Consider the following 144,179-nt stretch of genomic DNA (forward strand, 5'->3'; position numbering starts at 1 on the left):
GCTCATCACAGTGACACTGCTGTCCTCATCCTGGATTACTGCTCATTGGGTCCTTGATTCTGTGCCTCCATGCTACCAAACAGACCTAACTTGAACCTAAGCCTCGTACAGATTTCCCAAGCCCCTGCCTTGCATCCTCTGCATGTACCATTTTTTACCAGAGGAAAATGACTCCATACTCAGGACAATGTCTTCTGATGGGAAAGATTACTTTTAAAGGGTTGTTCTCTAAATCTCAGTACATTTGCTGAAAAAATAAGATGGGAAGCTTTTAAGAATGAATAAACTCCCAACCTGTGTTTGGTTTCAGTTCGGGCAGGGATAGCTGGGCTTCCAAGTGGCCTTAGGAAATAGTTCCCAAACATCAAGCTTTGGTCTCAGAAAGATACTGACAGAGACCCATATTCACAGGGACTCTGGACATCTACCTCCAAACATGGCTGCATCCCCAAATTCCTACCTTATGAACCTTAAAAGGCAAAGACACACAAAGTCAATGAGTTGGATTTCACAGACTCTAGATTCATCAAAAATATGTATATGTATTTATGTATACATATATGTATATATTTTATTGTTGTTGTTGTTGTTATTGTTGAGATGGGTTCTCACTATGTTGTCCAGGCTGGTCTCAAACTCTTGGGCACAAGTAATCTTCTTGCCTCAGCCTCATGAATAGCTAGGACTACAGGCATGTGTCATTGCACCCAGCTGTTCATCCTGTATTTTGAGAAACAAAGCAATGAGTCATTTTAATAGACAGTGAGTCCAGGGTGACCCATTCTATTCACAATTCATGTCCAAGGTTGGAGAAGACCTACTCATCCAAGGCCCTTTCCCTACCATGAGCCCTGCAAAGGCCTTGCTCCAACTCTGCACCACCTGGAGTCAGCCATCTTCTCTAACAAACCTTCTCAGAAGAGTCCTCCCCATTTACCTCCAGTCAGGATCCCCCTGAATTATAGTGACTCCACCTATTTACTGTGTTCCAGGGAGCAGGTGGGTCTACCTGACCTTACCAGTTAGATCAGGAACTTCCCAAGGGCCTTGTCTGCTCAATATTTATTCCCCTAAAATCCAGTCCCTAGAGAAACCGTCTCCTCCTGAAGGAGTCAGCAAACCTCACACAAATAAAATTACTCCAAGGCTCTGGCCACCCTCCTCCTCAGCTAGCCAGTTACTGCACAAAAGAAACTGAACAAAGGACAATGGACTAGCACAAATCCTTCATCACAGGGAGACTGATCTCTAAGCTCACGCCTAGTGGTATATGATTTAGATATGAGGTGTCCCTCAAAAACCCCCATGTTAGTGCAGGAATATTCAGATATGAAATGATTGGATTATGAGAGCTATAACCTAACTAATCCATCCTCATTTGAATGGACTGACTGGTTGGTCACTGTAGGCAGATGGGTCTTGACTGGAGGAGGTGGATCACTGGGAGCATTCCCTGGAAGGGTACATTTTCCCTGCCATCCCTTTCCCTTCCTCTCACTCTCACTGCTTCCTGAACCCACCATGAGGTAAGCAGCTTTCTTCCACTGGTCCCTTCTTCCCTGATGTACTGCCTGCCTCTCACTGAACCCAGAGCCATGAAGTCAGCTGTCCATGGACTGAGACCTCTGAAACCACCCCAAATGAGCTTTTTCTCCTCTAATTGTTCTTGTCAGGTATTTTGGTCACTGCAACAAAAAAACTCTAAAACAAGCAGCATCCTTTTATGTCGTCTGTGAATGAGGGGATAGACCTATCTGTCTTGGGGAAAAGATGTTCCTAGTGTCCTGAGTCCAACCACTCCCCACCCAGAACCAACTGCTCAGGCAGATTCCTACCTGCTTGGCTCAAGGCAACCTCACCCTAGCACAGGAAGGAATATCTCATGATGGACTAGGGCACAGTGATATCAACAGCATCACCCTCCACATTCCCTGCTGTGTGGAGGGCAAGGAAAGAGACAAAAATGACCACACAAGAGAAAGAAGGGAAAGAATTTAAGAGAAAAGAAAAGAGGTAGTAGAGGGGAAGTGAAAAAAGTAACCAAAACAAAAATGATTCTATTAGAACTCAAAATGTTTTTTAGGAACCCAATAAGGTTATCAGAAGCACCTAGACTTCCCCCTGAAATTTGCATTGTGGATACATAATGCTTTCACGTGTGTGTGGTAAGGGGAGAGTGTCCCTATGTGGTTATCTCAAGCTCCTCATTTGGAAATAATTTTGACAAGTTGTGTGGTTTCGGGGGAAAAAAATGATTCCACCAGGACAGAGAATACAGCCCAACTTGGAAGGAGAAAGCGGCTCTCCAGTAGGCTCTGGAGGGCTGGATGGGGCAACACATACTCTGCTCCTAACATCTGGGGAAGGATGGTGAAAGCCAGTGCCCTGAATCCTGGCACCATGCCCACTGTCCAGGTGTACCAGTGCTCTGCCCGCTTCTTGAAGCACAATAGCTGATTTTATTCCTCAATACCCCAATGGAGAACTAGGGATATAGCACAGAGGTAGAGCAATTGCCTATAGCATGTGAGGCCCTGGGTTCAATTCCCAGTTACTTACACACACACACACACACACACACACACACACACACGGATCCAGGTCTTTCTCCTTTATGAAAGAGCAAGTGTCTCCCATCCCAATTTTTAAAAAAGTTCTAGAAACCCTGTCCCTGACAGCCCATCTTCGCCTCTGCAATACCAATCCTAGAAATTCAGTCTTTTGGGTCTAAAAGGGCTCACACCTCTGGAGAATTACTTTTAACCACAACTCTCCAACTGCAATGATCTGCGAACAAGGTCCCTCAACACTGGCACCCCGGCTAAAGCAAAGAAGGCAGAGTGCGGCCAGAGGCTTGCGTGAGGAGTGAGGAGTAAGAGAGCAAGACCACAAAGTACACGTCCCAGTTTCGCCCAGGACATCCAGATCCTGGCAACCACGGACCAATAGTCTTTGCTGCCCTATCTGTCCTCATCACATTTGGGCAGGGAGGACCTTCACGTGGCATCCCATCCTTGTGTCCATCGCCGGGTCTTCCTGCAAGGGGCAGGGGACAGGGAGAAGAGCCCGCTTCTCCTCCTTAATGTTAGCGGCGATTTGTACCCCTCAAACCAAATTCACCCCCTTTGGAAAATTCCTATACAGACTGTCACATCGCAGTCTCCAAGTACCTTACCTCCCCCAGAGAAAACCAGGCTGCTTAGCGTCACTAGAGTCTTCCCCTCACGCCGCCAACTCCTCGCCGAACCTAGGAGGCCCTCTCAAATAGGGAAGTCGGAGAGTAGGGTCCTCGGCGTTTGCAGGGTCTCTGCCCTCACCCCAATCCTGCCCCTAGGTTATGACTCCCAGGGGCCTCGCCAGGACAAAGCACTGGGCGGGATCACTCACCCGCGCAGCCGAGGCGGACAGCAAGCGAGGCACCAGCGCTTGGCGGGCGCACCAGCTGCAGGCGCACAGCGCGGGATCGGCGCTGTCTGTGCTCGGACTGCCGACCCCGCGAGGCTGGGCGGGACTGGGGGACCCGGCGAGAAAGCAAGTCGCCCAGCGTGAAGACGCGGAGACGCTCTAGCAAGCAAGAGCGCGGCGCTTCGGGTCTGGACTCAAACTGCCGGCTGAAACTCACACGCGCTGATTTGCATGTCATTTGCATGGCGCTCGGGGAGTGGACCTGCAGCCCTCCAGTTACGCCCACCCGCGCTCTGCATCGGATTCCAGAGCCCAGGACCCCAGCACAATTCAGCGCTGGACTCGGGTGGGTCTGCCCCCCCCCCCCGCCCTCCCTGCCCTCCAGAGACTAGGAAGCGGGCTTTATGGTTTTTAATTTTTATTTCTGTATTTTACCCTGGAGAAATCAGTAAATATAGGACAAAAGAGGAAACTATGTAGCGTAAACCTTAAATTCTTTTCTTTCCTATCAGCAACAAAAATGGACCAAGGACTAAGTAAGACTTCCTCAAAGAGATACAATTCGAGGACAAAGTATGTGAGAGACTCAATTTGATCAATTTCAAAATTAGAAATGTTACATGGTAACCCCAGCCACTCGGAAGGGCTGAGGGTGTAGCTCAGTGGTGGAGCACTTGCCTAAAATATTCAAGGCCCTGGGTTCAGTGGGGGAGTGTGAGAGAGAAAGAAAAAATAATGCATGCAGTATTGTTCAATTAAGAAAACAAAATTATGTAGACAAGATAACATAGTTCTTAAAAATGACGACTCTGAAAATGAAGACCCTACACCCTTACTTCCTAGCTGGAAAATTTTGGGCAGATTACTTAACATCTCCAATTAGGTTTTCTTATCTCTAAGATAGGGATGATCTAAATGCCTCGAAGGAATAGGAGGGTTTAGTGATATACTGCAGGTAATTCATTTACACAGTGTTTAATATGCAATTACTATTAAAATTTTAATATGCAAGAATGATATAAATCTACTTACTTGAGAGGCATCCAGATGTAGGTGAGTCAAAGAGAAGGAGAAGAAGAGGCTCTCAGAAGTTAAGAGCAAAACTTCCCACCCAATTCAAAGCTAAATTTAAATATTTTTAAATTTATTTTTGGTACTGGGGATTGAACCCAAGGGTGTTTTACAACTTAGCTGCATCCCCAGACCCTTTAATTTTTTATTTTGAGTCAGTGTCTCCCCTAGCTGAGACTAATCTTGAACTTGTGATCCTCCTGCCTCCCCCTATTGCTGGAATTCAGGTGTGCACCACTGCACCAGGCTAAATTTAAATATATTTGAAGGACTTCAATCTTCTACAATTCTAACCCCAATTAAAGCTCAAATTAAACCTTCTTAAAGTTCCCAGTTTTGGTCAGAAGGAGCCTCTTCACTGGTTCTCCAGGGTCCTGTTGGTAAGACACTAATAGTCTTGACAGTTTCCAACCCCAGGATTCCAAGCAAGTGACTGAGGTGGATGGAGTCAAGACTGGCACCAGGAGTCTGGTCCTCTGCTCCTAGCTGGTTCAGAACAACTCTGCTGTTCTCTATTTCATGTATTAGGCCTGCATGTAAGACTTTGCAGAAAATTTAAATCCACTGTTTTAAACAGTGCAATAATATCAGCAACAGTTTAAATGTAAAAAAAAAAAAAAAAAAAAAAGAACTCAAGTGATTACATTCTATTATTTTATATTCTATCTTCCTTCCCCCTTTTATTCTACTTCTGATAACCTGCACATTCTCTCTTTGCCCCCCTCACCAATCCGCTAGCACGGTGCCATGTAGACATTTGTTTTAGAAAAGTGATGGCGATCTAGGCAGGAGAGAGGACATTCTTTGAAAATACAGCACAGCAAAAATGACATTTACAAAATTGAGCACATGTGAATCATGACTGAGAAACCTGTTGTATAAAGCAAATTGGGGTGTTTTATATATAAGACCTCTGATTTACATAAATTCTATAAACTTAATTTTCTGCATAATGAGAATCTATAGCTAGATAATATCACCTATGGGGAAAATAACAATTCCTTGACAGTAGAGAAAGTGGAGGGTACCTCAACCTACTTTGTAGGGTTGTTTTGAGGCCTGAAAGAGAAGATACACTGCAAAGAATATCAGCAGGGTGCATGGTATATCCAAATTATTTTACAAATAGTGAGTAGTATTGTTTAGGAGTATCAGTCCTAAATCATGCCATGCCAAACTCAATACTGTGACTCCCAGTAGAGTAAAATTCTTTCCATTTTTCTGTGCTACCTCTTTTTTGATAACCACTACCTATGTGGTTTTCATTCAGTGCCAGATTAGAGAGACCCTGAACTAAGACAAGGCCCCAGTCAAGGAGGGCCATGCATAGCAGCAGGAGAGGTGGTATAAACCTAGGTGAGTGGAGTGAACAAACCAAGGAATCTCATAGGTGAATAGAGTGGATAATACAGATTATCTGCACTTGGTGGATCCTGATGAGGTGGGAAGTGAAAAAACTTAAGTTTGAATATTCCATAAATTTTCATTCACTTTTAAAAAACTGACTTTTATAATTGTTTATTATAGAATTCAGAAATTATTTTAATAAATAGTTGACTATAAATACAAACAGTATGCATTTACTAACTTCTCTGACTTTAAGACATGTTGATTGCTTAATCAGTTTAGATTTTAAATTAAAACCGCATCAGAGGTACAAATCTGGTTCTGTTGTGAAAGCATTTCTCTGTTAGTTAAGTCGTCCTTGATAATTACTGTTGGAATGTGAGAGGAACTAACCCTTGAGAACTCCACCCTTGGTTCTGTACCTTTCCTAGCCTTTCTTAGCTACTCACATGGCTTCAGCTCTTTGGCTGCCGCCAGTGATCCCTAAATGCACATCTCTAGTCTTTGCCTTCTGAGCCCCAGAACCCCACCCAGCTACTGGACTTTTTCACATGGAATTCACATTCAATAGTGCCCTTTTCCTCTTGTCCCCATTAAACTTGCTCATGCTCCTGGCTCCCAGGTTAATAATACTGACACCCATCCAGCTGCCCAGGTTGCCTCATTCCCATTGCCTGTCAAATTTTCTACCTGTGTGGATGGCAAAGTCCTCTTCTCAGTTCTCACTACCACTTGCCTTAGCTGTCCCTTAGGCTATTGTGGTAGCCTTCCACGTAGGTATCCTGCTATCAATCTTGCCCCTCTAATCCATAATCCACACTACTTAGTGACAGCATGATTTTCCTCAACATCTGTTAACCCAAGTCTCCTCTGTAAGCATCAGCTGACCAAACTCCTGATCTGTTTTCTGGGCTATTCTCTAGCTATACATCATAACATGAGCTCTAGCTTCAAGCTTCTCACCACTTCCTGTTTGTGCCCTGCTAGTTCAGGACTCACTGATGACTCTTTCTCTGTGACACTAACCAAACCCCACCCGTCTGATTGAGATGCCTCTCCTTTGGCTCCAATAATGTGTGCCTAGTAAGCTGTGTGTGTATCCTCAAATAGAAAGCAAGCATCTGAAGACAAAGACTGGGTCTGTGTTTTCTATACTAGCAATAACTAGAGAGCTTGACACAAAGTGAGTATTTTCTATAATATCTGTGGAAATATATTTTTAAAGGTATTAATTGCTGTGATGGTTACTTTTAGATGTCAATTTGACTGGATTAAAGAATACCCAGAGAACTGTTAAAGCATTACTTCTGGATGTATCTGTAAGGGAGTTTCCAAAGGAGACTGGCATGTGAGTTGGTGGTCTGAATGAGGATTCCCCTCAGTGTGTGCAGCTACCTTTCAATCAGATGGGAAGCCCAATAGAACAACAACAAACAAACAAAAAAAGGCAGAAAAAGTGATTTCTTCTCTTTGTCTTGGGACTGAGATACTCTCCTCATGTCCTTGGACATTAGATCTCTAGGCTTTCTGGCTTTTGAACTCTAGGGCTTATACCAGAAAATACCAGGTTTTCAGGACTTTGGTCTCACACTGAGAATTTCACCATCAGCTTCCCTGGTTCTGAAGGCTTCAGACTTGGACTGAACTGTACTATTGAAATGCCATGATCTCCAGCTTGCCTGTTATGGGACTTAGTCTGTATAATTATGTAAGCCAATTCCCCTAATAACTCACCTTTCCTTAAATATCTATTTCTATATCCTATTAGTTCTATCACTCTGGAAAACTCTAATTGCAAAAATAAAAAGGACACAAATAATTTCATAACAACAGAATTTATTTTTTTCCTTTTATCTTTGGGGGCTGTAATGGAGATTGAACCCAGAGGTACTCTACCACTGAAGCACATTTCCAGCTTTTTTTTTTTTTTTTTTTTTTTTTTTTTTTGAGACAGGGTCTCTCTAAATTACCTAAACTGGCCTCAAACTCAGTGATCCTCCTGCCTCAGCCTCCTGGGTAACTAGGATTATAGGTATACAACACTGTTACAGGCAACAAAATAAATAGAGTTTTTAAGAGACAGAGAGAAAAAATAGAAAGAAATTCCTCTTTGGAAAATATTTGCTCTGAATTATCTCTGCATGTTTTATAATGGTTTCCTATATATCCATGTGCCCATTGGAAAAACTGGCTAGTTAGGTCAAGAATCTTCATGAGTCCTGACTTTAGGAAGTTGGCTTAAACAGTAATGTTCAGATTCCTCTTCTTTATAGGTTTTCCAGGGCTCATCTTGTCCTTTCCCCTACCTCTCAGCAAGACCATACTTAAATGGTCTTATAAAGATACATATCCACCTTTCCTTCCTAGTAATATAAGAGATATATATTCCGGTAAGTTATGAATTCCAGTGACTGGACAACCTGTCTGGAAAGTTCTTTTTTATGCTTTCATAATCATTTGTTGTTAATAAAAATCTATTCAGAATACTATAGTGACAAGAATTCTAAGTACTTATAAATAAATAAATTTAACAAAATAGAGGATCTATATTTTTTAAAACTTGGAAAAAAATATTAAAAGACATAAGATAGTATTTGAATAAATTGAAAGTCATACTACCATGCTCCTGGAAGAAGAAAAGACTTAATGTAAAACTTAATTCTAGACATCTTAATATATAAATTTAATGCAGTTCTAATTAGAATTATAGTTGGATTTTTCTTGGAATTAAATGATTCTGGAGTTCATAAAGAGAAAGAACACAAAGAATAGCTAGTAAAAACTATTTTAAAATGTAAGGGAGAGATACCCCAATTGATTCAAATGTATGAATTGCCAAGATCATTGTAATGTCATGTGTAGCTAATAAAAAAAAATGTAAGGGAGAGAGACAGAACAAACGAAGAGGGGGGCTTACTAAAATATCTGTCATTCTCTAAAGCTTGTGAATTTAAATCAACATGATACTGATAAGTAAATATAAAATATATTTGTGGAACAAAATAAAGAATTATAATTATATTGGCAATTAGAAATGTTTGTGTGACATAGTGATAATTCAATGGGAAAATTATTATTTTTAAAAAACATCTAGACACAACTGGCTGCCCAGATGAAAGAAAATAAAAGTGGCGGATTATAATCTTATGGTAAATTCAAAAATAAATGCTGATGAATTAAAGGTTTACACAAAAATAAAAATAATTTTAAATATAAGAAAAATATCTATCCCAGGGATGAATCCTACTTGATCATGGTGCACAATTTTTTTGATGTGCCTTTGTATCCGATTCGCCAGAATTTTATTGAGGATTTTTGCATCTAGGTTCATCAGAGATATTGGTCTGTAGTTTTCTTTCTTTGAGGTGTCTTTGTCTGGTTTTGGAATCAGGGTGATGTTGGCCTCATAGAATGAATTTGGCAGAGCTCCCTCTTTTTCTATTTCCTGAAATAACTTGAAAAGTATTGGTATTAATTCTTCTTTAAAGGTTTTGTAAAACTCCGCTGTATACCCATCCGGTCCTGGGCTTTTCTTGGTTGGTAGTCTTTTGATTGCTTCTTCTATTTCATCCTTTGATATTGGTCTGTTTAAATTGTGTGTATCCTCCTGACTCAGTCTGGGCAAATCATATGACTTAAGAAATTTATCGATGTCTTCACTATATTCTATTTTATTGGAATATAGGTTTTCAAAATAATTTCTAATTGTCTTCTGTATTTCTGTAGCATCTGTTGTGATAATGCCTTTTTCATCCCGTATGTTAGTAATTTGAGTTCTCTCTCTTCTTCTCTTCGTTAGCATGGCTAAGGGTCTGTTGATCTTATTTTTTCGAAGAACCAACTTTTAGTTTTGTTAATTTTTTCAATAGTTTCTTTTGTTTCAATTTCATTGATTTCTGCTCTGATTTTGATTAGTTCTTGCCTTCTGCTACATTTGCTGTTGTTTTGCTCTTCCTTTTCTAGGGCTTTGAGATGAAGTGTGAGCTCATTTATTTGTTGGTTTTTTTCCCTTTTTTGAGGAATGACCTCCAGGCGATGAATTTCCCTCTTAAAACTGCTTTCATTGTGTCCCATAGATTCCTATATGTTGTGTCTGTATTTTCATTTATCTCTAAGAATTTTTTGATTTCCTCCTTTATGTCTTCTGTAACCCATTGATCATTCAGTAACATATTGTTCATTTTCCATGTGATGTAGGATTTTTCCTTCCTTCTTTTATCATTGATTTCCAGTTTCATTCCATTATGATCAGATAAAATGCATGGTATTATCTCCACCCCTTTATATTTACTGAGGGTTGCCCTATGGCATAATATATGGTCTATTTTTTTTCTTAAAGAGAGAATTTTTTAATATTTATTTTTTAGTTTTTGGCGGACACAACATCTTTGTATGTGGTGCTGAGGATCGAACCCGGGCCGCATGCATGCCAGGCGAACGCACTACCACTTGAGCCACATCCCCAGCCCTATATGGTCTATTTTTGAGAAGAATCCATGTGCTGCTGAGAAAAAAGTATATCCACTTGATGATGGTTGATATATTCTATATATGTCAGTTAAGTCTAGGTTATTGATTGTGATATTGAGTTCTATAGTTTCTTTATTCAACTTTTGTTTGGAGGATTTGTCCAGTGGTGAGAGAGGTGTGTTGAAGTCACCCATAATTATTGTGTTGTGGTCTATTTGATTCTTGAACTTGAGGCGAATTTGTTTTATGAACATCGCAGTAGGACACCCATAGCACAAGAGTTAATAACAAGAATCAACAAATGGGACTTACTTAAACTGAAAAGTTTTTTCTCAGCAAGAGAAACAATAAAAGAGGTAAACAGGGAGCCTACATCATGGGAACAAATTTTTACTCCTCACACTTCAGATAGAGCCCTAATATCCAGAGTTTACAAAGAACTCAAAAAATTAGACAATAAGACAACAAATAACCCAATCAACAAATGGGCCAAGGACCTGAACAGACACTTCTCAGAGGAGGACATACAATCAATCAACAAGTACATGAAAAAATGCTCACCATCTCTAGCAGTCAAAGAAATGCAAATCAAAACCACCCTAAGATACCATCTCACTCCAGTAAGATTGGCAGCCATTATGAAGTCAAACAACAACAAGTGCTGGTGAGGATGTGGGGTAAAGGGTACTCTTGTACATTGCTGGTGGGACTTCAAACTGGTGCGGCCAACTTGGAAAGCAGTATGGAGACTCCTGGGAAAGCTGGGAATGGAACCACCATTTGACCCAGCTATTGCCCTTCTCGGACTATTCCCTGAAGACCTTAAAAGAGCATACTACAGGGATACTGCCACATCGATGTTCATAGCAGCACAATTCACAATTGCTAGACTATGGAACCAACCCAGATGCCCTTCAATAGATGAATGGATTAAAAAATGTGGCATTTATACACCATGGAGTATTACGCAGCACTAAAAAATGACAAAATCATGGAATTTGCAGGGAAATGGATGGCACTAGAGCAGATTATGCTTAGTGAAGCTAGCCAATCCCTAAAAAACAAATACCAAATGTCTTCTTTGATATAATGAGAGCAACTAAGAACAGAGTAGGGAGGAAGAGCAGGAAGAAAAGATTAACATTAAACAGAGACATGAGGTGGGAGGGAAAGGGAGACAAAAGGGAAATTGCATGGAAATAGAGGGAGACCCTCATTGTTATACAAAATTACATATAAGAGGTTGTGAGGGGAATGGGAAAATAAACAAGGAGAGAAATGAATTACAGTAGATGGGGTAGAGAGAGAAGATGGGAGGGGAGGTGAGGGAGGATAGTAGAGGATAGGAAAGGTAGCAGAATACAACAGTTACTAATAGAGCATTATGTAAAAATGTGGATGTGTAACCGATGTGATTCTGCAATCTGTATTTGGGGTAAAAATGGGAGTTCATAACCCACTTGAATCTAATGTATGAAATATGATATGTCAAGAGCTTTGTAATGTTTTGAACAACCAATAAAAAAAAAAAGAAAAAAAAGAATGAAATCATGGCATTTGCCAGTAAATGGATGGAACTGGAGACTATCATGCTAAGTGAAATAAGCCAGTCCCCAAGAACCAAAGTCTGAATACTCTCTCTGATCTGTTACTGCTAACACAATAGTTGGGGAAGGAAAGAACAGAAGTTCATTAGATTAGACAAAAGGAAATGAAGAGCAGGGGGAGATGGGAATGAGAAAGAAAGTAGAATGAATTGGACATAACTTTCCTATGTTCATATAGGAATACACACTAGTGTAATTCCACATCATGTACAACCACAGGAATGGAAAGTTGTATTTCATGTGTGTATAATGTTTCAAAGTACATTATACTGTTAATTATGACTCAAAAAAAATAAATAAAATGTTTTTAAAATGGTTCAAAAAAAAAAAGAAAAATATCTAGGACATTATGTATTTAACATGTAGTTTGAAGACTTTCTATCCTAAGAACCAAGGAACTATAAAAGACAGGCAAAATATGACCATACACAAGTAACTTTTTTGGTATGGCAAAAGATGCTACAAACAAAGTTAAAATCTATTAATACATCTGGCAAAATGTCTATGTCACTATAATCCCACAAAAATCTCTTTCTGGCCAGGTGTAGTGATGCCTATAATCCAGGAACTCAGGAGGCTGAGGCAGGAGGATGACAAATTCAATACCAGTCTCCGCAACTTAGCAAGACCCTGTCTTGAAATAAAAAATAAAAAGGATTGCAGAATCACATCGGCTACACATCACATTTTTACATACTGCCATATTAGTGACTGTTGATTAGTGACTGTTGATTCTGCAATCTGTATTTGGGGTAAAATTGGGAGTTCATAACCCAATTGATTCTAATCTATGAAATATGATTTGTCATGAGCATTGTAATGTTGTGAACATCCAATAAAAAAATCAAAAAAAAAAAAATAAAAAAAAAAATAAAAATAAAAAGGACTGTGGAGATAGGCGCTGTGGCGCATATCTGTAATCCCATCATCTCAGTAGGCTGAGACAGGATTTTGAGTTCAAAGCCAGCCTTGGCAAAAGCAAGGTGCTAAGCAACTCAGTGAAAGTTGCTGTCTCTAAATAAAAAAAATACAAAAAATAGGGCTGGGGATGTGGCTCGGTGGTCAAGTACCCCAAGTTCAATCCCCACTACCAAAAAAAAAAAAAAAAAAAAAAAAAAGACTGTGGATGTTGCTCAGTGGTAGAGAACCTCTGGGTTCAATCCCTAGTAAAACACACACACACACACACACACACACACACACACACACAGAGAGAAAGATCACTTTCTGATAGTGACCCGATGGTACAGTTCACATATATTTAAAGCAAAATAAATGCTTCTTGCCATTATTTGCCAATTTTCAAAATAATGAATTGTTTCCTTTGCATTCTTCAATGGTAACTTGCTTTTTAAAGATCTTTATGAAGTAATGGATTAAACTTACTTGATTTGTAGTTAAGATTTTTATTGAATCTTTCACTGTCCCATAATGATCAGTAGAAATTTTACCATGGGTATTTTTTATATTTGCCAGTGTGATAGGTATCAAGTGATTTTTATTAATTTTTTGTTACTTTCATTTTATTTCCCTGATCGCCAGTGAATTTAAGCATATTAATATGTTTGTTGGGCCTTTTGGCACTACTCATTCATAAATTGCTTTTATCCCTTACCCAACTTTCTATTGAGTTGTCTTACCAGCAGTTCTGCCCCCTGGAACTCTATTCCTTAAAAATAGAAGTAGAGACACATGAGGCTTGTGAAAAGTGTTTACTATGGTGCTGGGGACTCCAAACTAGAAAGAAGTGAATGTTCACAGTAACAGATTTGGTAAATGGACCCAAACTCCTCTAGTTAACCCTTTCTTGTGAGTGATTCTGGTTTTTGCAGAAGCTGGAAAGATAAAGACATATTTCCCAGTCTCCCTCAAATCTGGGGTTCTAGACTGATTTAATTCACCAATCAGATGTACTAGTGCATGTTGGAGAGACACATGTGGGTCTGGAGTCAAAGGTTCTAAAGGTAGCTTTTTTATCACCATAATGTAGGTATGTCTATGTGATTCTGGAGCTAGCAGCTGAAACAGCAGCTTCTGAGGTGTGACAGGGACAGCAGTTCCCTTGGTGAGCAGGTTCTGAAGGATTTCTGTGGGTGTGATACCTGGAGGTCTAGAGCCTGCTACCTGGGCCTCACTAAGGATTTGTTTTTTTTTTTTTTTAAAGAGAGAGTGAGAGAGGGGGGAGAGAGAGAGAGAGAGAGAGAATTTTCATATTTATTTTTTAGTTATCGGCGGACACAACATCTTTGTTTGTATGTGGTGCTGAGGATCGAACCCGGGCCGCACGCATGCGAGGCGAGCGCGCTACTGCTTGAGCCACATCCCCAGCCCCTCCCACTAAGGATTTGTAAGTCCCCTAGATTAAATCCCTTTCTACTTAAAAACTCTACTTTCTTTTATATACAAATAAAAAAAATGGTTGAATAAATGTGTATCATATCTCCATATCATGGAATAGTAAGTAATCATTGAAAATAATAAATTAGATCCATATTAGATTACTTCCTACTCATACTCATCAAGAGTGAGTTTTATAAGGTACTTCTAAATGAGAAAGTAAAAATACAAAAAAGTAATTATATGATTCAGTGTTTTATAAAACAATGATAATCCCCCCCCCAAGGTCTGTATAAATACATGGGATTTATGTAGGATTTTATGGACATGAGGAAAAGATTAAAGTTTACACATTAGGTTTTGAATATTGATTACAGGTATAGAGCTAGGGTGAGATAAATGAGCTAATATGGAAAGAGGAGGAGAAGAGAGAATGAGTTGATGAAAAAGGATAGAAAGCATGATTGACCCTATGTATATAGAAATATTTGTGTTTTCATATGTGTATGTATAAAGAATGCTGAAAGGATAATCAACTTGTTAGTTTTGAAATAGAGTCTCAAGAGGGATTTATTTTCTTTATATATTTATATAATGATCACATTTTTACAATAGTATTTATTTTATATAATCAAGAAAAACAGTATCTCATTGTGGAAAAGAAGAGGGGAGAGTCCTACAATTTACCATAGTAACAAAAGCAATTAGATACTTAGGGATAAATCCTATAAAAGTTTAACAAGATCTTTATTGGATAAGTAAATGGAACATCGTACAATACTAATGGATTATAGATCTCAATATAATAAAGATGACATTTTTCCAAATTAACCTATAAATTCAAAATGATTCTAATAAAATCTCAAGAGCAATTTTCACAGAATTTTGCAGAGCATGGACAAACTGGTCTCTGAATTCATAAAGAAGAGTAAGGATATTTTATAGACAAGAGAGTTTTAAAGATGAATAAGCTGGCTCAACATCGCTAGCAGTCAGAGAAATGCAAATCAAAACCACCCTAAGATACCATCTCACTCCAGTAAGATTGGCAGCCATTAAGAAGTCCAACAACAACAAGTGCTGGCGAGGATGCGGGGAAATGGGTACACTTGTTCATTGTTGGTGGGACTGCAAAATGGTGCAGCCAATTTGGAAAGCAGTATGGAGATTTCTTGGAAAGTTGGGAATGGAACCACCATTTGACCCAGCTATTCCCCTTCTCGGTCTATTCCCTAAAGACCTAACAAGAGCATGCTACAGGGACACTGCTATATCGATGTTCATAGCAGCACAATTCACGATAGCAAGATTGTGGAACCAACCTAGAAGCCCTTCAATAGATGAATGGATTAAAAAAAATGTGGCATTTATACACAATGGAGTATTACTCTGCAATAAGAAATGACAAAATCATAGAATTTGGAGGGAAATGGATGGCATTAGAGCAGATTATGCTAAGTGAAGCTAGCCAATCCTTAAAAAACAAATGTCAAATGTCTTCTTTGATATAAGGGGAGTAACCAAGGACAGGGTAGAGATGAAGAGCTGGAGAAGAAGAATAACATTAAACAGGGATGATAGGCGGGAGGGAAAGTGAGAGGTAAGGGAAATTGCATGGAATTGGAAGGTGAGCCTCAGGGTTATACACAATTACATATAAGAGGAAAGGAGGAGTAGGAGAAAAATTATATAAGTGGAAGAAACGATTTATAGTAGAGGGGATGGAGAGAGAGAAGGGGAGGGGAGTGGAGGGGAGGGGTGAGGGGACAGTGGAGAATGGGATAGACAGCAGAATACATCAGTCACTAGAAAGGCAATTTGTAAATCAATGGAAATGTAACTGATGTGACACAGCAATCTGTATACGGGGTAAAAATGGGAGTTCATAACCCACTTGAATCAATCTGTGAAATATGGTATATTAAGAACTATGTAATGTTTTGAACAACCAACAATAAAATATAAAAAAAAAGATGAATAAGCTGAAGAGATAACCCTCAGGTATAAAGATGTTATGAATCATCAATAATTAAAACAGCATGGTATTGCAGAGAGAGAGATAATAAGTGAAAAAGGCCAGAGAAAGTATAATCAGACCCAGGGGTAGAAGAGAACTTGGTGAGTGACAGAGATAACATTATATATTAGTAGAGAGGACAAGATGACAAATAAATATGTATTTCTGGATTCCTTTCAGAACCTACGCTGAAAATATTACAGAAGTAATAGGCATATAGATAACAGAATATAATTTTATAATTTTAACAGAATATAATTTTAAAACATGGAGAAACCTTTGGAAAGACAGAAAATAGTTAGATACCATAGGTATATGGAAAATATCAACCTAGATGAGATGATGGTCAGGCAAAGGATGAGTTGGGGAAAAAATCCTTTTCTTCTTCTTTCACCATCATCATTCTGGGTAAGTTACTGCTCACCTCATCACTTCTATTAGTCAGAAGAGGAGCACTGCATTCAGTGTCACTGAACATATGATTAATGTTGTGGCACAACTGTAATCAGGCTGTAGGGTGCAACTGACAACAGGTACAGATCAATGTTTTGACCCTTGAGCAGTCCTCATACTTTCCCAGTCCTAAGGGAGAAAGTTCTTGAAAAAGAGTGGAGCTTAGGAGAAAAGACACAGCTAGATCAAGCCTAGACCAAAATAATGGAGCTTTCCACTCTTTGGAGTATTTCTCATCACTCCAACCACCATCATCATCATATCACACCTTCAATAAACTTATTAGAAGGAGTCTAATTTAGGATCTGGATTTCAGTTTCCTTTCCCTGGTATGCATTATATAAGTAGCAAAACCTCCCAGGGTAATGTGAGTTCATGAGGAAAATAATGATGCAAATGAGGTGCACATGCTTAACAGTCTATGTTAAGTCTAAGCAGACTCAATGGACCAAATAGACATGAATTTAATACATATATAATGAATATGTCCTACAAGATGAAATGTAGTACTAGAAATATGAAACAGGAACAAACAGTATAAAGACCAAACTGGTGGTAAAATCACCATTGAAATTAAGCACCATTGAAATTAATCAGCAAAATAGACATAGCTGAAGGATGAATCAGTAAGATGCAAGATCAGATCATGAAAATTTCCCTGGAAGAGCTAAGAACAGACCGAGATGAGGAAAAAAAAAAAAACAACTAATAATAAAGGTTTGAAGTAGAAGTGTAATAGAGATCACAGAAGGAGAGAGAAAAACAAATACTAAGAAATATTTAAAGAAATAATGACTGAGAATTTTCCACAATTAGGAAAAAAAAGTAAGGCTGTTGATTTAGAGAGGTGATAAAGCACTAACGGGAAATGTTAAAAACAAAACAAAAACAAAAAAATATATCCATTAGAGTGAAATTTAAGATAAAGTCAACAAAAATTCTCAAGACCTCTAGAGGGAAAAATTATATTACTTTCAAAACAAAAAGGATCTGCTGCATGTTGGACTTCTTAATAGTTATACTGGGAGCTATATGAAGGAAAAACGAGTTCAAACCTAAATTTTATATCAAAACTATCATACTTACATTTGCCTTCTTGTATCTTCAGTTTTGCTTTTGTTTCTGAGATGGCTTATTTTTCTGAAGTTCTGTCAACTCCTACGTCATTTGCTCCTGTTCTCTCATCTTGTTCCTAAGCTCTTGCTTCTCTGCTAAGTGCTCTTGATTGTAACAAATAGCTGTTCATTCAATCATGAAAATTCATGGCCAAATATTTAGTCACAATTTCTGTCTACTCTATGCCAGTATTTTTAGTTTACAGTTTTATTTTCCTGTTTTTCTTCCTTCCTTCCTTTTTTGTTTTGTTTTCAACTCAAAATAGTATAGAGCCTCTGCTGGTAGTTCTTTTCTTTTGTAGGTGTGGTACTGGGAATTAAACACAATGCCCCGAGTGGGCTAGTAGTGAGCTTCATCCCCACCCCTCTAAAAAAATTTTTGGGACAGGGTCTCTTACTTGCCCAGGCTGGCCCCAAACTTGAAATCCTCCAGCCTCAGCCTCCTAAGTAGCTGGGATTACAAGTATATACAACCACATGTGGCCTCAGCTGTTCTTCCTTGATGACTTATTTGAACTGGATAAGGAAGGTTTTTCTTAATCAACTATTTGCAGAGGGCTTGTGCATAAAGAAGGCTGTAATTTTCCTTAATATCTAAGTTTCGTGCATTAATTTGTTATTTACTTGTCTACATTGATTACCACCCCCCCATACACACATACATAAGGCCCATGGATCCTCTTCTCATTATTATAAACTAAGGATTTAGAACTGCCCCCTGTGTGTAAGCTTTCATCTTTTTTTAAAATTTATTTATTCTAATTTGTTATATATGACAGCAGAATGCATTTCAATTCATAGCACACATATAGAGCAAATTTTTTCATATCTCTGATTGTACACAGTCACATAATTTGTGTCTTCATACATGTATCTGTAATAATGATGTCCACCTCATTCTACCATCTTTCCTAACCCCTGCTCCCTCCCCTTTGCCCTATCTAAAGTTCCTCCATTCCTCCCATGCCTCCCTCCCCATTTCTATTATGGATTAGCATCCTGATATCAGAGAAAACAATTGGCATCTGTTTTGGGGGATGGGATTGGCTTAATTCACTTAGCATGATATTCTCCAACTCCATCCATTTACCTGAAAATGCCATTTTATTTTCTTTTATTGCTGAGTAATATTCCACTATGTATACATACCACAGTTCTTTATCCATTCATCTACTGAAGGGAATCTGGGTTGATTCCACAATTTAGCCTTTGTGAATTGTGCTGCTATAAACATTCATGTGGCTGTGTTCCTGTAGTATGCTGTTTTTAAGTCCTTTGGGTATAAATTGAGAAGTGGGATAGCTGAGTCAAATGGTGGTTCCATTCCAAATTTTCCAAGGAATCTCCATACTGCTTTCCATATTGGTTGCACCAATTTGCAGTCTCACCAACAACGTAAGAGTGTGCCTTTCTCCCCACATCCTCGCCAACACTTATTGTTGTTTGTATTCTTAATAGCTGCCATTCTGACCAGTAATGAAATCTTTAGTTTTGGTTTGCATTTTTCTAATTGCTAGAGATGTTGAATATTTTTTCATATATTTGTTGATCAATTGTATATCATCTTCTAAGAAGTGTCCCCATGGCCCATTTATTGATTGGGTTATTTGTTTTCTTTTTGAGTTCTTTATATATCCTAGAGATCAGTGCTCTATCTGATGTGCTGGGAAAACTGGAAATCCATATGCAACAAGTTGAAATTAAGCCCCTATCTCTCACCATGCACAAAACTCAACTCAAAGTGGATCAAGGACCTAGGAATTAAACCAGAGACCCTGTGCCTCATAGAAGAAAAATAGGCCCAAATCTTCATCATGTCAGCTTAGGCCCCAACTTCATAAGACTCCTATAGTGCAAGAAATAAAATGAAGAATCAATAAATGGGATGGACTCAAACTAAAAAGCTTCTTCTCAGCAAAAGAAACAGTGAGGTGAATAGCCTACGGAATGTGAGCAAATTTTTACTATAAACTTTCATCTTTGAGAAGTGTACTCGGCTCTTTCTGCTCTCTGGAGCCATAGCATTCCATTTCCTCTCAGAGTCACTTCTTGACAACTGCAGCTTTGGGCAGTCCTTCCAGTTATTTGGGGGCTTGGTTTTAGAGCTTTTTCTTGGGATCCCCCTCAAATGGAGTTTGTATACTTCTTGCTTTTTATAAATGAAAGAGGAGAGAGGGCAACTTTACACTGCAGTTGTCACTTTGAAAACCCACATAAACAATCTTTTAAATGTGAGGATGAAATAAAAATATTCAAGTTCTTAGAGAGTTACTAGACAAAGATACCCCCAAATTAACATCAGTCAGAAGAAAAATACAAAGATTATCCAAGCTATGAGTATTATGGAAGAGACAGCAATTCAAAGCTAAAATTCTACTTGACACCAACTAGGCAGGAGTATATATCAGAGTTACGTGCCTACTTCTTTGGGTATTAGGAGACTTCTCTTTGGAAACTTGAGCATTTTGTGCTAGAGGAGTTGTTGAGATCATGTCTTCTCATTTGGCAGGGGCTGGGGCTGTAGGTCCCTCAAAGACATACTTTCTTAATTGCCCTTAAATGCTCAATATGTAGCACACGGGAGAGAATAAATTATAAGTGAATAGTCACATAGAACATTAAGGGTCACTTAGGTCACCTGGCTATTGATCCACTGCTCTTACTCTTCTAATACACCATGTTATTCAGATGAACTTTCCCACAGACTTATCATTACTTTTAAATGTTTTATTAAAATTAATAATAAACCATGAAATTTTCTCAAAATTTTGGCAGTATATGACTACAATATAATTCTCATACCATTTCTGGGTATGTTAGGGTTTAAGAGGAGCTTTATGTGTTTAATTATTCATTATTACCAATATCTGACTAGACACTTAGATTGGTTGGGATGTGGGCAGGGAAGAGTTGGCGACAATGGACTGCATGTATAAGTGACAAAAGATCACTAGCTTTGTAGTGGGGGAAAGGATGAAATGACAGAATGTAGCTTGTAGCTCTAAACAGCAAAGACTTATTTATTTCAAATATGTATTTGAATATATAGTTTCATCTTCTACTATTTCACCTCCCATAAATCCTAAGACAGCAAGTATAATATTAATGACTGGTCTATAAAAGAGAAAGAAGAAAAAAAGATCAATCTTCTCTTCATCCATTAAAGCTATATATTTGAAAATTACTTTTCCTTTATTCCTTTCTTCTTGCCAAATCTTAAACTACTACCCTCCAAGAGGGTCTGTTCTGTTTGTTTTGGAGCAGCTCACTTTGAAAATATTTGGTTCTAGTCTCCTGTCCTACTTTAGGCCTAGAACTCAGAGCCAAGTACAGAACAGTCTGGAAAGAGTAGGATGAAAATATGTTCCTTGGCTATGTGCTCTCTATAGAGCAGCTGATGTTTCTTGTTATACACTTGAACAAATGTGTAAGTCTGCTCCCAATCTCTTCCTGGATGGTCTATGACACTTACACAGGTCTCCTTGGGGTCTCATGGAGAAATGAGCCTTCTTAATCTAGAGGCTAAATAGAAGGTAGTGGTGGGGTCCTGGCAACATCAGAAATCACTTTGAATGGCAGTGTCAATGGGAGAAAGGTACATGTAACTTTATCCATTTTAATAACAAGTTTCAAAAATCCCTTTTGGTGGAATTGGCTAAGTGACAGGTAGGAAAATTGTTTTAACTAGCAGTATGCCACATTCTAAACAGATTTTTGAGAACAGTGTGTGTGTGTGTTTGTGTGTGTGTGTATGTGTATAAAGTAAAAGTAGAACCTTAGCTGTCCAATGCAGTACACACACATACAAAGACCAATTGTCATAACCTATTGTTTATAGCTTACCAAGTATTTTTGTGTTATTTTACTTAGTTCTCATGACAAATCCCAGAGGAAATCCTTTATTAGGCATGGTAGAGAATGGCCTAGAACTAGCTTTTTATAACAGATTGGGGCCCCAAAGGTTCAAATGGTCATGGTATTCAGCTGACATAATGAGATAACATAATGAAGAAGTAGTCTGCAAGTTACAGTATCTTAAGGTGTTAGGTAGTGGCCTTAAGCAAGTGTCTGAGTGTTCTTATTTGCTTCCATTTTACGTTTTATATTTCCATTATTATGGCCTTAGGAGCAGACCTGGCTTCAAGGAGAATAAGTACAGTGAGTTTGGGGTAAAATGTGAGTTAGGGATAGTGTACTACTTATTTGATCAGAATCTAGGCCTTGAGGAAATAGCTCACATTTACTTGGACAGGACCTGGACTCCCTGAGCTGCCCTAACATGATGCCACTCATCAATACGAATAACAATGTGAATATCATCTGGAAACCAAGCATTGTTCTAATATGATCTGTAGGATAATACGACAGCTAAGAGAGCCATTTTTAAACATCTATAACAAGACTATAGAAAATGATACTAACTGTACTCTGTTTGATCAGATGGCAGAGTTCGTTGATCATTGCTGGATATAAATATTATGAGTCATCAACAAACTAATAGAAGAAAAGGATAAGCAGGATGGTAATGGATTTCTCAATGTTGTCTTAAGTCACAGACTATACAGGGCACACAGCTTTCAAATATTCTGCCTACATTTACTCCTCCCTTAAATTGGTGAGGAAGGCTGGTGGGATGGAATTCTCTGCACTTAGTGACATGGTTAAATTTTTTTTTTGTTCTATCCCCCCCCCCCTTAAACATTTAAAAATCTGTGGCTTCTCTACAGCACCAATGTGTAAATGTTTGTTAAACAAATTTTGCTTCAGAAATAATAAACAATAGAAGTCAGAATAAAAGGAGGCTAATGATAAAGCAATAAACAAACTGCTGCAGGAAATTAACACCAAGAAAAAAAATCAAGTGATGCCTAGAGGACCCTTTGTCAGGGATTTGGTTAAGTTGGACAGTAGTTATTAAGTACCTACTGTCTGATATTTACCAAGCATCATGAGGTAACATGAATAAACCCTGGTCTTTGCCCTCATGAAGCATGTAGAGTAAGAAAGCCTGATACGTACTAGAGTACCTAGAGTTGGAGGAACAATTAAGAATTATCAGAAGTCAGGCACATAGTGTGTGCCTATAATCCCAGCAGTTTGGGAGGCTGAGGCAGGAAGATTGTTAGTTCAAAGCGAGCCTCAGCAAATTAGCAAGGCCCTAAGCAACTCAGAGAAGTCTAAATTTAAAGTACAAAAAGGGCTGGGGATGTGGCTCAGTGGCTAAGTTCCCCAGGTTCAATCTCTGGTACAAAAAAAAAAAAAAAAAAGTCAGGAAAAGCCTGGACAAAAGAATAGTACAGACAAAAAGAATACAGGTGATGTACTTGAAGTCTTACCAGTAGTTGATGTCATAGAGTAATTCCTTCTTTGGCTATGAAAATGAGATACATGGTTTCTAAAGTCCTTTTGAAACTCAACTTCAGAAATCTCTACTTTACCATCTCTGGTAATTCTCTGCCAGGTCCATCTCAGGCCAACCGGTTTAAATAAAATTGTGTGCTTTACCAGTGGCGTATTAAAAACATTGAAAAAGACATGGGCTTTGCTGCAGTGTTTTTAAGGTGTGCTATATGGCCTTAGAACCCACTTGCTTAAGCAATTCTGACTAGAAATAGATTTGAAAAATCATTGAGGTGTTAGCTCACAAATAGAACCTAGCTTTACCTAATAGGACACTTAAATTCTGAACTACTAAACATAATTTTTGTAAAGAGGCCCTTATACTAGTAATTAAAACTTAAGCCAATTCTGTCACTCTTTGCACCCTTGATCTACTTTAGTTTTCTTCACAGCATTTATCACTTTACACTCCTTTGTATCCCACTGCGATGGAACACCTTTGAGGACAGAGAATGCCTGTCCTGTTCAGTGTGTATTTCCAGAGCCTATCATGATAGTAACTGGCACATTCCTGCTCCTTTTCTTCCCCAAGTCAGGACCACAGAAACTGGAATTTCCTCCCCAAGGCATGTCATAAAATATACTGTAATCTTCTCCCACAACTGTCTTGGAGATGGCCATTAAAAAAATTCTCTCACCTACCTTGTCGGTTAGTAAGCAGATCATAAGACTCCCATTTCAGTCCTGCCTCATACCCAGGAGGAAGAAATACTATAGACAGGCCAAGAAGAATCTGAACAGACGGGCTTTGCTGGATTTCCCCACTCAGTCTATTAACATTATACCATATCCTTTTTTTGTCCAACCACAGTTCTACACCCTTCAATCATACACAAAGAGGTTTCAGTAAAGCCTTAGAAGGATAAGATTGAGAGCTTCTGAACAGCTGAACACATGGAGGCTTATAGGAAGGTAAGCAAGAACTCCTACCTGTGCTTGAGGATGGTACACTCCAACTCCATGGGGACAGAAGCTCCTGCAGTCAAGGCCCATCCAGATATTGCCCTAGGTATACCTTCAGCTAGCTGTTTACTTCTATCCTTTAAAATATCATTTATAATGAGTATATGTATTTTTCTGAGCTCTATGAGTTATTTTTTGAAAAATGATCAAGTCTAAGGAAGGGGTTCCAGGAATTCCAATTCATAGCTAGTTGGTCAGAACTTCTAGAGGCATGGACTTGTGACTGGCATCTAAAGTGAAGGGCAGTCTGGTGGAACTGAGTTCTCAGTCTATCAGTCTTTTGCTTTTATCTTCACACAGTGTCAGAACTGAACTGGATTAGAGCTATAATTCCGCACACATTTTAGAATCACAGAAGTGATCTATGTTGTGAACAAATAACAAGAGAAACACTTTATTTTCCCGCTATATCCTCAGAATTAACATAAAACACTCTTAAAATCTGCTTCTGCATATGAGTAACTATTGAAACTTGGGAGTAGAAAGATGACACAACTTTCTTCCTTGTATCATTATTTTGTGTTTCTGAATTTACATATTGAAGAATTATGGCCTATTACTACCAAATAAGAAATTAATAAATTAATTTATGAAAGCTGGAAGATAGAACACTTAAAATGCTAATGAACAATTCTGTGAATATAGTTTAGAATTCATTTACTATTTTTAGACTCCAAAAATCTCTCTCTGTAAAAGAAAAAAATCTCTTATCTGGACATATCAGAGTCTAGTGGGGTCCTTCAGAGGCTGTAACACTAACATCTAAAATGCTACCATGAAGAGACCCTGGGACCAATAAACACTCTTTCATTCTAAAGGCTGTCCAAGTGCTAAACATAATTGTACTAAGCAGATGACTTGTACTGAGTGTTTGTGACAACTTAAGACTCAGCTTTCTAAGGGTAAAGGTGTGCTGCTTACATGGAGGAAGCTGACACTGGACAGTTAAGAAGTTCTAGTACAGAAAAGTAGAGAAACCAGGTTAGTTCATATTTATAGAACAGTGAATGTTATCAGTTAAATCCTGGGAAAAAACTGGCCCAGAAAGGCAGAATGACAACCAAGATTTACAAATTTCATTATGTTTAAAGAGAGTAAGGATAAAAAACCCAAATATTTCTTTTTTGTTTAAAAAAAATTTTTTTTTCAAAAGTAAAACTTAGCTGTCAGCTTTGTCAATCTGACTTTATTTTTCAAAGGCCTTAAAACATGCATTCAGGAAAAAAAATTCCAAGAATTTTTAGAGACCATGTTAATTGAGAATATTATCAATGTTTTTTTTTTAAAATAACTTTATATTGTCATATATATATATATATATATATATATATATATTTTTAACAAAGTGGCATTAACTGGCAATATTTCTTGTAAAAGAAATGTTTATATATCTCACCAAGAGCACTGGCCTGTAGTACAGAACATTCCATACAAAAACACAATGTCATTAAGAAACACAGAGCTATCCTAAAAAAGAAAAGAAATTCTAGTTTAAATATAATAATTGCCCCCAGAGACTTTCTTCCCATTATGCTTTAAGGAACAACCAAAAAAATCCTTTAACTTGAACCTTTAACCCCAGAGTTAAATACTAGTAAAAGAACTCTAATTGATAAGTACTAAATTAAAATACTTTCCTAGTTATTGTCTTGGCAATTTTTAATTTCTTAAGGTGACTTTTTATAAATTCCCAAGTGTCAAAATATTCCAACAGTAAGTTTTTATACATAAAATTTATTATTTTATACATAATTAACAATATAAAGTTATTTTTCTACAGAAATTTAAAATATACCTTCGATATAGCCAAGTTCTAATCTTAAAAAGAGAAAGTACTCAATCAATTTGCTTTTGAATTCATTTCTCTAGAAGACCAGTCCGTAAGGACTTCTGGAGCCTAGCTATGTTGGCATCCAACGCTGCTAGGCCATTTCTGAAGTCTTGTTCATCACGAGACGTAAACGTTGAAAAAGAAGAGATACTCCAGTCTGACATCAAGTCAGAATTTAAAAAGCTGCCATCACAGACAACATTGCTTTTCACTTGAACATTGGTGCTGTGACAAGCTGACAGGCCAGGACATGCAGCTTGTTCCTCTGGATCCTCAGCAGCAACAGGGATCTTACCAATTGCCTCCTTTATTTTCTTGAGGAGCTGTCTGTCTTCCGTGTCAGTTGTTCTGGAAAGTTTTTCAGGTGCATCTTCTGTTTCATTTTTTGAAGAACAAACTACAGGTACACACAGTTTATTTTCTGTTTCAGAGATAAGTGCACTATCGCTGACTAGTTGTCTTGTAGCAACACTTATCTGTGGCTGGGGGGATACTCTCTTAGAAAGTGGTAGGTTCTTCTTAGAAGGGCTTCTAGCAAAAGGAATATAAATTGTGTTATCTAAATTACATTCATCGTCTATTAAAGTCATGGTTTCACACTCAGCATCAGAATCCTGTTTTGAAAGGGTAGAAAGAATCTCAGGTGCTAATACTCTCTCCATGCCCCCAATATCACTATGTGGAGGGACTTTGGAGGGCAAAACATTTTCATAGGGTTTTTTTTCTATGGTTTTTTCATTTTTAATTGTAGAAAGTGGCTCCAAATGTGTAAAAATGTGATTTGTTTCTAACTTATTTAGGTAGCTCATAATGGAAGTGTGGGGAGGGACTGGGTCCTGTTGAAGCTGTTTATCATAAATGTTCAGAATTGATTTGGTAAGGTTATTTCCAGGCTTGCAGCAAGCAGTGTCCATACTAAGATCTGAGAGCAGCTTTGCCATACTGTTCTGTAAAGTTCTGTCAAGAAGAATTTAGTAAAGTAATTATTTTTTTCTACCTGTTTCATTCATATATACATACCTTCATCTTTAAAAAGAAGGACTTGAGGCAAGGGTCTGGTTCTTACTATGAAAACTAAAAGACAAAAATTACAGAATATGCTCTGGCAAGAGTATATTAAAATAACAAAGGATGAAAGATCTTGGTTTGCATCAAATCTAATTATATCTAAAAATAAAGGCTCAGAATTTTTTTCTCTCTTAAGATATAGAAATGCCTTATTCCTGAGCAACACTGCAAATAAATCTTTGAGTATAAAACCATCATAATATAAGTAGGCTAAGATATAAAGCAAAATGGAAAATAAAATACTCATTTGCTATGTATTCTGTTAAAAATTATTTTCCTTGCTGGGCATGGTGGTTCACATCTACAATCTCAGCTGCTCAGGAAGCTAAAGTAGGACCACCTGAAATTCAAGGGAGAGGGCTGGAGATGTATTTCAGTTGGAAAGCACCCCCGGGTTAAGGGGAAAAAAAAGAAAATCTTCCATTCAAGAGATACACTCAGGGTAATATTAGAACAATACTGGAATAAACAGATGGATAGAGATAATTATGTCATAATTAGGGATAAGCAACAGCTAGTTATTGGAAAAGAGTGATATAAGAAAAACCACCCAGGCTTAGAAGCTAAAAAGAAATGGAGCCAAATCCTATTGCTATCATTAGCTGTGATCTTGGGCAAGTCATGTAGCCTTTCTGAATTTCAATTTCCTCAACTGTAAAATGTAGATACTTACTTTAGAATTACAAATAAGATTAAATAATAAAATATGAGTAAAGTGCTTAGCACAGTTTCAGTCTAAATGTGTGTTCATCTCATTTGATGGCAGCTTTTATTAGTAGTCCTATTAAAACCATTTTAAAGCCTTTCATCTATATGAATTGAATCATACAATCTTAAATATCAATGAGAAGCCAGGCACAGTGATGCACGCCTATAATCCCAGTGGCTCGGGAGGCTGAGACAGGAGGACCATGAGTATAAAGCCAGCCTCAGCAATAGCAAGGTGCTAAGCAACTCAGTGAGACCCTGTCTCTAAATAAAATACAAAATAGGGCTGGGGATGTAGCTTAGTGGTTGAGTGTCCCAGGTTCAATCCCTGGTACCCATTCTCCAAAAAAAAAAAAAAAAAAAAAAAAAAATCAATGAGATAAAGATAAACAGAGAAAAGATAGATACAAAGGATATCCACAGGTAATGAACAAAAACAAAAAATATAACTAGTCAATAAACATGTCTTAAAAGTTCTACTTTTGTTTTTTCCACAAATTGCTAGGCAAGCACTACATCCTTGGCCTCAAACTTAAAAGTTTTAATGAGATAAACTCAAAATTTTAAATGTGATTTATTTTTTTCCCCTTTCTTTGTTTATTGAACATAGTAAAACAAGAATAGTCCTAGGGAATGAACCCAGGGCCTCCTGCATGCAAGCACTCTACCACTAACGTCCGTTCACAGTACTTTTTACATTTTGTTTTGAGCAGGGTCTCACCAAGTTGTCAATGCTGGCCTCAAACTTGAGATCCTCCTGCCTCAGTGTCCACAGTAGCAGGGATTACAGGTGTGCACCACCAACCCCAGAATATACTATATCCTGTGACCCACAAACTTGAACTTCCAGGAATTCATCCTAGTGCTGCTATATACAAAGACATTGTACTCAAGGACAGTTATAAAGATACTAATAATAGAAAATTGATGGATATAAACTTTAAAAAGATATTTACAATAGAAAAAATATGTATATTTGTCTATGTCTGACTTACGTAAATTATGGATAACAGCATAAAAGCTATTTTTTTTTTTTAGTTGTAGTTGGACATAATACCTTTACTTATTTTTATATGGTACTGAGGATCGAATCCAGTGCCTCACACGTGCAAGGTGCACACTCTACCTCTGAGCAACAACCCCAGCCCACATAACAGCTATTTTATAGTCATGTTGTAAAGAATATTTATTGATGGGAAAATGTACATTATATAAAGATAAGTTTAATAGAGGAGGCCATAAATAAAGTGGATTTAATACCATCTTTATAAAAATAAGTAGTTAACACATGTAGACATAAAATATTAAAAGGAAATCTCTATACCATTCTATATCTCTAGATATAGAATGAATGATTTTTTTTTCCCCTATAAAAGGGAAAGTTTCAAGGGTTGGAGGAACTATTTCACCCTGACCATGTTACCCCTCCTTCAAGCTGGTACACTGTCACACAGAGAGGAATGCCCTGGGTCCATGGTTTCTACAGTGGTAAACAAGCTGGAAGTAGATATTCAGCTTCCCCATCCAGCATCAGTGTTCTGCTTCAGGCTTCCCCAGGCCAGAAGATAAATTCAAGTCTCAGCATACCTGCGACAAGAGCATCTGATGCCATCCAACCAGAGCTAATAGTGATGAACCTTCCCAGCATGACAGTTCTGCATACAATTTTCCTAGGCCAAAAGGAAAGTGTATCCACCCAGTATGCCCATATCCATGGGAGGCCATCTAGCCCTATCCAACCCCAGTGCCTGACTTATAATCCCACACAGCCTTGGTGCTCTGATAAAAGCTTTTCCAGGCCAGGAGGCAAATGTGAATCCACACATACTGTGAAGAACAGCTAAGTAGTAGAGGAGTGACCATAACCAAACTCAGAGTTCTGCATAAGGAAATGATGGCTGAAATTTTCCCCTATCTGCGGAAAGATATCAAAATCCAAGTATAGGAAACTCAGAGGTTTCCAAACCAATTCAACCCAGAGATTTGGTCAAAATCAAAGACAAAGAATTCTGAAAGAAGCAAGAGCTAACAAACATATTATCATACAAGGGAGTGCTGATAAAGCTATTAGTGAATTTCTCAGCAAAATCCCTATGGACCAGGAGAGAAAAAATGGAGTAGCATACTCAAAGAACTGAAAAAAAAAAATGCTAACCAAGAATACTTTACCTAGCAAAGGTGTTATTCAGATATGAGAATAAAAAACTTCCCAAACAAACAAAAGCTAAAGGAGTTTATCACTAGACCAGTCTTACAGGAATAACTACTAAAGGCAGTTTTTAAAGCTGAAATAAAAGGCCACTGAAAATACAAAACTCAATGATTAAAACATAACCAGATTCAGAATACTCTAGAGTAATGAAATGGTAGTGTGTAAAGCAATTTTATCTCTAATATAAAGGTTAAAAAGACAAAAGTATGCAAAACAGCTAAAGCTACAACAAGTGATTATATTGTGTATTACAAAAATATTATATATTACAAAAAGATGTAAACATTGACATCAAAATCATAAGGGACAGGGGAGTAAAACTGTAGTTTCTGTTTGTATGAAGCTAAGGTACTACCAGTTTAAAACAGCCTTTTATAACTATAAGATATTTTATGTAAGCCTCATGTTTTATGTAACCACAAAACAAACCTCTAGTTTTAGAGTAGTTATACAAAACATAAAAAAAGAAAGGATTCAAAACATACCAATTCAGAAAATCATCAAATGCCAAGGAAAACAGGAAGAGAGAAAAGAAAGAATCTAAAAACTACCAGAAAAGAAATTACAGGGGCTGGGGATGTGGCTCAAGTGGTAGCGCGCTCGCCTGGCATGCGTGCGGCCCGGGTTCGATCCTCAGCACCACATAAAAACAAAGATGTTGTGCCCGCCGAAAACTAAAAAAAAATAAAGATTAAAAAATTCTCTCTCTCTCTCTCTCTCTCTCTCTCTCTCTCTCTCTCTCTGTCTCTCACTCTCTCTTTAAAAAAAAAAAAAAAGAAATTAAAGAATGGCTGTTATATGTCCATACTTATCAATTACATTTTTTAATCAAAAGGCATAGGTTGAATGGATAAAACAAATGAAAAATACTACAAGAGACTCATTTGCCAGTAAGGACAACACAAAGACTAAAAATAAAGAATGGTAAAAAATATTTTACACAAATGGGAAAATGGAAAACAAAATAGAGCAGAGGCAGCTATAATCATATCAGACAAAATAGAATTAAGTAAAAAAAGAGATGAGGAAGGTCACTACAGAACAATGAATCAACTCATCAAAAGGACATAACAATTGTAAATATATAAACACCCAATATAAAACCACCTAAATATATAAAGCAGTTATTAATTTGAAGAGACAGACTGCAATGCAATAATACTAGAGGATGTTAATACCCCTCTTTCAACAAGGGACAATTATCTAGATGGAAAATTAATATGAAAATATTAAGAGTTGAATTACACTATAGACCAAACCAAAATGAGCTATGCAAAACATTCTAACAAACAGCAGAGAATACATATTCTTCTCTAGCAAAATGAAACATTCTCCATCTTAGATCATATGGTAGGATACAAAAAAGCTCTCAACAAATTTAAAAGAAATAAAATCTTTAAGAAATAAAATCTTGGGCTGGGGATGTGGCTCAAGCGGTAGCGTGCTCGTCTGGCATGCGTGCGGCCCGGGTTCGATCCTCAGCACCACATACCAACAAAGATGTTGTGTCCTCCGAGAACTAAAAAATAAATATTAAAAATTCTCTCTCTCACTCACTCTCCTCTCTCACTCTCTCTTTTAAAAAAAAAGAAATAAAATCTTATCAAGTACCTTTTCTGATTGCAAATAAAACTAGAAATCAATAATAGGAGAAATTTTAGAAAATTCAGAAATGTGGAAATTAAGCAAAATGTTCCTGAACAACCAGTGGGTCAAAAAATAATCAAAAGGGAGATAAAAAAAAATTCTGAGACAAAATGAAAACACTATATGCCAAAACTTACAGTATTCAGCAAAAGCAGTTCATAGAGGAAAAGAAGGTATAAGAAGAAAGAGCTCAAATAATCTACTGTTCAAATGACTAGAAAAAAAGGAACCAACTAAGCCTAAAGATAGCAGATATAAGGACAAAAATCAGAGAAGAAATAATTAAAATAGAGACTAGAAAAATAATAGAAAAAAATCAATGAAACTAAGTTGTTTTTTTATAAAGATAATAGGCAAACTCTTAGTTAGATTTAACCAGGAAGAAAGAAAAAACTCAAAATCTGAAATGAAAGAGAGGACATTACAATTGATACCACAAAAATAAAAATGATCATAACTACTAAGAACAGTTATACCACAAATTGATAGCCTAGAATAAATAAATTCCTAGACACACCTACCAAGAGCAAATCAAGCAAAAAAGAAAATCTGAATAGATCAATAACAAGAGACTGAATCTGTAATAAAAAGGCTCCCATCAAAGAAAGCCTAAGACCAGATGATTTCACAGCTGAATTACACCAAACGTTTAAAGAAGTATTAATCCAAATACCAATCCTTCTCAAATTCTTTCAAAAACTCAAAGTGGAGGAAATTTTTCCAAACTCATTTTAAAAGATTAATATTATCTTGATATCAAAGCCAGACAAGGACACTGCAAGAAAAGAAAATTACATGCCAGTATCCCTGATGAACATGGATGGCAAAATCCTCAACATAATACTAGCAAATCAAATTCAACAATACACAAAAAGAATCATTCACCATTATCAAATAAGACTTATCCCTGGGATATAAGGATAATTCAACATATGCAAATCAATAAATGTGTTATACTACATTAACAAATGAAGAATAAAAACCATGATTATCTCAATTAATAAAGAAAAAGTATGTGACAGAATTCAACATCCTTTCAAGAAAAAAAATCTTCACAGATTAGGTACAGAAGGAAAGTATCTTAACCTAATAAAATTCATATAACCCGTATATGACAAGCCCACAGTTAATATCATACTCAATGGAGAAAAGTTGTAAAGTTTTCTTCTAAAACCAGGATGCCCACTTTCACCACAAAATAGTACTGGAAGCCCTAGCCAGAGCAATTAGGTAAGAGAAAGAAATATATATGCTTCTTGACTTTATGATGGGGTTACATCCTGATAAACCTATCTATCATAAGTTGAAAACACACTTTCATTTGGTATGAGGAATTCAATCCAGGGGTGCTTAACCACTGAGCCACATCCCCAGCTCTTGTTATTTTTTATTCAACGATACAGTCTCTCACTAAGTTGCTTAGGGCCTCTCTAAGTTGCTGAGGCTGGCTTTGAACTTGCAATTCTCCAGCTTCAGCCTCCCAAGCCACTGGGATTACAGGCATGCACCATTATATGTGGCTGAAAATGCATTTAATACCCTGGTAAACTCATGAAAAGTAAAAAATCATGAGTTGAACCACTATAAAATAAGGACTCTGTAAAAGATATCCTAATACAAAGGAAGTGCTGACAATATGGACTTACATATAAAGACTTCACCAAAAAAACTGTTAAAATGATAGAAAAAAAATCCAGGAAAATTGCAGAACACAAAAACAATTTACAAATATCAATATTGACAGCATTTCCCCCCCTTTTTTGGTATCTGGGATTGGACCCAGGGGCACTTTACCTCTGAGCTATATCCTTAATCCTTTTTATTTTTTACTTTAAGATAGTGTCCTGCTAATTTGTTGACAGTTTCCCTAAGTTTCTGAAGCTGACCTCAAGATTGGAATCCTTCTGCCTTAGCCTCTCAAATTGCCAGGATTGCAGGTATAAACCATTGCACCCAACTTCTTCTTCTTTTTTTTTTTTTTTTTTAGAGAGAGGGAGAGAATTTTTTCAATATTTATTTTTAGTTTTCAGCGGACACAACATCTTTGTTTTTGTATGTGGTGCTGAGGATCGAACTCAGGCCGTATGCATGCCAGGCGAGCGTGCTACCGCTTGAGCCACATCCCCGGCCCTGCACCCAACTTCTTGATAGCCATTCTACACACTAACAACAAACTATCCAAAAAGAGAAATTAAGAAGACAATCTTGCTTACAATAGTAAGCAAAATATCCAAAATACTTTGGAGTGAATTTTACCAAGGAGATGAAAGACCTGTTTAATAAAAACTATAGAATAATGATGAAACTTAAGAAAATACAAATAAATATAAAGATATCCCATGCTCATAAACTGGAAGAATTAATAGTTAAATGACCATACTACCCTAAGTGATCTATAGATTCAGTACAGTCCTATCATAATTCCAATATCATTTTTCAAAGAGATAGGAAAAAAATCCTAAAATTCATATGAAACCACAAAAATAACCAAAGAAATCTGGAACAAAAGAAAAACAAAAACAAAACAAAGCTGAGGCATTAAAGTCCTGAATTTCAAAATATATTATAAAGCTACTACAAGCAAGACAAGCATGGCACTTCCCACAAAAACAGACATATCTATCAATGGAACAAGATAGAAAGCCAGAAATAAGCCCACAGATTTATAGCCAGTTGACTGCCAAGAACATTCAATGATAAAAGGAGTTTCTTCAACAAATGGTTTGGGGAAAACTGGATATCCACAAACAAAAGAATGAAATTAAGCCATCTCACATACATAAATCAAATCAAAATGAGTTAAAGACTTACATCACATAAGACATCCCCTTTCACCTAAACTGTAGAACTACCAGAAAAAAATTAGGTAAAAAGCTTCATGTCATTGGTCTGGGCAATTCTGAGGAATATGACCTTCAGAGCATGGGTAATAAACACAAATAGACAAATGGGACTAAAAATCTTCTTCATAGTAAACAGTTAACAAGGGTGAAGAGAAAACCCAGAAGAGGAGAAAATGTTTGCAAACCATGTCTGATAAGAAGTAGACATTTCAAATACGTCAAACACAACTCAATGACAACAAAAAAAACCTCAACTCAGTTAAAAAATAGACAAAGGACCTGAAGAGATATTTCTCAAAAGAAAGCATATGAACAGCCAACAGGTTCAAGAAAAAATGTTCAATATCACTAATTCTTAGGGCAATGCAAATTTAAACTAAAATGAACTATCAATTCATACCTGTTAGTATGGCTATTATCAAAAAGATAAGAAGGGACCCCTCTACACACTGCTGGTGGGAATGTAAATTAGTATAGTCATTATGGGAAATGGTATGGAGGTTCCTCAAAAATCTAAAGTAGAACTACCATATAATCTAGCAATCTCACTTCTGGGTATATACCCGAAATAACTGAATCAACATATCTAAAAGATTACCTGTACTCCCATGATCACTGCAGCACAGCCAAGATATGGAATCAACCAAGTATCTATCAACTGATGAATGGATAAAGAAAATGTGGATATAAACACAATGAATGGCATTCAGACTTCAAAAAGAAGAAAATTGTGTCATTTGTGACAACATGGACGAAACTGGAGGACTTTATGCTAATAAAGCATAGCATAGATGAACAAAGATCAATGATTTTACATACATGTGGAATCTAAAAATGTTGAAGGTGGACTGGGGATATATAACTCAGTAGTAGAAAAATTGACTGTCACTTGTAAGACCCTAAATTCAAATTCCAGCATGGTAAAACAAAACGAACTACATTTTAAAAAAATGGTTGAAATCATGATAAAGAATAGAATGGTGGTTACCAGAGGCTGGTGGAGTGGGAGAGTTTGGGGGAATAGAGAAGTAAGGAGATGGGAAAGTTCCAGTTTTGACAGGAGGAATAAGTCTTTGAATTCTATCACAAGATAGATGACCAGACTTGAACGAACTATTCCACATATAGTGAGACATCACACTGTATGAAATAAATACATACAATTATGATTTGTCAATTGAAATATTAATTAAAGAGAAATTAATGAGCTATAATTAGTGCCTTGTGGATATATGTAAAGGTGAGATTCACTGTGGTATATTCATATGTATTTAGGAAAGTTAGGTCAGATTCATTCCACTGCTCTTTCCTTATCCCATCCTTCCTCCCTCCCCCTCAATCCCCTTTCTCTATTCCACTGACCTTTGTAATTTGATGGGATCCCTACGACCCTAACCCCTTATTTTGAACTAGTTTCTGTATATTAGAGAAAATACTCAGCCTTTTACTTTCTGGGTCTAGCTTAAGCAAAGAAATATTTCTATTGACATTTCTTTCCAGACCTTAACAAAAGTGTCACCTTTGCTGTGGACAAAATCAGGGATAAAGAGAAAGAAAGGATGACATAATAACATCAATAAAAGTTTATCTCTGGAAATTAATAGCAGTCACTAAACTTCTGATGCATTAAAAAATAAGACTCCTCATTGCTTCTGAAATTAAAACTATTTTTAATTTTTAGTTGTAGATGGACATAATACCTTCATTTTATTAATTTTATTTATTTATGTGGTGCTGAGGATCGAACCCAGTACCCCATGCATGCTAGGCAAGTGCTCTTACAACTGAGCCACAGCCCCATCCCTTTGCCTCAGAAATTAAAGGGAAAATCTCCATAAACATACGAGAATATGTAAAACTTTTAAAGGCAGCTTTTATAAGCAGCTCATTTTTATAGTACTGGGGACTGAACACATGGCCTAATGCATGCTAGACAAGCACTCTGCCACTGAACAAATACTTCCTTAGCTCTTGTTAAATTTTATTTTGAGACAGGGTCCCAGATTAGCCTTAAAAGTTGTGATCCTCCTGTCTCAGCCTCCTAAGTAGCTGGGATAACAGCACCACAATGCGTGGCTAAGCATATTGATTTTTAATGCTTAGAAAACTGGCACATCTTCTTCATATCAAGAAATGTAATTTTTTAAATTAATTATCAGCACTTCTAAAACTGTTCTTTGAAGCTATTAAAATATGTTCTACTTACTGAAAACATTAATTTTTCTCAAATTTTAACAGTTTTATAACATGTGCTATAGTAAAATCTGAAAAAAAAGTGATAAAGGTATATTTCAAAATCACTGAAAGTGGCAAAGAGAGATGGTTTAAGATATTTGTTTAGACATTGTATGTGTACCTTTCAATCTCATAAGTCCCCTCCAAATATCTGCGAAAGAGATTCAGAAAAATTGATAAAATCTCTTTTTCAATTATTTTAATTGTACAAATTTATGGGACATAATGTGATCACTTGATACATGTATACAATATATATGATCAAATCAAGGTAATTAATGTCTCCATTAATTTTTTAAAAATTTTAACTATTATGTAATAATATTTATATTATACAGTATGATATTATAATATGCATAAAATATACTAATCAAATCAGATTGATTAATGTTTCCATCTCCTTTCATAACTTTGCATTTTAAAAACTTTTAAACTCCTCTTTTCTAGTTAGAGATAGATAAAGTGTTATTTAAAACACACCCAAAAAACCCAGCACCTAGCTGAGAAGGTGCATCACTACAGGGAAGAGGGACTGGGTAGATAATCATGCAAATTCACCTGTATTGTCAGATGATGCTACTTTACCTTGAAGATCAAAATGGTCACAGAAGCCCAGTCAGAGAAATGTTATTAGTTGATGAAATAACATAGGTGTTCCCAAACATACTATATATCCCCAGCATGGATGAATTTAGATACACTTAAGCTCAAAGACTATTTTTGTTTTTAAATTTAAAAGACAAAGCAAAAATTGACATTAATGTGTATACATGGCATTTTACAACTATTAATCTTCAGAAGAATGGAGGAGTGGTACTAATGCCTATGTGACATACTATGCTAAGCCTGCCCACCATATTTTATAATTATTTAGATGGCAGTTACTCTGACTTAATGGGTGAACTAGTAGTCATGATGCAGGATTTATGCCCAGTATAAAAAGAAGAGGTGCTTAACAGAAATTGGGGGAAAAAATGACAGGAAAATTCTTCAGTCTTAAGAAAATGAGAAAAAAATAGTTGAGATATTATCTTCTCCAAAGGCAGATAGTTTCTAAGAATTAATTAGTTTTTCAGTTCCTATACTTCCATGTTAGGATAAATGTGAAGAAAAGAAAGGCTCCAATTACAAACAAACCCTTCACCATTCCTAATGAACATTGGAAAAAGCAGACTACAAGTTATTTTGAAAGAATAAGCAAATACAAGTGTATCTTCTAAAGATCAAAGAATCCCTCATAATTGCTCATTTTTACTTAAGAGAATTTGTTCCTTTACAAAATAGGAAGCAGGGGCTGGGGATGTGGCTCAAGCAGTAGCACACTGGCCTGGCATGCGTGCAGCCCGGGTTCGATCCTCAGCACCACATACAAACAAAGATGTTGTGTCCGCTGAAAACTGAAAAATAAATATTAAAAAAAAATTCTCTCTCTCTCTCTCTCTCTTAAAAAAAAAAAAAAAAATAGGAAGCAAAGCTGAGGAGGGAATTTGAAATTGGCTTGGGACCCAGTTTAGGAACCAACTATCTGGTAAAGTCAGGTAAGCTCCTTAATTTCTTTGGGCTTCCATTTATATGACTTTCTAGAATAATTACACTATTACTCTGAAAGACTGTTCTGATTTTTCTATTATCAATTTTCTTTTTTTTATTTGTTTGTCTTGTTTTTCTTTTTGGTACCAGGCATTGAACCCTGGGACATTTAATTACTGAGCCTCATGGCCAGCCCTTTGTATTCTTTGAAACAGAATCTCATAAAGTTGCTTATGGTTTCACTAAGTTGCTGAGACTGGTCTTTAACTTTTAATCCTCATGTCTAAGCCTCTGTAGTCACGGGATTACAGGCATGCACCACCTCATCTGGCTTATTATCAATTTTCTAGGTAAATGAGCTACACATGTTGAATAGTATTTAGTCAAATTTATCCTTAAAAAATGTATCTCCCCTTTATATTTATTTAAATCACTAGAAAAAGCTTTTTGCTTGATGACATGAATATTTAACAACTGAAATAATTAAATATTTTAAGTGTGTTTCACACATATATATTTGGAATATAATATGTAAAAAATGTTTGATGAATAAGTAAATAAATCCATCCATCATCCATTTATCTCTCAGGTAAAAAATACTAAGGATTACTTAGATTAAATTAGGCATAGAGTTGTTACCAGAAAATGTATACTATTTTAGCTAAAACCAAGCCATATATAAAAAGAGAAATAAAATGTTCAAATCCCAGCTTATTAACTTTCGATTAATACTTTAATTTGCAGGCCCTTGGTTTCCCCATCTGTGAAAATGCAGATATTAAAAGTTCCCTCCATAAATGAGGACAAATCAAAATAACATATATGGGAAAGAGAAGACTTTGAAAAATATCAATGTACTTCATTAATTTCTTACTTTACTTTGAAGAAAAATTGTACAGGCTAGCATTTAGAAAACTGGCCAGGGCCTAATGAATTATAATTCCACATAGACACAAGAAATGTCTTTTGTTTTTCCAACTATTAAAATCTATAATGAGGGCTGGGGTTGTGGCTCTTGTGGAATGCTCGCCTGGCACGTGTGAGGCTCTGGGTACGATCCTCAGTGCCACGTAAAAATAAATAAATAAAATAAAGGTATCGTGTCTGCCTACAACTAAAAATACATTAAAAATAAATAAATAAATAAATAAATAAATAAATAAATTAATTAATTAAATAAAGATGTTGCGTCCAGCCACAACCAAATAAATAAATAAATAAGCTTTAATGAGGGGCTGGGGTTATGGCTCAGTGGTAGAGTGCTTGCCTACCATGTGTGAGGCAGTGGGTTGGATTCTCGGCACCACATATACATAAATAAAATAAACGTCCATTGACAACTAAAAAATATTTTTTTAAAAAAAGGCTTTAATGAAATTATCCTATGAAATAAATGTAGGAAAAAAAAGCAGTATTTCTGTATTAACAGATTATAAATTTTAGAAGTTTAAAAATTCAAATATTAGACTATACATGTGTATGCACATACATACGTATATGCATACATTACTATTTAATCTATTTTTCTAAAAGTTTATAATTCAAAGTGGGTCTGTTAATTGGGAATACAATACATACTGTTTTATATTCAAAATTATCTTATATTTGGAAATATAAATTTCTAAGATCATTCAAAGACATGGTCATACCTGATGATTTTCTGGCCTAAAATAACCTCTCTTCTGGGACTTTAAACAGTTAAAAATCCAATGTTAGCAAATGTCTCAAAAGAAAAATTTAGTAATTTTATTTATCTGCTAGGAAATGAAGGATCTTAGGAGCCACTGACAAAGTCCTCATTTTATTGTCAAAATGAAGAAAATGAAGCTCAAAGAGTATAAATGAGTTACCCAAGATCATATGGCATAAGGGCTTACCATGCTAACTGCTTTTCATGAATTAGTTTCTGGGTTTCTCCCAACCCTATCTATGTCCCTACTTTACAAGAGAGGGTGAGAAAGTTTAAACAATGAGCTCAAAGTCATCAACTAATATGTGGCAGAACTAAGATTTCATTCGGGTCTTTGGCTTCACAGCCAGGGAGCTTACCACTTTGCTATACAGGTTGTTAGCCTCTCATCAGAGCTCATTACCTAGACTTACAGAGTCTAAAAAAGCATTTGCCCAGGTTTGGAATTTCTAAACTACCATAATTGGAACAGGAAGAAAAAATTAGAAATTAGCAAAAAAATTGAAAAAATAAGAGAAAATGATAAGGAAAAAAGGGCAGGTTTGACATTATTTTGAAGTTTATAATACATCAAATAAGAGGCCTAGGTTAGTTAAAGAAAGGCAATTTTACCTGGTTAATTCTCTCAGCCGAGTCACTTCAGCATCACGCTGACGCAGTGTTATTCCCAATATCTGATTTTCCTTTTCAGTAGTTTCTAACTTAAACCGGGAATTTTTCACATTGACCAAGGCTTCCTCCAATTCTAAAACAACAAAAGTTTCAGTTTCTCATTCCTTTCTAAAAAATCTGAGTATAACAATAGCCTAAATACATACCAATTTTTATTCTTGTTATCTCAATGTCAAATTGCTGTTTATTTTCAAGAAGTGTTTGCTCTTTGTCTTTAAATATACTAGCAAATTTTTTGTTTTCATCTTTCTGATTTTCAATCACTTTTAAGAGCTCTTCATTTTTACTCTGTAGTAATTCCTGACTCTTCAGTGACTCCTGCAATTGATTTTGCAGTGACGTGTTCAATGATTGAAGGGAATACACTGTAAGACAAAATAGATTGAACAGTTCTTTCTCAATTTTAAAAATACAAACATGGAAAAGATTTGTTTTTAGAAAAAGGCCTGGAATTTACTGATTTTGCTTAATAATGATGTGTATAAGCAGTTCTATATAAATACCAAATGTATTTTTAAAAATTGATTGGTAAAAATCATGTCTTTCTTCTTCAATTGAAATTATGTGCATTAAATTATTTTTACCTTTTTAAATTAAAGAAAAATACATGCACAAAATAAAAAATTGAAATGCCACAAGATACCAATAGATAATACCTAATGATTCCAAAGAAGTATCTCTCTTTTTCCCTACCTGACTCTTCTCCCAGAGGCATCATTATTAATTTTGGCTATCTTTCTTAAAAACCTTTTGTGAATAGTATATAATCTTATATAAAATTATACATATATTTAAATATAAAAGAATTATACTATACCCAGTTTCTAACACTGCCTTTTCCCCACCATAAGACTATTAGGTATCAGCACATAGACTTATCATATTCTTTTTCTTAAAAACTACAGAAGTACATGGTACCGTTTCATTTAGCAAACACAAGCTTCAGTCAATGTTTACCATGTATGAGACACTATATTAGAATCTGGGTACACAACAGTAAATAACATGGACATGGTCCCTGATCTCATGAAGCTAGTACTAAACAAGTAAATATAACTCAAAAGAAAAGAGAAACAAAAACAACCCAATAAAGTAAATGAATAAGAGAATAAAAAGAGAGAAGCTACTACTTAGAATGACAACCACTGATCTCCCCATTTCCATTCATGACCTTCCCTTTCACCTTCCTTTATCCCCCACATTTTGTTCACAGTAGAACCAGAATGATCTATCTGAAGTTACTCTCATGAAGACAAATACTTTCATGATATACTTGTTCTGCTGAATGCACATATTTTTCTTATTGCTTTGTAAGAGATATTAATATATTAAGAAAATTAAGCTCATGTCATATATTGCAAAAAACAAATTCCCCATTTTCTTGATGCTTTTTGAATGTATTCTGCTGTTCAGAAATCGAAAAAGAATTTTTGGAGAAAATTTTATCTGTTCCTCTGTGACATCTGCATTTACATCAGACTTTGTCCTGAGAACATTATTTTGAAAGTTCTCAATTAATAACTTCATAGCAAAGGAAACAAGAACATGGAGAGCCTACCTGAATTAATCCTCAGGATATATATAAAGAAATCAAAAAGTATAACAACAACAACAACAACAACAACAACAAGAACCTAATTAATAAATTGGCAAAGGAACTCAACAGGCACTTCACAGAATACAAATGATTAACAAATAAATAAAAAAGTGTTCAATATTTCTAGCAATTAGAGAAATGCAAATTAAAACTACACTGAGATTTCATCTCGCAACAGTCAGAATAAAAATTATAAAGAATACAAGTAACAGTAAATGTTGGCAAGGATGTGGGGAGAAGGTACAGTCATACATTGCTAATGGAACTGCAAGTTGGTGCAACCACTATGGAAAAGCGGTATGGAGACTCCTCAAAAACTTGGAATGGAACCACCATTTGAACCAGTTATCCCACTCCTCAGCATTATATCCAAAAGACTTAAAATCAGCATACTACAGTGATGCAGCCACAATAATGTTAATAGCAGCTCAGTTCACAATAGCTAAGCTATGGAACCAACCTAGGTGCCCTACAACAGATGAAGAGATAATGTGAAAAGAAAATGTGGTATATATACACAATGGAATATTACTCAGCCATAAAAAGAATGACTTTTGCAGTAAATAGATGAAACTATAGACTATCAATCTAAGTGGAATAATCCAATCCCAAAAAATCCAAAGGCCAAATGTTCTGATATGTGGACACTGAAACACATCAAGGGGGAAAGTAAGAATAAAGTTCACTGGATTAGACAAAGGGGAATGAAGGGAGGAAGGAGGATGGTAAAAAGAAAAACATAGAATGAATTGGACTTTACTTTCCCATGTTCACTTATGAATACATTACCACTGAAACTTCACATTATGTACAACCACAAGAATGGGATCCTAATTAGAATAAGTTATACTCCACATAGGTATAATATGTCAAAATACACTCTTCTGTCATGTGTATCTAAAAAGAACAAATAAAAAAAAATCTAAGGAAGATAGTAGAGGAAAGGGACCCTTGGGGAGGGAGGAGGGATAGGAAAGGAAAAAAATAGAAATGATAAGGTTCTATCTAAAATGAGAGCTGGTAATAACTATTATAATAGGGGATGGTGACATAGCACAGTTGGTAGAGTGCTTGCCTTGCATGTACAAGGCCATGGGTTCAATTCCCAGACCACACATCCACACATACACGCACACACAAAACCTATTCTAATAGGCACTGTTGACATAAAAATTTTCAGTTCCAAACTTTCATTGCTTTTTCATCCTCAATTATATTCATCAGGAAAACAAAAAAACAAAAACAAACAAAAAACCATAGGGCAGAGAGGTGGGAGGGAAAGGGAGGAGAAGGGGACTTGCAAGGATGGTGGAATGTGATAAACATCATTATCCAAAGTGCATGTACGAAGACACGAATTGGTGTCAACATACTTTATATACAATCAGAGATATGAAAAATTGTGCTATATACGTATATTAAGAATTGTAATGCATTCTGCTGTCATTTATTTAAAAAAAACCTCGATATTTAGGCAAGAGATTCTACAACTTTTCATTTATACCCTATGAAAATAATCTAAACTGCATAGTTCTTCATCAATCACAAATATTTTTCATTGACTACTGCAAGAAAGGAAATGTAGCACAAAATGTAGCACAGGTTTGTAGCACAAACAATGTAGCATATAACCACAGCAGGCAATAATAATAATAAGTCTCATTTTTTTCCCTTCTAATACTATTAGTTTTTATTTCTCTATTAACCTGTGACCCATAAGGACAATTTGGTGGCTTGTGCCTGTAGTCCCAGCTACTGAGGAGGCTAAGGAGGGCAATCTCTTAAGCTTGGGACTTTAAGAAACCAGCCTAAACAATATAATTAGACTCTGTCTCAAAACAACATAAGGATAATTTAGTGATATTTGTTAAAATTGCGATTGCGTATACTATTTGGCTCATCAGTTCTATTATTATAAATCTATCTTGCAAAATGCTCACATATTTGTATAAAGATAAGAATCTTTCAGGGGCTGGGGTTGTGGCTCAGCAGCAGAGCGCTCGTCTAGCATGTGCAAGGCCCTGGGTTCAATCCTCAGCACCACAAAAAAACAAATAAATAAATAAAATAAAGGCATTGTGTCCAACTACAACTACAAAAATAAATATTAAAAAAAAGAAGAATTTTCATTGCATTGTTGTTTGCTTTGAGGAAAAGGGGTGAAGTATTCAGATGTCTTCCAGAAGATCTTCAATATATTATGGTAGAGCCACATAAGCAGAAAATAAGTTAACAAAGAAAAAAAAAATTTATGTATTTTATAGGAAAAATGTTCACTATGTATAAAATGATTAAATGTTAGCTTTGAAAGACTACATAAAGCACACACTCAATTTTTAAAAATTTGAAAGTACATATATAATTTTATTGTGCTTGGCACAATATACACCTTTAGTAGAGGTGTATTATTGGGATGTAGACAGCACATTAATCTTTTATTTTCCTGCACTATTTTCTATTTTAATATGGAGCACCATACCTATTTTTAAGTTGATTGAAAACAAAGAAAATCCACTGGACAAACTAATTTATTTTTTTTAAATCAGCATTTCCAGAGCCACTAAGATTTTAATAGTTTTAAAGTTCTTTTACCTACATTCATGGTTGCATTCCACGGGGCCAGATGTCTTTTGAGTGTTTTCTTGTTCTCTGAGTCGCTGGTTCAAAATTCTCAATTGTCTGAAAGGAAATAATGAAGAACTATGAAATTAAGAATCCAAGCCCATTTAACAGTAAACATTATAATTACGTATACTAATGCACCAACAAAAAATTGAGAAAAAAACAAAAGCAAACAAGACCAAACAGTGATATACAAAAACTACTCAGTAGAATAGTGGAAGTTTGGCATTTGTTTTTTGGGGATTGGCTAACTTCACTTAGCATTATCTTCTCTAACTACATCCATTTACCTACAAATGCCATGATTTTATTCTCTTTTATTGCTGAGTAATATTCCATTGTGTATATATGCCACATTTTTTTAATCCATTCATTTATTGAAGGGCATCTAGGTTGGTCCCACAGTTTAGCTATTGTGAATTGTGCTGCTAGAAACATTGATGTGGCTGTGTCCCTGTAGTATGCTGTTTTTAAGGCCTTTGGGTATAGATGGAGGAGAGGGATAGCTGGGTCAAATGGTGGTTCCATTCCTAATTTTCCAAGAAATCTCCATAACTGCTTTCCAAATTGGCTGCACCAATTTTCAGCCCCCACCAGCACTGTATGAGTGTACCTTTTTCCTGCTAACACTTATTGTTGTTTGTATGCCTAATAGCTGCCATTCTGACTGGAGTGAGATGAAATCTTAGAGTGGTTTTGATTTGCATTTCTCTAATTGATAGGATAATGAACATTTTTTCATATATTTGTTGATCAATTGTACATCATCTTCTGAGAAGTGTCTTTTCAGGTCCTTGGCCCATTTATTGATTGGGTTGTTTTTTTGGTGCTTAGCTTTTTGAGATTAGTGTTCTATCTGATGTGTGAGGAGTAAAGATTTGCTCCCAAGATGAAGGCTCTCTATTCACCTCACAGATTGTTTCTTTTGCTGAGAAGAAACTTTGAGTCCATTCCATTTGTTTTACTTTTTATTTTTTATTTTTAGTTGCTGATGGACCTTTATTTTATTTCCTTATTTATATGTAGTGCTGGGAATCAAACCCAGCGCCTCACGCATACAAGGCAAGCGTTCTACCGCTGAGATACAACTCCAGCCCCCAATCCCACTTATTGATTCTTGATTTTAATTCTTATGCCACAGGTGTCTTATTAAGGAAGTTGGGGCCTAATCCCACATGATGGAGATTAGGGCCTACTTTTTCTTCTATTAGATGCAGGGTCTCTGGTTTTATTCCTAAGTCCTTGACCCATTTTGAGTTGAGTTTTATGCATGTGAGAGATAGGGGTTTAATTTCATTTTGTTGCATATGGATTTCCATAGTGGGATAGGGAACAGGAGCATGGGAGGAATACACAAACTCTAGATAGGGCAGAGGGTTGGAGGGGAAGGGAGGGGGCACGGGGTTATAAATGATGGTGGAATGTGATGATCATTATTATCCAAAGTACATGTATGAAGACATGAATTGATGTGAATATACTTTGTATACAACCAGAGATATGAAAAAATTGTGCTTTTTATGTGTTATAAGAATTCTAATGCATTCTACTGTCATATATAAATAAAAAAATAGAAAAGCTAAGCAGAAAAATAAAAAAAGAATAGTGGAAGTTCATCTCACCTCCAAAACAAAAGATAAATACTGAGCAAAATAACAACAAAAATACCCTACTGCCAGGAGCCTGGGATAATTCCAGCCAGCTTAACTGCCATATAACCAGCTACTCTCTTCTTCCCTGTTTTCAGGGTTAGACTTTTAAAAAGTAATTATTCTATAAAAAGTGATATATGGAAAAATAACCCAAGATAATCTTCTAAAAATGGGTGTTAACACATGCTATTGCAAAATATTATGTTAAATTTTTCTTTCTTTCTCCCCCACCCCATTTTCTACTGTCTCTTTCTTTTCTTTTTTGTTGTTGTTCTATTATTTTCCCTTATATCCCTTATTGCTATTTTCTTTTTCTGCTTTCCTTCTCTGCATCTTCATTACTATAGTCAATCATCTACTTTTTAAAAGATCAGTCACTATGAACTAGATACCTGCAGACCACTGACTACTAATAGATAACTTTCTGCTTGATGTTTGTCACACATTGACAAAATTGGGAAACAGAAATATATGCTTCTAGTAATTTCCTTATTAGATGGAAAAGTTAATGTCTATTTAATGAGAATGTGAACAAGTAGCAACCTTGCCCAAAATGAACTTCACAACATGTAACTTTTCACCAATAGGAACATACAAAAGTGTTTACTTCTAAGAAGGCACTGCTTTAAAAAAAAAAAAGAAGAAGAAGAAGAAGAAGTTATCTCTAGCATCTTTCTAGAATAACTTACCTTGAAAATATCTGAATTAAAATATTTATTTTTGTTATTGAATCTAAAATGATAGTACCCCTACCTCATTATCACTCATGTGTATTAAATACAAAATATACAAACAACAAAGCCCAACAATGGAGTTTTAGGAGAGAAATCTAAACAATCTTTAAGTGAGAAAGGCATTCCTTAGCAAGACTCAAAATCCAGCAACCATCAAGGAAAAGAATACAGGATTTAAGTACATCAAAATTTGAAGCTTATTCTAGAATTGAAGGCTTGGAAAAAAAATTCCTACCATATATATGATGGGGAAAGGGTACACAAAATTTAAAAAGGTTCTACAAATATAGAAGTCAACCTAGTAAAATGTAACAAAGGACAGAATAGGCCATTCACATAAGAAATAGAAATGGTCTATAAATACTTGAAAACTGCTCAATCTGCAAATTTAAAACAAGGAAATATATTTTGATCATAGGATTGATAGAAATAAAAAGAAATAACACTTTGTTGGTGACAGTATAGGGAAATTAATTATCTCAAATGATGAGAGTCACTTTAGATAACAATTTGGCAATATTCAACAAAATGTAAAATGTTCATAATCTTTGACAAAATAATTCTACTTCTAGGTTATCTGTCCTCAGAAATAGCTGTACATGTGCAAAAGCATCTAAAACCTTGTATATATAAAGAAATATGCATTATTTAATAATGACAAGTTGGAAACACAATGTACATAATTATGGTATATACATAGAGTGAAATATTAATGCACAGGCATTAAGAATAAGAAGATATCCATATACACTGATATGGAAAGATATCCCAAACACATTAATGATAAAGTGAAAAACCACAAAGTGTAAAACAACAGAATTCTGATTTTCTAAAAAGATTTTCCCTTTATAACAAAGAGTATAGAACTAGAAAAGGCAACATAGACTGGTGACCCAGAACATACAGAATGCTCCTTTCAGTATCTTTCAGAAAATCAGCAAGTGCCAAGGCCCTCTTACACACCAAGTGTATAAGAGAAGCTTTGTTGACAATCTTTTTGTATGTACCTGGTCATATTCTTCTTTTCCCAAACACAGTCAATTCGTCATTCATTACAAGCCTTTCATCCTTACCCTCCTTCTCTCAACAGGATACTTTCCTATTTTCACTAAAAATAATATGGTTTGAGACTGACTTTATCTGCATGCATATTATTTTTTTTTAAAGAGAGAGTGAGAGAGGGGAGAGAGAGAGAGAGAGAATTTTTAATATTTTTTAGTTCTCGGCGGACACAACATCTTTGTTTGTATGTAGTGCTGAGGATCGAACCCGGGCCGCACGCATGCCAGGCGAGCGCGCTACCGCTTGAGCCACATCCCCAGCCCTCTGCATGCATATTAACCCTCAGTTCTTCCCTCTGGCCTCAGATGAAGAGAAGTCTCACCTGCACCCAAAATGCCATCTCCCTTTATACTCTCAAGGACCCTGTTTCTATCCTCTTCCCTTTAGTTCTGTGTCTGCAGCTTCTCCCACTTGGCCCATTGCTATGCTTGAGATGCAAGCACAATGCAACTCTTTCCACACTAGAAGTGAAAACACTTCAGCCAGCTTAACTGCCACATCACCAGCTACTCTCTTCTTCCCTGCTTTCAGGGTTAGACTTTTAAAAAGTAATTTTTCTATAAAAAGTGATATATGAAAAAATAACCCAAAATAATCTTCTAAAAATGGGTATTACACATGCTATTGCAAAATATTATGTGTTAAATTAAATATACTTGATTTTAACAAAGAAAAGGTAAAACTGCTGATATTTAGGCAAATTTTTTCAATTTACTCATTTTTACATAGGTTTATTGATATAAAACTGACCTCTGATAAACTGCCAGAGTATAAAATTTTATACATTTTGACATATGTGATGAAACCATCACAATTTAAATATTCACCACCCTCAAGTTTTCTCATGTCCTTTTTCATAACCTCCCCTTTCTAGACAAGATTTATAGATTAATTTTGCATTTTCCAGAATTTCATATAAATGGAATCAACATACAATGTGTATTCTTATACCTGGTTATTTACTCAGCATGATGATTTTGAGATTCAACCATTCTGTTCCATGTATCAACAATTCCTTCCTTTTTACTGTTGAGTAGTATTCTATCGTATGGACATACCACCATCTGTTTATCCATTCACCTGTTGATAGACACTGGGGTTGTTTCCTCTGAATATTCATGAACAAGTTTGTAAGGATAACTTTCACTTGTCTTGAGAAACATTTAGGGATGGAATTGTTGGATCAAACGTAGGTATATTTTAATTTCCAAGAAACTGCCAAATTGTTTTCCAAAGTAGTTGGAAAAAAAATACCATTTACCTTCCTACATACAACGTGAAAGTTCCAGTTCTTCCACAAGCTCACTAACACCTGGTATGATGTTCTGAATTTTTGTCATCCCAATGGGTGTGCCTGGTATCTCATCATGGTTTTAATTTGCATTTTCCTAGTGATTAATGATGATAATCATCTTTTTTTGGGAGGAGGGCAGGTAGCAGGGATTGAACTCAGGGGCACTCAATCACTTAAGCCACATCTCTAGCTCTATTTTGTATTTTATTTAGAGACAGGGTCTCACTGAGTTGCTTAGTGCTTTGCCGTTGCTGAGGCTGGCTTTGAACTCTCGATCCTCCTGCATCTTTTCATGTTCTTATTTGATATTCATATATCTTCTTTGGTATAGAGTCTGTTCAAATATTTTACCCATTTTTAAACCAGATATTTAAAAACTGATAGTTTTATTATCGAGTTCTGATAGTTCTTATACTTCTAGATTCAAGTTCTTTGTTAAGTGTTTTACAAATACTTTCTCTCAATTTGTTGCTTACCTCTTCGTTTTTAGTACCTTTTGAAGAGCAAAAGTTTTAATTTTAGTGAAGTCCAATGTATGTACTTTTTCCTTTCTCTGTTTTAAAAAATCTTTCCCAACTCAAGGTAACTAAGGTTTTCTTTTATCATTTATTCTAGTAGTTTATTTTGAATGTCATATACGGATCTCTCCTATAATTTTTTATCTTTTCCTGACTTTTATGACATTACTCTCTTAGCTTTCCCACTATTTCCCTTGTTGCTCCTTCTCAGGCCTCTTTCACAGGTTTCTCTTGCTCTGGTCTTCCAGTCTAAGCTATTATCACCCAGCAATTCATTCTTTGCTGTGTTGTCATTCTATACCTTTTTGGTGAATTTACCATTTATATGCTGATAACAAATTACATGCTATTATTACAGTTGTCTCCAGTATCTATAAAAGTGCTAGATCCATAGTAAAAGCTCAATAAAAATGTGTTCAGTGAATTACTTCTAAGTCTACATTTCAATTCTAGATCTTGTTACTGTGCTCCAGACTTACACATATCTCCAGATGGTCTAAATGACACATTTAGTATAGTCTAAATCTTAACTCATGGGCTCTCCCATTACCTCTTCTAAATAAAAAAATAAAGTGAAATTAAAAAAAAAATTAAACAAATGTATTCTTCTTCTACTAGCTCCCATCTGGAGGAATTATGTTACCATCTGTCAAATTATAAAGACAAGAAAATCTTAATGCCACCTATCATTTTTTTGTTCTGTGTGAGCCTACTGGTGGTCTTCTATTTGAGTTTACATTCAGGAAGTGGTCTTAAAATCTAAGTTGCCTTATAAATATTAAGGCATTTCCTAGTGTGACAGTACTTAATAATAAGTAATATCCTACCTCCAGCTCCCACCCAAGATATTTGGGAATGTGCCAGGGTTTTAGCGGTCAAAATAAAAGGGGCTCTACAGATATTTTATGGGTGGGGACCAGGAAAGCTAAAAATTGGACAACTGTTCCATGTCTCACATAAAAACTGTCCAATTCAAAATGCAAAAAATGCCAAGATTCCATAGAAACAATGCTTTTTTTTTTTTTTTTTTAACCACAAGATGTCAATAAACTTAGAGAAAGTTCTGGGAGTTGGGGATGGGGGAGTCACTTCGGTCTACAAAAAAACATGTTGTTTCCCAAATGTCTAAACATAAAAAATTTTTTTGATTGAAAATCATTTCTGAATGAGCTTATACATTCTAGTTTTATTTGTAATTATGAATGATTCCAAATAAAGATTATGAAGCAGCACAAAAATCCCTACATTGCTACTTGAAACCTCATTCTGCTAACAGGAGCATATCTGCTAAAAGGAGCAAATTAAATATCTGACCAATCCTTCATTTTTCAGTAATTTTATCTTTGAAAAGGTCAAGTGAACAACAGTGTCAAGAACATTCTATATAGTCATTGCCCTTTAAGGAAAGAAGGCCTAAAAAGCTCTAGTACCAAGTCTAAAGAATTAGATTAGTCATCAATTAGCTTAATATCTTTTTTAAAAAATTAAAAATAATTGGCAGCCAATAAAATAAGAAGCCTCATTTCCTTGAGTAGCTTATAAATTAGCAAAATAGTAGATTTATAAAGTGCTCTAAGGAACAAAAATAAATAAGAATTACTGATATTTCCATGGTGACAATGTTAAAATACATAATATTCTGAGATTAACTTACAGTATGCTTAAGAAAACAATCCTTTGATAATCATTGCTTTAAATAATATGCATGTTTATTTTGACTGGCTTATAGTATGACTCTTTCGTTTCAAATAATACACCTAAATAGTGATAGGTAAATGAATCTCTATTTCCTAGTGGAGACAATATATAAGTCAATAAGTTAGAATTCTTCTCTCTAAAACCTAATTGCCTTGGATTTGAGTCTTGATTCCAACAAGAATTCAACATTTCTTAGCTATGTGATCTTGAGCAAATTACATACCGTTTGCTTTGATTTCCCCATGTATAAATGAGAATAGCAATATCTACTCATAGAACACTGTGAAGATTTAGAGATGACACATATAAAGGACAATAGCCCCAGGCTGCGGTTGTGGTTCATTGGCAGAGCGCTTGCCTCATACTTGTGAGGCACGAGTTTGACCCTCAGCACCACATAAAAATATTGTGTCCATGTATAACTAAAAGTAAAAAAATTTTTTTAAAAAGACAATAGCCTGACCTAAATGTAGATGCTGTTCATTACCATTATTATTAAGTCTTGGTTTTGAAAAATTAACATTGTTATAGAATCTCTTATGTCAGGACTGATGACAGAATTTAAACTTGGCGAGTCTATCACGTATCAGATATTTTACATACACACAAGATTTCTAGAAAAATAACACTAAGAAAGTAAATCTCACTAGGTATCGCGCTTGTTTAGTATCCAATCAATAAAATTAAGCTACTCTCCAACCAAAAATCCTATTTTTTTTGCTTTCCAGTTTCTTAAAAAATCTGTGCAGGTCCCTAAAATCCCATCTTATACAATGATTAAAGCTCCTGCAACTGTAACACTCAGGACACATTCACATTGTAGTGTTGCAGAAGCACCTGGAAGTAAATGTACTCTAATTCTCTGTGAAGTACATTAATAGATACTGGAGTATTGGCCCTGATGGTCATCACCAAAAGATTCAAAGTTAGGATATTATTAATATATGGGTGATTTCTTCTACATTTTGAGATAAGATCCCTGATTTACATCTTTCTTAAACAATTATTCCAAAATGTTAAGATGGCCAAAAATAAAAATAAATCCAAGAATTTAAATGAATTTTTCCCCCTATGTTTAAATGTGATAGGGTTACATACTTACTCATATCAGGTTCTACCTTCCTTTCGAGGAATATGGAAGTCTGGAAAAATTATGTGCCTCGAACATTATGTTAGGAAGAGCCATGTACCTTGTTTTAGCCTACAAAATATTAAGTGGTCCATGGCATATAAGAATGCCCCATGGCTATATCCATATTCTCTTTTTCCTAGAAAACACACACTGACACTTTGGTTTCATGAGGTAAAAGGAACCTAGATCCTGAGTCAAAAGATGAAAAAGATCTCCAGTGACCCACGATGTCTTGCAGTGAGGGAGAACTAAACATTTCTGTACTATGCCTCTGAGATTTAGACATATGTTACAGTAGAATAATTATCTTGTCTATACACTAAACCAGGTGACAGAAGTTTAAAAAAGGTGGAAGAAAATAGGTATTAGTAGGCAGAAGTAATGGAAAAGTTAGTTAGAAAATCCTAGAAATCTTTGGAAAAAAGTGGAATACAGTTAAGACAGCAAATCAATTTTTCTTATGAAGTCCTAGTTTTTTCCATTAGGCACCTTCATTCTAACTATGGGACATCTTTACTTACACACAAAAATATTCGAAGAGCAATTACCTTCGTAACTGAGCATTTTCACTTCTCAATGGTTGCATAGCCAGTGCTATTTCAACTTGAATATTTCTGTTTCCACTTACTGCTGGAAGCCCACATATACATGCTTCTACTTCTGTTATCAATCTCTGAATTTCTGAATCCTCTATAAGAGACAAAAGAAATGAGTAAAATCAAGATTTTAAACTGATTTTGGACAAGCCCTTTGGTACATATAATTATAAAAGAAAATCTTTATAGGTATGTTCATACTTGGCTATAAATACATTTTAATTCAATTATTTATGAATTTATATACAAATCCCATTTTCCTCTTTCCTACTTACTTAGAAAAATTCTAAAGAAATTAAATCTAGTAAATTAAAGGTTAATCTTAAATCAATAGCTTATATTTTTTCATTTGAGCCAAGGAGGACAGTAGTTTACACATTATCTCCTAATTCACACTTATCAAAGTCTATAGTGGACTTCTGAGTGCTATAGGGTTTCCTAAAATTGAATACAGTACAAACATGAAAAAATTCATGTTATAAAAATTAACTGATCCTGTTATAAAAATTAATTTACTTTAGGTGACTCATTTTGCAAATACTGAGGGGGATGGCTTGCTAAGTTTCATTATTTGATTTCATAAAATAGATTTAATACAGCCAGCCACAATTTTAACATTTTGGTTATTAATTGTGCATAGTAAATATTTTAAGAAGTAGCAAACAGATACAGGTACATTAGCTCTTTTGTCCTTTTTATTTATGATTCTTAATTCTCAAATTTTCTGTGGAATGGGAATATTTAAAATTACCTATTAACCAATTTCAAAACATTCAATAGGTTGAAAGTATATTCAAATTACAAAAACTTATTCAACTCCACAAGCATTTTAACATCCTAATGAAAAATACATGTACATAGTAAACAACTATATCCAATCACTGAGCCATCTTCTATAGTCACTATAGACTGACTGTGTTTGCTTATGAATTTTCAAGGGACAGACTGGGGCCTTATCCCTTCCTAGATTATAGCCTTAGTCAAATCACTTGACTCTTTTTTAAAAACTAAATTAATCTTTTAAAAAGATTAATGCATTTAAATTGACCAATAAGCATATATTTATCACATACAACATGTTTTAAAATATGTATACATTGTGGAATGGGTAGCTTTACTTCATATACTTATTTTTTGAAATGAGAACACTAGAATTCTCTTGGCAATATTAAAGAATGCAATACATTTTTATTAACTATATTCACCATGTTGTACAATAGATCTCTTGAACTTATTCCTCCTATCTGAAATTTTGTATCCTTTGACCAGCATCTAAATTACTATCTCTTGAAGCCTGGGTATCTTCATGGTTAAATGGAAGTAATAACAATACCTCACTGGGTAGTTCAGAAGATTAAATGAGATGTTGTTCTCCAAGCCTCAATATACTCATCTGTAAAATGGGGAAATGATGGAACTTCACAGGGTTGCTGTGAAGATTAAATGAAGTGATTCATGAAAAATATAGCCAAGGCACAGAGTAAGTGTAAAAGAGTGATAAGTAATATCACTATTACTATCATTATTATGATTAAGTATTTGGTTAGGAGAAGAGTAATAATTTGATGGTCTGAAAACACAGCAATTTTAATTTGCTAAATATGTGGCTGTCCCTGCAGTATTTTATGATTATGAGTATGTCTTTCTGCAAATGTTATATATTCAGTCATTACTTCCATAATCAATTACCATGTTTTTCATGATGACAAATTTGTAACTCATTCAAAGCAAAGCCTTACTTTGGGAGGGGAGGGGTTATATATATATATATCTCTCTCAAATTAAATACACCCTGGCTCAAAGACATTATTTTTAAGAGAAAAATCCTAAAACCAGACTGAAAAGAGGTTTGGGTTACTTCTCAAAGTGCAATTTGATAAACAATATAATAGTTATTAAAGAAATAATGGGAAGGAAATCTCTGTGTCTTTTTTAAAAAGGAAAATTAAGCAATCTACTCCATGGAATTAATCATTTTAAGGGGTCTTCTAACCACTCTAATTTTATCTCTACAAATTCTCTTTAACTGAATCTTTTCAGGATCCATGTGGATCAAATGGAATGAATACACACTTGCAAGCAAAACTTTGAATGCTTACTATTTCCCAACATGTTTCAAATTCATAGGAAAGAAGAGATCAAAACCTAAAAAAATAAGAATACCACAGAAATTTCCTTATTAGTTCAAGACATAGTTCCATGAAAAACACCACAAACTTCAGGGAAATTATTCTAAATTTGAATCATAGCTAGACAATATGACACAGCTATTTAGCATAATACCATACTATACAAAATAGTTATGGTAATAAGTATGTAGTATGAAGAAAGAACTCATCTACCTTGTTCTGCTATCAGAGCCTTGAGTTCTCTCAACAAATATTTTATAGTTCTAACTTTGTCAGCAGTCTGGTTCACATTTTTTGCCTTCTGTACATCCTTGACTGTTTTTGTATCTTGCACATGTATGTTTAAATACTTTCCTTCATTTGTGGCCTCTCCAATTTGTTCTCTGGCACATCTTTCTTCATTAGTGGCCAAGAAAGCTAGCTGTGATTGAGTGGAGCTTCGGTGTGTCTGACTGTCCGGAAGAGTTTCCTTTTCATGAGATTGAAACAGAGACATATGTGTTTGAAAACACTTTAGTAGGTCTGCTTCCTTAGGAACTCCTTGTTGTGTCAGAATCCAATTAGCAAGACTTGGCTGCTGAAATGTTGGAATAGCCGCTTTGTCAGTTTGGGGCAAGCCACATGGAACTCCAGGACTGATATTAAATGAATTCCTTGGGCCATCAGAATGGTTCACAGAGATTATTTTACTTTGTGATGCCGACTGGTTATCATCATCAGTTTGAACTTCCTGAAGCAAGGGAAAAAAAAAAAAAAGCCATCAAAACTGTGAGCATTCACTTAGTGGAGGCATTAATTATAACAAACTCAAATGAAAAATATTAGAAAATAGCTTTCAAATATTAGAAACTAACTTTCTGTTATTTTCAGCTTAAAAGCAAACTGGATTTCTCCAGTTTACAATAAAGATTCTAGTTTGCAATGTGGGAACATTATAAGGTTATGACTAAAATAGATTGTTTACATACTTTAGAGGTAGCAAAAATTTGTCCACTTTTGGATCAAAACAAACATTTGCAAATTGGGAAATTGCATTGTAAGAAAATAAGCTCAAGGGGCCAGGGTTGTGGCTCAGTGGTAGAGCGCTTGCCTAGCATGCGTGAGGTACTGGGTTCGATCCCTGGCACCACATAAAAATAAAAAGAAGGTATTGTGCCCATCTACAACTAAAAAAAAAAAAAATTAAAAAAGAAAAAGAAAAGAAGCTCAAACATACAAAAAACCTTTGCATAAATATACTCACAGAAATATTACAGAAAAAAATTGGCTATTACTTAAATACATATGTAGTTGGACTATAGTATATCCACAAAATACAACATTAACTACTTATTCAGAAAAGATATAAACATGCTTATAATAAATGAAAAGCATATTTAAAGCTATAAATTTAATTATAACTCTTATTTTAAAAAGAAAGCAAGCTTAACAAATAAACAGAAAACAAAACCTACAAAGATAATTAAATGACTCGAAAGTACTATATCAGAGTGCAGCTGTGCTTGGTTGATTGGTACGGTTGATTTCTTTTTTCTACTGATTTCTTCCCCTCATTCTCGCTATTGTTCTAAAAAAAGAGGTCAAACTTTTCTAATAAAAAAATAACTTGAAAAAATAATTGTTTTTTACATACTAGCACATTAAGAATTAATAAAATTCAATATTCACTCCTAAGATGCCAATTTCTATAAGCAAACTAACACTTGTGTAATATAAAAACTATACACACAGAATGAACCACTGGAGGGCAGGGCAACCGCTGAGGTGACCAGGCTGGGGTAGAGGTAGAACAGCCATAACTAGAACGTGATGTTGCCTGATATTCTAAAAAGTAAGAGAAGGGAAAAGTCATTCACATATCGAATTGCTTATATAATAATGAAACAATTTAATCACAGGTTACATCCAGTATTTAAAAAACATCATTCATACTAACCAGTACCAGACTCAGTATGGCAAGGTGTAGCAGGAATTCCATTAGAACAATTCTTCGAAGCCAAGTTACTCATCATTGACATCTGAGTCTGCACATGCTCACAGAGGGCTTGGTATATTATTGGTGAATACATTCTATAATGATCTTGCAATGACCAATCTTGTGCTATGCTTGATGTGTCTCTTTCACTTCCAGCAGAAGCTTCATTAAGTATCTGCTTTTTATTATCTGAAGATACTAATGGAAAAAGGAAAAAAGTTCTTGTAATAAAAACATTTACCATAACATCTTAGGGGAAAAAAGGACTTTCAAAAGTAGTTCAATTCATCACACATTTTACAGAAGGGCTTTAGCACTATTATTCCCTAAAGAAAAACACCTGAATTATTTTTGAAAGTGGTGAATTAAGCTTTTTCCAGTAAAAAATTTATGCTAATTCTTTAATAGTCCCCACTAAATGCTCTTTGTAAAACCTCTCCTTCAATTATAATATCTGTCTTAAGGGTATTGTATTCTAAAATCCTTCACTTAGTTCCTAGTCCAGTTTATATTCTCAGGGGAAAAGGGAATAAAAAAGACAGAATATAATAATCCTGATGCTTTAACAATTAAAAACTTAGGAGTTTTGAGATCAATCAGTAAGAGTGAACTTATACGCCAAAAACAACACTTAGCAAATGCAAAAAAAAAAAAAAAAAGATGTTAATTCCTTGTATCTTATCAGATCAAAATGGAATGAAATTAGAAACCAACATGATAAGACCCTACAGAAGTTATATAAACACATGGAGATTGAAAACATAGAAATTGAACAATATACTTTTTTTTAAATTTTCTTTTTTTTTCTTTTTTGGTACTAGGGACATTTAATCACTGAGCCATATCTCCAACCCCTTTTTAAATATCTTTATTTTATTTATTTATTTTTAAATGTGGTGCTGAGGATCAAACTCAGTGCCTCACACATGCTAGGTAAGTGCTCACACTGAGTCACAACTGCAGCATCCTGAGCAATACATTTTTCAATGATGAATGGGTGATAGACGAAATCAGGAGAGAAATTTAAAAATTCTTAGACTCAAACAAAAATAGTGATACAACATACCAGAACCTCTAGGCCACTATGAAGGGAGTTCCAAGACGAAAATTTATAGCTATGAGTAAGTACTTACATAAGAAAATCAGAAAGATCCCAAATAAACAACCTAATGATGCATCTCAAGGCCTTTGAAAAAGAACAAACTAATTCCAAACCATTAGAAAGAAGAAAATAATAAAGATCGGAGCTGATATCAATGAAATTGAGAATAAAAAAAAAATTCAAAGGATCAATGAAAGGAAAGAATTGGTTCTGGGGAAAAAAAATGAGATTTATAAGCCCTTAAAATTAACTGAAAAAAAAAAGAGAGAAAATCCATTTTAATATAATTAGAGATTTTTTTAAAAAGGCATCACAGAAATACAGAGGATCATTAGAGATGATTTTGAAAACTTACACTTCAATAAATAGGAAAACTTAGAAGAAATGGATACATTTCTAGACAAATATGATCTACAAAACTGAATCAAGAGGAAATAAATGGAAAACCTAAACAGTCCAATAACCTGTATTGAGATAGAAGCAATAATAAAAAGCTTCCAACAAAGAAAACCCCAGGACCAGATGGATTCTCAGATGAATTCTACCAAACAAACCTTTAAAGAAGAACTAATGTCAATACTCCTCAAATTATTCCATAAGATAAGACACTACCAAAAATACATTCTAGGAAGCCAGTATCACACTCATAACAAAACCAGAAAAGGACACATCAAAGAAATAAAACCACAACCCAATATCCCTGAAGAACTTAGATAAAAAATTCTTAATAAAATAACATGAGAAGAATGTACACCAGGTCCAAAGTTGGTTTTGTTCCAGATATGCAAGGATGGTCTAATATATGTAAATCAATAAATGTAATTTAACACATAAATAGAAAGACAAAAATCACAGTCATCTCAATAGATGCAGATAATGCCTTCGACAAAATTTAGCATCCATTATAATAAAAACACTGAAGAGGGCTGGGGATGTGGCTCAAGCGGTAGCGCGCTCGCCTGGCGTGCGTGCGGCCCGGGTTCGATCCTCAGCACCACATACCTACAAAGATGTTGTGTCCGCCGAGAACTAAAAAATAAAAAAAATATATATATAAAAAAAATAAAAAAATAAAAACACTGAAGAAAAGAGATAGAAAGAACCTACCTCAACATTATAAAGGCTATATATGAAAAAAAAACAAAGCCAAATTCATAGTAAATGGGGAAAAACTGAAAGTATTTCCTTCAAGATCTGGGACAAGACAAGGATGTCTACTCTTAACCACTCCTATTTAATATAGTGCTAGAAATTCAAGCGACAGCAATTAGGCAAGAGAAAGAAATAAAAGGGATAAAAATTGGAAAGAAAAGTAAAATTATCACTGTTTGTAATGTGATCCTATACTTAGAAGGTCCAAAAACCTCCACTAAAAGACTGTTAAGCTAATAAATTTGGCAAAGTAGCAGGTTACAAAATCAACATACAAAAATCAATTAGTTTTCTATACATCAACAATGAATCTGAGAAAGAAATCAGGAAGACAATTCCATTCACAATAGCCTCAAAGAAAATAAAATACCTAGGAATAAATCTAAACGAGGAAGTGAAAGACCTCCACAAAGAAAACTACAGAAAACTGAAGAAAGAAATTGAAAAAGGGGCTGGGGCTGTAGCTCAGTGATACAGCGCTTGCCTTGCACATGTGAGGTACTAGGTTCAATCCTCAGCACCATATAAAAATAAAGGTATTGTGTACATCTACAACTAAAAATATTTTTTAAAAAAAGAAAGAAAGAAATTGAAGAACTCAGAAAATGGAAAGACCTTCAATACTCATGGACAGGCAGAAATAATACTATTAAGTGGCCATACTACCAAAAAGAATATACATATTCAATGCAATCCCCATCAAAATACCAATGACATTCTTCACTGAACTAGAAAAACAGTCTTAAAACTCAATTGGAAGAATAAAGGACCCAGAATAGCCAAAGCAATTCTAAGCCAAAAAACAAACAAACAAAAAACAGTGCAGAAGGCATCACAATACCTGACTTTGAAATATACTACAGAGCTATAGTAACATGCATAGTACTGGCATAAAAACAAACGCAGAGACCAATGGTACAATAGAAGACACAGGGACAAAACTACATAGAAACAGTTATCTGATCCTTGACAAAAGTGCCATACATAGGAGTATTTTTAAACATATGATCTTTTAAACAAATGGTGCTGGGAAAACTGGTTATCCCTATGTAGAAGAATTAAACTACACCCTTATCTCTAACCCTGCACAAAAATTAACTCAAAATGGATGAAAAGATCTAGGAATTAGAACAGAAACTATGCAACTCCTAGAAGAAAACACAGGGTCAACACTTCAATATCTAGGAACAGGCAACAACTTTCTCAATAGGACCTCTAAAGTTCAGGAAATAATGCCAAAGGTTAATAAATGGGATGGCATCAAATTCAAAACCTTCTGCACAGCAAAGGAAACAATTAGGAATATGAAGAGAGAACCTACAGAATGGGAGAAAATCTTTGTTAGCTACTCTTCTGACAGAAGATTAACATCTAGAATATGTAAAGAACTCAAAAAACTTTTGCACCAATAAAATCAAATAACCCAATTAATAAATGGGCAAATGAACTAAATAGATGCTTCTCAATAAAAAAATAAAATGGTCAATACATGAAAATGCGTTCAATATCATTAACAATTAGGAAAATGCAAATAACACTGAGATTACATCTTAAACCAGTCAGAATGGTAATCATCAAGAATACAAATAATAATAAATGCTGACAAGGATGTGGAAAATAAAGGAACACTTTTACACTGTTGGTGGGATTATAAATTAGTACAGCCACTATGGAAATCAGTATGAAGGTTTCCCCAAGGACTAGAGATGAAACCATGAGCCAGCTATATCACTCCTCAATATTCATCCTAGGGCTGGGGATGTGGCTCAAGCGGTAGCGCGCTCGCCTGGCATGCGTGCGGCCCGGGTTCGATCCTCAGCACCACATACCAACAAAGATGTTGTGTCCGCCGAGAACTAAAAAATAAATATTAAAAATTCTCTCTCTCTCTCTCTCTCTCTCTCTCTCTCTCTCTCTCTCTCCTCTCTCACTCTCTCTTAAAAAAAAAAATATTCATCCTAAAGAATTAAAGCCATCATACTACAATGATACATGCATACCCATGTTTATATCATTGCAATTCACAATAGCCAAACTATGGAATCAGTGTAGGTGTCCATCAATGGATGAATGGATAAAGAAAATGCGGTATATATACCCAATGGAGTTTTATTCAGTCATAAAAGAAAAATGAAATTATGTCATTTGCAGTAAAATGGATGGAACTAGATATCATTATGTCTAATTAGTAAATAAGTCAAACTCAGATGGTCAAGGGTCATATGTTTTCTCTCACATGGAAACTAGAGAAGAAACAGGAAGAGGGGAAGAAATCCCATGAAAATCAGAGAGAGATTAGTACAGAAAAGGGACCAAGGGATTATACAAAATAGAAACTTGGTATTAATAAACTAATAAATAAAAAACAAGTTTTCTATATAGTACTACTCAACAAATTGATATAAAAATCTGAATTCTACTTACCTGTCTAATAAAATGCCCTCCACAAATGTTCACAAAACAATATTAGCAGAAATGAGAGTGTTCTGGTAGATCACAGGTTATCAGAGTACAAAATAAATTTAGAAAAATACATAGCCTGAGGTAGTACCTATCAAAGCCAAACATACATATAATCTATGACACAACAATTCTACTCTCTTGTATAAACCTAACAGAAATGAGTGCCTATATCAATTTCAAAAGTTTACTTACTGAGTAACCTTGAGCAAATTGCTTAGCTTTTATTGACTTCCTCTTCCTCATTAGAAAAATGGTAATTAAAAAAGTATTTTAAGGGCTGGGGTTGTGGCTCGGTGGTAGAGTGCCTGCCTAGCACATGGAAGCACTGGGTTCGATCCTCAGCACCACATAACAATAAATCAATCAAAAAAAGTATTGTGTCCATCTACAACTAAAAAAGATTTTTTAAAAAACTCTAAAAAAATATTTTAAGACTGTTGTAAGAAGTAAACACTTGCCTAGTTCTTAAATCAATGTACAGTACACAGTAAAAATTCATTAAATGTTACAACATCAGATAGCTGCAAACTCTTAAGTAAATACTTTATTATCCATAAATATTGCTATCTGATGATAATATACCACTGAACAAGAGGTGATTAAAACCAAAAGCAGTAATTGTTATATTCACAATCTGAACAAATGAGTTACCAAAAAAAAAAAAAAAAAAAAGCGCTGGTTAATAGATCCCTGTAAAGCAAGTATTGCTTCTTACTACAAATATAATTTTTATAATAAATTAAATGGAAAGGTACTCTTATCTAGAATATTTTAACTTTGAAATGCAATAGCTCTTATTCCTTCTTTTCAAGGGGTCATTTTACAGGCTCTCATCAAGCTGAGCTGCGTACAATATTATGCCTCTGCCAGCAGATGTCATCGTCCAACATAAAATTTTAACTCCAAACATACTTCTTAAAAATCAAAGTCCTCTAATAAAATGACTTATTTTGCTCCTCTAAAAACTCAGTTTGTATGAAACTCTATTGATAATGGTGAATATTTGTACATTTGGTATAAAGTCTTAAAGCAAATAATCCAGGACAAGTTAGAAACCACAAATGGATTTAAAAGAAATATTACATTTGAATTATTATTATATAATTTAATTTTAAAAACAAAGCAATAAAATGGGTTTATTACTATATAAACACAAATAAGTATATGTTCTTGCTTTTCTTAATGACACCAAAGCACCTTCCATGAAAACTTTACCTAACAGATCAGGATGACAATGTTTAATTAATGATTAGAACTCATGAGGAAGGCATTCATTTATTCAGTCCATGAAACCTTTTCAGTCCATGAATTCTAGGTGTTGTACAAGTGGTGGCCTTTGCTTGGATATATAAGCACAGGCAAGTCAGTCTTGCCACCCAAATAAAGAGCATCTAGTGCAGTTAAAAGCAACTGGATACCTATTATAATTTGAAATACAAAAGAACATCTGGCCTTGATAGGGCAATCACTGCTCAAAAGATTCTGCCTGTGTGGTTTATTTCTCAAAGAGAGAGCAGATGGCCCCCAGCTTATGATGGCTCAATTTACGATTTTATTTTTTTATCTTACAATGCTATAAAGCAAGATGCATTCAGTAGAAACCATACTTCAGATTGTGAATGTTTATCTTTTCTAGGTTGTACCATATTCTCTTATGATGCTAGGCAACAGCACCAAAAAGCTATAGCTCCTGGCAGCCATGCAATCATGAGGTTAAACATATTTTTCAATGAATTGTGTTGCTAAGCTATGATGTTCGGTAGGCTAGGCATTTTTCTTTAAGTTACAATATTTTTAATTTACACTGGATTTATGGAAAATATACCACCACCATAGGTCAAAAAGCATCTATATGTTATTAAAAGCATAATCACAAAAGCATTCAACAGTTATCAAATCTAAAAAGTTGTTTATTTAAGTGAAACTTTTTTGGCCAGGTGCAATGGTATAGGCCTTTAGTCTTAGCTAACTGGGAGGCTAAGACAGTAGGATCTTGAGATCAAGGCCAGCCTGGGTTACACAGCAAGGTCCTCTCTCAAGAGAAAAAAAAAAATTTTAAATGTCAGAAGCACTTCATATAAGCTCAATACATTTCTCAAACTGCCTCTCTGCCTCTTTCACCAGAATGCATTGAATAGGTTTACTCGACTCCACAGACATTCAAAAATCAAGTAGGTCCCAGACAGAAAGTACATAAGAAGGCTGTGCCCCAGAAGACAGTTAAAAAAAAAAAAAAAAACAGCAAGATGGAATATGTTAAAATTAAAATGATAGCTACTAGTTAACATGCTGAAATAGATTCCTTAAAATTCTATTTATGATTATCTCAGTTGGGAAGAGAGGTAAAAGAGAAGAATATCAGGGCTGGGGATGTGGCTCAAGCAGTGGCGCGCTCGCCTGGCATGCGTGCAGCCTGGGTTCGATCCTCAGCACCACATACAAACAAAGATGTTGTGTCCGCCGAGAACTAAAAAATAAATATTAAAAATTCTCTCTCTCTCTCTCTCTCTCTCTCTCTCTCTCTCTCTCTCTCTCCTCTCTCACTCTCTCTTTAAAATAAAATAAAATAAAATTCTCTCTCTTGCTCTAAAAAAAAAAGAGAGAGAAGAATATCACTGAGCATTAAGATAACAGAGCAAAAACCCCTACTTTACCACACATACACCAAAAAAAACAAAAAAATGTTCCTTTCTAGATAGCATTACAGGTTAGTAAACTAAAGAACAAGAGGGAAGGAGAATTCTCTTCTAGTGAGTTGAATTTAGGAGTAAATTATCAATGAGACCTAATTTCTAATACTGTAACCCTAAAGAAGATTGTCCTATGAAAGTAGGTCCTTCCTTCTGATGAAGAAAGTATGGTGGGGGAAGAACAATAAGAATATTGCGTACTGATCACAGGTTAGAACTGCTGATTTGACTCTAATCCAAATAAGAATTTAATGCTAGGAACCCAAAATGTCAGTTTTCTTTCATCTGCCACTCCAAATCTATCCTCTACTGGTCTCCACCCTGCTCTTCCAGGGATGCTGATCTATATGGATTACACTGTTAAGAGACAATTCTTCATGGGTCTCTCTTGCTCCTACACATCTTCCTGTGTATGCTGAGAAAGCAAAGTTTTTTGACTTAAGCTCTTTACCTGGGCCAATTCTCAGGGTTGTATTTGTAGTCAGCAAACCTGAAGATGAGGTAATGTATCCCTCTGGACATATCTGCTTACTGTTTATTATCATAGTGACAGATTTCTCAAGCTCAGTGTTCCTTAGCTGCTATCCTAACCCAAAGCATGTGCAGCATGTATCTGGTTCCATCACATTACCACCCCCTACCCCCTAATAAGGTGTTAGGGAGAACTAATGCAAATATGCTGATGGATACACTGCTTGCTATGCTGTAAAAGAGTCCTTTGTCTCTGATCCAGTAACCTGTGTCCTCTGTCAGGATTTGCGACACAATAAGACTAATTTACCAACCTGTGAGAATAAAAATCAAATTGGATAAAAATCAATCCAATCAATTGGCATATCTAAGAAAGGAAGAAGAATGAAGTCAGAGTGCTTCTTCCTGCTCCCTCTTGATGAGCTAGTTTTGTAAGCTAGCTGCACTTCTCAAGGTAGTCTACTCTATAAATAGTATCTCCTTCTGGGTCCAGTAATCTTTTGTCTCTCCTAATTCTTTAAGGCTTAGTGTTAATGACAGCTCTGATGCTGTTGCTAGCACTAGGTAGCACAATCTCTTATGGTTTTCACTACCTGATTCATTTCTTTGTAATGAAACTCTCCTCAAATTATATTGGATATTGCCATCTTGTTTCTTGTTAGAATTCTGACTGACAGAAGTCAGAATCCAACAAGTCGATACCATGATACCCACTGTCAATCACATATTCAAATGAGAATTTCTTGAGGAAGGGTCCCCTGGAGACTGAAGGAATAGGTACTACCAGTTCTTTCTTTATCCATTGGGCCCCCATCCAAGGGCTTCTGTGCAAAGAGGTAAGATCAGGTTGAGCTCATTTTTTCTTAAAATGTCAGACAGTAAATGTATTAGGTTTAATGGGCCAGTTTCCTGTCAAAACTCAAAAGTCTAACTCTGAAACACAAAACCAGTCACAGAAAACACATAAATAGGGGGGTTTTGAAATGGCAAAATAGAGAAGGTTGCTTTTCTGGCTGCTACATGGCATGACCCAAATAAAGAAGATAGGCAGCTTCTCAGCAAGGGGAGTGAAAAAGCGGGGGAGGTACTTTACTGGAATTTAATACTGGACATTCAAAGCAGATCAAAGACTCAGATGGTTGGTTATAATAAGAAAGAAATCCTTAATGTCACAGCCACTGCCACAGCCAAAGGCACCAGCCAGAGTGGTCCCTCAGCGAGCAAAGTAGAGGGACAAGGAAATTGATGGAACCTGCATTTTGAGGAGGCCTGAGTCACTGCACAATATCCATATGCAGGAAAGAAGCAGTGTATCTCCTGGCTGGTGTGGAAGACAAAGGAAGGAACCATTTAGCAGCCATGGTCTGGGGGCTGGAAGCTAAGGGACCCATTTCCTGGCTAACCCAAGTTTCATCTGAAATACAGGCCTGGCAAACCCAAAATACATGACACTTGCTATGCTACAAAAGAGTCTTTTTGTCTCTGATCCAGTAATCTTCTGTCCTCTGTTAGGATTCACGACACAATAAGACTAATTATCAGGGGCTGGGGATGTGGCTCAAGCGGTAGTGCGCTCGCCTGGCATGCGTGCGGCCCGGGTTCGATCCTCAGCACCACATACCAACAAAGATGTTGTGTCTGCCGAGAACTAAAAAAATAAATATTAAAAATTCTCTCTCTCTCTCTCTCTTAAAAAAAAAAAAAAAAAAGACTAATTATCAGCTTGTGAGAATAAAACTTGTGAGAACAAATTCCAGACCTCATACACATTAAGAGGGCTATACACATTAAGAGGACTTCAGTAAGTGTGCCTAAGTGATCAGAAGAAAATCAAACGTTGAGAGGGGTTTACACAGGGGAACACTAGTTGTGGCAACCCACCCAGCTCTCCCCCTCCCCGTCCAAACCAGCTGCTTGTAAGACCAGCTGGGAGAGACCACCCTGCCTGGGAATTCAAAAGGGTTGGTAGGGGGACAGGAAAGATTGAGTTTGGAGACTAAACGTGAGACCAGGAAACATGGGGTCCACTGGGGACGGAGTGGACTAAGAATCAGCTCCTCCACCACACAAGTAGAATCCAGGAGCGATCCCTAGGGTAGAGCCTTCCAACATGGACTAGCAAGTGCAGGGCCCTGGAGATGCACTGATTTAAAATCTCCAGACCAACTGGCATTCAGTGAAGAGCCTGGAGCCTTCCTAAACCTAAACCCTGCCTAAAGGAGTTCCACCTACAGGATTACCTCCCTCACTCCAGACACCCCACCCTGACACTGCTAAGAAGGAAAGCTGGGAATCTTCTGAATTCCAATGGAAATAATTCCTTAACTTCTCATCAAGATTTTTTTTTCTTTTCAATGTTTGTGACCTTAATGATTCATGAACATTTATACATATTCTTTTCTTTATTTTTTTATTTCTAGCATTTTTGAAGCCAGTTGTTTTTCATGGATCAATAATTTGAGGAGTAGGATGTTTGACTATTATAGTTCAGTTTTGTTTTGTACTCTTATTTTTAATTTTTAAATTTTTTACTTTATATATTTTTTGTCTCACTTATCTGTTTCCCTTGATTCTCTCTCTTGCTTCTGCTCACAGCCAATCTCTACTATTCTCTTTCACTTCTTTTAATTTTTTTACTACTATCTTCTCTTCTTCTCCCTCATAATCATCAAATCCTACATCATTCCGTTCTCTCCCTGTTCAACATTTGAAATTGTAAACCCTTTTACAAACTTACTGTTTTTATTGTACGCTGATAATTTTACTCATAACTTAGCATGTCTTTACTGTTTATTGTCACAACTAACATTGTAGATGTCATTGCAGAAACTATTTGGTTTAATGGTATACATTGTTTGAACTGATTGTTGTTATTATTTTTCATATAACTTTATTTATTTTATGTGGTGCTAAGGATTGAACCTAGTGCCTCACATGTGTTAGGCAAGCACTCTACCACTGAGCCACAACCCCAGCTCCTGTTGTTATTATTTATCTCCCCCTAAATGGTGAGGTACTGGAGACCTTCAGGTACAGATAAGTCCATAGGGTAGAAACTACTGCCTCAGATCCATATTGTTAGATGGGTAGACAAAGAAAAAACATGAAAAAGCAAGGGAACAAATTGCCCCAAACAAACCAACAAACTTCAATAACAGAATCCATTGACACTACAGTGGAAGAAATGTCAGAGAAAGAGTTTAGAATGTATATAAACTAATCTGCTAGATAAAGGACAATGTAAGGAGTAAAATCAGAGAGAAAATTCAGAAAGTGAAAATTCACTTCAATAGAGATAGATTCTAAAATGAAATCAGCAAAAAAAAAATCCTCAAAATGAAGAAATTAATAAACCAAATTAAAATTTCAATGGAATGCATCACCAACAGACTAGACTACTTGAAAGACAGAGTTTCAGGCAATGAGAACAATATATATAATCTTGAAAATAAAGTTTACCATAGAGAAAAGATGTTAAGAGACCATGAACAGAACTTCCAAGAAATATAGGATTACCAGGAAAGACCAAACTTAAGGTTTATTGAGATAGATGAAGGCTAGGAGATACAAACCAAAGGAATGGACATGCTTTTCAATGAAATAATATTAGAAAATTTCCCAAACCTACATAATGAAATGGAAAAATCAAATAGAGAAGGCTTACAGGACCCCAAATATACAAAATTATAACAGACCCAAACTAAGGCACATTATTATGAAAATGCCTAAATACAGAATAAGGATTGAATTTTAAAAACTGACAGAGAAAAACAATAGGTCACATTTAAAGGGAAACACATCCAGATCTCAGCTGATTTCTCAACCCAGATCCTCAAAGCTGGAAGGTCTTGAAATAATATATACCAAGTTCTGAAAGAAAATGGATGCCAGCCAAGAATATTATACCCAGCAAAATCAAGCTTCAGAATTGCCAATGAACTAAAAACCTTCCATGATAAACAAAAATTAAAAGAATTCACAACTAGAAAGCCTGCACTACAAAACATACTCAATAAGATACTTCATGAAGAAGAAATGAAAAACAAAAATGAAAATCAGCAAAGGAAGAAACTACACTAAACCAATAGTCAATCAAAGGCAAAACTAATTCAAATTAAAAATCAGAAATAAATCAAAATGACAGGGAATAAAAATTATTTCTCAATAATAACACTGAATGTAAATGATCTAAACAAATCAATCAAAAGGCACAGACAGGGCTGGAGTTGTGGTTCAGTGGTAGAGCACTTGCCTAGCATGTGTGAGGTATGGGTTCGATTCTTAGCACCACATATAAATAAATAAAAGGTCCATAGACAACTAAAATATATATATATATATATATATATATATATATATATATATATATATATATATAAAGGCAGATCGAATTAAAAACAAAGACTCAACAATGTACTGTCTCCAAGAGACTCACCTTATAGGCAAAGACATCCACAGACTCATAGTAAAAGGATAAACAATCAGGGATTTACATCTTCATATCATATAAAGTGGACTTCAAACCAAAATAAATCAGAAGGGACAAAGAAAGACATTTCATACTACTTAAAGGAATTATACATCAACAAGACATAAGAATATTCATGCCCCGAACAATGGAGCATCTACATACATCAAACAAACTGTTCTCAATTTCAAGAATCAAACAGACCATAACACAATAATACTGGGTGTCTAACACACCTCTCTCACCACTGAATACATTCTCCATACAAAAGAAATTAATAATTTAAACTTAACAAACATATATAGAATATTTCATCCAGCAATGACTGAATACATGTTCTTCTTAGCAGCACACAGATCTTTCTCTAAAATAGATCAGATCTTAGACCACGAAGCTACTCTTAGCAAATACAAAAAATATAGATAATACCTTGCATTCTATCAGATTATAATGGAATGAAATTAAAAATCAGTGATAAAATAAAAAATAGAAGCAACTCTAACAACCAGATATTAAATAATTTACTGTTGAATGACTAATGGATAGCAGAAGAAATCCAGGGATGAAATAAAAAAAAAAAAAATACAGGTAAATGAGAATAGCAACATAACATAGCAAAATATCTGGGACACTATGAAGGACATTATGAAGTTCTAAGAGGAAGGTTCATTGCATTGAAGTCATTCATTAAAAGAATATAAAGTCACCAAATAACCTAACATTACTCCTCCAACCCATAGAAAAAGAATAACAAATCAACACCAAAAGCAGAATATTATACCAGGAAATAATTAAAATCAGAGCTAAACTCAATGAAACAAAAAAAAAAAAAGTTCATTCTTCAAAAAAAATAAATAAAATTGATAAACTCTTAGCCAAGCTAACAAAGAAAAAACTCAAATTATAAAAATTCATGATGAAAAAGGAAATAACACAATGGACACAACTGAAATAAAAATGATAATAAAACTATTTTAAAAATTTATACTATAATAAAGTAGAAAAACTTGAAGACACTGACAAATTTCTAAAGACACAGGACAAACCCAAATTGAAGCAGGAGGACAGAGAAAATTTAAACAGATCAATTTCAAGCAAGGAAATTGAAGACACAATCAAAAGCCTAACAACAATGAGTGGGGCAGAAAAGATGGTGAAATGAGATGGACATCATTATCCTAGGTACATGTAAGACTGCATATATGGTGCAATGCTACATTGTGTACAGAGAAATAAAAAGTTGTGATGAAATTACATACAATGAATCAAAATGCATTCTGCTATCATGTATAGCTAATTAAAATAAAAAAATTTTTTTTTAAAAAAAAGGCCTACCAACAAAGAAAAGACTAGGATCAGATGGATTCTCAGCCAAGTTCTTACCAGATCTTCAAAGAAGAACTAATACCAATCCTCCTGAAATTATTCCATGAAACAGAAAAGGAGGGAACTCTTCTAAACTCATTTTATGAAGCTAGTATCACCCTGATATCAAAACCAGAAAAAACACATCAAGGAAAGAAAACCTCAAACCAATATCCCTGATTAATACAGATGCAAAAATTAATAAAATACTGGCAAATCACATATAAGAACATAAAGAGTACAATATGATCGAGTGGGGTTCAAAAGAGAGTAAAAGATGATCAAGCAGGATTTATCCTCAGGATACAAGTCTGGTTCAACATAAAGGAATCAATAAACATAATTCATCATATCAATAAACTTGAAAGACAAGAATTACATGATTATCTCAATAGATGCAGAAAAAGCATTTGACACAATATAGCTAGCATGCATTCATGTTCAAAACACTAGAAAAACTAGGGATAGTAGTAACATACCTCAATATTGTAAAAGCTATGTATGTTAAAGGCCAACATCAATCTAAATGAAGAAAAATTGAGGGCTGGGGATGTGGCTCAAGCGGTAGCGCGCTCGCCTCGCATGCGTGCGGCCCGGGTTCGATCCTCAGCACCACATACCAACAAAGATGTTGTGTCCGCCGAGAACTAAAAAATAAAATATTAAAAAATTCTCTCTCTCACTCTCTCTCCTCTCTCACTCTCTCTTTAAAAAAAAAAAAAAAAAGAAAAAGAAAAATTGAAAGCATTCCCTCTAAAAACTGGAATAAGACAAGGATGTCCTGTTTCACCACTTCTATTCAATGAAGTCCTTGACACTCTGGCAATTAGGCAGAAAAAAGAAATTAAAGGGATACAAATAGGAAAAGAAGAACTCAAACTACCCTTATTTGCTAATGACATTATTTTATACATAGAAGATACAAAAAAACTCCATCAAAAAACTTCTAAAACTTGGGCTGGGGATGTGGCTCAAGTGGTAGCGCGCTCGCCTGGCATGCGTGCGGCCCGGGTTCGAACCTCAGCACCACATACAAAGATGTTGTGTTCGCCCGCCGAGAACTAAAATAAATAAATATTTAAAAAAAAAAAAAAAAAAAACTTCTAAAACTCATAAACAAATTCAGCAAAATAGCAGGATATAAAATTAACACCCGGGAGGGGAGGGAGGCGGGGATAGGGAGAGCAGCAGAATACAACAGACACTAGTATTGCTGTATGTATATACATGGCTGTATAACCAATGTGATCCTGCAATCTGTACACGTGGAAAAATGAGAATTCATACCCCATTTGAATCAAATGTATGATATGTCAAGATCATTGTATTGTTTCGAGCAACTAATAACAAATAAAAATTTAAAAAAATTAACACCCATAAATCAATTGCATTCCTATACACCAATGATAAATCAACTGAAAAAGAAATTAGGAAAACTATCCAATTCACAATAGCCTCAAAGGAAAAAATATTTGGTAAGCAATCTTACAAAAAAGAGGTGAAAGTCCTCTACAATGAAAACTACAGAACACTGAAGAAGCCTAAAGACCTTAGAAGATAGAAGATCCCCTGTATTCTTGGATAGGCAGAATTAATATTTTCAAAATGGCCATACTACCAAAAACACTCTACAGATTTAATGCAATTTCTATTAAAATTCCAATGATGTTCTTCATAGAAATAGAGAAAGCAGTCATGAAATTCATTTGGAAAAATAAGAGACCCAGAATAGCGAAAGCAATCCATAGTTTAAAAAAAAGTGAAGCAGGAGAATCACAATACCAGACCTTAAATTATACTACAGTAATAAAAATGGCATGGTATTGGCACCAAAAAGACATGAAGACCAATGGTACAAAACAGAAGACATAGAGAAAAAGCCACATAAATACTATTAGCTCATATTAGACAAAGGTGCCATTAGCATATACTGGAGAAAAGATAGCCTATTCAATAAGTGGCGCTGGGAAAACTGGGAATCCATATGTAGCAAAATAACATTAACCCTTATCTCTCACCCTGCACAAAACTCAACTTAATGTGGATCAAGGACCTAGGCATTAGACCAGAAACCCTGCACCTACTGGAAGAAAATGTAGGCCCAATGCTCCATCCTATCAGCTTAGGAATCGAATTCCTCAACAAGACTCCTAAAACACAAGAAATAAAATCAGGAATCAATAAATGGGATAGTATCAAACTAAAAATCTTCACAATAGAGAACAATCAAAAATACGAAGAGAGCCAACAGAATTTGGGACAAAATCTTTACTACCTACCTGCACCTCAAATAAAGCATTAATGTATAACACAAAAAACTTAACACCAAAATAGCAGATAACCCAATTAATAAATGGGCAAAGGAAATAAAGAGGCACTTCAAGAAGAAATACAATTAGTCAACAAATATGCGAAAAAATATTCAACATCTCTAACAATTAAATAAATGCAAATTAAAACTACACTGAGATTTCATCGCATACCAGTCAGAATAAAAATTAAGAATACAAGTAACAAGAAATGTTGGTAAGGATGTGAGGGAAAAAGTTACACTTATATGCTACTGGTAGGACCATACATTGGCGCAAGCCTCTGGAAAGCAATATGAAGATTCCTCAGAAAACTTGGAATGGAACCACCATTTGATCCAGTTATCCTACTCCTTGGCATATACCCAAAGGACTTAAAATGAGCATACTATAGTGACGCAGCCAGATCAATGTTAAGAGCAGCTCAATTCACAATAGCTAAACCATAGGAATCAACCAAGGTGCCCTACAACAGATGGATGGATAAAGAAAATGTGGTATATATACACAATGGAATATTACTGCCATAGAGAAGAATGAAATTATGGCATTTTCCAGTAAATAGATGGAATTGGAGACTATCATGCTAAGTGAAATAAGCCAATCCCAAAAAACCAGAGGCCAAATGTTCTCTCTGATAGGCAGATGCTAACACACAACAAAGTAAAGAGGGAAGAACAGAAGTTCACTGGATTAGACAAAGGAGAATGAAGGGAAGTGAGGATGGGAAAAGGAAAGACAGTAGAATGAACCAGATATAACTTTCCTGTGTTCATACTGGTCATTCATTATGGCCAATGTAACTCCACATCATGTACAACCACAAGAATGGGAAGTTATAGTCCATGTAATGTATAATATGTCAAAATACACTCTACTGTCCTATGTATCTAAAAAGAATAAAATTTTTTAAAAAAGAAAAAAACTATGAATAAATAAGCAGGACTGCATTCTAACAAAACTTTGTTCACAAAATAAAATATTATTTATAAAATAAAATTGACCATACCATGTTGACCCCTGGTTTAGACTGATGTTGTTCAGACATATAATACAAGCCATATATTATTTAAAATTCTTAGTAGCCACATTTAAAAGTGAAAAGGATAGGTAAGTTTAGTTTTCATAATATTTTACATTTTAAATCAATGCAGCCAAAATATTAATATTTCAATACGTAGTACAGAGAACCGAGATGTTTTATTTTTTGTATTAGATTTTCTAAATCCAATATATATTTTACACAAAGCACATCTTAATCTGGACAACAAATTTTCATCATAAATACCTGATCTAAATTTATACTTAATGAAATTTACAGTTGAAAAAAAATAGATTCATTCACTCAAGTGATTCCAAAGATAGCTATAAGTTTTATTAATTGGATCAAGCTGTTTTCAATTTTATTAATTAGAATTCAATAACATCAAAAAATTCCTTGCATTCACATTTCAAGTGCTCAACAGCTTCATGTGGCTAGTGCCTATCCTCCTGAACAGGGCAGGTCAACATATAAGGCTCAATTGACTGACCTTCCAACATGGAAGGACTGATATAAGCTGTTTCTCTTCTTTCATTCTCTAACTCATGACCATATAGAATAATATCTAGCCCTATGAATGTTTTACCTCCATTTTCTTAGCCTCTTTGCCTGGATCCTGATCTCTTAATATCCAGGGGTAGCCAGATGATTTTCTAAATTTTATCCTTTGTACTAAATGTAAGCATGCTCTGAAATGCTGACATTTCTGGCCCACCATAAACTGTGGAACTATTCAGAATTCTCATTGTACCCTGATTTTATCAGTACATACTCTATATACATGTTGAAATATCACGCTGTACCCTATACATATGTACAATTACATTTTAACTAAAAAAAAAAAAAAAAAATAGAAATAGCTAGGGGTGGTGGTATGTGCCCGTAATACCAGCAACTCAGAAAACTGAGGCAGAAGGATCACAAATTCAACTCCAGCCTGGGCAACTTAGCAAGACCATGTCCAAAATAAAAAGGGCTGAGGATGTAACTCAGTGGCAAAGCACTTGCCTAGATTGTACTTGGTCCTGGGTTCAATCTCCAGATTCAGAGGGAGGGAGAGAGGGAGGGAGGAAGAGAGGGAGGGAGGAAGAGAGGGAGGGAGGGAGGGAGGGAGGGAGGGAGGGAGGGAAGGAAGGAAGGAAGGAAGGAAGGAAGGAAGGAAGAAATCCTATTGTGGATACTTGGAAGGAAGGAACGAACAAATCCTATTGTGGCTACTTTATTCAATTATTATTTTGGACCACACTGTTTTATATATCTTTTTGAGAAACATAAATCAAAATTTGCTTGTTCTAAACTGTTTGCTGAACTGCTACCCTTAATTAAGTCAGCAAAGTTAACCCTAAGGATATAAAATACCACTGGTTGTATTAACCATCAATCACTGGAAGGCTTTCTTTTCTGTCCAACTTGGAAGCTTACCTTCTTATGTACCATGAACCTTAACTGCAGCTCAAAAAAGTTGAGTTCTGTAACCAACTTAGGATATAAACGTACAAAGTAATTTTAAAACAATTATTATTTATAAGTATATCCCTGAAATGCAACCAATTTGTGATTATCTATGAAAACAAGTGACAGGTGAAACAAAGATAATTATACATACGCCTCCTAAATGTCATTCTGAGTTTAAATACTTTATCCTGCAAACCCATAGATTCTTATCCTACTTTTCTACTTAGAAAAGTAACAATAAACAAAGTGACTACTAAGCTGTATAGTGAGAAACACAAACGCACACATATACTTAAATAAAAATATATTATTTAAATGAAAGAAAACTGCATACTCCTGATAATTTATCAAATCTCCAGAATTAAGGATTATCTTTAATAAGAAAAAATAATGCTTACATGTTTCCTTCCAGACTACTGAAGGAAAAATATGTTTCTCATGTCCTTTCTTTTTAGATCCACATTTTTTGCCTTCTAAAGGTCTGGAGTTACATCTATTTTCTGAATATGCTGTTTCTGAAGCTATGAATAATTAAAACAAAATTTGTTAGCATTTATAAAAGTTACTTAATTGAGAAAAGGTGATCAGGGAAGAAGCATTAAAAAAAAATAAAACCTGAATCTTCATTTCTCAAAATGTCCCGCAGCAAAGAAGCACAACCATCAAGCCCCTGTATAGTTTCAGTCTGTAAGGAGAAAGTCATTTAAAATACATTTGTATATAAAATTATAGTGCATAGAAAAAAATATGTATTATGCAACTTTAAATAAAATTCTTTATAAGCAATTTATTATTGGTAGAAAACATGTTTTAAAGCAATAGCCTTCCTATTTCCTCAAGGCAATTTATACTTTACCTTTGTATTTTATTTCCATTTCTAGGCTTTTACCTGAAGGCTAAGTAAAATAGTGTGTATTATAGCTGTTCGGTCTAATCTTACCTGACTTTCTGAATCAGAATGAGTGCGATAGCCAGAATTTGCATTAAAACGTGATATTTTTCTTAAATGGGTCCTAGAAAACAAGATTAACAGTGTTATAAATAATACAATTTTTCCCCCTCAAAATATGTTAGTAAGTAGTCATTTTCTTTCCACCACAGGTTGTAAAGAAGGCTTGCCTAACAATATATAACATGAATAGGACATTATGAAGACTGGAAAGACTGTTAAAACACTATAATGATTGACCTGGGTAGATTTGAAAAGTTATTCCCCAGAGGATGTAAAGGAAGAGGTGCATCTAGTTTTCTGGAATAGGGAAAATGCAATCCAGCCCAAAGCTCTAAAAACTTTCTTGAGATTTCCTGAAGTTATAAACTTCTTTCTGTACTTACCCTTTCTTTCCATTTGTTAATTTAGCAGATCCAGAGTTCCTTCCTGAAGATAACACCTATGATATAATGTATTATATTATAGTAGATATACAAATACTTTTCCATCATATTTTCAATATGCTATCTTAACAAGACCTAAAATGTTATTCATATTTTTCCATTTTCCCAAGCTGAAACTCTGTACCTACCAAACAGTAAGTTCCCATCCTCTCTTCTCATCACTCCTCAAGGAGTGATATTCTACTTTATATAAATTTGACTACTCTAGAGACCTCATATAAGTGAAATTATACAGTATAATGTCTTAAAGCTTCATCCATGTTGTATCATATATAAAAATTTTCCTTCCTTTATAAGGCTGAATATTCCAGTATTTATAAGGCTGAATATTGCAGTATTCATTCATTTTTTTAAATAAATGAGATATCCTAAAAATCCACAATTATAATTTAACACTTTACAATAAATTTGCTCTAGATAAAACGTGAAGCAAGCAACACATGTGTTTGTTCCTTATGCTTATTTAGGCTGAAAACTGAGATATCATTTCAAACCTAATACAATTAAGTTGGAACTATACTCATAATCCCTGAACATGTTCTACATTTCCCAAATTCTTTGAAACTTAATACTTCAAGATATAGGACAGAGTTCATAACTCTGGTTCCATTTATCCACATTACTTAGAAGGTCTAATAAGGACCAGCACATAAAAACTACCTTTCTTCTTTATCTACATCTCATTCTTTCAATCTTTCTTTTTAAACTAATATAGCAATGTTGGTTCTTCAAAAAGGTTTTATTTTAAAAGTAACATAGGTAGGCTACCTTTTATGTAGAACAAAAGGAAAAACATGCATTTGCTTTTATATGTACCCAATAACTTCGAAGTAATGCAAGAAAACAGTTAACTATAGTTACTTCCAGAGAAACAGGGTATCTGCGGGATAGAGTAAAAGGGGAACTTTCTATGGCATACATTAATAAATACATATCAGATAAATATAATCTTTCAAATATAATTTAAAGACATTAAAGTCCCTAATCCTCTCCCCCTTATTCCATCCTCTAGATAGAGGTACTGCTGACAGTTTCATTTGTGATTTGTCTTGACGTTTACATATTTCATCCCAAGATAGCTCTGTGCAGTAACTACCAAACTTCCTGAAGTTGTATTCTATTATTTGCTTAAATATGTACTCCCCCTTCTAATAAGAATACCTTTTTTTAAAAAATGGATTGATAATAGTTATACCTTTTAAGATAACTTGGAATACAATGGAGGGTCATAAACCCCACAGTGAAAAATCAACATCATAGAAAATACAATGCCATGTAACATAGCCTACATCATACTCAGGTCTTTCCCTTTGGTATATCTGTGTTGGTGTCCTGGCTGGAATAATGATACAAATCCAACCCATGATGCTGCTATGCCCCAGATCAATTCTGAAAACAATTACCACATTTACTGCCTTTCAAAATTAAGTGGAAAAAAATACACTGTCTGAAATAAATGTATGGCATAATTATATGATTATCTACAAAATATTTCTTAAAAAGAAAAACACTGACTAAAAAGAAAAATCTGGTAAAGAAAATTACCCTTAAGAAAAATACTCCAAAAGAGTATCTCTCATATTGAACATTTCCTCCCAATTCGTGGAGGTATTTTTTTATTTTGAAATAGCACAAAGAAGTCCTATATATGCTTCAATCAGATTCCACAAATTCTGACATTTTACTACATTTGCCATATTCTCAATATGTATCTACAACATTATTTCTTGTCTGAACCATTTCAGAGTAACTGCAGACATAATATGCTTAAATATGCCAGGTGTGGTGACACACGCCTCTAATCCCAGCAGTTCAGGAGGCTAAGGCAAGAGGATCATGAGTTCAAAGCCAGTCTCGGCAATTTAGTGTGGCCTTAAGCAACTTAGTGAGACCCTGTCTCAAAATAAAATATACAAAGGGCTGTAGATGTGACTCAGTGATTAAGCACCGCTGGGTTCAATCCCTGGTGCAAAATAATATAAATAAATATATACAAGTATATATTTATGTGCATATAATACACACACACACACATATCCCTAAATATAGAATAGGTCATTCTCTAATATACTTATCAAAACGAGGAAATTAACATTGATATAGTATTACAACCTGTGATCTTATTTGCATGTTGCCAATTATCCCAATACTTCCCTCTACAGAAAAAACCTGATCCATAGCTAATTCAGAATCATATTTTGCATTAAACTGTCATAGCCATAGCCCTTAGGTCTCCTTTAATGTGGAATAGTTCCCTGGATAGCCATTCATTGTCCTTTATATCCCTGATATATTCATAGTAGAGGCCAGTTAGTTTGTAGAATTTCTATCTAGAAGTTTAGATGTCTGTGATGTTTCCTCAGGATCAAACTAGGTTATGCATTTTGGGCAGGAATACTACAAAGTCATTTTGGGCAGAAATACTACAAAGTCAAACATATCATTTTCAATACAGTATGAGCAGACATGTGATGTCAGTTTGTCCTACCACTGGCTATGTAAACTGATTATTTAAAACAGTGTCTCAGGCTGGGGTTGTGGCTCAGTGGTAGTGCACTTGTCTAGCACATGTGAGGCACTGGGTTCAATCCTAAGCACCACATTAAAAAATAAACAAATAAAATAAAGGTATTGTGTCCATGTATAAAAATATTTTTTAAAACAACGTGTCTGCCAGGTTTTTCACTGTAAAGTTACTATTTTTACCTTTGCAATTATTAAGCATTTTATGGGGAAATATCTAGACACTATGTAGATATCCAATCATCAAACTTCCACCCAATTTAGCATCCACTGAGGACTCAATTGTCACTCAATTGTCAAATGGTGATTTCTTAAATTTTTTTATTTTTAATTTGATCTTTTTAGTTATATGACAGTAGAATGTATTTTGACATATTATACACACATAGAGTATAACTTCCCATTCTTGTGGTTGTACATGATGTGCCATTACACTGGTCATGAAATCATATATGAATTCATAACAAAGGAAAGTTATGTCCAATTCCAAATAGTGAGGTTTTGTTTTTGTTTTTCCTTTTGGTACCTGGGGAATGAATCCAGTGGCACATAACCACTGATCCACATCTCCAGTTCTCCTTTGTATTTTAGAGACAGAGTCTCACCGAGTTACTTAGGGCCTCGCTAAGTTGTTGAAGCTGGCTTTGAACTGGCAGTACTCCTGCCTCAGCCTCCCCAGCCACTGGGATTACAGGTGTGTGCCACCATGCCCAGCCTTCCTAAATGGTTAGTCTTTTAACATCATTCCTTCTACATTTATTAATTGTCATTTATTAGTTGAATTTCAACTAATAAATGTAGAACTAATTAGGGAAGAATTTTTCCTTGTTTCTTGTTCATTTGAATGTAGGCTCATGGATTCATATTTTATTCAGTGGGTTATGATCTATTATTATTAGTTATAATGATCAAAATGTGCCAGATTTAGTAGTGGGAGCCTCTTCAAGTTGGTTCCTTCTTAATTTTAACAAGTCCCCATCATTTTTTGAACTGTTCCTTACCTTTTTACAACCAAGCTCATCTCTTTTTCAGACTGTCTTAAGTATATTCAATATGAGATCTACCTTAACAAAATACAGCATTGGTAACTATAAGCACAATGTTGGTTAGATCTCTAGAGCTTATTCATTTTACAAAACCAAAACTTTATACCTACTGAATAGCAAGTCCCTCTTTCCCTCTTGCCCCAACCTCTGCAATCACCATTCTACTCTACTCCTGTATATTTGGCCTACACCCTGACTACTTTAGATACCTCATATGAGTGGAATCATGCAGTACTGAATCATTCAGTATTTGTCCTGGGCTAGCTTAGTTCACTTAGCAGAATGTCCTCAGGGTTCATCCTTGTTATTGCATATGGCAGGATTTCCTTCTTTTTTAGTGCTGAAAAAGATTTCACTGTATGTATATGCCATATTTCCTTTATCCATTCATCTATAGATAAACATGTAGATTGTTTCTACTTCTTGGTATTGTGAATAATGAATACCAGTGTAAATATCTATTTAAGATCCTGATTTCAATTAAGATAAATACCACGAAGTAGAATTGGCTAGACCTTATAAGAGTTCTATTTAAGTTCTTTTAAGGAAATTTCATACTTTTCTATAGCAGCTGTACCATATATATTCCCAGCAATAGCTATCCATGTTCTAATTTCTCAACATCTTCACCAACACTTTGTTTTGTGTTCAGTATTTAGAAACCAAGATTTAGGTACTAAATGTGCTCTTTGCTATCAGGGCCTCCAGTCTTTCTCCTATGCATTTTTTACTGAGTCATGATGACTAGATACTTGTAATTTTGAATTTTTTTTTAAGCTTTTGAATCTTTTTCTATATTAACAGTCAAAAAAGTTAATGGTGGGCTGGGTTATGGCTCAGAGGTAAAGAGCTTGCCTAGCATGCAAGAGGCACTGGATTCAATCCTCAGCACCACATGAAAATAAAATATATTGTGTCCATCTGTAACTAAAAATAAGTTTTTTTAAAAAAGTTAATGGTAACGTTCCCTTGAGTAGAAGTAATATAATATGTCCTTGATTTGCTTCACATCTTTGATAATGAAAAATCAAACCTGGGGGGCTGGAGCAGCAGAGTGCTTTCCTGACATGTGTGAGGCACTGGGTTCAATCCTCAGCACCACATAAAAAATAAAATAAATAAACAAATAAAATAAAAGCATTCTGTCCATCTACAATGATAAAAAATAAAATATATTTTAAAAAATCAAACTGGGCGCTGGGGCTGAGGCTCAGTGAAGAGCTCTTGCCTCACAGGTATGAGGGACTAGATTCAATCCTCAGCACCACATAAAAATAATTACATAAAAAGATATTATGTCAATTTACAACTAAAAAAAAATATTTAAAAAAAAAAAAAAAACCTGGGAGGACTGGGGCTGTGGCTCAGCCGTAGAGCCTTCACCTAGCATGTATGAGGCACTAGGTTCGATCCTTGGCACCACATAAAAATAAATAAAATAAAAATTTTTTAAAAATCAAACCTGGAACAATCCTTTCTATATACTGAAAATAGCCTTTTTATATTTAGGATTAAAATCATAATTTCTTTGGAAAAGGTTATTAGCAGTTTAATGCCCTTGCTACAAACTGCAAAACTGCACTTAGGAGTGTCCCAAATCATAATACAGCAGCTAATCAGTTTGTTTTCACACTTACTTCCACTACTTTTCATTAAACTTTTAATTTTTCTATATGAGAATATAAGCTTTTCTTAATCATCCCCATATTTCCTACCAAGTACAAGATAGCATTACCTTTGTAGAATAACTGGTTATATTAAAGCCTTTCCACTTAATGAACTCCCTGCCATTATTTCTGTATGAACCTAAAATTAAGAAATTTACCTTGTCTAAAGTCATACATCTAAGAATAGTATAATGTTTAAAAGAATGGTCTCTGGCTATGCGAGTCTGAATACTGTTTCCACAGTCTACCAGCTGTGTAATTAGTTAGTTGGGAAGTGTTTGAATTCTCCATCCCTCAATCTCCTTATTTATAAAACAGAGATGATAACATTATTTACCTCATAAGGCTAGTATAAAAAATGAGCTATTATATGTAATATATAAAAAACTCTCATAGTAGTACCTGCCACATAATGAATGCTAGTTATCATCAGGATGATAACAAACTAGGTGTTTGGGGAATTAACATTTATTGGATACATATGTCATTTGTGTGGCAGATATTTTACCAGATTTTCTTATTTCATCTCCCCAATTCCTTGAAACAGAATTTTACATCTATTTAATAGCAAAAGGATAGGATTCTCAAAGAAGCAAAAAGTACTTTGCTTACCATCATCACAATAGTGGCAGAACTGGAATCTGAATCTGATTATTGTGAATATCAAAACCATATTTTTCATCCTTGCTAAATGCACATATTCTGAATTCATTCAATATATGAGTTCATTCATTCAATATCTGAGTTCATTCAAAAAAAAAAACTGTAAAAGTGGGCTGGTCTAGAAGTATTCACACTTCTAGTTCCAAGCCAAATCTCGAAAAAAGGGTGTAAGATTCACATTAATGGGGAAGACAGTAGTTTTGATAAATGAAGGAACACCAAAAACAAAGCCAAATAAAGTTCTATATAGTTAAGGGAAGGGGGTGGGGATGTGGCTCAAGCGGTAGCGCGCTTGCCTGACATGCGTGCGGCCCGGGTTCGATCCTCAGCACCACATACAAACGGGGATGTTGTGTCCGCCGAAAACTAAAAAATAAATATAAAAAAAAAATTCTCTCTCTCTCTCTCCTCTCTCTCTTTTAAAAAAAAAAATAGTTAAGGGAAGATCAACCTGAGCAAAGGGTCTGAGAAATAATTGATTCAATCCCTGAAAATATACAATATGCCAAGTGCTGTCCTTGACCTTGAAGATATGGAGAAAAAATAGTCTAGAAGCAGAGGCAGACTACCAACATAGCCAGCCTGAAAAGTGGTTTGATAAGTTATTAAGGATATAAATGGGGGGGCTGAAGAGTACCTAACCAATGGAGGATGCTAGGGTGTAAGGTAAGGGTTCTACAGATGGTCCGTGAGTTGAGGACCAGAAGATGCAAAGTGGTGATGTCAGTCTTAAAAGGGCATTCTACACAGACCAGAATGTGAAAAGGCAGCAGAGGGCCCAGAGCACTGGGATTATGTAGTTTTGAACTTGACTGGATTCGGAAAGGAGGCTGAAAAGTATAAAACATGGCAGTGTTCCCACACCAAAGAACAGGATCCACTTTGCAAAAAATGAGCTCCCGTGTTGGATTTTAAGCAGAACCATTGTATTACAACGAGGAACGTATACTTGAGACACTAACCGGGAAACTTTTTTAAAAAATGTCAGCAATAGTGATGGAAGGCTGGGGATATAGCTCAGTTGGTAGAGTGCTTGCCTAGCATACACATGGACCTGGGTTCAATCCCCAGCACCACCACAAAAAAAAAAAAAAAAAAAAAAAAATTAGTGATGGAAGATGAACTAACAATGGCAATAGTGGAAAAACCCAGGAGCTGGATCTGATGCGACGACTTACACACGCAAGGAGAGATTAAGTCAAGTCACTCGACCAGCGGCGAAAGCTGGGACTCGAACCCGGCTCGATCTCAAAGCCGGCCTGAGTTCTGGAGGGCTGAGGCGACTTGCATCTACCGACAGAATCGCTGTTAGGATGGGAGGACCAAGGGTCCCCCACTACCCAGCCTCATCATTTTCAGAGCCGCCGCGCCGTCTTGGGTTTTTTTTTTTCCCCAAGCAGTTTTACACGCCCCCTGCCAGAGTCCCCTCAAGTCCCCGCCACCCACACAGTGGACTCCTCGGATCCACAACCCTCACCTGGCTCGGTCGGGATCCAGACCTAACCATTTCTCGCAGCCTAAGGAAATCCCAGAACCAGGGATGCGAAGCCACTCTGTAAAAAAAATTAACCGCCGCGGGCTCCGCGCCCCCTTTGGACCGCCCCCCGAGCTTCCGCTTCCGGCAACGCTCCCGCCGCACGCCGCGCTTCATAGCCTCTAGCACAGGGCGGCGACCTTTCTCTCGCCGATTGCCCGGCGCCAGCGTGCGCAATAGACTCCTCCCGGCTCCACCACTCGTCACACACTGCAGTGAGTGGGAAAAGCCAACCGAATGCACGAGGGGCGGGGTCTGAGGGGCGGGTCTGAGGGGGCGGGGCGGGGCGGAGAGGCGTGGAGCCCAGGCTCTAGGTGGGCGGAGGAAACATCTAACAGAACTGATTGGGCAGTCTTGCACCACAGGCTTTCAGGGGAGGAGCTCGGGTGGGGACCAAAACCAGCCAACTCCAGAGGAAGGGACTGGAGTGGGGAAAGGATGGGTTTCAGAGGTATTAGGTTCTGCTTTGGGGTTTTAGCTCTTTATTTTTAGTTCGGAACTTCGTGTGCCTTTTAAAATGATTTTGTTTTTAATATTCAATAAAAATTAAGCCTCGGTATCATTATCTTTGCGTAATTCTAATAATTTCAAATGTTGACTGTGGTCAGTGATCTCAGAATGGTGCTCATTAGGATTTTGGTTTTACTTCCATATATAGTCTATTCTTCTGCTGAGGCCATTGCTATTAGTAAAGTATGACAGTATTCTTACTGTTGACTAACTGCACTAAATTATAATAGAGATTTGACATTGGTTTGTAAGATATTGTGTTTGGGGTTCATGTTTTAAATCAAATTGGAGAGAAATTATGTAACTCAGTGGATCCCTGTTTTTTTATAGGAAAGAGAGCTGTATTTTTAAAAATGTTAAAATTAATAATAAAGCCCAGGAACTAAAATATTTGTATCAATATATTACATACTCATTATGAGGGATTTTAGGAAACTATTTGATAAACTTGGTTTTCAATGATTATCTCTAAAAATCCTATCCTTTCCTTCCCCATCTCTCTCACAATTTTTAACATATTCACCTTAGATTCCAGGTGGTTTTGATAATCAATTAATTAATTATTTCTATGTGGTGCTAAGAATGGAAACAAGTGCCTCACACTTGCTAGGCAAGCACTCTGCCACTGAGCTACAGCCTTAGCCCTCTGCGTGTTTTTTTTTTAATATTTATTTTTTAGTTGTAGTTGGACACAATACCTTTATTTTATTTCTTTATATGTGGTGCTGAGGATTGAACCCAGAGCCTCACACACATGCTCTACTGCTGAGCCACAACCCCAGTGCCTCACACATGCTAGGCAAGCACTCTGCCACTGAGCTACAACCCCAGCTCCCTAGATGTTTTTTTTTTAATATTTTAATATTTATTTTTATTTTTTAGTTTTCCGCAGACACAACATCTTTGTTTGTATGTGGTGCTGAGGATCGAACCCGGGCCGCACACATGCCAGGCAAGTGTGATACCGCTTGAGCCACATCCCCAGCCCTCTAGATGTTTTTCTTAATTTATTTTTTAAAAACATTGATTTTTTCTTAATACATATTTGCTCTAGAAAATATAGATAAGAAAAAAGAAAAAAAATCACCCATGACCCAACTACCCATGCTTTGGTGCATTCCCTTCCAGACTTTTCCCCACCTGGGTGTATATGTATAAATGTATTACAACAATATTATATGATACATGTTACCATAATGTGTTTTATCTTAACATCTCAACATTGTTTTCTCATTAATCTACAATTATAAAATGACTGAGTAATGTTCTATTGTTTCTCACTGTTTGGAATTGTTATCTGCTATTATAAATATCAGTGAGCTGATATCTTAAAGTAAACTCAATGAAGAGGGGAGAAAACAGTATTTTAAATAGACAGAAACAGCATGGTGTTGAATAAGAAGGACTGGAAGAGGCCCTTGTAGCTGAATATAGAGAGTGAGGATGGAGATATATGTATTGTCAGACTCTGAAGTTCTCATAGGTCAAGGCTTTGAGTTATTATTCAAAAGGTAGTGGAATGTCCAAAGGTTTCAGCAGGGTCACCAGGAACTAACTGATGTTTCACAAACATGGCTGGCTGCATGGTAGAGCCAGAGTCTCCACTATGGCCCTGACCAAATCTAGTTTGCTGCCATGTTATCATTGTTGTTGTTGAGCCCATGAGGGATTTGAATATCATGGCTTTTTAAAAAATCTAAAGAACAAGTCAGGTACAGAGGCACAAGCCTGCCATCCCAGCAACTGGGAAGGCTGACACAGTAGGGTGGCAAGTTTGAGGCTAGCCTCAGCAACTTAGCAAGATTCTAACTAAAATAAATAAATAAATAAATAAATAAAAGGGCTGATGATATAGCTTCTGGTTTTGTTTAGTTGATAGGAATAACTAGCAGAGGATAGGGGAGGGAGGAGAGAGATTGGAGTATTCCTCCTCTCAAACATCTGGCTGATGCAGTGACTTTTGCTACTATAGCTCCTCAGGGGAGCTTTTTGGAGTCCAGCTCTCTCCTGGCTCCTAAAATATAACATCCCCCTAGTCTCTTCAGTCCAAGGGGTGATAGTCTGGGTACTTCAACACCCCTTGGTAATTTCCTTGTCCACAGCTTTGTAAATCTTTTCATTATCTTCAAAATCTGGCTGTCTTCTGGTTTTCTGTCGGGACCAGACTCATAGAAGACCTGGATGCCATATGAAGGCCTTGTAAGCAATGGGAAACTGGGTGGGAATGAGGAGGAAAGATGAACAGATTTGAGAGAGGTGTAGGAGCTCAAATGGGTAGAATTTGGTATTAGAATTTGGAAGTAAGGCAAAGGGTAGGCATTCATTGAGGAGGGAAGTTTATAGAAACATTTTCCCCAAACATTTTATTATGGGAAAATGCAAACTAGGAAGTCATTTGGGGGCATGTTGAATTAGGGAGTGCCTTGGAAGCATCCAACAGAAGACTGAGTCAGCTACTGGGTATTTAAGTTTGGAGCCTGGCAAGGGAGTGTAGGGTACAAAACACATTTCTGTTATCTGTGGTAACCAATACTGTAGGCTTCCAAGTTTGCCCTCAGTTTACTTCCTCAAGAAAGCTTTTCCTTCTACCTCTGTCTTGCTTTGGCAAACTAATTCATGTGCCCCTAGACTATAATAGAATAACACCATTTCCACAATTACAGTTATGACTATTTGTTTGATGTCTGTCTTCCCAAGAATAATTTAATCTTGTGACAGCAAGGACTTTACCTTGTTCAGTGCAGGATCCCCAGTGCCTTGCACAACACCTTGCACATCGTAGAACTGTTTAAATCGTTTGTTAAGTAAATGAACCAACCATTGTTCGGACTGTTTTCTTGCATTGGGCTAACAGCTACCTGAAATTCAGGTTGTCCAGGGCTAGTCCTGTGAACCTGATCTAGAAGATTAATCACTGTTATCTTGGGTGTTTAACTCTACTTGTCTATCAGGTAGGTCACTCAGCACTTTGGACCAATGACTTTTGCAATGGGCTCATCTCCAAAGTGGGAAAGTCTCTGTTCATGTTTGACCAGGTTCTGATTTAGAGAAGACAACTCAAGTTTCAAGTACATGAAAATCTAAATTTATTGCCAGAATATAAGTTTCAAAAAGAGGCTGTGGATAATGTCACATGTTGGAGGCCTGACTCAGTTCTGCTCAAAAAGACCTGACTATTCTCTTGCCTCTTTTTAAACCATTTGGTACTTTCTGGAGCTATTTCCAAACCAAAGGTTTTGGACCTTTTGAAATCATATACAAGTTTATAAGTTTTGTGATTTTTTTCCCTCAGAAAAATGCTAATGTGTACATTTCTGAAGCACATTTTTATGGAATATTATCAGAGGTGTTCAGGAGCTGCTCCAAGCATTTTAGATTAAGATTCCTCTTCTAATTCAAAACTGGCCACCCACACTGGAGTGTCCAGCTCCTTCTGTTGCACAGCCCTGGTGATCCTGGAAGTTGTTGGCTAAATAGAGATGATAGGTCTCTGCTTGAACAGCATCAAGGAGAGGGGAGCAAGGAGCATAGTGAAAATGGAATTGAGCCATGATCTTTGCATTTTTCCACTGAAGCTTTAAATGTATCTTCAGTCTTCACTTTAATCAAAATAGCTTAACTTAGGAAAGAAAGAACCCACTTCTTTTTCTTTATAAAATCCTGATTTTATTGCTTCCTGAATGTTTTTCTTTTTAAAGGAGAACTACACACCATCTGTTCCAAGGATCTGTTTGACAGCTTAACTGGGGTCATGCTAGGATTCAGCTATTGCCAGGCAAAATAGGAAGGCCAGTGGGATGGTCTGACAAGGGTCTGTTGAAAGCAAGTATCAATAGAGTCCTTGGAATGATCTCATAAGGAAGAAACCATTTGGTACAGTGTGCCAGGTTTGTGTTAAGTGTGAAATTTAATACAGCACATGTCAGTCACTTGTTGCCCTGCAGTCCCCGTGGACTTGTGCCTGACTCAAGAAGTTTCAAAAAGAAGCTGTGGATAATGTAATTATAATGATTAAAATGTTAAAACTTTTATTAAAACATCTGTACAGCATACAGCAGCTGCTGATGGCTGTTTATTGTGAACACCTATGACTTCGTGCCTGAGAGCCATTTTTCTGGAGCAAAAGGATCAGGCTCAGAGGAATAAAAAAATGCAGAAAGTTAATGCCCCTAGAAGCAGCCCTTAGTCAATGATGAAGAGTGTTCCTATTCCTCAAATTGGGATGACTCTGAGATGTCTTGTGTGCTGTATCCCAGAGTTCCCTACAGTATTGGAATCCAGGGGTAATAGCTGGACAACACACCCTTTGTGACTTTCTTCCTATCTTTTAACCTTGCTCTTCCTCATCCCTCTTCACTGCTCTTGGTATTGCCTCCAAAATAAACCATTTGTACTTGAATCCCTGTTCCAGGACATTTTATGGAGTAAATCCCATACCTAGACTGGCATTAAGCATACATACAAGGCAATGAAGTTTTACCCAGATGAACCTGGATTCAAATTCTTTCTTACCAGTGACACTTAGCAAATTAATTTCTCTAAGTTTGTTTCTTCATCCATAAAACGGGGGTAATGGCCCTGACTTCATAAGGTTTGATTGTCAAAAAAGTTTTGAGAAGGTATGTAAAGCATTGCATACAGTGGCTCAATAAATACTGGCTGTTATCATTAATATAACATTTATCATATTGTTAAAATGGTAAACCTCAGTGGAGGACAAAGCTTTTTTCTAGTCTTGGAGTGACTGCTGAAGCAGGTTGGTTTGGTGGATGTGCTGTGGAGGCTGTTTCTGGAAAGCACCTATGAATGAGCAACATCAATAGCTTAGAAGAAATGTTGCCACAGTGAGGAAAATGGTACATATCAAGTGTTGGCTTAGAGGAGCCATTGGCAGTGCAACGGTGGTTTTGCCGATTGAGCTTAGTTGCAACTGATGGCTGCAGAGCTATCAATAAATTCATAGCTATGTCCAATACACATTTGATGGCTGGAATTTCATTAGCCTACTCTTGAGGGAATATGCTCAGGGCTACACAGATTGAGTTTCTGATTTCAATCTACTTTCCAAAATGGACAAAGGGCCATTTTGCTTCTGTTGTGATTATTAACTTAATATGGTTATTTTAGAAACTTCCAGATTAGAGATTCCCCACCTTTGCTCCCATCCCTTCCAACTCCTGGACAAGACTGTGTTTTAATGCCTTGGTCACAGTGAAAGAGAAACAGACACACCAAGAAACTGAAGGAGATTAATGGATTTTAGTCATCCTCTAATACCAGTGAATTATAGTGCCAGATTTCACCTGCAAAACGTCCCCCTTTCAAACAGCCCTAGGTCCCAGAGTGTGTGGAAATCATGGGCCACATTGGCTAGAAAGTCAAGTAGCAGGCAGGATTTCTTGTTGCCTACCTTTTGCAGGTGCAGCCCAATGACTCAGGGGGAAGAATTTGTTTCAGCCCCTTTGTTTCATTCTAGGTAGAAATCAAGGCCCATATAACTTCCCATCACATTCTCCTTTCATCGTAGACACTCGCAGACAAATTTCTCTCCAGTTTATATACAGAGATATATGCCTACAAGCTAATGTAATTTTTGAGCAATAACTTTAAAAATATTTTTAACTGTAGATGGACACAATATCTTTATTTTACTTACTTATTATTTTATTTATTTATTTTTATGCACTGCTGAGGATTGAACTTCAGTGCTTCCCATGTGCTAAAGCCCCAGCCCTGAGTAACAACTTTTAAAAGAAAATAGTATTACAAGTAGAAAGGACCAACCCAGACCTTGGTATGACTGGTGTTAAGAACAAAAATCACAGTTCATCTCTTCTACTTCCTTCAAAAAAGAAAACTCTTGAAGATCTAGTCAGGAGGTCTTGTACTCATGCAGGGGATTTCTCCTAGAAGGTCCCATTACATGTGTAATGTTCCAGAAAAATCAGCTGACACTGATACTTTAATACTGACAACTGGAACGTTCTTGTAGTATGTCTCAGGGCCACTTACATTAAAATGATTTATGTTCATGTCTTAGTGTTAGGTCGTGAGCTCCTTGAGGGCAAAAATCAGATATGATTTATTTGTATATACCCAGCAGAGATCCCGGCTAGGGTTGCCAGGTTTAGCAAAACCAACCAACCACTAAAAAATTTATCATTTATTAGAAATTCAAATTCAACTGGGAATCCTGCATTTATCTGAAAACCTATTCCTGGCACATGGCTAGCCTCAATAAACAATGATGAATAAGTGAATGAGTGGAATGACTAGCACAGGACCAGTAAATGTTGCAATAAACTGGTAAAAATGATTGACCATGTAAAAGATTCTCATCTAAATTCCATCTAGCAATCACAAAACATCAGAACTCTGGTTAGCATTCTACCTTTCAAAATCTAAGCCTGGCTTTGACTAGAAATGTGCTTTCTATCCGTACATCATCAGCCATTTTTATTCAGTGCCCATGTGGGAAGAATACTAAAATCTGATACCATGTCTTGTTCTGACAGTTTTACACCTTCATTCCACACAATTCTAATTTCATACGTTTGCCTAATTGTTTATTTGTGTGTACCAGTTGCACAAGAAAATTGACTTTGGATGGTGTATGGGGTTAAGCCATTGCGAAGTACAATCATCTCTGTATCTTCCTTTAAAATTGCCAAAACCGTGTTTTTATTCCAGCCGAACCCTGGGATTTTGGGTAAAGTCATTCACCTTGATTAAACCATCAGGACCAATTCTGTTTGGAAAAATAGATATCTGTGGTTAGTTTGTTTAACAAATAATCTTTAAAAAGATAACCTAGAAACAACTCTCTCACTCCAATAGTTCTGCTTCTGCTCTGGGTCCATCACCCCTTTTTCTCTTAACTCTTGACTGCCCCTTCTCTTCTTCCTCCTCCTCCTCCTCCTCTGGTCAAGCCTGAGCAGCAGCATTAGAGGCACCTGAAGGGATTGCTAAGACACATATTCCTGGGTCGCATCCCTAGAGTTTATGATTCAGGAGGCCCAGGGTGCAGCCTGGAATTCTGCATGTCTGACATATTCCCAGGTGCTACTGCCTCTGCTGCTGGTTTCAAGCTCTCCAAGAACCATTGTCCCTATACCATTCTTTTCTTTCCCCTTCCTTGTTTCTTTCAGATCTATATTTCACAGTACACTGTGGAATATCAGTTGCTTCCCTTCAGGATCACAAGCTGAATGGGAGCTGGGGTTAGCTGCTGCCACCGCCTGCATCAGGAGGGAGCATTGAACCATATATTGCCAGCCAAGGAAAAGATCAAAATTTAAAAATTGAAGTTTAGTTTCTACTGAATGGGTGATGCTTTCTTACCATCATAAAATTTTAAAATAACATATGTCAAGCCATGGTAACCCAGGGATCATCTGTAGGGACCACTATAACTTGGCCTATTAGATTTTTAGTTTATTTTCCCCAGTATTCTTACTGGGAGAAGTTTACTTACACTTCCTGTTCAATGTAGTTTAGCATTCTGCTGACATGGGATGCAGAGATTTCTCCATCCACTTCAGCAATATATGTGTAGAGAAACTGGAAGGTGCTGAAAGGGATCCGTGGAGGTCCACCATCATGGTCACTGGACAAAACTTCACACACTATCTTAAGAGTTTTGGCAATGGTCTATAAGATACATGAAGAAAGTTACTCTTCTAGGCTAGAGTTCTGAGATCAGTTTAGGTACAAGAGAGAAAACAAAAATATTGCTCTTATAAAATGAAGTTGACTATGATTTAAGATTCTAGAAAGTTTAACATTTTTATCCTCAAATAGCACTTAATTCATCTAAAAACATTGATTATTAAAGGGGTATCTTTTTCTTTCCTATCTTTGTTAGAGGGCTATTCTCAAGAAATTAAATTTACAAGCTGCTAGAAACTCATAAGTTATTTGTGACTTTAATCAGCCAATTCCTTATTAAAGATGGGGGTCATTGATTTTACAGGCTATAAAATTAGAATTAGTTCTTATTATTTCTTTCCAGTCTTATTTCTAAAGGGTTGAGGTAATTTTTCCAGCATGTTATAGTCTAATGAATTATTTGAGGAATGTCAAAGTAGGGGAGAAAAATGTAAGAAAAGGGCAATATTCTTTAGAAGACAGGAGTTCCAAATGATAGGAAAATAGGACTGAGTATCAAGATAAAACATGCAGATACATCTAAGCAGAATCATCTATATTGCATAATACTAACCCTGGTGTTGCTGGGGGGAAATGAGCAGATGATGTGCCAGTTTTAATAGAAGGTTTGCTACCAAAGCAATCACACCTTACAATGAAACTTGAACATTAAAGAATCATGTTCAGAACTGATCCTACATCTTTAAATAAATGTAGCCTTTGCATAAATTTCACAAGTAAGAGAGTTGTGAAGTGATGGGGCAAAGAAAAGGAGTGATTCAAAGAAAAGACTGCTGAGCTCTGAATTCGCAGAGATAGGTCAGCATATATATCTTGGTGGTTTACAGAAAGAGATGGTGCACAGATGCCTTACACAATTTCCAGGGAGCAGTGAAAAATCAGCCCTGCGTAGTGAACTAGGGATGAACAAATAGCCACTGTCTCTCCCACATGCATGGCCAGTGGAGAATTGCTCTTCCTTGCCGTTGATGCTCATGGTTCTACTCCTACCCTCTGCCTGAACATAACAAATGTCTAGATGGCACTTCTTTTGCTTTGGTGTGTATTACCCCGGGTGTAAGTCTGTATGTCATACAGCATGCAAAGATGTGGAAGAAAGTCAGCCCATCCTCCTGGAGTGACAGTTTTCCTTGAAGGCAGTGAATTCAAAAGTTATTTGCATTAACTAATTATTAATTTTAATTGAGTCAATATTTAAATTTCATTTCTTTCCATTTAACAAGCATTGTTATTTTATGAAATAGAATCTTCACTGTGCAATGATTTAAAAATAAAAATGATGCCAAAGAAATTTGGGGTTTGCAACAGCTGTGGCTCTGGAGGTGAAGCACAGGATGAGGCATCATTCCAGGGATTTCCACCTAAGAGAGGGGAGAGGAGGGTGGACATACATGAGGTTATCAGTGAGGATGGGACCCCATGACTGTGAGATGAGGTTAGCATGACAATGGTTTGGGGTACATTTGCAAGTATCAATGTATGTAAATTAAACTGAACTTTTTCTTTTTCTTTCTTTTTTTGTGGTACTGGGGATGGAACTCCTGTGCTCAACCACTGAGCTACATCGTCAGCCCTTTTTATTTTTTAATTTTTATTTTAAGACAAAGTCTTACTAAGTTGCTGAGAGTCTCACTAAACTGCAGAGTCTGGCCTCAAACTTGCAATCTTCTTGCCTCAGCTTCCTGAGTCGCTGGGATTATAGGTATGTGTCACCACACCCAGTCCTGAACTACATAATTTTTATCACAGCTCATTCTTTTGACTTCTCTCTGCACCCCTATTTCTTTTGTTCCGTCATCCTCTTCGTTGGGGTGCTGTTATGGGCTGAACTGTATCCTTCCCACTCACATGTTAAAACCATAAGCCTCAGAACCTGAGAATGTAATTATATTCCAACAAAGAACTTTTTAAAAAAAATGAAGTCCTTGGGATGGTCCCCAATTAAATATGATTGGTGTGTTTATAAGAAGAGGGAATTAGGACACAGAGTAAGACTCTAGACATGTGGAGTCAGAGGAACACAGGGTGATGATAGTTTTTTTTTTATAGCTATAAATATTTTTTAAAGTTGTTCTTACTAGTTGTACATGACAGTAGAATGTATTTTGACATTTTACACATATAGGGAGTATAACTTCCCATTCTTCTAGTTGTGCATGATGTGGAATTACATTGGTTGATGATGGTTTTTTATAAGGCAAAGAAAGGGCCCTTGGAAGAAACCAACCCTGCTGATTCCTTGATCTTAAAACTTTTGGCTGCCAGAACTGTGAGACAATAAATTTTTGTTGTCTATACCACCCAGTCTGTGGTACTTTGATATAGCAGCCCTTGAATACAGTGGGTGTATCATTTATTGGTTATTAAAACAATAAACCCTCAAATTCTAAAGCTCTCATAGATTTTTAAATTTTTAAAAGATTTAATAAATGGATAAAAAACTCTTTGGATTATAGCTTCTTTTTTTTTTTCTTTTGTGGTGCTGGGGATTGAACCCAGGGCCTTGTGCATGCAAGGCAAGCACTCTATCAACTGAACTATATCCCCAGCCCCAGACTATAGCCTTTTGATAAATTCAAACAAATCTAAAGTAAGCAGAGATCTCCATTCTCATTCACAAGACTTCTCTGTGGGATAGGAATCCATTTCACAGAGATGGCCTTAACATTTTACGAGCCTCATTTTCAAACACAGAGGCAAAAGGCTCAGAAAGGAATGGTTTGCTAACAATGGAGAAGTCATTCCTCCAAGTGAACATGATCTTCTACTCTCTATATGATCTATATAATCAGTCTTAGTGGAGCAGGAGGTGGCATAGGCCAGCCTGGAGGAAGGAGTGAAAGGGAAGAGGGACACTGGTCTGCATGCTGAAGCTTTTGGAACCATGTGTGTTAGATCTGGAGAACTCCGACTGGTGTCAGTATTGTTATTACCCAGTGGAGTGAAAGTTCCTGCAATGGTCTCTTCCACAAGGAGCAAACTGCTTCTCTAGATGGCACAGAGATCAAAACTAGCTTGCAAAGGAAGGAGGAATTCCTGGCTTGTCTCTAAAGACAGCTATGTGGATTATCTAGATACAAGGCCTCCACTGGCTGGTGACATTCTGTCTTAGTCTGGGCTGCTATAACACAATATCTTAGACTAATTAATTTATAAACAACAGAAATTTATTGCTCACAGTTCTAGAGGCTGGGAAGTCCAAGATCAAGAGGCCAGTAGATTCAGGGGTTGGAGAGGACCCATTCCTCATGATGGTGACTCCTCACTGTGTCTTCACATGGAAGAAGGAGCAAACAGACCTCCCTCAAGCTTCTTTATAAGGCTCTAATCCCTTCCCAAAAGCTCCACAACCCCTAATACCCACACTTGGAGAGTTAGGCTTCAACATATGAGTTGGGTGGGGAAGATACAAAGTTTCAGACCATAGTGGACCTAGTCCACATTTAAATTTCCAGAAATGGTCCAACACGATGCAAATGGTATAATAGTACTGATTCTTGAATTCACAGGACACTCTTTATTTACAGACTAGAACTCTAGGCCAACTTCCCCACTAGGTGCTTCTTTTATAGGTATGGTGAGTGGCAAAGTCAGATATCTCAGGATCCCTCAGAATTGGAATGGTTCACTCTTATCCAGAGGTAGGCATGAGAGTGCCTTGGTGGGAACAGAGAAGGTGGAGTAGAATCTCAGAATGCTAGAGGTAAGAGAACTTCATAGAACTTTCAATCCAACCTCCTTATTTTAAAAGGGAAGTGGAAAAATATAGTTCACTTCATTGTTCCTCCACTCCAATTTGTGAGGCAGGTCTATCAGAGGAAAACTAGTAGCCACCTAGTAACCTAAGCACAGGAAGGGTCAGAGTGTGACTTTCCAAAGTTGCTCCTGGCTACTGTGAAGTATGAAGACAAGAGGCTAAGTTGGACACCTCATAAGATGGTGAGAAACATAGACTGCCAAAGCCAGGGAGCAGATGAAGACAAACTGGAAGAGATTTCAGAGGTTCCCAGCAGGAGTGACAACTGAGATGAGCCTGGGGCTGGGGTGGGGGGAGCATCACCAGACTTTGCCTAATCAGAGAGATACCAAAAACTTAAGCTGTAAGCAGTTTGTGATCAGAGGAAGGCGGGAAAGTACTAGGAGGCATGGGAACCCCTTTACTTGGCTGCTCTGAGGTCCTAAACCACCCCAGAGAGAATGGTGAGGCAAAACCTGAGAGAGACAGTTACCTGTAGGCAGTTTCAATTATTGCATCAGACTAAACTCCTGGATTGAATGGAATCTATTTATCTTCCTCTTCTACCCTTTTCAGGTGGGATAAATCAAGGTCATCAGAATTAACTTTAGATAAGATAAAAAACTATACCCCACCAGAAAACAAAAACAAAACCAGAAACAAACAAACAAAAAACCCCCACACATACATCTCTGAATGTGATATGAATAAACTTGTAGGCCTGTGAGAATTTTATGTGTGATTTTAATTTTCTCTTTTGTAATTTATTCCAATACTTGAGGCTTGGTGTCTTTTTTTTTTTTTTTTGGTGGGGGTGGGTGGTAGGGAAGGTACTGGGGATTGAACCCAAGCATGCTTTACCACTGATCTATATCTCCAGTCCTTTTTATCTATTATTTTGAAACATGGAGAGTGTTGTTAAGTTGCTGAGGCTGTCCTTGAACTTGCAATTCTCCTGCCTCAGCTTCTTAGGCATGTGCCGAAGCATCCAGCTCTTGAGCCCCCCCCCGCCCCCCCCCCACAGAAGTGATATCAGTTGTGATTGACAGCTCATTTACCCCTACTACCTTTTCCTCTCTTCTTTGGAGGATAGTAATGTATTTGTTATATAAGGACAATAAAGAAAAAAATCAACCCTTAAGGCTCTCCTTTTCTTCTATTTAAAGAAATGATTATGATAAAGGTCACAGGGGAAACCCAAAAGTTGAACTACAGTATTTCTGCTAAATTTGCTCAGAAACAGAATGTCAAATATGTGTTCCAAGCATATTGGAGAAGAAAGAACAAGATCATGTTTAGATGTGCTGAATAATTCAAACTACCTTTTCATACCAGTTGGTTTGGGCTGAGGTGATAATTCCCTCATTAATGCTTAAATTTGTATCATTTCAGGGATAGTTTTAAAAAATGAATAATTTTGATTCATTTTTTATTTAAGTTATCATAACAATTATTAACAAGGGTGAGTTCACATATAAGATACCTAAGCTTTAAGTATATTAAAAAACTGTTTTTAGCATCTTTTGCTTCAAAACAGGAAAATGGCTTTTCTAGTTGCTAAACAAGTCAAATTTGGAAAAGGCATGAATTTGTATGAACATCCTGCATGCACAGTGATGTCATAACTGTAGTTCTAGAAATAGCCTCATCTCTCTTTGCTTGCTTTCTTATCTCTGATCATTGCATCCAATTATGTTTATCTAAGAGTCATTTTCTATAATGCTACACCCCTCTTTAAAAGTCACTATTGGTATATCTTGAAGGTGTCTGGAATCTACAAGTGAGCAAGTCTTATTCTATAGCTGGCTCTTGGTTATCTCTAGGAATTATAAACGAAAGGTGTGGAGTGGGGTGAAAATAAATCTGAGGGCAATGATCAAATTTCACAAATAATTTGAACTGTCCCTAAAACCTGATGATAATTCTTTCTCTCCCTCCTCCCATCTCCTGCTTCCAGCTGATGCATACAGAAATGCATTTCTTAATTCAGAGAGGAGAAGACAAAAAGAAGCAGGCTCGTCATTAGCCCTGGAGGGGTGATAATATGTAGATGGATTTTCCTTCCAAGTCTGGAGGAAGATTTTCCCTTAAGGAAATTCAAGGGGGGTGGGGGGCTAACTTACAACTCCAAGAGAGCTGCAGGAAAGGGCTAAGAACTTCAGCCACTCGATCTCCTCCGTGAAGCGACCCACGTTCATCACACTATTAAACAGATCTGTTGGCAGATTCAACACCTTCCACATCTGAGCCAGTTCATCTGCATGGATGATCAGCCTGCCACCAACCTGCAGGGCAGGGGACAGACACAACATAAAGAATGAAGAGAAAGGTAAGAGATGCCCTGATTGGCAGGTCAGTCCCCAAGTTCTGCCAGCATATGTAAAGGGGTGGGGTTGAGGATAGGTATTAATTAGGGAGGTCAGAGGACCCTCTTTGGCAGTTCTCCTTGCAAGGCTACTGAAGAGCATGCTGAGATATCATTTAATATGCATATATATTTTGTAACTTCAGATGTCAGAATTATATTAGAGATAGATATTTACTTTGTATTTTAATTTCTTCTGATGCTTTTTTGATTTGTTTTATTCCTAGGTTGTCCCTACATGACAGATAGGACAGACTGAAGACAAACCCAAGGGGCAAGAACTTGTTGAGACCACTAATAAGTGGTAAAATGAGAACAAGACGTAGGGTCTCTTGCTTCCAAGTCTCCATTGAATTCTTTGCACTGGATCTCATTTACCTCCCATTTCCCCAGGAATGATGTGGGAAACATGGCTGATGTGTAGGGGTTGAGACTGGATGCCTACTGTTGTTTGATCTCATTCTAGAGCTCCGTCAGGCTCAATGCACAAGGAACTTGGAAGTTAAAAGGACAGGAGTGAATGACTGACTGTTGGCCAACAAAGTGACGAGGGCACAGCTGCCCCAGTGAAGCCCCAACCCCTTTCCTAGCCCTCTGATTCTAATAAAACACTAAATCTCTGGAACTGAGGTCGTTGGCTAAGTCAGTCCTGAATTGCCTCAGATCTCTCTGTCCAAGATCTTAGGGCAAGGAATGGTGGTGCTAATCCATATTTTTTTGAGAATTGGCCAAACCACAAACTTTCTCAAGCCAGTTTCTCCTCATTCATTTATCAGGCAACTTCTAGGATGACAGGGCAGGGGAGAATGTCAGGGTGTTCCCTAAAAACTAGGCTATGTTTGCACTGGGGAACTATAATAAGCTCCTCCCCAAAGTGGGATGGCCGCATGTCATGGCCTTGTTGATCCATCTGGGAGACACTTTTAAGCAACTGCAGACCCATATTTTTCAGGAGAGAAGGGATTAGCACTGCACTGAGTCCCTGGACATTGTGTCAGCTTAAGGGGATCTGTGATGGCCCCATGACAAGCTAGCCCTTGGCCTATTCAATTTACCCAAGGGGACATTTACCTTCAGGGCAAGGTTTAGTGAACTTTAGGGTCGTGCTAAGTGAACAGCTGACTGGCAGAGGAACAGATGGCCTCTGTTTGTACCCACAGAGCAGCAACCTTTCCCTGCATGCCTCTTACCCTAGAATGCAGGATCTTTAACAGCTCAGGTGTGAGCTCCGCCCAGTTGGACAAAGCAACTCGCTCAGACCGCTCTCTCACTGGAGGGATCTCTCCACGGGACATAGACCCAAAATAACTGCAAGACAAAAATTAGCAGGGATAGGAAGGGCAGCAAAATAGAATAGACATTATGATTGATGTATGTACATTCCATGTATGTATTATATGTCAAAATACATTCTGCTGTCATGTATGACTAAAAAAATAAAAATAATTTAAAAAAATTAGCAGGGTGGAGAGTGTCCCATACTCCAGCAGCCTCCAGCTGCTTGAGGAATTTCCCCTTCCTCTCCCCCGACTCATTTTTAAGGGAAGGGGGTAGAGGAAAGAACATTTTGAAAGCATTTAGACACTGTGCTTAGTTCATTTGCATATGAGAAAAGCCTGATGGTGTTACTTTAAGAAATGGAGCATGCTTAGGGTATAAAAGTTTATTTCTAAGGATGAGGAATATTCAAACCAACTAAAGTGTGTTGTGCAATTATATTGGGGCATATTCAGTCAAGTTTTGTTTTTCCCCAAGTCATCCCTCCTAGTGTTTCATATACACAGGGGGTCATATATCCTAGGATATATATGTATAGGATATATACATATATACATGTGTACATCTGTGTTGTATCAGGCAATGAGTGGGGAAGAGAATTTGGAAGAGAACAAAAATGATTTGCCTGAGAAAGGGGAGGGAATAGAATGGCTCCTGGGGTAAGTGAGGAAGGGTTTCTGGCTGGGGAGAGGCCTGAGGCTTCACAAGGAAGACAGAGAAGACTGGCAGGGCACTAAGGGAGGCTCAGGAGAGAAGACAAGCCAAAGAAGGTTTCAAGCTTAATATGATTCGCATGAAGCAAAATGCTTCTCTTTGTTTCCTCAACAATTTCAGTAACACTATGCCTGGTCACCACTGCTTTGTGAATGAAATGGACTTTGGGGGACAATGTGGAAAATAGACTAAGTTCTATTTCAGTATTGGCATGGATGGAAAGAGGCTGTCTGCAGCAGGGAATGGGTATGAGCAGGTGACATGGTGGTTGATGCTATATGGCAGGGTGTGTTCTCCATCAAAAGTCTTGTTAATGTCTATGCCTGAATCAATAACTTCTGGCCTTTATTTTCTCCAGATAGCATGAAAAGAACAGAGTAGAAATTTTATAGCAGCCCATTTTAGGGTGAAACCATTCAATAGAGTTAACCATTGCCTGTCTCTTAAGACACAGAGCATTCAAAGCTAAAAGTACATGGCCTAAAACAGCACCCTCCAGGTTCTCTCTTGGAGGATGTCAACAGGAAGGGTAGAAGAAATGCTTCAAGGGCACTTCTAACAATGTGCATGAGAACTCTCTACAGACAGATCAGTATTGCGATGGTATGGGTGCAGCATGACAACTGAAGTTGGGCATAACCCCAGGCTCTGTAACCAGACTTGGGTGATATAAACCGACCATGACACCATGGCACCTCGTTGTACAGAAGTTACTACCGAGGTGGAGAGTAATATTCATTATTCTCAGCATTCTTCAAACATCTTTAGACTTTTTAGTGGAGCTGAGTAGATAGAGAACATGGAAATGAAGCTATAGTCATGGATTTAGTCCTCTGGGTTATTAAGCTTCATTTGAAAGTAAACAATTCTATGGTTATAAACAGTAAATTTGTATTGTCATACATGCCTACTACAGGAGAAATAATTGTATGTTCTGCTGAAATGCCTGGTAGGTAGTTTCCTCATTGACAGCAAATATGTAGGGAAATTCTTTCTTGCAATGAATTAAATACATACCTTGGAAATATTGTGTGGAGTTTTATCCTTTAAAAGGCTACAAGTTTGTAATCACATGAAACAATCTGATAAGGGCTTTTCATGTCTAAATAGGATGAAGAGTGCTCTTAGGTCATGCTCTTTTTCATTGTAGTTAAAGTACAAACTGATTTTTCATGGATGTCTAAAAAATTTATAGCATATCATATAATACAGGTGCTACCAGTCTACAATAGGGGAATGTTTTCTTCCATAAATGTCAGAGGCAATATTAAGAAATGTCATTTTCCTAACTATACTAGAGTAGCAAAAGAACAATAAAATGGAGTGTTAAACTATTGTATAGTATAAAACAGAGTCTCTGTCTCACTATGCTGAAAAAAAAATCAGTCTTCTGATGCTAAAGTCCAATCTTAGAGGTAATAGATCAAATTTAGAATGGAAAACTAAACAGGATTCATTACTAGGTGAAGCAACTCTATTTATGTCTCTTTTTATGGCACAACTGGCTCACTTTCCCCTCCATTTCTAAAAGCTTCCTCCTAGTCCAGCCCAAGAGTGCAGAACACTGGCTCAGAAACTCTGTAAGGCCCTCTTGGAAGACATTTTATTCCATCTGAAAGGTGTTCACAGCTCTCCTCCCCTTCTGCTCAGAACACCTACTCACCCTCAGGCTGAGAACATTCTTCCTTCCCCCAACCACAGGGCTCCTCCGCAGTCTCCCTTCATCCCCCCTTTCCCACTGAATTACTATTAAGGAAGTAATCATCATAGTAAAAATAGTCAGGATCCAGGAGGTTTGGTTAGTTTCCAACTCCTGCCCCAAGCCCTGGTTACCCAGTTTCCAACAGGAGTGTTTGTCTAAGAAGCAATTTCATAGCTGAGAGGGTTTCTGCATAAAGCTGCTTCCGCGCAAGCCAGCAGCTATTGTGCAAGCTCCATTGACTGAGCAGGCTCTGGGGGCTCTTGGAAAAGGGGCACCTGTGCACACCGCTCACAACCAAGCCTGACCTCATCACTCTCATCTGTTGCCTTCTCCAAAATGCCTCGTGACTGTGTGGACATCTTTATGCTGAGAGAACAGATTCGTTCAAAGAAACCTTAAAGAAAATAGTAATTTCCCCAAAGGTAAGATACAAAGTATCTCTAGTCCGGCGCAAGTCGTGGAGCAATGTGTCTCATTACAGGAAGGACCCAGTTTGGAAAGATCCACCCGCTCCACTCTGCCGGCCAGTTCCAGCCTCCCCCAGGTGCCCTGCCATCTAACGGCGAGACAGGAGAACGAGGTCCAGGTTTCATCCAGGCTAACCGGCCTGGGAAATTCCGTGCTTCCCTTTTCACTGGGACTGAGGGACCGGATGCAGGCAGGGGCGGGCGTGTGCTGGTGTGATGTAGAAGTCTAACTCTTGCTGTTCACACTAGGACACTTGACCTATAGCCTTGGCGTCCAGCTGCTCAGTCTAGCTCTCTTAGGGGAGGGTATCTCTCCCCATTCGATGTATTTATATGTGGATTTTAAAACATCAAAAGCAACGAGAAAACTGAAAATCTGGCATAATTAGCCAGAGATTATGCTAATCAGTTCGGACTCTCTGGCTGCAGCCATGACAACCTCAATTTTTCATGACCCTTTCTCCTCCTTTCTCTCTCCCCGAGGAGACTGGAGGTGAGAAAGGAACACGTACTCGGCAGCCCATTGGATGAGATCCTGGGGCTGGGTCCGGATGGCGGCTTTGGTAAACTGCTTCAGCAATTCTGGCAGCTCCGGCGGGATGCATATTTGCTTATCAGTCTGAGGCATTGATTGCTTGACCTGTGCACAGGAGAGAAAATAAAATGGGAATCTTTGAATCATAAGATGACAGCAATCCTGAACTAGAGGTCACCCAGCCTCTGTCAGTCTCAGTATTGGGGATTCTGCTACCCCACAACACGGATGCATTCTAGAAAGTGGTTTACTAATCCTTGGTTTTTGTTGTAAATAATTATGTTCTTCATATAAAACATCACACTTTAAAAAGTGGACATCAACAGAAGTAAACATAAATATTCCCTAATAATGTCACCCCCAAATATTGGATATCTTCTTCCCAATTTTGTTTCAATCTAACTGTATATGTGTTTGTATAAATGAAAACTGGGGTTGCACAAACCCTATTTATTCAACAGCATGTTATGAGCATCTTTCCAAGTTGCTTCAATTCTTACTAGCCAGATAAAAGTTGTAGCAAAATTTACACTCTGAATCCTCTGATATTAGGCCTTTCTAAATAAAAATAATTATTAAACAGCTATTGGACTATCTAATCGTTTTTGTTTTTAGTTGCAGATGGACACATATCTTTATTTTATATATTCATTTTTATGTGGTTCTGAGGATTGAACCCAGGGCCTCACACGTGCTAGGCGAGTACCCTTACCACTGAGCCGACCCCAGCTTTCTTATCTAATCTTAAGAAAGAAACAAACATTTTCACATGAAAAGTTCAAATTGAAACAAAGACAAATTGAAACAAAAAAATTTAAAGTTTATAGATGGTATATAATTCTATGCACATATGAATATGATATTATGATTCCATTTTTAATACAGAAAGGGACAAGCTAAAAATACCAAAAGCCCCACCCACCACCCTTACACCTAGATTGCCAGACAAATCTCAGTAAACATACTTTTCCAATTGTCTTGCTGAATTTGCCATAGAATGAGAGAAATCTTCAAGCACCAAATAAAGTGAAGCAGAATGTAGAATAGTGACTTACTGAAGAAATGAGGGCTCACCTGAGGGAAAATGTAGAGAGCAAAAATTTGAAACTTTGAGATGCAGGGAGGAGAGAGACCAGGCCTGGCTCACAAAGAGCAAATGACTGAAGTAAAGCATTTTCCTTCTGGTCTAAGTTTGAGACCCTTCAATGTGGAAAGGAAGACTGGAAACATTGGCCTACAGGTAGGGGTAATCAATGAAGAACTGTCTCCTATGCTGCTTCCTGTGGGGGAAAATAGCCTCCAAGAGTTTGTAGCTACTGACTAGATCTAGGTTTAGATTTATACCAGCAGCAGCCTAGTTGGGAAATCCCTAGATGAGAAATTAAAGCAGTCTGAGGTTGATGGTATTTTATTCCCTTTTACTTAATGTTCTTTTATTTGGAAGTAGAGGAGGATAAATATAATGATTAATTTTAGACTTCATAAAAAGCCAAGTATGTATAAATTTTACTGTACATATGTGGCCTTGTACAAAGTATTAAAAAGTAGTACTACAGGGCTGGGTTTGTGGCTCCGTGGTAGAGCACTTGCCTAGCATGTGTGAGGCACTGGGTTCAATCCCCTGCACCACATAAAAATAAACAAATAAAGATATTGTTGTGCCCATCCTACAACTAAAAAATTAAGAAGTAATATTACAAAAATTATATTATAAGTTAATATAATCACCAAAATATGACCAAAAAAAAAAAAAAAAAAAAAAAAAGGAGATGGGGAGAGTGTAGGAAAAGTGGACAAATAACATGATAGAAAGTCCTCCCTACATGTCAGTAATCAACCAAGAGAAATAGTCCTAAATGTATTAAAGTATAGAAATTATCAGACTGGATTATTAAAAATCCAGGTACTGTCACATCTGAAAAAAAACCAGAAAGACTGAAGGTAAAAATGATATAAACATGCAAATAACCCAAAAAAGTTGACATTGACAAACTGATACCAGACAAAAGAGATTTTTTAAAAACAGGTAAAATTCACCGTTGGAAATCAAGAAATTCACTACATGATGATAAAAGCTTCAACTATTGAGAAGTTAGCACAATTCTCAATAAGTATGCTCCAGCCTTCACCAGGGAGGAGTCTCCAGCCTCCCCCAGGTGCCCTGCCATCTAGCGGTGAGATGAAAGCTCAAGGTACAAATATTGTTTGGGATCTCTCTCTCTCTCTCTCTCTCTCTCTCTCTCTCTCTCTCTCTCTCTCTCACACACACACACACACACACACACACACACACCTTTACTATTAAAGAGTGAATGATGATAAATACAAATCTAGAATTGGAAATTACCCCTAGCGGAAGTGATGTCATCTCAATAGTGACATTCTGACTTCTAAGTTGGATGGTAACTGCTTAGATGTTTGTTTCAAAATTTTAAACTATATTTACATTATGCATTTTGTTTTGTATATACAAAATAAAATTTTAAAATCTACTATTTACAAGTTGTTCCTCGTGACTTTTCAATCCATTTATTCTAGAAAAGGGCAGGGCCTTAGTTTGTTTATATTATGTATGTGTGTGTATACATACACACATATAATAGACACAATATGTATTATTTTATTGTGGTAAAACATATAGCATAAAATTGACCATTTTAGCCACCTAATTAGCTATTTGAGTAGTATTAAGTACATACACATTGTTGTGCAGCCATCACCATCATACTGCAGGGTGTTTTCATGATCCCATCTGAAACTTTGTACCCATTGAAAAATAACTCCCTATTCTTCCTTCTCCTTGCTCCTGGCAACCACCATTCCACCTTCTGTCTCTATGAATATTATGTTGTAGCATGTTTGAGGGTTCTCTTTTTTTAAAGGTTGAAGAGTATTTCATTATATGTACCATTTTTGTTTATCCAGTCACAATCAGTGGACATTGGGTTATTGCCACCTTTGGGCTATTGTAATAATGTTGCTATGAGCATAGGTGTACAGATATCTTTTTGACTTCTGCTTTCAATTCTGTTTGGTATAGACCCAGAAGTGGAATTACTGGATCATGTGGTAATTGTATTTGAATTTTTTGAGGAACTGCCATACTGTTTTCTACACTGACTGCACCATTTTACTGTTCCCTTGTATTTTTGACAGGATCATTTATTTGTTGTGCAATTATTTAATTTCTATTCTGAAGGTTGCCAAACCTCATGTAAATGAAAAGACGGCCCAAACCTAATTAGAGAAGCTTCCATGACAAGAATAGCAATGATAACCCTTGGTCAATATGGAGCAAAATCAAGCAAAGCCTTATTTCAGCCTGTTGCCTTTTCTGACAACTTTTCTGTGACCTCTAAACATTTGGGCAAAGACTCTCTAGTAAGTTCTTTATACCTATTTCTCAGTCCTTCTTTAACCCTTTGCATTTTTCTCCTCTTTTTTTTTTTTAAGAGAGAGTGAGAGAGGGGGGAGAGAGAGAGAGAGAGAGAGAGAGAGAGAGAGAGAGAGAGAGAATTTTTAATATTTATTTTTTAGTTCTCGGCGGACACAACATCTTTGTTGGTATGTGGTGCTGAGGATCGAACCCGGGTCGCACGCACGCCAGGCGAGTGCGCTACCGCTTGAGCCACATCCCCAGCCCACATTTTTCTCCTCTTGAAAGTCATCAGTTTCCTCCATTTCTAAGCAAAAGATATCATGCTAAGTATACTGTATATGCTTTCTCTTTTAATCATATATATATATATATGTGTGTGTGTGTGTGTGTGTGTGTGTGTGTGTGTGTGTGTATATATATATATAATTATATAGTCACCATTTTACTGATGATGAAACTAAGAAAAAGAGTAAAACTTTTGCAATGACACATAACTAAGAAGTGACAGAAGGAGGGTTTGAACACCCACACAGTCTGATGGGGAAGGTGGACTGTTAGACAAACATTTTTTGCTACTTGAGATCTCTCCTACTTTGATGACATATACTACCCATTCTGCACAGTGTTTCTCTGCCTCCTTCAGTAATTCTTTCTCTTTTCTTCTGCTAAGCAAGAATTAGTAAACTTCCCCAAACAGTTTTCAGCATCTGAGCTTATGTTGCTTTCTTGGAGAGCTTACATCACATCCTCCTCAGGCTTCATCTGCCACACAACTATGTTGATTATCCTCCTTTATCCATCAAATCTCTCACCTGTGCTTCCATTCCATACTTCCCATTGCCTCCAGGACACTTGGCCACTAGAATCCTTGGTTCATCTCCCAACTAAGTCTCCTTCCCACATTATTATTATTTTTTTTTCTTTTTTGCTGTGCTGGGGATTGAAAACTCAGGGCCTCTCACATGCCAGCGAAATGCTGTACCACTGAGTTACATCCCCAGACCCCCAAAATTCTTTTCTGAACAAGATACCATCATTCTTTCTGTTCTTTGGCCTCAAAGCCTTGGACTCATCTTTTCTCCTCAATCTGCTGAATATCTTAATCCCATTGATCTTTTCTTTGAAAAGTGTCTCCAATTCATCCCTATTTCTATTTCTATTTGTCTGGTTCATTGCCTCATCACACATAGTAGAGCTTCCTGACTGGTATTACTCTCTCACTTCATTTTCTGGTCTGGCCTGTCCAGGATGGCCAGATCTATCTTTAAGAGATGAGAGAGCTCCACTCACAAAACAGCATTCAGATCTGATTTTCAGGGTTCTTCATGATTTACTCATCTCATTCTAAGCTACAAATTTTCTATTTACCAACACACAAATTTACAACACAGTCTACTCTGGCCACTTTCCAGGACATTAAACATCAGATGTTTAACACTTTTCTCACCCACTGTTAATAGTACTCTATCCTGTTTTGGTTTCTCACTCATCGAGTTGTTACTACTTGAAGTGCCCTATTTTCTTTCATCTATTCAAAACTTATGTACCCCCAGATTTCATCTTGAGTCCATACTATTCTTTCCTAAAAAACCTGGGTAGCATCTAATATTGCTTGTACTATACATTTTCCCATTAAATCCTATTCTGCCTTTTATTGCTCTCTAAAGTGAAGCTCCCTAGCAGTGGCCAGGAGAGAATGGGTTACAGGTGTACCATGAGAGATTGATGGTTGTAAAGTTTTTATACTGATATGAAATTTACAACCATTTTACAACCATTCACAAATTTACAACAGTTCACATTATATTTGGATGCTGTCTGGCACAGTCAGTAAACTTCCAGATTTCAGTGCTTATTGTTTTGTGCTTAAGGGTTTATACATAACACCTGCCACCAGAGACTCGAGTGGAGGGCTTTCCCTTTCATCCAGCCCATTAAACCATCCAAGTCTGACTCTTGCTTTAATTGCAATGTATTTATAATCAGTGATAATCTTTGTGCATGTGTTTCAATGCTTAATTTTTCCTTTGATCTTATTTGCTCTTATTTTTCACGTCATTTTCTCCCAACAAAGCCTATGATTTGTTTTCATCATCCTCTCTTGTCTCTTATAAAAAATTAGTTTTCTTCATTTTTTTTCAGTTGTGACTGAATTCATGTGGAATTTTATAATGACATTGTTTGTTTATAGAGATAAAAAATGCATCTAAAAACAAATGATAATGGAAAATAATGTAATCAATTCAGTGGAGGAGAAGAACCACCAGAGGGGGACCTCAGATCCCACTCCTGGACATCTACTCAGACATCAAAGAGAGGGAGAAGCCCTAAAACAAAAAAGATAACTACACACAAATATCCTATGAAAAAAATCCTAAATATTTTAATTATATAGCACTTGAAATTAGTAATATTTATACTGTGTTGAAAATCTAGTTTTTTAATTTTAAAATTAAATATTTCCAAATTTCCCTTTACTTACCAAATGCTTAATTTTTCAATAATCTAGTGAATTACTTAAAAAATAATAAGAAAGGACCTTATTTTTTTGAAAATTGGTTATAGTCAAAAGACTGATAGTCTCCTGAAGTACTTTACATACATTATTTTCCACTATAATGGATAACTTAAAATTTAAAAATAAATTTCATTAATTGCTTCAGAGCTTTTTAGAGTTTCACAAGAGAGTAGTCAAAATATGTTACTTATTAGTAAATGTATGAGAATTATTTCAAATGTGTATTTGTTTGCCCTGTTTGTTTTATTTTTTGCATTCTTAAATGTATTATTTTCATGGAAAAGTTATGAAATGAAAAAAAAAAAGTCACCAGGTTTCCCACTTCCTTTACTAGTGGCTGGAAAGTGATTGGTACACTTCAGGTTCAGAGTAGAAATCCTGCTGCTGAGGAATACTCACAATTCAGTCAGGTAACAGCAAATCTAACTCCCCACACTCCTCAACATTATTTCAACACATAGAACTGGGGAGACAAAACCCCAAGCCAACTGCCAGACCCCAAGAAGAACCACCAGAGGGGGACCTCAGATCCCACTCCTGGACATTTAGTCATACATCAAAGAGAGAGAGAAGCCCTAAAACAAAAAAGATAACTATATACAAAGGGACACCTGTATAAAAGGGAAAGGTGAATCATTCTCAACAAATGTGCAAGTTCAAGACCAACAAGTAAACAAATCTCCCCTGAAAATTCACAATCCCCCAATAAAGGATCCCACAGATATGGAAATGGATGAAATTCTAGAGAAAGTATAAAACAACTGATTATTAAAATGCTCAGTGAACTAAAAGAAGATCTATGGGATGAACTATGAGGACAAATATAGGAGATATTTCAATAAAGAAAAATATTGGAAAGAAACCAGTCAGAACTCCTGGAAATGAAAAACACAATAAAACAATTTGAAAATATACCTGAAAGCATCACTAACAGATTAGATTGTGTAGAAAACAGAACTTCCGGTTTCAAAGTCAGAACTTCAGACTTTGAAGAATATATGAACTTGAATACTCAATATGCAATGAAAAAAATACTATGATCAGAATATACAAGAATATTCTGGGACAGAATAATGTCCCAGACAGAATAATGTCTGGGACAGTATTTTTTTTTTAAAGAGAGAGTGAGAGAGAGAGAGAGAGAGAGAGAGAGAGAGAGAATTTTTAATATTTATTTTTTAGTTCTCAGCGGACACAACATCTTTGTTGGTATGTGGTGCTGAGGATCGAACCCGGGCTACACGCATGCCAGGCGAGCGCGCTACCGCTTGAGCCACATCCCCAGCCCTCTGGGACAGTATTAACAGGAAAAAACCTTAGAGTCATTGGGATAGAAAAGCACATGGTGATAAGCCTAAAGGCATTAAGAATATCTTCAGTGAGATAGTAGCATATGAGAAATGAGATAGACATCCACATACAGGACCCCAATAACAAATACCATTTCCCCAGCACTATTTGTTAAAAGACTGTCTTTCCTCTAACATATATCTCTACAATGACAATTATAGACGATTGAAAAAAAAAATGAATACCTTAGAAGATGGAAAGACCTCCCATGTTCTTAAAAAAAAAAAATATATATATATATATATTTGTAGCTGGATACAATACCTTTATTTTATTTATTTATTTTTATGTGGTGCTGAGGATCAAACCAGCATGTGCTAGGCAAGCGCTCTACCTCTGAGCCATAATCCCAGCCCCAATATTTTTCTTAATATTGTCAAAATAGACATACTACCAAAAACAATATGCAGATTCAATGCAATCCCCATCAAAATACCATTGAAATTCTTTTCAGCACTAGAAAAAAAAAGCAGTCCTAAAATTTATTTGGAAGAATAAGAGACCCAGAATAGTCAAATCAATCCTGAGCAAGAAGAGTGATCGCAGGAGGCATCACAATACCTAATCTCAAGTTGTACCACAGAGCTATAGTAACAGAAACAGCATGGCATTGGTATCAAAATAGGCAAGATGATCAATGGAATAGAAGACACAGAAACAAACTCACATACAGCCATCTGATACTTTACAAAGGTGCCAAAAATATATGTTGTTATCATCTTTGTATTCAATCTACTATGATGTCACACATGTGGCTTCTGGGAAACTCCACCATACTTTTTTTTTTTTTTTGTACCAGGAATTGAACCCAGGAGTGTTCAACCAGTGAGCCACATCCTTTTTACATGTATATTTTTTTGAGACAGGGTCTTGCCTAAGTTGCTTAGGGCCTCCCTAAGTTGCTGAGACTGGCTTTGAATTCACCATCCTCCTGCCTCAGCCTCCTGAGCTGCTGGGATTGCAGGTATGCACCACCCCACCCAGCTCCACCATATACTCTTCATAGTATTATGATGAAAGTTGTTTGGACCTGTCAGATGCCTCCCTCTCCAAAGTTGCAAGGACTTTCAAAAGTGCCTAACACCACACTTGGAAACCACTACTTTGTAAAACTATTTATAAAGGTATTTACAACTACTGTCCACCAGTTTCTATCCTATTGGGCTTACAGAACTAATTAAAAATCACATAATAGAAATAAAGCCAAAATGTCTCTCACAATTGCAGAACCACTCATTTTACCAACCTTCCAGTGGAATGACCCCATATCTGGGACCAAAGAAAATAGGAAAAAGGCTATTCTGGAAAAATAATATAGAAGATGTATTGACAATGCTCTGCACAAGACTAGGGAATCAAATGTTTCCTTGCAGAGTGATGCATTTGCAGATGTGAGTGCCAGCATTTAGCTAGCAGCACTAGTTAGAGTCTCTGGAGAGGAAGGCTTGGAAGAATATTACCTACCCTGCCAAAAAGTAGTAAAGTTCTACTCAAGAGGAAGTATTTAGAGTAGTAACTAAATACTGTAAAACAAATAAGATTTTCTAGATTCATATCATGCAAGCACAAGGGATCCTGCTGGCAGAAAGCTGTTGGGCTGGAAGGTGGGGGGCTCTCCATCCTGTCTATTCTCTGCATTTTGAATCCTGAGATGCCTGTAAGACCCATAGACATGCTTGTCTGCATTTTCACCTGAAGATGTGAATTCCACCCTAAAGAATGTTAATAATAAAATCCAGGCTGCTGTGGTTCCATCTGTTTTTAAGTGTGTGCAATGAAAGAGTTTTTGATGTTTCCTATCAAGGTATCTAACAAAGTAACAGTGGTTTTGTTTTTGTTTTTTTTTTCTGGAGCCTAGGAGTTAAAAGAGGAATTTTTAAAATTTTTTTCAATGACCATTACATTGCAGAGTTGTTGATAAGTGTTTACTGACTTCAAAAAATTGGCCTACTTGACATTTGTAAGCACTAGAATGAATGTAATAAAAAATCACAAGGGGTGAATGAAAATATATTAAAAGAAACACTGTGCTCCATTGGATAATGGTGATGGTGTCTTGTTTATCCTAACTGTGCTGTTTCTTTTCAGTTTATTTGCTTAATTTTTTTCTCTTCCATCACTTTTTTTTAGAGGTATTTCCCAAGGTTAAGTCCCTGGTCATCTGTGTTTATCATTTGTACTGTTTTTATCAAATAATTTTTAATAGATTTTGGTGAATGTTCCATGTGTGCCTGAAAAGAAAGTAGAGTCTGTAGTTGTTGGGTGTAATGTTTTATATATGTACTTTTGTATATTGTATGTGTGTATGTATATCTATATCTATTTATCTACATATCTATATATCTTTCTACCAACAGGTTTAATTATGTAGTTAAAATCTTCAAATCTTCAACATCTTTATTTACTTTTTTTTTTGTTTTCTTATTCTATTAGTAACTGAGAAAGATGTGTTAAAACCACTGTCTATGAGGTAGTTTCTATTTTAGTTGACAATTTTTGCTGGTGAAATTTTCAAGCTGTTATGAGATATATACATATTTAGATTTTAAAGCCTATCAATTGGATTTTTATAATTATGAAGTTCCCCTCTTTCATCTAACTGAACTTCTTAAAGCCAATTTGGTTTGCCAGCTTTCTTTTGTCTAATTTTTGCAAGGACTATTTTTTGAACTTTTTCCTTTCAACTTTGTTGTTTTATTCAAAGTGTAAAAACCTGTAAAAACACACTGAAAAATTCTCAATTGGATAATTTAGTTTATTTATCCTTAAAATAATTATTGATGTGATTTTTTACCATTTTGTTTTTTTGTTTTCTATTTGCCATCTGATTCTTTATTCCTTTTTCCTTGCCTTTTCTAAGCAATAAAATATTTTTGAGTATTGTAAATTGGTTTTCCTCTTTATAAAGCTATACATTCTTTTTATTATCCTTTATCGATCTACCATCTTGTACCTTCAAGATTACAACATGCATTCTTCATTAAGTCTACACTTAATTTTATTTTTTTAAAAAAAATTTTCTTTTAGTTGTTAATGGACCTTCATTTTATTTATATGTGGTGCTGAGAATTGAACCCAGTGCCTCACACATGCTAGGTAAGCTTTCTACACTGAGCCACAACCCCAGCCCTTAATTTTATTTTTTGAATAGGGCAAGTACCTCATTATAATTTAACTCAATATCCCACTCTCACCTTTTGTATCATCATTTGTTTTATTCTATGTGTATTTTATTATTATTGATATATGAAATTATTATTTTTAACAATCAATATTAAGCTACTTTATCTACTTTTTTACTCTTGCATTCTCCTTTCCTGATAATCAGTACTTCCTTCTGGGATGGTTTTCCTTCAAACTAAATAACTAATATTTTCTATAATTCAGTTTTCTAGATGAAAAAAATTGTCATTTTTCATTTGTCTTTTTGAAAGACATATTCATTGACTCTAGAATTTCTAGGTTATCAACATTTCCTAGTTTAAGTAATCCTGTTGTCTTTTGGTTTCTACAATTTATGTTTAAAAAAAATATGCTAATGGTCTTATTGTTGCCCCTAGGAGGGTAAATACCTTTCCCCATTTTTATGATTTTTCTCTCTTTGATTTTCAATAGTCTGATTAATTATGATATGCTCACATATGATATTCTTTTATTTATCCTGCTTGGTATTCACCAAGATTTGTGGATCTTTAGGTTGATATCTTTCATCAGTTTTGAAAAGTTCTTGAGTATTACCTCTCCCAATACTGATTCTGCTCCCATTCTCTCTCTCCTTACCTTCCTTAAAAAAAAAAAAAAAAATGTCTTTATTTTTATGTGGTGCTGAGGATGGGACCTGGGTGCTCGATCCGGGCCCATGCTAGGCAAGCGCTCTACCGCTGAGCCACAATCCCAGCCCCTCTCCTTATCTTCTGAGACTCTGATTATATAGACCTGTCAGTTTACTAAGCATGTAGACATCAGGATCATGTATCCTGCTGTCTACACAGTGCCAAACCCATTCAATGAATTCTTAATTTCAGATGTGGTATCTTGTGTTGTAGAATATCTATTTGATTTTTTTTTAAGAGACACAATATCTGTGCTAAAATTATATACTTTTCATCTATTTATGTATCTTTTCCCTGGGTTTTCCTGAATATATTCTTTATAGTTATTTTAAAGTCAATGTCTAATTACTCCAATAGCCAAATTTAAATGCAGCTCTCCTCTCTGATGTTTTTTTCTTAATTGCTAGAAGAAATCTAACAGATTTTATTACCTCTTTCCTCCTTTTTTTTTGTGTGCCCTTTATTTTGTTTTTAAGAGGACATATCAAATATTGTGTAAAAACTAAAGAGTATTGGGGACATTTTGAATTTCAAATCTGTTGTGCCAGTGCTGTAGACTACTAAAAAGCCTTGCTTGTTTCTCTTTCACTTGGAAAACAGATTCTCTACAAGGGCCAACACATCCTCAGTATGCACACAAAGTTTGCAATTGTCTCCAAGGAAGAAAATAATTTGTAACCATTGGCTCACCTTGGGAAGTTTCTTTGGAATTTCAGTTAATCTTATCATAATTGCTACTAAAGTTTTCTGATGTCTTTACAATGTTTTAAAAGATACTATTTTGAGAGTTTTTTTTCCTTTCTTTTTTCACTTGCTATAGTGGGATGCCTTGAACTCCTACAGCATGCCACCTGCCAGCTGGGAGGTAGATGCCTACTTTTGAGGTTTTAACCAGAATTCTATGCTGATGACTCTCAAATTATAAATTTTCAACCATGCAACAGTCCTACCCATCAGCTACCCTACTGTAGAATTCCCCTTTCTCATAAAAGCCTCCAAAAGAAACTAATTTTATTCTCTCAATTGCCTTGTTGGATACATCATAGCCATTTTTGGTTCATTTTTTTTTTATTCTCTACTTCAATTCATAAAGACCTTTAAAATTTTTTATTTTCAGTTAAGAAAATAAAAAGGGATACCTTTTCAACCACCACCAGCAAGGAGCAAAATTTTTTTCAACCACCACCAGCAAGTTGTATTATAACATAAATTGTTATAATACAACTCACTATCTTCAATTTATATATTAGAGAATTGGATATAAAAAAGAAAAAGTAAGAAGTTGGCACAAGCTGGGCACATATCTCTAATCCCAGTGGCTCAGGAGGCTGAGGAAGGAGGAACTGAGTTCAAAGACAGCATCAGCCTTTTAGTGAGGCCCTAAACAACTCAGTGAGACCCTGTCTCTAAATAAAGTATAAAAAGGGGTAGTGGGGATGTGGCTCAGTGGTTAAGCAACCCTGGGTTCAATCCTTGGTACCGCCCTCCACACTCACACACACACAAAAAAAAACGGCACAAGGTTAATAATTTATGCTAGAGTTGAACCAAGACCTATGACAATTGCTCTTTGCACACTGCCCCTCTATGAATAAGGTAAATTACACATCAATACCACTCCAATTTCAAATAGTATGTCCTCCTGTCCTCATGAATCACTAAAGTATCTTAGATAATCCCAATTGCATCACCTTGAAGTGTAACAAAAATTATGTCAGAGTATGTCTTAATTTTTTTGTCCTGAAGATATGGTCACTGTCTCTTTAACCATAGTCTATACAATTGATATAAATGCAAGGATGCCCAGCATAAAACAGGCCTAAAGGCAATCTGCACATTCAACATCTCACTTAACCCTTACAACAATCTATACGTAATAGGTTCTAATATCAAAAGTTCTCCAATGCCAGGAAATTGAGGCTTAGCTTTGTCAGATATTTGTTAACGATTCATGTTATTACCACATCACTGTCAAAAACCTTTAGTGGATCTTCATTTCTTTTCTTGTTGAAATTATGTCCAGTCCGTCTTTCAAGATCTCCACAATTTGCCTTATCCATATTAACTTTGCTCTTCCAAATTTAATTCACAGAAGCCTGGATCTTTCTCGTCCAAATCCATGGTCAAGACAACCAGCATTTGGATGCCAACAGCAATATTCCTAAAAGCAATCCTGCCTGACCTTGTGCTTTTTCTGAGTAATAGTTTTTTGGTCCTATTATTAGCCAATTTTCCAAACTCACTTATATGTCAGGCTAGTACCACCTCTTGGGAGCCATGACTTCTACATGGTTATTTAACAAGTGAACAGGCACCTCTCTGATTTATCCTAACTGAGGCATGCTTATATTTCAAAGATTTCCTCCACGTTCACATCATGAACCTCAATCCCAGGGAAACATGGCTTGCTTACAGACTGCCATGTGCTCCCTGAAATTGTGCAATGTGGTCCCCTGATTTGGGGATCTGGCATATGTATTTGGTGTCACCTTAACCTTGTCCTTCTTAAGTGTGCAATCTTTATTCTTTAAGAATGAAGTGTCAGAATACCCCACAGCATTCTCATCCTTTTACTTGTCCTTCTACTTCTCACTTAATTGTAACATTCCCATGACTCAGAAACTCAAAAGGATACATATAAGATCCTGAGAGTTGAATGTACCCTTGCTTTCCAAATAAGATCAGGACTGTATCTCCCTTGTTTCCATTGCCAATTCTGATACTCTGTAACATTACATTGTTTTTTCCCAGTACAAAATACAGGATTGCTGTCCTTCATAGCTAGATGAAGCAGAACACCCAAAGGACAGATAAAGCTCCAGTAAAGAAACACTCTTGGCCATGGGGCAGATCACCAGGATTCTGGTTCTGGGCCTATCTTTGACTAAATATGTGATTTTGGGAAGATCACCAATCTGATAAAACCTTATGTTTTATTAGAATTGTGCTGCGTACTGGGATACAGAAATAAGTCACATACCCTGAATTCATGGAGCTTACAGGCTAGCAGAAGGTATTAAAAGCTAAATCAAAATGAGGTGAGATGCATGTCCTGAACTCTTCACTAAATATAGGAGAACTAAAAAGAAACTCCAAGATGAGAGATCTAACTTGTCTAGAAGTAGGAGGAGATCAGAAAATACTTTTCAAAAAGTGATGACATTGGAACTAAGACGTAGGGAAGCCTGGTTTGTTCATTGCTATGTCCCCAGCCTCCAGAACAGTGCCAAATATAGGGTCAGAATTCCTTCAGCATCTATTTACTATGAGAGTAAGGAGGGAATTCCACGTGTCCAGGAGGACGACTTACGCAAAAGTGTCCCGTTGTCAAAAACACAGTGTGTTCAGAGAACCGGAATTTTAGAGTGCTAGAGTAATGAAGGAACTGTATTTGGATCTATGGCTGGAAATAGAGCCCAAAGACCAAAATGTATAAGGCCTGCTATGCCTGGTAAGGCTTTTGAATTTATGTTGAAGCCATCAGAGAAGTTTAAGCACTAGAGTCACACCATTAGATTTCAACATTAGCCTGATGTGTCAGTTATCAGTTTATTGCCTCTTAGCTCCAAATTTATCCTTCATTGCTTCAGCAAAACTGGAACTAGATTCTTTTTTTTTTTATTTTTTAATAATATTTTATTGTTGGTTGTTCAAAACATTACATAGTTCTTAATATACCATATGGAACTAGATTCTTTAAATATTTTTCCCTTGCCAGCTGTCACAATGTTGAGCTTTGTCATTATTGGGCACTGGAGAGTCATTACTGGGAGGGAGAAGCGGTATCTTTTGCAGGTTCAGGTGTGCTGCTCTTGCTGGGCTCCAGGAACCTGCAATTTCTCCAGTGCTGGGATCCTGCAGGGCACGGCTTCTCCAGCATCTGGTTCATGCAGTATGGGAATCTCTTGAGTGCCTAACTGCTAGAACTACAGGCTCACAGTGCCCAAAGGCCAGCAGCTTCCCCTGTGATATGACTTGAGTGAGTGTCCTTCAAAGCCCATGTGTTAAATCATGGTCCCTAGGGTGGTACACTACTGGTAGAAGATGGAACCTATGAGAGATGGGGCCTAATAAAAGGTCCTTAGATTACTGAGAATATGCCTCTAAGGGGGACTGTAGGACTTCAGTCTCTTCCTCTTTTCTCTTTGCTTCATGGCTCATGGTCTGCTACACATTCCTGCCAAGATGTGTAGCTGTCATTAGAGGCCTAAAGCAATAAGGTCACTTTATCTTAGATTAAAACCTCTAGAATGATGAACCAAAATAAAACTTTTCTCTTTCTAAGTTGGTTGTTTCAGGTATTTCATTATAGTACTGGAAAGCTAACTAACACACCCTGGTACCTCTCTTGGGAAGCATTGTAGCAGAGTGTTACCAGTGGGTGTCAGAAATGGCTTCTCTGGAATCCCAGAGAGTAGATTCTGCCTGCCCTGCATCTCAGTAATTTCACTGCCTTCTAGTAAGTCCTGGCCACACCCTCTGCAACAAGCTTTGGGAGAGACCCCTTTCTGGGATAATCAGTTTCAAGAGTAGTGGTTGCTCCTCATGTCTGTGATTCCTATATACTTTAGGTCTTACCTTACATCTTACTTAGCCAATCCTCTGTTACTCCAATCTCATTAGTGTCAAAAAATTCTTTAGATTGAACCTTCCTTGTTAAAATTACTAGATGACTTCATTCTCTGTTTTGGACTCTGAAACACAAATTGACCAACAAGTGGGCTGAGAGGATGAGGCCTGGTTAGGAGAACTGGAAGCACTTTGGGCAAGAACTCTCAACAGCTTCATTGCTTTGGAAGGTAATTGCAATAGGAGGTATTTAGGAAATAGAATCTACAGGAGTAGGGATAATCACTGGGAGGAAGGTTAGGGACAAGATCTAGAGTGACTCCTATTTTTCAAGCCTGGGTGATGGATGCATGATGGTGGTTCTACTGTAGAAATGTAAAACACTAAAGGAGAGTCAGGTCAAATTCTCCTCCTTATGTGCCCGCCCACTTATCCTCAGGAATTCCATGCATTCTTGAGTCACAAAGACATGGAATCATATACTCTTTGGGTTGGAGAAGAGCCCAAACCCAACTTTTTTTTTTTTTTTTTTTTTTTGGTCTTTAGATATTATGGGCCATTTGTTCACATCAGATTTTTTAAAATGGGAGAAAGGTCCATTTTATCTTAACATTATACTATTCCATTATTTTATAAAGTTCTTTTTCATTCTTAAAGCTCTTGGTCTTGTAGGTCTTCTTAATCATACATTCCAGGGCTCACCTCCAATGCTTATAATAATAATACAGTAAGTTTCCTATTAGGTGAAACCTCGTGCCTCCCAATAGGGAACTGCAGGCCAACACACACTTGCTAAGTGCTGAAGAATATGGGTCTTATCAAATATCAAGTATAGGCTTGTTTCTGGAATTTCTCATTTGGTTTTATTAGTGTGGGCTAACCAGGATTTCAGCTGTAGAAATGAGAGTCTCCAGCTACATGAATGAAAGGCTCCAGAGACCAGAATCTCAGAGACAGTTTCTACAAACAGCTCTTGGAACCAAGAACCAGGCAGCAGTCTTGTTTGGGTTTGGAATATGAGGTGGTTGGTTTTGAACTTTTGCTTGGCATACATTCCCTACCTTTCACAGGTAATCCTTTCCTCAGAGCTCAGCTCATCCTTCTCTGACCTTCCCGCTAGTCCACATCACTGACCCACCCCTCTCCTTGGGGAGACTTAAATAATTTGTATGATTCTTTGATTACCATGTGTCTTCCAGTGATAGATTGAAAACTCCAGAGCAGAAATGGTCAGTTTCTGCTTACTATAGAATTCCAACGCCTACCCCAGTCAGTGGCTGGAACTTAGGATTCAAGATAACAGTAAAAATCAATGAATGGTATCAGTTTATAATGTGTTAGTCACATGCCCAGGGTCCTCCCATCAATCCCTCCGAAGGTATTCTTACATCCATGATACAGATGAAAAAGCAGAGGTTTGGTTCCTCACTGGGGGCTCAGAGTCCAGATTCTGTTGTGTTTCCAAATCACTGTCCTGGGTGTAAAACATCATAAAATAGGAGTTCTGCCTACGAAACACACATTTTGGCCAGAAGGCAATACTCTGCCCACCCCTTGCTGTGTGAGCAAAGAAGGATTCAGAATTCGGGTGGGTCCGCCGGGCAGTGCGCATCCCCCAGGGCGCTCCCTTCCTTCCACTCCCCCTCCAGGGTGGCTACCTCAGGCTCACTCCCAAAGGGGCAGTGTGGCTTCAGGCGGCTGCTGGCGCTTGGCCTCAGGCGGGAGGTGCGAGGAGAGCTCCAGGGCTTGGCACCCTTGGCAGAGGGACAGCAACGGAACCTGGGCGGCGAGGGTAGCGCCAGCCAGGAGGGAGCGGAGCGGCGGGCGCGGCGGGCGCGACCGGGCTTTGTGAGCGCTGCGCTTCGCCTGGCAACCCGCAGCCGCCGCAGACGCTCCCCCGGCGCTCGGGACCCAGGCGACGTCACAGAGCTCCCCCACCCACCGCGCCCGCGGCTGCTGGCCGCACGGTTGGGGGTCACTGCAAGCGCTCCCGCCTCTGTCTGGCGGGTCCTGAAGGCTTGGGAGGTTAGGGGCGGGGCGGGGCGGGGAGAGGACTTTGGCAACCCTGGAGGAATGTGGAGCAGTTTACAATTGGCTCAAAAGTGGAGGAGCTTATAGTGATTTTTTTTTTTTGACCTGTGGAAAGTGAGCAGGTGAGGAGAAACCCTAGGGAGTAATAGCAACAAATGCCTGTTGTCCTTTTTTGTTTGTTTGTGCCAGGAACTATCCTAAATGCATTACATATGTTAACTCTTTTCATCCTGAAAGTCGCCCCAGGAGGCAAGGGTTGCTTTTATCTCCATTTTTACAGATGGGAGAATTTAGCGCAGAGCATTAAGAAATTTGCCCGGGTTGACTGCTAGCAAGTGATAGGATCAGAACCGGGCTGCCTGGTCCAGATTCTTCACTCTAAGAGGGGGATGAGGCTAGAGTGGATAGGAAGAAGAGTCCAGGATGCCTGGGGACATGGGAAAAGAAGGAAAATGCCCCATAAAACGTGGTCACTGTGCTAGGGAGCTTTTACAAAACGAATGGCATCAAATTCCCAAAGTGACTCTGGAGGTAGGTATTACCTTCAGATTCAGAAACAAGTTTCAAACTTTGAGTAACTTGCCTCTGGTCAAACAGCCAACTCGACTCCAGGTCTATTGATTTCAAGATTGTTCTTTTTTAACTTCCCTGTGGATGAAGAAAAAACCCCTCTTGCTCTGCTACATGCTTTATCACTTCACACCCATTTTTTAAGGTGCTCATGGCACCATCCAATCTTTCAGTCCATTTATACAATCCGTGTGCATTATTCTAAATCAATGAGTTTGTTCACCTAGGGCCTTCAAAGATTGCTCTAGTTGTAGGATGAAAGCTGTTGTCTCTCCTTTAAAGTAATTTCAAGCATCAGTGAGCAAGTGTGTGGGGAGCTGGGATTCAGGTTAATATATGCAGAGGGCTTTTTACAGCTTGCAGTCATCCATTTGTAAAGGGCCCATCCTGCTGGCATTTGTCAAAGTCCTGAGGTCCTTGCACACCTGGAGAATCCTGGGTGATGTGGAGGTAGCCACATTGGAAATATGGTGGAGACTTGTTAAGGAGGCCCATCATTGATATCATCAAATCAAGCAGACATGGATATTCTAATATGGAGTTCAAGGAATGCTTCAGGGTGGAGACATAAATTTGTATCTAAAACATGATACTGGATGAGATCCAAAGGAGAGTGAGTGCAGATAAGAGACATCCAAGGGTGCCCTCCCAGATTAAGATAGCAGAGGGAAGAGGGAAAACCCAACAAAGAGACCGAGAAGGAGAAGCCAATGGTGAGGAGAAACCACCAGCTGTGAGTCCTGGAAGCCATGAGAGAATGGCCAACAGATCAAATGAGGCTGAGACATGACCTTGGATTTAATGACATGTCATGGGAGATCTGAACAAGTGTGATTTCAGTGGAGTGATGGAGATGAAAGCCTGATTTAAGGGTCTGGGGATGTGGCTCAAGCGGTAGCACGCTCGCCTGGCATGTGTGCGGCCCGGGTTCGATCCTCAGCACCACATACCAACAAAGATGTTGTGTCCGCCAACTAAAAAATAAATATTAAAAATTCTCTCTCTCTCTCTCTCCTCTCTCTCCTCTCTCTCTCTCAAAAAAAAAAAAAAAGAAAAGAAAAGAAAAGAAAGCCTGATTTAAGATGATTCAAGAGACTGGGAAGAGGGAAATTGGAGGAAGCGAGCAAAGAGCTCTCTTGAATTCTGCAACAAAGGGGAACAGAGAAATAGAGCAGAGATGGAAGGGAATCTGATAGGAGAAACTAGTCCATGTTTGTGTATTGATGAGAATGACCTAATAGAAAAGGAAAAAAAAATGAGATGAAATGAAAAAAAGATACGGTATTCTCAATAACACAAGAAAACAGAGGGAAAGAGTGTGACCTATTTGATAGGTTTATTTGAAAAGACTTCAATCTAGGGAGCAGGGTTGTGGCTCAGTGGTAGAGTGCTCACTTAGCATGTGTGAGGCCCTGGGTTTGATTCTCAGCACCATATTAAAATAAAGATACTGTGTCCACTGACAACTAAAAAATACATATTTTTTTAAAAAAAGACTTAAATCTAACATTTGAAATTTAAAACCAAAAAAATCCACACAATTTCTAAAGCCTAATGAAAACCCATGAACTACTATTACCAGCTCCAAGAGATAGACTGCCACTAACCACACCCATGTGCACCTCCCCTTTCTCCTGCATCTCTCTTAGAAGAAAGCAATTTTCCTGAATTTTGTGATTAGCATTTTCTTGTGAAGTAGTGTTCTTTTTACCGTATTGTTAATTTATTGACTAATAAATCTGACAGACATTAGACTACCTCAGCCAGACAGCATCACGAAATTCCTCTCACATTTTAATCGGTCACACTAAAATTCCATTTTTTCATATTCCATCTCCAGCTGGCTACTGCTTTGCCTGATAAACCCCTTCTTCTGCATGAAGACCGTCATTATTCATTCTCGTCTGTATGAAGGCAGGAAGAGACTAGCATGTCTTCCCTTGTGCACACACACAAGGGACCCCAGTAGCCAGAGCATTTTTTTCTCTTGGAAGAAGCCCTGTTGGTCAGGTGCCTCCATCATCACCTGATGGTCCCTTCATAGGCCTGGGGGAGGCAGGTGATGAGACTAGTTTTCTTTCAGCCCTAGATCTTGCCTGTGGACAGCTGGCTACCTCCACATCACCCAGGATTCTCCAGGTGTGCAAGGACCTCAGAACTTTGACAAATGCCAGCAGGGTGGGCCCTTTACAAATGGATGACTGCAAGCTGTAAAAAGCCCTCTGCATATATTAACCTGAATCCCAGCTCCCCACACACTTGCTCACTGATGTTTGAAATTACTGTGATTTTATCTGAGGCTTGGGATTGGTTTACATGCCCAATGGCTGTTGGCAGAATTCAGTTCCTTGCAGTTATAGAACTGAGGTGGCTGTTTCCTTGCTGGCTCTTGCCCAAGGATTGCTCTTAGCTCCCAGAAACCACCCTTGGGTCCTAATTTCATGGCCCTCTCACAGCTCACAACATGGCTGTTTGCTTTCTTCGAGGCCAGCAGAAGTGTTTGAACTTGGGGGCGCTTAACCAGTGAGCCACAACCCAACCCATTTTATTTTCAATTTTGAGACAGGGTCTTGTAAGTTGCTCAGGGCCTCACAAAGTTGCTGAGGCTGGCTTTGAACTTGTGATCTCCTGCCTCAGCCTCCCCAAGTCACTGGGATTAAAAGTGCTGTTGCTTCTTGTCGATTTTAAAGGCCTACCTGGGAAGACTTCCCTTTTGACTAACACAAAGCCAACTGATTAGTGATCTTAATCACATCTGAAAATTTCCTTTTGCCGCATGAAATTAACCATGGGAGTGATGTTCCATCCTTTTCATGGGTCTCACCCACACTCAAAGGGATGAGGTTGTCCAGGGCATGCACATCACAGGGTGGGAATCTTGAGGGCCATCTTAGAAGTCTGCCTACTGCAATGTGTTTTTGTGAGGGGAAATGACAAGATCTCTCATCTCTCTTCAGAGAGATAGAACCGCTGAGATAAGAGGCACAACTACCCCTTGTGGTTTGGATCTACCTACAATGTTGCCTTTTCTCCAGTCCCCTCAGTGAGTTAACACCTCCTACAACCACTTACTTATGGAGAAAAGAGCATTTTTTTCCACATTAAGTGAAAATGTTCACCTAATCAAAGTCTGTTTCTTTAAGGACTCAAGGGATAAGAAAGGGAGAACATTATCCATACAGGACATAGACATGGCTCCTCCCTTGACACTCCTGTCTTCTGTGGCTGCTCTGGTTCTCCTCAGGGTTGCCCTGACCTATATGGCACCTTCACTTACATTAGAAAAGATGGTCCCTCAGGGCAGACATAGCCCCGAGGGTATATGACCAGGCAAGCGGGGCAGGCGGTGGACTTCAACCACTCTCATCCCTCAGAAAACTGCCTGGTTCTCCTGCCTCCAGAGCCTTCTATTTCTATTCCACATTATTCATCTTCTAAATATGCACAACACTCCTCTCCTCCCCCAACCCCCAAAAAAGAAAAAAAAAATTGATTCTTGGCTTTTTTTCTACTTCCCCTTAACTCTATCCAGTGGATGGAGGTTTTTAGTTGTCTCTCTGTGTCGATGACCCATATCCACATGAGGAGGCCAAGACTCCCTCCTCCTCTTTAGTCTCTTGTCTAAGTGTCCTGGACTCCCTTCAGACAAGTCTGCTTGGTCTTTCCCTGGCCAGTCTCAGACATTCTGAGTGCTGCCAGTTGGGATGTACTCCTCCTTGTCATTCCACTAGGAACTTACAAATCACCCCCAGTCACTCTGCCCCAACACACACACAGCCTTTCTGCCCCTTATCTACAGAGTCAGTGCTCTTTGTCCTTTTCTTGCTCTTCCACACTGATCCAGACGACCTTAGCATCTCTCGTCTCATGTCTGCTTCAACAATTTTCTGATCATGCTCTTTTCCTGATGGTCTACTGTGGGCAGTTTTGTGCCTCTAGAAAACGTTTGCTAGTGACTGGTGACATTTTTGATAACCAGAACTGGGAGTGGGATGTTGTCAGCAAATAGCGGGCAGAGACCAAGGCTAAGCACAGAACAGCCAGCCCCCAAAGAATTATCACACCCAAAAAGTTACTCTGAGATGGAGAAACCCTGATCTGTGTCCATCCTCCAAGTTTCCTGAATGTTACAGCTTAACTCTTCTTAAGAAAATGCACTTTGTATGTATTGCTTCCTCGCTGAAAAAAAAAAATTATTATTTCCCATTTCCTATATCCACACTTCCACCTTGCCTTTCCTTTTCTGTGCAAATAAATCTCCCTTTTTCCTTCAGGCCAGTAGAAAAATCTCTATCCTGTGTATTGGGCTAGTCTCTAGGCTTTGTCCCTTGAGGATTCTCTATCCCTGTCTGTGCCCCAGAATTGCATCTTATAGGCTCCCTTGCTCTCTGGTATCTAGTTGGATTTGGCCTATGGAAGGTACCAGCCGGTGGCCAAAGATGAGCATTTACTCCCTGCATCCAAACCCAAACTTTCTGCCTTGCTTCTACAGTCTCAGTTTCTGTCTAGCACCCCCTCTTCCATGTACCAGTTCTCGCGAGGCTCCAGTAACATGGTTCCCTCCCTTGTCCTCTTTGGCCTGCAAGTGGTAACTGCTTTCCACCACCACTTGTCCCTGAGTTCACTCCTGTGTTGGTTTGCTAAGCTCTGCCTGCTCCTCAGTCAATATTTTCTTAGCTAAACTCTCAAGTGTGCCGTCTGAGCCCTGCTACATACAGAATGATACTGTCACTTGAGGATTCTCTTCTCTTGGCTCCCATACAGAAATTGCAGTAGAGTCCACTCCCCTGTCATTCACCAAGTTCGCCCTAATAGTGCTGCAATCCATTGACAATCTAGTATTTTCTGTGTTTCCCAACCACAACACAAGGTCCTGTGAGTTGGGGCCATTTTGCACTCTCTTGGCATGGTGCCATGCTCAGTAAATGTTCACCAATGAAAATGATGACAAGATGTATTGGAAAATTACCAGAATTCTGAAACAGAGTAAATTTAGTTATTTTCATCTGTATTACTGTTATTGGAGGTGATTTTGAAGTCAGTAACATTTCCAGGAGGTTTCAGATCTAGTGAAGGCCTGGGCTCTGTGACTTGAGTTTTGCCATTCAGATGTCTGGTTGTACTTATGTCCTGGTTCCTGATAGCTTTCTGTGGATTTATGGCTGCTGAATAAGGGACTCTAAGTACAACTGAGGGTTTCATATACTCTTTCTTCAAAACCCTTTGCTGCTTTCACCTAGAGCTGGTCTGCAGGGAGCAAATGTTCCACTTGCTCCTTGTCTGAAGCCTGGTGCTGCATTGTGCCCAAACGCGTGCTTAATAAATGCTTTTTTGTCCTATGATTCACTTCAATAAGTTTTTATTTAAATATTTAATGATGTAAAAATTGGTGTAAGTGCCTCCTTAGGGAATCTTGGGAAAGTACAGGGATGTAATCAAATGGTTTTCAAATTGTACTAATTTATTCATAACTCTAATTTAACCCAGAGTTTTGAAAAGGGAATGTTCTAATTTCACAAAAACCTTATTCTGTGGAATGAGGGGGTAATCATTCCTAAGAAAAGGGAGGGGGGAATGCCCAGTCATTGTCTAGGGTTATTGCTTCTTGGCCTTCCAGTGTGGCAATGGTTATTTGCGTGGGCAATTTAAAAAGCAATTTCTTTTGTATGCCACTAAAAATGACTCCATTTGCCTGATTCTGCCATCGGGTTTCAGTTTAACCTCATAGTTCTATTATTTTCATGCCCCAAATCCCCACCCGAGTTCTGTTCCTCTGTACCAGAATGATAGAGAAGATGAGTAGAGAGAATGGTAGGCCTTTTGGTCCACAATTCACCTTGAAATTTCCATAGAAGGGCTTGGAAACTAGGAAACTGACATAGGCTAAGGGACTAGGGTCACATTTTGGTTTTGTGGGTCCTATGCACTTTTGCCTTCATGGATCTCTCTTCCTTTAAAAATATGAAGACATATTTTATGTCTGTGTTGGCACAATGACAAATACACCAGTATTACATATGAAAACACTCTGTCGACCCCTTAAAAGTGGTTAGGTCCCTATGCACTGGCTCTTCTGTGCCTAATGAAAGAGTGGGGCCTGTGAATGAGTGATGGATGGAAGAAAATGTAACTTACCCCCTTCAGCAGGTCTAAAGATACCTGGGTTCTAATCAGTTTGCAATGATATGAGGGATGGAAGGTTATGATCATAAGGAAGGTGAATAGATGTTCTCCCTCTGAGAGATTTGCGAGGTTTTAGAGGGTTAGACGGCTGTAAACTTCCCAGGTACCAGCTGCTTTCTCTCCTCCTCCTCCTTCCTTCTTTTTTGCCACAGTGGGGGTGGGGTGGAGTGGGGATTCAATCCAGGGGGCTCCACCACTGAGTCTCATCCCCAGTTCCTTTATTTTTAATTTTTTTTATTTTTGAAAATTTGAGACAGAGTCTCTCTAAGCTCCCCAGGCTGGCCTCTAACTTGCAATCCTCCTGCTTTAGCTGCCTAAGTCATTCGTATCACAAGTGTGGTGTCTAGCTAGGCTTCTTATCTCTTCACCTTGTCTTAGAGTGACATCATCTTATCCATATCATACAGATGGTGTTCCAGTCCTGGAGGGCCCAGGGTGACTGTCTCATTTCACAGACAGGGAACCTGAGGCATGATGGAGATGAATGTGGATGGTTTGCTCTTCTGCAGCAGCCAAATGGGTAAACTTATTTAAAATATTTTTCTGACGATGAAAATGGTACTGGTTTATTATGAAAGTTTGGAAAATATAAGGAGTGGAGAGATTTAACAAAAATCCCAACTCCCTTCATCCCATTTCTCAGAGTCAACTGCTGCTGACTGCTTCATGAGTTTGTACGAATACGTGAACTATACCAGGGATAGGACAGGAGGATTCCAACTCCCAGGACCCATCCCTGCAGTGCCTGTCATTGCTGCCATTTCTTCCTGATGTCCCTTCAAATGTAAAATGGCTGGATTTTACTATGGTACCTTCCCTCAGATGCTCATAAGCTACCTTGTTAACTGAAAAGGGCAGATTGCAAAATTTAGGCACAGTATGATCTTAGTTGTATATAAAACTGAGGAGAGCAATAGGCAGTTGTCAACAGTGGTATTAGTTGTCCCGCAGGCAATGGAAGCTCCTGTGGGGGTAAGGGACAGCCTTTTGAGGGGATGAAAGCTTTTGAGCACCAGTTCACCTCCCTGAAGGCAATGTCCTCACCTTCCTAGGAATAGTGTTGTTCCTGTTTAAAATCCTTAGAAGACGACATGAGGGACCATGATGCCTCCATGCCTAAACCCCAGGCCTTTGCAGGTTGCTGTCCTCGCTCATCTCCTCTGTGCCCACCCATGACAAGCACTTTCTGCAGCCTCTCATTTGTATTCCAGGCTGGCAGTGGGCTTTCCCAGCTATCCTCCCGGGAACATGATTCTATTCTCTACATAAAAGCAAAGATACAATTAAAGCTATGCATCAGAGAGCAATCAAGGGAACTAGCAACTCCATATTACTATGGAGAGGATGCTATTGAACGAGGCAGTTTCTGCAAACAACCTCTTTTTCCTGCCGTCCCAAATGCAGAAGAGCAGCTCCTGGTGCTCTGCAGCCACTCAAGTCTGGCTCATCCGAGAGACAGGGATCTGAAGACAAAAATATGTTGTCTTCCTCAGTGGCTTGGTCCAGCATCCTATAAGAGTTTCCCTTAGTTCTTACCTACCTCTTGCCTACCACAGCATTGTCTACACCTGTTTTTCTTGATGAAGACAGAACATTGGCTCGTGCATTCCCATCTGCTAACCTTCCTGAGTGAAGCCGGGTGACTTGCTTTTCTGCAGCTTATTCAGCTTGTAATGCCTTGCAGCTTTCTCAGCAGCAGAAAGAGGAAACATCGATGTTTGGTCCACAGTCCCCCTTGATGATTTCATGGAAGGGCTTGGAAACTAATGAAACTGATATAGGCTTAGTGACTAGGGCCACAGGATGAGTTTCATGGACCCTCAGCATTTTTCCTTTCGGAGGCCTCTCCTCCATTAAAAATGCAAACATTTACATTTTATGACTATGTTAGCATTAGGACAAATAATTAGTTTTTTATAAACCCAGCTTGACACTGGATGTCCTCTAAAGTATCTGTGTCAAGTCCTGAATATTAGAATAATACCAGGTTAATAAATTTTAAGTCTGAATGATACATTCAGTAATTTAGTTCAAGTAATATTTGTTTAAGCGTCTACTATGTGCTAAGCAGGCAAGAAATAGTTGAGGTGAATGCGAATCAGATCAGAGGTCCACAGCACACCTGATGCTGTGTCCAAAGGCCCCAAGTCTTCTTTTGGTTTTTAAAGTAAACTTTGACGTCACATGAACTTAAGTCAAATTCATTTTTTTTGCCACTTACTGCTCATGTTACAAAGGTGAACTGCTCACCTGCCTGGGTCTCACTTTTGTTACTCACAAAATGGGGCTAATAATAGACATCTCCGAGGTTGTGGAATAAATGAAATCATTTAGGCAGAGCATAGTTCCTAAAGTAGAAGGTTCTCTGTAAATGTCACTCCATTCAGGTTTACAAATGATTTGGTGATAGGCACATCAGAGACTTTGGGTATAATATGAAATTGATTTTTAATTTTAAAATATGAATTTTTTACGTGCAGTGTTCACTTAGTGGATTCACTGTAATTCCAAATTGGCTTCCCACAAACTCAGTTTATGATTTAATTTAATATACCAGCATTCATTCATTCCTCAGTGAATATTTCTTCAGTATCTTTTATGGCACAGTCAATGCATACTTGGGGAATAAAAACCACCTTTAATGTGAGTTTGTCCAGACACAATCAGGAAAGGAAATCAGCCAGGAAGGAAATCCTGTATGAAAGGAATTTCCAGGACAGTGGAAGACGGGCTTGGGGAAGCACAGCCGCCAGCAGACACGTCTTTCTCGAAGGCTGGCAGGAAAAATCCTAACAAACGCCTGGCTGCAGAACCCTGGGAGCTGGACTTGCTTCTCATTCTTGAATTGCATTTATTCTGGGAAGCAAGCAGAGTGCTGTGTCAATCTGCTATGAGGGAGGCAGGGTTATAAATAGAAAATGTGCTGGAAATAGGAAATAAAATGAAAGATGGCATTTTAGGCTCTCACGGCTTTCCCCCTCTTCAGCAGAGAGAGAGAAAAGCCATCCAGTTTTGGTGGAGGCAAGAAATCCAGGAGCCACTGTTTGCAGAGAAGTGGAAGGGAGGGAGGAAGCAGAAAGTATGAAAGTGGTGGAAAGTGGAGAGGTGGGAAGAACTGAGTGAGATGGGAACAGAAGGGTGGGAGGGTAAGGAGACCCCCTGGGCAGATGAGAGGATATCAGAGAGAAAAACCCAGCACTAGGACAAAGAGTGGAGATTTACCCAGCTGGAGAGAAACTTGAAATAGCAAGATAGTAATAACATACGACCAGCACGACAGATTGGGTAGGGAAAGAATTAAAAGGCTTAAACAGAGAAATGGAATTAAGCGGGAAGGCTGGTATGATTGTCAGATAAAAGACCCAGGTCTGACCTGCAGCTCTTCCACAAAGCTCCATTCAGCCTTCCCTGAAGGTAGCCCTTGACCTTTGACTCTGAAGGGAGTACCTTGAAAAGTATTGTTGAATCTATGACAGGCTTCTTCCATCAGGTGTGGGAGGTGTGTTTCAGCCATGGTTGAGGAAGGCTGTACTGGGAAAATCCTGGAGTGGGGGGGGGGGGAGTTCTAGTCCTTGTGTTGCCATCAGCTAGACGTGTGATCTTGAACAAGTCACCTGACTAATGTCTGTGAATGTAAACTCTGCCACAAACTTCCTGATACATATGTATAATATACAGATTTTTTTTCTTTTTGGTATCTTTTGGAATTCAGGTGCACATGCTTGAAATGATCCTGCCGTTCATTTTGTATAACATTATCATCTATCTGTGGAAGGACCTTCTCTGTTTTAAAAAATATTTTTTTAATTAATTCTCTTCTCCCCTTTATCTGTCACCCCCAATCTTACTGCCTTCTTCCATAGACACCCACTCTAATACATTTAGTTTATTACTTCCAATCCATCTGAAATATATTCATGTAGCTATAAGAACACCGTTACAAAAATACACAAGGCTGCTTTATGTGTGTTTGATACATAAATGGAATTGTGTTATAATTCTCATCCTGTTTTTGCTTTTTCTCTCAACTTTTTTTTTTTTTAGCTCAATCCAGGTTTCTCTGTGGAAATCCATTTCCTTATCCTGTTGGGTACATGCACTATGCTTTATTTGAACATTCTGACTTGAACATTCCCGGAGATGAACACTTAGGTTGCCCCCAGGAGGGTGGCAGTAAAACTCCTTGGTCATACCCCATTGTACATCCTGGGAAGAAATTCCCTAGGTATATCAATCCAGTAGTGGGCTTTCTGGGTTTAAGGTACCTAGCTGTCTTTCAGAATGGCTACACCAGCACTGAGTGAGGGTCCTCTTTCTGCACCTATCCCGTCATCCTTGCCAATGCTTACTGATATCTGACTCCCAAAGAATAGAGCTATAGACAACAGCTAGCTAGTAAAGGAAGTGTAGACGATTTAGGAAAAATCATGCTGTGAATGCAGAATGGGCAGGAATAAAACAGAAAACAATTCTTGGAGTGAGAGAAGTCCAATAGACACCTCTAGGAATGGGCTCTCTTACAAGGACAGACACGACTGGGAAGGGGAAACCCTCCAGGTTGGGTGGATGTGTGCAGGATGCACAGGGACTCGACTGCTCACCATTGGGTGGTCCTCTTCTGACTATCTGGCACTCTTTATCTCCCACCTATCCTCACACTCTAAGAAAGAAATCTTCCCTGAACTTCTCTGGGGGTGGAAGGGGCTCTTTTAACTCTCAGCTTCTATGTCTCTCTTCTTTAACTCCCTCTTTGCCACTCAGCAAATTTGTGCAATTTGATAAGTTTGGACAGATGCATACCTCCAGGGACCACCTTCATCAACACAATGAACACTTCATCCTCCCCCAAAGTTTCCTCATACAGGTTTGCAGTTGATCCTGTTCCATTGTTCCTAGCATCACAGAACTGCTGATCTGCTTTCTTTCACTTTAGGGAAGTTTGCATTTTCCAGAATTTAAAAAATTAAAATTATATGATATGTACTTTTTTGTGTACAGCTTTTTTCAGTTAGCACAGTTATGTTAAGATTAATTTTATTGGTATATCAATAATTTGTTCCTTTTTTATTGATGAATACTATTCCATTTACGGCATTTGCTTATCTACTTACATGTTGAGGGGCATCTGTGTTGTTTTGTTGGGGGCTATTATCAAGCTGCTAGGAATATTCATGTATACACTTTTGTGTGGACATATGCTTTAATTTTTTTGAATAAATATTTAGAGGTTCAACGACTGGCTCAAAGTGTTAATTTAACATTTTAAGAAATTGCCACTCTTTTCTTCAAAGGGGCTGTACCATTTTACATTCTCAACAGTATTGTAACAGATTACCCAATATGTGGTATTCAGTTATATGTAGAAACATACAGAAGAAAATTTAAAATCCTGAGTGGTTGGGGGCTGGGGTTGTGGCTCAGTGGCAAAGCATTTGCCTCCCACATAAAAATAAATAAAAAAAATAAAGATATTGCATCCATCTAAAACTAAAAAATATTTTTTAAAAACCCTGAGTAGTTGGTTCCCTTCTATTTAGATATTATGTAGAATGTGACTAGTTGTCACACTGAGAGCCTTAATGGAAGGCACTATGGTAGTTCTGAAGAAACGGTGAGCAGGGGTACCAAGAGTGGATTTGGTTAAAGGAAGCCGGAAAGTAATTACTGCTCAAATACTTGGGAGGAAACAGGAATCTGAAGGGAGCCAGTATCTACCCTGGATGTTTATAATGAGCCAGGTTCTAGGGCCTCCAGCAGAAAGTGAAGGAAATGATTTCACACTGATGCTGTGAAGCAGAGGAGCACAAACAGAGGTGGCACCTTGCTTGGGGGAACAAGTGCCTTCAGAGGAGGAGGAAGAAGACCTTTCTCTCCACTTCACATAATCTCTGTGTAACTTTAACCAGGAAACACTCTGAGGAGTTCAAGGCCACCTTGACCCCATGGGAGTTGGCAGCTCTGTTGGCTGCAAGAGTCACCAGCCTCAGCACAGATGTTAATGCGGTCACAGAAAGAAGAAAAGAGATGAAACACAAGAGCCAGTTTCTTCAGTGCATGAGAGACTCTCCACAGGAATGCCCAGAAATGCAGAGGCAGAGGTGGTAGCCTTAGTGTGGGTTATTGCACAAGACAGGAAATGAGGCCGGGGTAAGCTTTACGTGCAGTTACAATGGAAATGACTAACCCCATGAAGGCCACTGTTACAGACAGCCACTAAGAAGGAGGATGTGCAGAAGCGCAAGCAAGGCACATTCCCTGATGTTATGGCCATCAAAATGGGGAGGGCTGCAAAGGCATGGAGCTCTCTGAAGTGCTCTGCATTGAGGATCTGATTCACTGATTGTTACTTTCAGTGCTGCTTTGTAGGTGTTGGTTTACCTAAGAAAGCTAACTAGTATCCAGATTTGATGATATTTAAAAAGATATACTGATATCCAAGTATTATCCCATGAATTATTTAGAAACTGCAATAAGAAAATGTACTTTATAACCCAGACATCAAGAAGTTACCACTTTAATCCGGTGATCAAACTTAGCATCACTCACAGCAGAAGCTAGATATGATGTACTTCTTGCTGTGATACATTATGAAGCATACAGCGTCACCTCGGAGTATTCTTGCCAAAGGTAATTAACTTGAATCTAATTAAGCTTCTAGGCCAGAACTGTTCAAAAGCTATATAACCTAAGCCACATATAATTTTAAATTTTCTAGTAGCCACTAAAAGTATAGGTAACAAAAGAAAAAAATGAATTATATAACATCGAGATGAACAATTTAAGTGCATCAAAGAACACAAAAGAGAAAAAAAGGCAAACCATAAAATGGGAGAAAATATTTGCAAGTCATAAATCCGAAAAAGGATTGTTATATAGAATATGTAAAGAATTCCTACAACTCAACAACAACAACAAAACACACTAAAAAATGGGCAAAGGACTTGAATAGACACTGGGCCACAGAAGATTTACAGATGATCAATAAGCACATGAAAAGATGCCTAACCTAAATCACTAATCATTAGGGAAATATAAATTAAAACCATAGTGATATCACATTCATTAAGATGACTATTATAAAAAAGGGGGGTATTGGTGATGATGTAGAGAAATTTGAATCCTTGTGTCTTACTGAAAGGAGTGTTAAAATGGCATAGCTGTATATGGGAAATGGTCTGGCTATTCCCTCCAAAATTGAACACAAAACTACCACACAATCCAGTAGTCCCACTTCTGGGTTTTTACTCAACAGAACTGAAAGCAGGGACTCAAAAAGATATTTGAATGGTTGTGTTCATAGTAGCATTATTCTCAACAGTCAAAAGATGGAAGCAGCCCAAGGATCCATAGATAGATGGAAGAATGTGATGTATTTTTATAATGGAATATTATTCAGCCTTTTAAAAAATGGAAATTTGGACACATGTTACAACATGAATGAAACCTGAAAACATTATACTAGGTAAAATAATCCAGTCATAAAAAGGACAAATATTGTAAGATTTCACTTATGTGGGATACCTAGAGTTGTCCAATTGATAGAAATAGAAAGTAGAATGGTGATTGCCAGGGGCAGGGGGGGAGAGAGGATGTGGAGTTAGTTTGTAATGGGTTCAGAGTTTCAGTGCCCATTACAAGCTAAAGGAGATGAAAGAAGTTGGTTGTACATTAATATGAATAAAAGTACTTAATGCCATTGAGGTGAATACTTAAAAGTGGTTAAAATGGTAATTTTTATGCATGTATATTTTACCACAATAAAAATAGCTATAAAAGGCATTCTTGGAACAATTGGAGATATTTGATATCCTGGAATGATTGCTTTTATTAAGTGTAATAGTATTGCGCTTATGAGTTATATACAAACAGGACAGTGTTCTTATTCTTGGAAATACATTCTGAACTGCTTGAGGATAAAGTGTTGTGATATCCATGACTTACTTTCAAATGGTTCAAAACGATTAAAAACAAAAGAACCCAAAATGCACATAGGCACATACACACACCATACGTACAGATAAAGCAAATGTAGCAAAATGTTGATCATTGGTAAATCAAATCAGGAGGAGGGTATATAGGTATTCATTGGCTTATTTCTATAATTTTTCTGTATGTTTGGAAATGTTTACAGCACATATGGGGGCAAGATATGGGGGAGAGATAGTCAGCAGATCTCAGAAAATGCTCGAGGTCTGCCCTAAACAGGGGAAATGCCTTCTAATTCCCATGAAATTTCCAAGGACAACATATGCATAGAGAGCCATGACAAAGGCAAGTGGCTCTTTGGTGAGCTTGTGTTTGAAAGCTAAGTGCCTCTCTCTGTTAGGTGGCCTGGCAACATGGTCTAGGACAGAAGTTTACCTGTGTCTTTCCTTCTCCCTAAGCATAAACAAGTTTGGGAACCTTTTTCATGGAATGAGACTCCAAAGAGGAGCATGAGAGAAGAAAACTGAGAATGAGGTGCCTTCTCTAGCGATGCAGAGGGAAGAAGGAGAAAGAACTGCAAAGAAAGGGGCATCACCTTGACTATGCCTGTCCGCCATGTTCAAATCTCTCCACCAAGTCGGCCAACCTCTTCCTGAGATGCAGAGTGAGAGGTGTGGGGAGAAGGAAGACAGCTTGGATGCCTTCTCTTCCCAGAGCAAAGTGTGGGTGGATCAAGGTCCTCTGGAGTCAGTATGTGAGGGCTACCCTCCGGCCCTCTAAGTCTCCCTTGCACTGCTCCAAACGATGTGGATGGCACTATTTTTAAAGGAATTGCACAAAGGAGAAGTTTCCACTCAGAGAGGTCAGTGCCAGGCAAAATGGTGTTGTTGCTGCCTTCCTTGAAGCCTGGTCCAACAACAAAGTACTTGACCAGAAGAAGAGGTGCTTTAAGTTGGAATGTTTAGAAGCTTGGAGGGAAAAATTAGGAACCACAGTGATGAATTCCATCAAAGTCAAGGAGTCATATGGTTATAAAGTTGGCAAAAGAAGAACAACTTACCTGAGAACATCATATACTCCTGGTCCTTCCAAGAATGCCACCTTTCTCATTGACTTGTTTTCCAAAACCTGACAAAAATCAAGGTTCAGACTATAGGTATAATTCAGATCCTGTAATTTGGAATAGCATGGAGACAAAGTAACATATCTCTTTGGCTTAAATTTTTGGCATGATTACTCTCAATTCAGCTACTTTTGCAAATTTTTTGTTAATTTTTTTTAGTTGTAGATGGACACAATTTTGATTTTCTTTGTTTTTATTTTTTATGCGGTGCTGGGGGTTGAACCCAGTGCCTCATGCATGCTAGGCAAGCGCTCTACCACTGAGCCATATCCCCAGCCCCCAAATATTTTATAACAGAGATGAACTCAGAGAAAGGGCAAGGCTATGAAGAGATTTTGGGGAAAAGGGATTAGAAAGTCGCAATCCTTTGAAGCAAAACAGAAAGTCTCTGTCCTCCAGTTTAACGGGATGCTGGATGGTAGTCTCACACTGAATCACCATGAGTTGAACCACCTACAACTTTGCTTACAGCTTTTCCTGAAATCTGCTTTTTTGCCAACTTCCTGAAACAATCAAACCATCCTCAGTTCACAGTGAAAACTACTTTTTTTGATGTCTCTCTGTATCTTTTCATAAATGTTTAGAAAAGAGGCAAAGCCTTTAGCTGAAATAGTTGCTTATTTTGGAGGATGTTAGCTTGGTCCGGTCAGGAATCAGTTCATCCTATGTTCCTATTACCACCCCTTACAGTACTTCCCATCAAGGGACCTGCATGGCGAGAGAGTGAGGCAGTTGTAAATAGATATTTTAAAAATAGACTTTGTGGCCCACCCCCATGGATTCTCATGTACCACCTCCAGGGGAATATGACTTTCCCAACTCCTTCTCAAAAAAACTGTTGAAAATCACTCTTTGAAATGAGAAATATTACCAAGTGGAGTCAGAAAGAAAGCTTGGTTGTCATTGCATCAGGGAGAGGAGGAGGTGGTGGTCGTGCATGTCCTTGGTTCAGTTATCCTTGTAACTTTGGACTGTGAACTCAGGCTCACACAGCACAGCCTGGACCTCAAAATACCTGGGACAGTTGCTCAGAGTGGGGTACATTGAACTTCCTTCTAATTTGGATTTTCCATCTGGAAATATAGAGCAATTATGAGAAACACTGAAACAGACCCAGGTCCCTCAGGCCCTACCATTTCATCTTCCCACTGTCAATATCTACATCTTGATACCTGAGGACTTTATCTAGGACCCTGGGATATCACTGGGCTCAAAGACATATGGCAATTCAGAAGCACTAGAAAATGAACTTCCCTATCCCCCAGAAGCATCCTTCAACAATGAATGATGGGAGATGATGGATAAATATCCCAGCAACTCTGTCCCTTGGATGGGATAATCCTGAGGTGTGTATTTTATACTATTTCCCAGAGTTTTCCCATAGGATTAAGCTATAGTTGCTTACTCTATGGTTGGCTTAATAAGTCACTTTTTATTGGCCTTCTTTCCCTCCCTGACTCACTTCCTCTCTCCCTTATTGGTATTTCCTTGGATTATCTGCCAAGTAAACCAGTTGATCCTTATTTCGAGATCAACTTCTAGAGAACCCCAAACTAAGACAAAATCTCTAGTGTATGTTAGCACCATCAAGCACACACTGCTGGGGAGCTGCTAAATGAGAGAAATCCTTCCTCCTCCTCTTATTCCTCTGTCTTCCCATCCAAGGCAGTGCCTGTGCCCAGAGATACTGGGCACTGTAGGTACTGTAGGTACCATCCTCTGTGTAAAGCCTGGCATGGTAAAAACCTGTTCACCTCAGTGGCATGTAAATTGTTGAATGAAGGAATATTTATCACAATGGAGAAAGAGAAGGAGAGAGAGAGAGAGGAGAGAGAGAGAGAGAGAGAGAGAGAGAGAGAGAGATAGATAGATACTGTGCTTATGATGGACAAGATATGTTATCCTTATCAAAAGTGACGTCTCCCAAAATTATGTTCCATAGTGTTGTGGGAGATGCTAATAAAAAGAAATCCAAAATAAGATTCCTGTGGTCAGAGGTTTGGGAATCACTGGATGAAGCAAAGACTATTTTATGGTAGTACTTATAAGGACTTGTAATAAGACCAAGGGCAGTATGATTCTCTGGGAGAGGGATCCCATATATGGTGTTTTCCAAATCTCCCTGACCATAGAACTTTTGGAGAATATTCATTAATACATTTAAAACAGTTTGTGAGGTAATGGTAGAGACATTTTCCCTCTCCCAAAGGCATGTGTTTCAATCATGAATTGAATTGAATTTTGGTCTCCATCTCAGTGGTTGAAATATATTTTTTCTGTGTGAAGCTAGACGTTAGTGTAGCTTTCGTTCCTTATTATAGTTAAGACACCTTAATCAGGAGACCCAAGCAAGTGCCTGGCCCTTGCACCCTCCAGATTGCTTTCCTACACGTTAATGTTTATAAACCCTGAAGATAGATCTAACAGATTTGTTTAATTTTTATTTTTTTAGTTGTAGATGATCCTTTATTTTATTTATTTATTTTTATGTGGTGCTGAGGATTGAACCCAATGCCTCACACATGCTAGGCAAATGTTCTGCCACTGAGCTACAGCCCCAACCGGTCTTACAGATCTTCACAGGCTGAGCTTCCCTAATCTGACATCTGAAGGATCCCTAAATCCAAAACTCAATGTTCAACAAATTTTGGATTTTGGAGCATTCTGGAGTTTGAATTTTTGGATCAAGGATGCTTAACTAATAAAGTCTAAGAAAATATTACAAAATTTCTCCATGCATGCATGCTATGTCAAAATACATTCTACTATCCATGTCTAAAAAGAACAAATTAAAAAAAAATTTAAAGAAAATATTACAAAATTTGAAAAATACTGGAATACTTCTGGTCCCAAGAATTTTGGATAAGGGACATTATCCAAAATTATTGTATTTAATAATACAGTTCTGAATCACAGTTCAGAGCTTTTCCAGGATGGCTTGGTGGTAAGTACATCACTGCAGGCCAAAGGGATGTAAAATAAGCAACACAAGCTAAGGTCTCGAATTTTTTTTTCCATGGACAGAATTTTAGTTAATATAGCAGACTTAGGGGTTTGAGAAAGTTATTGGACCAGGCCAGGAAAGGGAAATATGAAAACACATCAAGTCTCAGAGCATGATATATAGGATCCTTCTAGGTGGTCTGTGGGCTGAGTCTATCACACACAGAAGGTAGATGACACTCTGGATAAGATCAGGGCTTCTCCAAAGCAAACTCTGGGCTTGCATTTTTGCTGTACCATTTGCCAGCTATGTGATTTGGGTGAATCACTTAAACAATCTGAACCTTAATTTCTTCATTTGTGAAAAAAGGACACAAATAATATTTCTCATGGGGCTGCTATGAGGATAAAACTAGATAATGTACCTAAAACTCTTCACATAAAAGGTGCTTGACATATAGTAGGGGTGACAAGGAAAAGATAGCTATTAGCCAGGTGCTGTGGCACACACCTATAATCCCAGTGATTTGGGAGGTTGAGGCAGGAGAAGCAAGTTTGAGGATAACTTGAGACATTTAGTGAGACCCTGCCTCAAAATTTTAAAATAAATAAATAAAAGGGCTGGGAATGTAGTTCAGAGATAGAGAGAGCACTTGACTAATATGCTCAAGGCCCTGTGTTCAGTCCTCAGGATTAGGAGAGAGAGAGAGAGAGAGAGAGAGAGAGAGAGAGAGAGAGAGAGAAGAAAGAAAAGAGAAGGAAGGAAGGAAGAAAGAAAGTAGCAAATATAATCATGTTTGTAACTTTTTTGTGGCATGAATATGTTATTGTTGTTGTTATTATTATTATTTTGGCAGTACTGGGGATTGAACCCAGAGGCTTGTTAACACTAGCAACATCCCCAGTCTTTTGTTTCAAGACAGAGTCTTGCTAAACTGGCTACACTGGTCTCAAACTTGCAATCCTCCTGCCTGGCTCTCCTGAGTAGCTGGGATTACATATGTGTGATACCACTCCTGATTATGAATCAAAAATTCAGCAAAAAATAGGCATGGATTTTGTTGGTGTCTTATTAGAAACAGTGCTGTTTTCTAATGACTTCTAGTATAGTTTCATTTTTTTTTTTTACATTTTTGGTTTTATTTTGTGTGAAAATGGGGTCTTTGCAATTTTTTTTCTCTCCAATAAAATAGCCAGTCAATGTTCACTCCCATTTCAGCCAACCCCCTGTGGATGGGGGGATGAAAAGAACAAATTGAGAATTTGGGGCACCGCAAGCGAGAAACCTGAGTGTTTTTCCTTCCAGCTTTTACTTGGAAAAATTTGTCGAGAAGCCCACACTGTGGTTTTAAATGGTATTGGGATGCAGGATGCCCATCTCTGTCCCTACCCCTAAGCTCCTGAACATGATTTATATTTCCCTATTTTAAGCTAGTGCAGATTTATGAGACTTTAAACACCATAGTTGAAGTTATTGGAGGTTTAAAGGGATTAAGCAGGGCCAGCAGCACCTAGAGGTATGTAAGTTGTTTAAAAGATTTATCAGCATTTCCATGTTAAAACCCACTTTTCAAGAAAAAAGTAGCCGAGGTCTGAATGTATTTATTTTGGGCTGAGGTGTAATTTTTAGGAATTTCTCATAAATGGGGGGAGGGGGAAGTCCATTCCTCTAGCGTTTCTTACTTGGTTTTTCGGGCTGCCTCTTCCCCTGCCCCTCCTGTCTTTCATGAGTAACCAGCTCTCTCTTCTCTGGGTTTCCCTTCCCTCTGTTCCTGTCCTCTCTCAAGCGTTGGTCTCTGCGTGTGTTCCTCTTTGGTCCCGTAGTCATGCACTGAGCCTCTGACCCATGAACCTACCAGCAGCCCCAGGGAGCCTGGTTCTTCCTTCCTGCCCTTGACTCCTGTTCAGGGAGGGCTGCAGGGGCGGGACTGCCTCGTGGTAGGGGCGACAGATCTCCATGTTTACACCAGAGGGAGCAATGACTCCGTGGCTGAGAGGGCCTGGCTGGAGTGTCCACTGAAGGCAAAGCACACACAGGCAGTCTGGTTTAGGAAAAACTGTTGAGTGACCTTGAAAATACGTTCAGAAAGCAAGGTAGGCGCATGGCTCTGTCATATTCTACAAGTGCAGGGAAGAGCCAACATTCTTCTCATTGCCAATAATTAAGCTCATCAGCCTCCACATCTTGCCTCATAGGTTTCTTCCAAGTCCCTGCTCTGCCCACCTTCTCAAGTCAGCGTGGGTGTAAGGAACATGAACTCATTTTAATATCAGCCTGAACCAGACATCACTGGGAAGGAAATCAGAGACGCCATTCCAAAGTCAAGTAAAAATAACTGCTGTGAGCACATACTCTATGATTCCATTTAGATGAAACCCTAAAAAAGACAAATCTAAACTACAGTGACAGAAAGTAGATTGGTGGTTGCCTGGGACCAAGGGCAGTGGTTGATGGGGATGTGACTCAAGAGAACTATCTGGGATGCTAGAGAGATGCTATTTCTTGATGGTAGTTGTGGTCACATAGGTGTGTCAAATTGTAAAAACTCACTTTCATACAGTTGAAATGGGTCTAAACTATGCTTTGATTTTTAAAAGTGTATCTGCTGTGTATTCCACTCTCTCCTTCATCTCCGTCAGCACAGACATCAGAGAGCTGAATCTACATCTTAGAAGGCTCCTCAATCCATGAGTGCTCAGTCAACCAGCCTGTGCTATATATCCATACAGGGCACAGATAATCCAAAGCACTCGATGAAACACTGAGTCAGTTCAATTGACTGTGACATGTTTTCTGTGCATTTACATTCCTTCAATATAACCAGACCGACAGGGACAGCGGGGAGCAGGCAGCCAAGAAATGTGGTAGGGGAAGCCAGATTAAACAATTACAGAGGAGAGACAGCAAAAGGGTGACTGACCACACAGATGATAAAGACTTGTTGACTTTGTAATGTGAACTGTATACTGTGCAAAAATGCAAAGCAGATTTCTCATTAGAAATCAAACCAACCATACTGAATGGTCCTGGCATCTGGATAACAGGAGGTCTTCATCAATTCCATCTTTTCCATATTCCTAATTAAAATTTTGGTCTTACTTAAGCCAGGCACAGTGCCCTATTCAATCTGATGGTCAAATATCTATCTTAAAGTTGGCTGGGCTCACCCAGAGGATGATGTAAATTGATCAAGAGATGGAGTTAAGATTTAGAACATTGGATTTTTGTCCCTGTTGTATGACCTTCTGGAAAATCACTTGTTCTGTTTATTTGCTCATTTATCCATTAAAATTATTTCATACCTGCTACAAACAGGCAGTTTTTAAGATACTGGGATATGTGGCTCTAGATGTTGCTTTCCTCATTTATAAATGCCCATTCTTGGATCCTTGAACATCCTGACTACTGTGCCAGTTGTTAGCATAGTCAGACTCTGAGCCCCTCAGTGTTGTGCCTCCATGTTAAGACTACTAAGGAGGTATAAGAAAAAGAAACCCCCTAACTTCCACTGGTGTGTATCTTTCCTAAGGGTAGCTCCATGCCACTTAAAGCATCTTTGCCACAAGACTTCAATAGAAATAAAGTTAAGCATCTTAGTTTGCTTGAAAAACTGCCCTTAAGAAAACCTTCTAAGACAGTTTTAAAATTAATTCCTTATTGCTTCAAAGTGCAAATTCATATAGTTATAAATCAAGTGAACATTTGATCTTGTGCAGGGCAGTAGACCAAGGTTTTTGACAAGCTTTTCTCCTTGAAATGCAGTGTTTTCTGTCCTGCCTGTACTGCAAGCAAAATAAAAAGTT

General features: G+C 37.3%; 2 protein-coding genes across 3 annotated transcripts; both read right to left on the reverse strand.

Annotated features, from left to right (window-relative positions):
• Positions 1-25,411: 25,411 nt before the first annotated feature.
• On the reverse strand, positions 25,412-85,141 carry CCDC14 (coiled-coil domain containing 14). 2 transcript variants are annotated; one of them, XM_081301766.1, is made up of 13 exons: positions 84,919-85,141; positions 77,483-77,538; positions 77,088-77,160; positions 76,763-76,832; positions 76,546-76,668; positions 57,592-57,828; positions 57,385-57,479; positions 55,869-56,385; positions 53,479-53,620; positions 44,815-44,897; positions 40,768-40,986; positions 40,562-40,694; positions 25,412-26,547 (listed from the first exon to the last, which is right to left on the reverse strand). In XM_081301766.1, the coding sequence occupies exons 1-13, from the start codon at positions 85,090-85,092 to the stop codon at positions 26,043-26,045; spliced, it is 2,427 nt and encodes an 808-aa protein (XP_081157892.1). In that variant the 5' UTR covers positions 85,093-85,141; the 3' UTR covers positions 25,412-26,042. The 2 variants fall into 2 exon arrangements, with proteins under 2 accessions (XP_081157892.1, XP_081157891.1); XM_081301765.1 differs by having other exon boundaries at positions 25,412-26,973.
• A 7,025-nt stretch (positions 85,142-92,166) lies between these two features.
• On the reverse strand, positions 92,167-104,049 carry ROPN1 (rhophilin associated tail protein 1; the record flags this gene model as incomplete). Its single annotated transcript, XM_081300832.1, has 5 exons — positions 103,928-104,049; positions 100,445-100,562; positions 99,013-99,174; positions 92,960-93,135; positions 92,167-92,233 (listed from the first exon to the last, which is right to left on the reverse strand). The coding sequence occupies exons 1-5, from the start codon at positions 104,041-104,043 to the stop codon at positions 92,167-92,169; spliced, it is 639 nt and encodes a 212-aa protein (XP_081156958.1). The 5' UTR covers positions 104,044-104,049.
• Positions 104,050-144,179: the final 40,130 nt, after the last annotated feature.

This window comes from Spermophilus citellus, assembly GCF_964194105.1.
Source record: "Spermophilus citellus genome assembly, chromosome: 7".
In the NCBI taxonomy this organism is placed as follows: domain Eukaryota; kingdom Metazoa; phylum Chordata; class Mammalia; order Rodentia; family Sciuridae; genus Spermophilus; species Spermophilus citellus.

What these genes read in the sequence shown, in the direction of transcription:
- CCDC14 (XM_081301765.1), bottom strand. Translation starts at nt 85,092, where the DNA reads ATGAAGCGCGGCGTGCGGCGGGAGCGTTGCCGGAAGCGGAAGCTCGGG. An exon ending in TTAACAAATGGAAAGAAAGG is followed by an intron (nt 77,161 to 77,482) that starts GTAAGTACAGAA and finishes CTTGTTTTCTAG; the next exon opens with GACCCATTTAAGAAAAATAT. An exon ending in ATTCTGATTCAGAAAGTCAG is followed by an intron (nt 76,833 to 77,087) that starts GTAAGATTAGAC and finishes TTCTCCTTACAG; the next exon opens with ACTGAAACTATACAGGGGCT.